The sequence below is a fragment of the Patagioenas fasciata genome, chromosome 6, assembly GCF_037038585.1.
Source record: "Patagioenas fasciata isolate bPatFas1 chromosome 6, bPatFas1.hap1, whole genome shotgun sequence".
Taxonomy (NCBI): Eukaryota; Metazoa; Chordata; class Aves; order Columbiformes; family Columbidae; genus Patagioenas; species Patagioenas fasciata.
The window spans coordinates 21,225,031-21,335,217 of NC_092525.1; the positions used below are offsets into that span (position 1 = coordinate 21,225,031).

The following is a 110,187-nucleotide window of genomic DNA, read 5'->3' on the forward strand; positions in this document are numbered from 1 at the left end:
CTGAAGTCAAAGCACTTTGCCCTCAAATCTCCAAGGGCAGAAACTGGGAGCCATGGAGTCAGTCATTGTGTACACATACACAGGCACGTCGCAAGAAGAGCCAGAGGCCATAAATGCATTGCAAAGAGGAAGTTTTATTTTAGTTACCTCTCTACTGGGGGATCTCCAGAGTAGCACCTAAGCTCCCAGGCAGAGGTGACACCAGAGGGGACACAGGCGCTGGTAAGTTCAGCCCTGCTGGAAGATCACTGGGCCTGCTGAGCTCACCTGTATTTCAAGGCTTTGGGCAGGCGCAGCCTCCCGCTCTTTCTCACAACAAAGCAGGAATCTCAGACATAGTGATAAGGTGCCTAGAGCTTCTCACAGGCCTATGTTATCTAACATACAGGTTATACTCATCAAGCACACACGGTCAGTAAAACAATGTGTGATGTATGTGCTTTTCCTACAGACAGGTACAAGTTACTCGAGCGTATTTACATTTAACTAACCTCCTCGTCAAATCTTCCGCTATATCCCCATACAATCATTGTGCCAGCTGGTGGAATGAGCATCTTCCAACTGTAAAAAAATAGCTGTGAACACTGAGATAAAGCTGGAGCCACTGGAAATGTCCTTGCAACCATAAACAGATTTATGACCCAAAATCCAAACAGGAATTATCATTGCAACCACTGCTGATGCTAGGAGACATTCACTGCCTGTTTATCCATCCTATTTGGCTCACAGATTTTAGTGGTCGTCCTCAGAACAGCCACACAATCTATGTGAAAGCACTTGGCTCCTGTGGATGCCATGAATTTTCTGCGTTCCCTACTCTCCTCTCACACTCGCCAAGTAAGTCTTGATTTAGCTAAAGTAATCTCTGCTGCCTGTTCCCATAAAGAGAAATATTTATTTTATAGGCTCTGATCTCAAATGGAAGGTAATATATGGCCTGCCCCTGCATCAGAACTAGGTCACTGACCCAATCTGCTGCCCTGCAAACGTGTCTAAATTCACCCAGCCCCAAAACTTCAGTAAAAGCCAAGCCTGGCCCAAGTACCCTGCGCTGCCAAGCTGGTAACCCTGTGTTGGTGTTATCACAGGCAGAGAGAGCCTGGCCTGGAAATGTGACCTGAGAGATAATGGGACATCAGGGAATTGCACCCCTCGGAAGAACAGCAGCCCCTAATTGCTTTCACCATTGCAGATCCAATATAAGCTACAGAACCCAAGGGGAAAGACTTCACAGCTTGGGCAGTTGGAGCTTCCTGAGCCATCAAGGAGCAACAGCACTTTGTCCTAAGAGGGAAGCAGTCCTGAGCTGGAGCAGCTCAGGCCACCAGTCCTTCTTGGGGAACATACACTGACCAGCTGACACACTGTAGATCAGCTTGAGAACTGGGAATGTTCTGGCAGACCCTGATTTCTAGTCACAATGCTTCCAAGTCATGGAGGACTCAGATAAATGTCTGAGTTGGGCTTGAAGTGTTTTAACACAAATTGCTGCTCTAATACCACCGCATGCACATGTACTGCCAGGTTTAACAGTAGAGCTCACGACACCGCCGGAGCCAATAGCTTCACAAAGCCTCACATCAAGTTAGCCAAGAAGTCAGCATGTGGCCACTGTGCCTTCTTCACCCTCAAATCCCTGACCACACCATCCCGAGCCTGCTGGGACTCTGGTGTGGGCCCACAGTCTCATTTCTGTCTCCTTAGCCAGGACACAGGCAATGGCATTTTCATCAGTTTTATGAGCCTGCACCAGGAAGGCAGATGACACCTGGCCCAGCAGAAGGCCTGCCACTACCCAGGAAATCCACCAGAATGGTTTGAACCAGCAGAGAGAGCTTGTACTGTACCAGCATGCTCTCTTGTGTGGCTGCAGAGTTTTGGATCCAGTACTAACAGCCCTAAAGACAGTTTTATGGTATCATTGGGGCGAGGACTTTGCTTGAACTCCTTTGGTTTAAGCCTTGATTTAAGCTAATGCATAATTCATAATGGGGATGATAACAGATGGCAACTTGTTAAGCCACAGGAACTCAATCAGTTCTGATCACGTGACAACACCCTAAATAATCTAAATCATATCTTGCTGCAAGAGCTGTTCTGCTTGGGCCCTGTGTTACAGAGACACCAATGCCACACCATGGGAGTCATCTTGTTACCAAGTCCCCCAGTTTGCAAAGGGAGAAACTGCGACACAAGATGGAGTGGTTTTCATGTGCTCACTCCTCCTGCTCCTCTGCACCAGATCCCAGCCATGAGGCCCTGGTCTTTCCTTCTGTATATATTGTGCATGTTTACAAGGATATTTGCAAGAAGTAAATTCAGACAAAAAGCAACACTTAAAAGAAAAGGTGGGGGTGCCTGTCCTCCACAGCATGGTTGTTAACTTCAAGCAGACCCTCCAGAGAAGTTTGTCACCAGAGGCAGGAGAGTGTATTCAGATCACTTCTGACTACCATTTTTCGTGGTCTGCTCAGCAATGTAGGCAATCAAAGAGCCAGTGAGAAAAAAGAGACTCCATAGGAAACTATTCAAAACTGAAGCAGTTCAAGCCATTGTACCCTGAAATATGAAACCAAACTCTAGGATTCCTAATATTGGGTATGACATGGCAGTGAAATGTCAACTCCCATTCTTATGCCAGAATATCTCTTTCTTCTTCAGCTACAGGAGGAAACTACCTTTCCAACACGTAGCCTAGACCTCAGTGACACAAAGACCCTTCAGTGTGTCTATGAGAACCAGGAGGCCCTGCTGAACTCCTCAGTCATTTCAGCAAGCACTGTGGGATAGAGGGGAGCAGGGAGTTTTCTCTTACGAGTTTCAGCACCTTCCTTTTCTTTCCACCAATTCCCAGGCTGCTGTTTGCACATGAAATCTGGGCTCTGAAGGAAAGATTAATTCCCAGTAAGTTGAAGCAGTCTTCTGAATGAGAATACTCTTTAAGAAAGAAATGTTCCAGGAATATTCCAACACACTCTGGATTACAGAAATGCTTCTACCAGCACAATGAACAAAGCACTATAAAGAATACAAAACTTTAGTGAATTATTATTATCATCTCAGCATACTTATCTATCCCTTTGAGAAGACACAGAGTTTGAGTCTTCTCTGGAATTCCAATCAATCATAATCAGCCCATTTAGTCCTGGCTGAAGCACAGGCATTGGCTGCTAACTGTAGGCATAATTAACACAGACTCCTATCTCCTGCCTCCCAACATATTACAAGGGAACACTGCCTGCACTGCATTCATCCTTAAACATCACTTGACTGCCAGAACATTTTTACTCTTCACTTCTAAAATCACCATCCCCACCCCCTTTTTTAAACACTTCAAGTATAAAAGTGCTCATGAGCTGACCAGCCAAATTTTCCTACAGTAACTGTTGCGGGTACTTCATCTCCTGAACAGAAAGGAAACTGCCACCCAAAAGTCTTTCCCCATCCCAGAGGTGTTTGAAGCCCTGTTTGTTGGTCTAAGCACAACACATGGAGTTCTTTGGCACACTAGTTCTCACCAAAGCACAAGCGTGAACTTCTTCCCTGGTGCACTATTAACACTCAGCAAAGATGTTTGCAGAAATATTATTACATAAAACGAAGCCCTGTGTGCATAAGATGGACCAGATTCTCAGCTGGACTAAACTCTTTTAATTCAAGGCAGCTATGCCAAATGACATGAGCAGAGATACAGATTCATGGTTTCTCTAAATCTGTGTTAGCAGTGAAAGACATAACAGTAGATGGTAACAACCCTGTCCTGATCTTCAGGCAATGCTGTAAATCAGAAGATATCTCATGCCATGGAGGATCCTAAAACAGAGGAGCTTCCTCTCCAAAATTATAATAATCCCAAAACTTCTCACAGACAAAGCAGTTTTACATTCAGAACAAGGCCCTGCAAAATGCCTCTGTGCTACCTGGGGTAGTGTCCAATTCTCCATCACTTTGCAAAGTGACTCCAAAACTCTCAAGAAGTTGCAGCCAGGGGCAGTACTGAAGCAGGCCCCAGGGAAAGTGCAAATGATGGGTTTAACCACAGAGAAACAGTCAATTCCACTTTTGCCACCATGAGTGAAGAGTCCCCAGACAAGGCTCAGTCTCCATTCCCCTGTCCCCAAGGCTGCCTATGTGACAGCCAGCACGGCCAAGCTGCGCTCCCTGGGGTTGGGTGCCAAGAACCTCTCAGCAAGAGCGATGGACACTGCCTTTCTGCCTCAAGCCCAGACTCAGCGATCAGCCCTGCGAGAAGGCTCTTTTTACACACAAGTAACTCAGCTTGACTTTCTCAGAAGGAAACCTGCAGGAACCCATATCACTCACATGCCCACCTGTTCAGGCTCCTTAAGGAACAAACGCCTCTTTCCATCTGAAAGAGCAACCTGACAAGTTTTATTACAAGCAAGTAATGACATGTCTGTCTTATTGCAGAAACCATCAAGGCACTAACTTCAAAAGCAATGAATCTTACACTCCACTCTTATTACAGGAATAGAATTATAGGACATTTTTTAACATAGGGAACTGGAGTGGTCTGAACCCAGACTGAACTTAATCTTTCAAACAGGCTGAAACCCAAGTCTCCACTCCAAGTGCTTCCAAACTTCAGGGCAGGCTGCATCTGGCTTATGTCTCTTAGCCCCAAACATGCCAAGTCCTGCATCTCCATGCAGGTCCTTGACAAAGTTCCCAGCAAACCGGTGCGTTGGCTACTGGTCTCTGAGGAGGCGAGAGAGAATGAAATGCAAGGTACTGCAACCGGGTAACCTTGGGTGATACAATTGCCAAAGGAAAACAGATAGCCGGGGTTGCAGGGAACAGCTCTAAAGAAACCAATGCCAGAGCAAGGAGCGCCAAGGCCAAGAGCTTTGCAGACGGTGGTGGAGGGAGGGAGGCTGGGGCTGCGGAGTGCGGGATGACCAAGCTGAGCCAAACCAGAGGGGGAAGGTGGCCGAGGGTCCATAGCCTGTCCAACAGTGTCCTCTGGTGGCAGCACCTGCATTGCCACTCACAGCCGGTGCAAAACACAGGTCTCTTTTATCTTCTCATCACACGAGTGACTAATGTAAGTGGATAAATAACAGTTGCTGTCAGTTTGATCTGGCCTGTAGCTATAAGGCCAGGGTATGGTTTTGGTCAAGTTGAAGCGTGAGAAGTGCAAAACAAATTGTCGACATGAATGCACACGCTCCCGCCTTGGAATTCCCGTGGCGACCTGCGGACTCGCCCAGGCTGGTCACTGACAGCTGGACATGCACAAGGTAATAACTCAGCAAGGAGGCTGTCACCTGCACAAGGTCTTCCATGCAGCTGGCCTGCAGGAATCCAAGCCTGTCTTCAAAACCTGGCTTGTTGCATCGGAAAGAAAAAAAAAATCCTTTGGCTCTTTTTCCAGCTTTCCCTTTTCATTGTGGTTTTAAAGCAAATTCTGGTTCAAAGGCCTGATCTCAGAAAGGTGTAAATCACTATGAAAATATGAAGTGGTGATTTGGAGTGAACACTTGTTAGGCTTGGAGACTGCCTTTCCCTTGAGTGAGCCCAGCCAGGCAGCACCAGCACAGAGCCGCTGACTGCTGGCACTGAGCTTGCAAGGCCACGGGCATAAGTGAGGCTGGGCACGAAGTCAGGAACTTTCCACTTTCAGATGGCTGGTTTCTCACCTGCACAGGAGTAAGGAAATCACAGCATAGCCACTAATACACCTGACCATTCACTACATGGCAGACTCCCAAAACCAGATGTCACTTACCTCAAAAACCACAGAGGTGACATGTACGCCCCCCTGAAAGAAGGGATGGAGGAGCAGAGGCAGGGGAGATGCAGCGAAAGAGAAACCATTTCTTCCTGTGATGTAAAATCTGTGCTGAATTTTTTTCATGCAACAGTTCCCCTTCCTGGCACCCCAACTCCTTCTACTATAATCTGACTTCTGGTCAGACTGCCCATGGCTCGAGAAAACCCACGGGCTGCCAGAGAAAAAGGCAAGCCCAAGGAATGGGCACAGGGCTTCTCTCCTGCTCACCAAACCCACATGCCACATGTGTTGTCAACCTGAGCAGTGCAGAGAAACCCCAGTGCTTTGGGGTTGTGGCTGACCCATGCTCCTCAGCACTATGGGGACAGATACCAGCCAAGCCCTGCTAGCCAGCATATGCTTTCCCACCTAATGCTGTGTTTTAGCTGTCACAGGACAAGACCTGGTCAGCTAACCAGCTCCCTGTTAACCCAACATACGTCTGCACCTACAGCCCCCTGTCAGGATTCAGAAACCCACCTAATAAGCATTAGGCATAAAAAATATATTTCCTGGAGTGGGAACTGGCAAAGGCAAGCAAGCAGAGACATTATTTGGATGCCCCTTCCTCTGAACACTATTTGCTAACAGGCTTCTTTACGTCTGGAGCTAGCAATGCTCTTCAAAGACTAGGCACTGCCTGGTGTGGGGTACTGCGGATCAGAAGTGATTTTTTTCCATTAAATAGCAGACGGAGTACCAGCCTGGCAGAGCACTGAGCAGGTGTTCTGTGCCCCAGGACAGTGGGTTCCTAAAACAGAGATGTCTCATCATGATCTTAGCAAAAGCAAACCGAGAGCAAAGCACAGAGCCTGCTCCTCCAGTCTGAGTGCACGAGGCTTTCTCATGTGGGTAACTCTGCCCCCCTCTACCTCTCCACTTCCCCAAACCCTCTCTCAGCCTGCCCTGGCCTTGCCTGGCATCTCGTGGTTCCACACAGTCTCAGGGAGGTGTGTACAAACTCCCCTGCAATGCATAAAACCCAGCTCTCCCACTCTCTGTGTAGGTGTTTTGACTTTGGGTTTGACTCACAATGTGGGCACAGCCCCCAGGGACTTCCTGGCTGTGGGAAGCCAGGCAGCGACAGAGCAGAGCAGGCAGCACTGGGATGATGTAGAAACAGAGCTACAGGCACACCAGGATACCTGCAATCCCCACGAGAGGTGCACAGTGAGGGGAAGTGACCCCTCCAGTGAAACAGGTAAGAGAGGTGAGACATTTGGCATCACAGCATATTTTTCTTTTCTTTTTTCTAGAATTAGCTCTGTGGCTCCATGTGCATTTACATGAAAGGGGAGATGTCCATTAACTTGTGCAGCCCCAAGACACTCACCATTCTGAGGCTCTCTGACACAAGCACAGCCTATTTCCATATATCACTCCTTTAAGAGTACGCGCAGCGAGTCTGTACACTTCCAAGCCACACTGGGTTTTCTTGCTAACAACAATTATTTTGATAAAAGACAAAACAAAAGAACACAGCTGCCCCCATGTTGCTGTAACATGACATTTCAGTAATCCGAAAAGGAGATAGAGCAGATGAGTGAGCTTCTCCAGGACATAAAAAAGGTCAAACACAATGTCAGACACTGCTAGTACAAACCAACCTACACAAGGGCAGGAATAAAAACAAGATGCAGCAGAAATGTGCAGATGTGAAACCACTACATCCCATTTGTTAAAATACCTGTATTGAGCAGTCCAGTGCTCAGCTTCATGCTAAATCACTCAGTGAGAAGCCAGGGACAGGCTCTATGCTAGTATAACCCCAAAGAGCATCACTGAGATCAAGTCAGAGATGTCTCTCTCAAACAAATTTCTGTTCCCAGATTGGTCCCACAACTCCATTACATCTGGAAGTGTAAATTCTCCAAAATGTTTATGTTGCAATTATGATTTTCCAACATTTACATAAAACTCTCATTTACAAGAAAAAACAGATGAAAGTCTTCCACCATGAGTTCAAGAATCCAGCTAGCAGATTTCTGCAGTTTCTTACATCGCTTTCTTGTATACAATGATAAAATCACTCATTAGATACTTTTCCCATAATTGATTTCATGCAGTGCTGAAGCTCCATATAAGCCCTCTCATGAGGTCCTGGAGGGGATGTTGGAATCACCTACAAAGTCTGTAACTCTGACTGAGTTTACAAATCACAGCACATATCACATTCTCCCACAAGGCTCCAGCAATCGTCCCTTGGACATCTGGACATCCATGAACAGCAGGTTCCTCAGCCCAGATCCAGAGCCCACCTAGGACCAGCATGTCCTGCAGATACAGCCAGCATGCCAGGATCTCTCAGAGGAAGAACAAGAGTCTCATTTCCACACTGCAACCACATCACGTCAGCCTTGTTTCTTATGGCAATCAGGCTCACGCTATCCATATGGGGTGCATCTGTGTCTGTTTAATCCTACTCAAGTCCTTTGGTCAGTCCTAACCAAGCTGGACACTGAAGTGCAGGCCTCAAAGGTAGATCATTTCCCTCAGCTTCATAAAAACTAAGAGGCAGAAAAATTGTGTTCCCACTGAGAGAAGGCTGAGAAGCTTACCTCTTCTTAGTCATCAGCAAATCCATATGTGGAAAGGTAAAACACAATCAGATACACTAGAAATACAGCTATATCAATCTTGCTGTTCAAGAAACTTCATGCTTTACAGAGTGAGGTAATTTGCACTTCATAGGCGAGGAACAATGAAAGCAAGTTGCTGTATCTACTTTCAGAAGACTAACTCAGAAGAATATTTAATAAGTACAGAGACTAACTGCCATGTGTTTGGGACTGGACTGCTCAAGAAAAAGGGCCATTTCCCCCAACACACCAGGCTGAATCCACTCCAGACATGAAGAGTAAAAGTAAGCAAAGATTGAGGCTGAATGCAGCCCAGGACAGAGCTATGTGCATCTGCTGTGTAGAGGAAGACAGGAGAGGGGGCTGTGCAGCAGGGAAAGTGCCTCCCTTCACCCTGAAAATAGGAGATCATGCTCTAACAGGTAGAGCCAATGCGGAGTGTGCTTCTTCTCCACTCCAGCTCCTGTCCCCATAAGTCCACCCCACTGTAAAGAGAACGCTGAAGCTCAGCAGTGGTGAATTATTTTCAACTCTGCCACTAACCTCCTTTGCAGTTCTGGATCAATTCTGCCCTCCTTGTGGGGATTACCCTTAAATCGGAGTACAAGATAGAGTTGTGGGATCTCTCTGCACGCTTATAAATAGCTCACGTACACATTTCACAGGAGGGCAAATGCCAGTAAGCAGCTTTAACAGCAGCCCCAGCAACAACAGCAGCACTGAGAACACTATCACCTTTCTCCACTGAGTCCTTGTTTCCAGAATCCATCATACTAATATGGACAATTAAAACCTGGAAGAAGTCCCAGGACACTGATAATTAGTGACTGTAGGCCAGGCCTGAAACATAGTGAAGGATCAGCAGTTATGAGTCTGTGAAACACGCTGGGCAAGTCACACGAACTGAGCATACAACTGGCACCTCTAGTCCTCATCTCATTCTCCCCACAAGCCTGGACCACATCTCACATGTTTTCCATACCAGGCCCTTCTGCCCACACACCAGGAAGAGCTTTTAATTTGCCAAACAGTTTTGCACAAATCACAGTGTAGGAGAGAGGAGATGTTTTAAGGCATAAATAAAACAAGCCCAACCTGGCCAGTGGAAGGAAAGTGATTAATCCTATTAAATCACGTTAGATCAACATACTGTGGTCAGGACTCCCAGTGTTAGGGATGCGTTGCAGATATGGGCTATGCCACTTGGCTGGACCCCATTAAGAGATAAACACCCAGGTAGCCACAGCTTTGCATGACCTAGTGCAGCAAACACGTCCTCCACCCATTGCCCAGCCAAGGCCCGCTCTTGAGGATACCGACAACACGAGTCAGATTGCTGATCCACAGAACCACCGCAGGAATCAACCGCTCTGGAGGATGTGAGATGGCATGGGTTTCTTACACCAGAGTTTTTGGCCCAAATCCTACAAGTCAGGAAAGCTTTGCCAGCTCATCTGATAAGCACCACCTCCAGCAGAACTGAGATGCTGCTACTGGTCTTGCTTCCAGCACTACTAGGAATTTAGCTGATTTTAAACAAGTAAGTTTTAAATTACTGTGTGGCTATAAAATACCTGTAAAACACAGAAAGCGTTTTCAGTCCTGCTGCACACAGAGCACCTTTCTTTCCACTGAGGTCTCTAGATTTGACATAATCAACCTTGAATTAAACACAACCAGCCTGGCCAGCTGAGGGAACTACCTGCTGTCGGACAGGATTCTTCACTGCTCAGTAACATCAGGATTTACAGACCAGTCAGAGCCCACCGCACCAGGTGCTATATGGATGGACTAAACAGCCCCCACTCTATACTTTTTTAAAAGCAGGAGTCAGACAAATGCCACAGGGAGAAGGGAAGAATCAACCATATCATTATATCTCCATGTAGCATGTGATGGAAACTGCTATCTTGTAGTAAAAATTTTGCCTATGATTATTTGAAGATTGAAGGGAACAAGAGTTATTTCACCTTTTAAAGTACAGGCATACTTGTGAAAGCAGCGCACAGGCAGCAGCGACTGCAGCGTTTGTGGACTGATGAGAGCAGTGGACAATGTAGCGCAGCATTAAAAAACAAGGGAAGTTGTCACTGCAGTATAGTTAACAGATCAAAGGCTAGGAGCACCCTCGGAGTGAAAGGAGTAGCTGATAACAGGGTACAGTACCAGAACTGATACATGGGTGCGACTCAGCCCTGAAGCACCTTGCTGGTGAAGACAGAAAGCCTTCAAATGAGTCACTGACAGATCAAACACATTGTGAAAGCGACAACATGGCTGTGCATGCCAGCAGGGAGATGAGGCAGGAGGAATCCAAGGCTTTAGGCTCTCACACCCTTGAAGAACCTCTTGGTATTCCTTAGAACTTAGGCCTTGTGTTTGAACCAAAAATAATTGCATGCTTTCCACCTGCAGATCCCTACGCAGAGCACTGAGGCCTTTTTCTGGCACAGAACAGCTGCTGCCTTCCACCTCAGCGCTGAGCTTCAGTTTCAGTTGCCCTTTGGTCTGCACTTAATATTCTGCATGAAATTACAGAATCCGCCAAAATGAGAAACTGAGAAAAAGTGCACAAATACAACTGAACCAATAGTAATGTTAAAGACATTTAAAACGGGAGATCTTTCCATCACAGCCCCCCTACCTAAATAGCCACAGATTTTTAGTCAGGATAGTGGTTTTCACCTCTCCCACCTCCAAACTCCTGCATGGGGCTGTGGGTGCCAAGCAGCTGCAGTGCTCTGGTACAAAATTCTGGCAGCAGGAACACAATTGCAGGTTTCCACATTACTGAGGGTGGTGATATATCCAGGAGGCAGAGGTGCCTCTTAAGAGCAGGAGAGGAGTTGAGAACCATTCTTCAGTATAAAGCTTTTTTTGGTTCTGATTTAAGCCCAGCACCACACAGGCCTCTGTTGCTGTGGAACCAAGTAAAATAAAAAATAAAAGGCACCAGATCTGTAAAATGGATTCTCTCCCTCAGCAGACTCCTTCCTACCCATTCTGCATTTCACTAATTAGAGCTTAAAAAAATCCTCCAGCTTCACAGACTTATTTCTTAAGCTTCAGTGCAGAATTTAGACAATGAGAAACTGAAGAAGCAGGTCTTACTTTAAAGGTCAAAACCTAATTCAAGAGGAATCTGCACAGGGCAAAAAGTCAGCAAGGAGCTCCCTGTAGCTCTATCACATTGCACCACATTTCAGCCTACAACAGGGAAACACCAGCTGCTTTTGTTCCTGGATATCAGATACACGCTACAGAAAACAGCCTTCACCCTCAGAGTGCTGCATGTTCCCACATGCACTGTCACCACTGCACTGCCTTTAGCAAGGCTGACACAGTCCGTAAATTGAGCACATCCCATCAGCGTTGGGCTCACTGTACTGTTTCCTAATTTCCTGAACAGAGTCTGTATGCTGTTCCCCTCCACAGTCTCCTGCTTGTTTGCATTAAATTCAAACTCCTGTTCACAGCTTTACTGATTACAGTAAGACTGCAAGGCCTGTAAACATTAGATTGGTATCACAACCGCCATGACACTCACAGTGTCATACCACAGCCCCCTTCCTACAGCAGCGTGTTAACTTCAGTGGCTCTATATCACAGGATTGGAAGGATCTCTGAGAAAGGATCAGCACACAAGGATAGGACAATTTGAGGAAAAAATAAACGCACCCAAAGGCTACCACGTAAAACTGCATGGTGCCTCACAGACTTGTTCAGTGTAACAAGAACACCAGAAGTTTCCATTTCAGATTGGTTTGCTTCTAAAATGTCATTGCGTGAGTTTGTCCCTGCACAAACTGTGCTGTACCATCTACTATTACATAAAGTTTCCTCAGCTAACTGGGTGGCAGGATGGAGTGAGCATTTGAGTGCCTGTGTCTGGGTGGGACTCTCAGGGTGCTGCTGCAGCTTGACACCGAATATCCTGTTTGTACTGTTTCTCCCCTTCGCCTGTAGCTCAGCCAGGGCCGCTCCAGCATCAGAAATAATTCTGTCATTGCAGTTTATGCGATACTAAACTCACATGTCAACATGTCATTTATCTAAAATGACAGTAAAGAACTGTAACCAACACAGGGAGAGAAATGATCTTTAAAAGAATTGATCTTACCTACAAACACACAGATCAAAAATGGATTAGTCATAACTGCAGGTTTTTTCAGGGTTCTGTTCCAAATCTAATTCTATTGAATGGCTTCACTCTGTATTTCTGCATCTTAGTGCTTTAAGCTTGTTTTAAAGTTCAGCCTTAGCTTTCATTTTTCACAGCTTATGAAGCTTGTTTCAGGAAGATAGAACAACCCCTTGCAATTGTTTCATTTTTCAGCCCAGAGCTGTGGAGATGTGTTGTGAGACCCAGGAGATGGTCTGAGTTGAAGAGCTGAAAACAAATTCATATAATGAAGTAGAGGGAGCAGATCTGCTCAGCCCCTGGAGTCTGCTGTTCTCTCATTGCAGTTGTGTTTCCTTAACATACTGTTTCACTCTTTTCACACTCACATCATGCTGCTTCCATTCAAGGGAAACAGTATGAAAATTCCATTTTTTCTATTCAGGAGACGAGTGGGAACTCAGCTTCTGCTCCAGAAAGAACGGTCATGGTTCAGCTCCTGTTCCCTTTGGGCACTAGAATAATAACGGGGAGAGACTTGCTGGAGTAGGCACATCAACACCACGAAATCTGTTCACCTTTCTTCTTTCCCTTTCAGCCTCTCTATGGTTTGTAGCAGTTGTAAAAATTAATATATGTTGAAGAGCTAACGATAGCTCCCCATCCCCCCATAAGGCTTTCTAGATACCCATCTTAAAAGCATAGTATTATAGCTAAATATTGCAATTATGATTACTACTGTGCATGAGTCCCAGCTTGAAACCAAGGTAAACTGCATCTTTGCAAATCAGTGCTGACAGCAGGCTTTGCCTTGGCAGCTACCCCAGTACAAATCTCCTTTCTAACTAGACAAAAGCTGTTAAGGCAGCAAAAACTCCTAGCACAGACAAAGTCTAGAAGAAAAATTGCATGAATCTGTCAGCTAGTACTCACGAACAGATTCACACACTTCTTGTCTCTGCTATAATCTTTGTTTTGTGTGAAGCTGCAGAGCTACCTGAGGAGTCAAACGCATTTCATTATCTGTCTATTGCAACTGTACTTTTCAGGGTGTTTACATAGTTCTTCACTACACTTTTAACCCCTCTACTAGAGTCAACCAAATACAATTCATCAATGCCTACATGTAAGAAATGTGATTTTCCATAATTAGGGGGGATTTGCACTATCTGGTCCCTGAGACACTTTCTTAAAACACACCTACTACATTTAGTTATAAACAAAGCAAAAGCAGGAAACTGGGTGACTGGGTGGGACAAGGAGTAAAGGGAAGGAAGGACAGATACAGTAATTCCAGAAAACCTAAATCAGTTATTTGCAATGCTATACAAAAGCCAGGTTCTGTGATATCTCAGATACCCTTTATCTAGGCAGTTAAAAGTTCCTTTGCCTCAACAGCCAGCTACACTAAAAAGCAAGAAGTGCTTTTTATCCACACCACAAACTTAGGGAAACCTTTGTAAACATGTTTCTCTTGCCAGTGCTTGGTATGTTCAACGGTACAGGGACAAGATGTTTCTCACCAGCAAGTTACCTTCTTGTCTCCATTGGGTGATGAGTTTTCTTGCAAGACAATATAATTTGCTTTTGTGTCCCTTCTGTTAATCTAATTCAAGTCTATAAAAAATAATTTACCCTGCAGCCTGTGGAGAGTGTTTCTGTTCATCTGGCAGATAGGACAGAAGCCTCTTCTTATCATCATCAGATTCGACTACATTAGGTGTTTAAAATCAGTGAGAAAAAGTTTTTTTCCCTTTCAAATGAAGGAGCTGGATTTCATACAGATTCACACCCCTCCTCACTCATGCAACAACTGCAAAGGAATTTCTTCCAGCTGCTGCAACTCTAGTTTTCATATAACTCCTCCTGCGCTTATGTACCATATAGTGGTAGAGTCCTGTAATTAAATTTTGTCCTGATTTCCCATATTTAGTCATGATTTATAAAAGATTTATGAACAGTAAGTTTTAGCTCATATTAAGTTTCCCTTGCTAATATATTCCAAAATACAAAATACGAGAAAGATGCTCTTTTATCCTGAGTAAAACATGTACGTTAAATTAAAGATTTGGTGGCAACATAAAGTTTACATTCCCTTCTGTCAAACTCTGTATGTATACATGTAGCAGTTGTGGCTGTGAAGGTAGAGCAAAGAGGCAAACAAAATGAGGGTAGCAAAGGATGTTTTCCAATTACATATGAGATTTTGGTTGGAATTCCTCAACAGCTGTAACCAAGGAAAACCTTCAAGTTCAACAAGGCAGAGAGTCACCCCTTAGTTTGGCTGCATGTGTACGTTCCACGAGAACAAAATGGCTGTTTCTCTTTGAGGGAAAATGCTGCATTTGCTTGTTCAAACAGTAAATGAGCTGCAAACACACGATTTGCTTTAAAACAGGCTTATGAAGAAAAGCATAAAAGTATTTTCAGTTAAATACTGAAAAATGCATAAAAGCATTTTCAGTTAAAAAACACAAATTAACCAGACACTTCTACTGTAATACCTCTGCAGAAGTGATTGCAATTCTCCATCAAACTCTATTTTTAAGTCACCTGACAACTCCATGGTCAACCCAAAAAGCCATGTTCTATATCACAGCATGACCACTTACCAAACAGTTGTTTCTGTTCCAAAATGTCTCTTTCTGTAACATAGGGGTTCCTCATGTCCAGACATGCTTCAGGACACACATATGATGCATTCTGTAGAAAGTAACTGCCTTCCATAAAGTAACGTGATCAAATAACTAATAAACTTGTGTCATATCAAACTGGCAACTATACAGGCACAAACTCCAAATTATTCAAAGGCAGATCTTGAGGATATTTGCTCCCCACTTAAATTTCTTTGCCTTGTCTCCTTGCACCTCCTGGTGCCCTATCAGATTCATTCGCTGCTTTTCTTGCTCTCAGTTAGACAAGTCTGCTGTGCTTCTCTCTGCAACTTTTCTTGAAGTGACAATGCATGAGAAACATTTGCAACTTGGGACTTCCAGGCTGCATAACTTCTAGAAAAAGATGCAGCCGTTCTTTCACTAAGCTGGAAGGTACAATCTGGTCCTTCAAGTCGTCTCAACAGAGATGCTGTCAGGGAAGTCTGTAAAAATTAATTTTAGCACTAGCACACCTCACTGTCATTTATGTCTAGCTGCTGTGTTCAAGTGTTACCCTTACACTGGTAAATTCAAATTTGCTTCAAACTTCCTTCAGGACAGCTGGACTACAGAGCAAAGGTAATTTAACTGTAAAGCATTCTCTTCTTTCTTGGCCACCTGGGATTACAATCAGTTCCTCCATTACTTTTGGTATGTTTTCATTAGTTAGCTCAGCACAAATTTACAGGAGCACTTCCTTGAAATAAATCTGAAAGCAATAATGACATCTAATAAAAGATATTACTTTTTCCTACAAACTTTTCTTCCATTAGGAGGGAAAAATGATGCCAACTGACTTCATCAGGCTGTGAGGATTCAACCATTATTTATAATATGATTCAAAAATGAGAAAGTGTAATTTAAGTATTGGTCACATGAGTAAGCAGTGAGTCAATATTCAGCGTATTAATTGAATGTATTTGAAGTGCTGGAATGTTTCTGAAGCCTGTCAAGCTTGAGCCATAATGGTTCCTTTTATAACAGTTCCTTTTATAACTGGAGATCAGCACGAATGAAAGACCCTCCTTAGATTCAGAAGCTGAAGTTCAGAGTCACATGCACATTACCTCCACTCTACTGAATGTCAGACTACAGAAAAAAAAAAATCAGAGATGAATAAGCAAGATAAAGGAGTCATGATTACCTTTTGGGTTAGTATACAAGGAATATGAGGCTACCGGTGGCATACTGCAACCTAAAAATCAATCCAAAAACCTTGTCAGTCTAACAGACCGATCCATCAGTTCGCCTCTAGACAAACTCAGCAGCAGAGGCAAGACACTGAGCTCTGAAAATTCATTTAGTTTAGACACCTGAATATTGTTAGTGTCCCATACAACCGAACATTTCCTTTACACTGAATATGATTTACATCTAAAACTGCAGACAGCTGCTTCTAGATTCCTAACCCCAGTGCTTTCAGTGATATCAGCCACTGTGAACACAAAATACTTTGCCAGAAGACATGAGCCTCCAAAGACAAATGTATATACACAGATACCAGCACTGATTTTGACAAATCTTTCATCTGTTTCCTCCTTCCTCCTCTTCTCCGGACATAGAAAATACATCTTTAAAACAAAGCGATAAATTTTGCCTGGGAGATTGCCAGGAGATCCAGATCTACTGACTTTCGTCCAGTACCAGAGCTCACTAAGTGTGTTTAAGAAATATATACAACTTACTTTCTGCTTCGGGCAGCATTTTGTTGTTGTTGTTATTTGATTGCACTCTACTTCATTCTGTATGGATTTGCATTTCTGTTTGCTGTATTACATACTTGAAGAACTCATTTCTCCAGAGCAATCCCCTGGCAGCTGGCAGTGAGGGCAGCACTCGGCCTGTGGTCACAGGGAGCTCTGGGTGCACTGGAACCGCATCCTACCCTGGGCAAGCCCCAAAAGCCGCCACTCTCCTCCTGCACCCCAGGACTCGCTGTCCAGCTGCCGCCCACAAATGGCAGGGGCCAGGGCTTCGTTTCTCCTCATCACCTCAGAGAACACTGCCCGCCGCCGCCCCGAGCAGCTCCCTCGCTCCCGCCCACAGGCCCTCACCACGTGCGCGAGCGCCTTCCCGCCTCGCCCGGCCTCCCCTCTGCCCCGGCGCCTGCTCGTGTTACGCAGTGAAAGCCCAGCCACCGCCCCGCCGGCCGTGCCCCTGAGGGACTTATTCACTAGTAAGAGCCGTAATTAAAGGAGGAACTACCAGCAGCGGGGAGTAGGCCGGGCACGCAGCCCGGGGCCCGCCCAGCCGCTGAAGCACCACCAAGCCCACCCCTCCGGCTGGGGTCCCGTTGCCCTGAAAACGCCTCTCCCCTTCACGTGACTCCCGCCGGCCACGCCCGCCCGCTCCCGTTACTATGGCGACGGCCGCTCCCTCCCTTTCCTCTCCCCCCTTCGTCCCTGTCAGTCCATTCACGCCCGGGCTGCACCACCCCTGTCACGTGATGCGGGTCCCGGCGTGCGCTTCCCCAGCCGGGCTTCGGCTGCCGCTTCCGGGCTGAGGGCGGGGCGGAGGGCTCGCGTGTGTGCGAGGGCGCGCGCGGGGGGGCGGGGGCGGCCGCGGCGGCGGGGAGAGGCGCTCCCGTCAACATGGCGGCGCGCGGGGCGGGCAGCGCCTGAGCCCGGCGCCTCTCGGTGCGCGGCCGCCTCCCCTCCCCGGGCCCGGCCCGGCCCGGCCCGGCCTGGTCTGGCGCGGCCATGGAGAGCGAGGAGGAGCAGCACATGACCACGCTGCTCTGCATGGGCTTTTCGGACGCGGCCGCCATCCGCAAGGCCCTGCGCCTGGCCAAGAACGACATCAACGAGGCCGTGGCGCTGCTCACCAACGAGCGGCCCGGCCTCCACTACGGCGGCTACGAGCCCATGGAGAGCGGGCAGGGCCCGCCGGGCGGGCACGGCTCCCCCGCCGGCGGGCAGGGCCCCCGCGGCGGCGACGGGGACGGCGGCGGAGGCGGCTTCGACCCGCCGCCCGCCTACCACGAAGTGGTGGAGACCGAGGTGAGCTGCGGGCTGCCCCGGGACCCGGCCTCCTGTCAGCGCCGGCCGAGGGGAAGCTCCCCGGGAGCCTCCCTGCTGCGGGTATGCCGGCGGGCAGGCGGGAGGGTGGCCCAGGGGAGCCCTGGCTCCCCGCGGGGTCGGCCTCGTCACCCCCGGGCCGGGCGCTTCTCCTCCCGCCTGCCCCGCTCGGTCCCGTTCGCTGCCGGGTTGTGCGCGCCGTGGCTGCTGCTTGCGATCACTGCAAGGTGAAGAGCACCCAGGCTTTCCTTGGCATTCCAGGAATGTGTGGCTACCGTAGGATTATTTCGTGTTCACCTCCTCTTGTACATTCTTGCATAAGCCGGGTGACTAAAAGCTATTTTTTTTAACTGTTCGCACAATGTGAAGGAAATGGTGTTATTTTGCATACGATTTTATTTGGATAAGCTAAGTATAAATTCAGAAATAGAAATGCAGTGAGTTCAAATATTTTCAAAACAAAGATTTTAACTCGTTACTTACATTACAGCTGTATTCTAAAATGGACCTGAAGTAGAGACTGCCAACCTTTCCCAGTTTCTCTCCATCCTCCTTGTATACCTTATTATCTCTTCCAGAACTCCAAACTCCTCAGCCAACAGATACACTCATGGCACTTTCCCTGCTGCCTGGACCAGTCTAGTAGCACTTACCTGTAAAGATTTCTCCTCCTCCAGGTCTTTTTTCCAAAACTTTTCAGAGTGCTCATATGAAAAGAGCTAATTGAGTTCCAGACTCTGGAACTCAAGGGGTGAGAACAGAACGGCTCTGCTCTGTGGTACTGAAGGGCCACCTTGCGTGGTCTGTCTCAAGAAGTGGCCAATAGCAGATTCCTAAGCACATGAATAAAACCAGGGAAACTCACACACCCTCCCAGGCTTCAGTGAACAGTGTCCTGAGGACTTCCTGCACCAGAAGTGGTATCTTTCTGTGTATGTATCTATAAGTATTTATATATATTAAGAACACATGCACATAGTTCCTGTACATGCCTACACTTGCACAGATCATCCCTATCCATAGCCTCGGTATGTTGAAGTTCAGTCTTGGAGGATAAAGATACGTGATTCTGTTCACTGAATAAATTGGGTTAGGTCCTCAGCTCATATAAGATGATGATATATGCTTGTGGAGTAAGGTGATCTGTGGGATGGCATGTGTGCTGTGCAGAAGAGGAGTCACTGTTTAACTTCACTGATAGAAACCAGTTCCCTATTGCTTCAGACCTTTGCTTTGAAGGCTTGGGAGTGAATTCAGATCTCTCTAGCCAGCAAGAGGGTGGATTTTGCTATCAGATACAGTTATGGTTGCGACAATCTGGGTTGTCAGTGTGACATTTTGAGAGAAACTGTCAGTGTAAACTTCAGAGAAGCACTTCTTTTTCCCTCTCCTGTTCCTATTTCAAATGACACTTTGACAACCCTGACTAAGAGGGTGTTTTTCCCTTGTTATTTCAGCTTGTATGTCTGATCAAACTTACTTACACATTAGTTTCTTTTGTCACTCTTGTTTGCTTTGACTTATGTTCCTGTTAACCCACAGAAGGGAAACCAAAACATTTCAATATAGGTAAATGACTGCAAATCCACAAAATAGGCATTTCAGAAGTATCTTGCTACATGAAACTTTGTACAAATTTAGGCCTCAGTTTAGTAATTGGATTCATTTGCACGCGAGCATCAGTCAACATGTGTATGCAAAACAATATTTTTGTAATATAAGAGTTACATAGCTGTAAAAATCTTAAGACTTGGGATTGTTGCCTGGGCTTATTTGTCTAATATTGCAGTACAACCTAGCAGCTTTTGACATATATTTTGTAAAAAGGAGGAAAATTAAATATGATCAGTTGTTGTTTTCTCTATTCTTCGATGTAATCTAGAACCACATTTAGTAAACTACAGCTATTAGGTGGTTAATCAGTAAGTAGTTTTCCATTCAGCACAAGCTTCTGGCACATGAAGCAGTACAGAAAGCCATCGCACAGATAGCTATAGTATTCATTGTAGTCATATACATTATGTTGGAACATATTGTACCCCATACTGTCTTGTGGTAATTCAGATGTTATTTCTGTTTATCTGCTTCACAGTATCATCTTTCTTTCTGCCAGCCCTTAGAGCGTATGTTCCTCCTTCTCATCATCATAGTAGTTTTAACTTTTATTTAGTGGGGAGGTAGTGGTGTACTAGATTTTTGGTGTGATTTTTGGATATTATTTATCAGCAATGTCTGTGAACATATAAATCAAATGAGCACAATTGGTAGAACTGTTCTCTTAAATAAAAAATTCCAATCTAGGAGTCTTCTCCATGAGCAAAAGTTAGGATTAGATTCATTTTTGATTTTAAAAAATAAGAAAGCTGTAGTGATTCTCCAAGACCTGTGTGTAACAGGTCTGTACCTTCTATTTACATTCTTTTTTTTTGACTGAGTAGAGTTTACCATGCATATAAGAATAGATTTATGAATGGTTAAACACTACATTTTCCCTAATCAGTAATGAATCCCTTATGTTTGCATATGCTTATTTGGTTTCTATTACATAATGGTAGGATCTGTTGTGTTCAGTAAGCACGTTGATCAAAGAAAGGCCTGTCTGTTGGTTTTCTTTGAGAACAGCACAGCAACCAGATACGTATTATACTAGTAAAAACACTTTTCTTTCAATAAGTGTAAAACCAGTGTGAATCCTTTCTGCATGATCCAGCCTGCTGGTCTTCAGGGGTGTCTGGAAGCGTTACAGAAACCTGACTTTGGAAAAACTGCTCCAGAAGCAAGACAGCTGCTGTGAGCTGGCCTGACACATGATGTATGCTTTATATGTGAGACTTGAGATGAAGACCTATATAAATTCATCTTAATGAAGGCTGATGCTTCAGTTTCATCAGGTTAATGTCTTCCAAAGACTGTACAGTTGGTTCATTTTTACATTATTAGCTGTGGTGTGCCTCTGGAGTTGACACTGTTAGAGTGACCATGCTTAAATTATTAGAAGAAAAAGGGCCAGGCAAATTTGGAAATACAAAGGTGGCTTCACATTGGTTTGTGCAGTCTTCTGAAATATCAGGAAGTTCAGTTTTGGGCTCACAGTTGGTTTGAAGTTTTGCCTTGTATAGTACCAAACCACTTTGATAGGCTGAGATCACCATTTTTACATGAGGTAACTTGGACATATCTTCTGTTTTTATCTGTGTTGGATGAAGTGAATCTCCTAAGTAGACTTTGGCAAGAATTTGAGATTTCTGCATTTATTCCTTAGGCAGCATACAGATTTTTACAGTGTGATTCTTTGCTGACGGGGAAGGGTGAAAGGATGGTGTGCTCCTCCTTTCATCTGACTGACAGATAAATTATATGGATTTACCAGCACTTCATAAAACAGTTTAAGACTATAAATGGGTATGATGACAACGTCTGTTGCTGTATTCATGAATTGCTGTGAGTGCCACAAGTGGTGACTTTCCTGAGTTGTGGGGAACAGAATAGAGAAGAGCAGGTCAAAATGAATGTGGGGATTATGTGCAGAGAACTTCAGATTGCAGTTGGGGGTAGGAACCCGCTTACACTAAAAATGTTGAAAATATAACAATAGTTTGTATAACCTTTTCTAAAATAGTCTTGGTTGGTTTTTAAGCAGCTTCTGAGAATCATTACTATGACCTTTGGAGTAAATTGTTATTAACAGATTATATTACCTTCTAGCTATTCTCTCTCATTTAGCATGTGCTCTTTGAATGTGTGTGTTTTGGTTTGTTGTGGGGTTTTTTTTGGTGGTGGTGTTTTTTTTTTTTTTCCTGGATCAAAACCTCGTATGCACCAGATTTTACTAGATCAGATTTATAATAAAACTTGTCCAAGATTGCTCTTAGAGGTGCTATTTGATTTAGAGAGAAGAGGGTTTTGTGCAAGAAACAGGCCAGCGACTGTAGTGAGTAACAGTGCCAGGAACATTCTCGCTAGTCATGCTGCAGAGCTGTGGTGTTCACAGCCCTCTCCATTATCAGAGCTCAATACCCTCAGCAGTTCTGCCACAGAAGTGCTGTGTCACAGTGCGGGTGTAATTTCACTTCAGGTTTAGCTTTGTGTGTGTAAAATGGGGATAATGGTGTGTGCTTTATTAGGAGTACCACAGATGTAAGGTTAGTGAGGTTCTTTGATCCTTGAATGGAAGGAACTGTATTTATTTAAAGAACAAAAAAGTATTTAGCCTTTGAGCAAATTAGAAGAATTTCACACTACAATTTTATAAATTTAAAGTCAGTCTCCTGTTTTGTAAGTAGTGTGGAGCTTTGCAAAAGTGAATCTTTCTGGCATTCTCACATGGAAGTTTTACAGTGTGGCTTGTCTAGGAATTGGCCTTGTAAAACAATTAAACAATCAAATAAAGCTCTGTGGTGGATTCTGGCATCGAGTGCCTGGCTGGATGCCATCAGAATGTCAAGTGGAATTAGTATTTTAGTGCCTCTCGTTTTTGGCATTGCTGTTTTCAAAAATCAGTGGCCCTGGTGTAGAACCCTTATTTAGGTTCTGGTTATGTTAGTGCTTTCTTGGACTTTGAACAAAAATACCCTGATTTTCATTCTTGATATAGTGCAGACTATTAGAGATGCTACATGAAGTTGGGGAAAACAGGGTTGATACTGACAGGTGCAGTGGGTTAATTTTAAATGTAAGCTTTGTTTTGAATAATTTATAAACTCATTATCATGTAATGTGATTGTCAGAGTAATCCTTGGATCGTGACTAGTGCTTTAGAATTAGGAGTTCATCAGCGAAGGTGATGCCCGCAGGGTCGGTGGAGGCAGGAGATGGTTCTGCATAAGCAGCTTCTCAGCTGGGCAGGAAGCGGCTTCGATAGAATGTTCTCTGGAGGCATTTTCTGGTCATCTTCCCAGTTTACAGTGCTATTCTGTGGCAGCTGCTTAATGAGGAAGTGAAATACTGAGGAAGAATGAGAATAAAAACAAATTAGCCAGTGTTAGTAGTTAATTCCAGCAAATCATTTGGATTGCTTTTGGATTAAGGAACAGTAGCTCTTTGTATGAGGAGGGCAAAGATGGAAAGGAGGTCCCTGTTTCATTTTTAAGCTCTTATTTTGAAGAAACTGTGTATTTGTGCTGCCATAGGAATAGTCCTTGGTATGTATGTTTCAGTGATGCCTCATGAGCCAAATTAAAATGAACTTTAAAAAGCCAGTGTGCTCAATGTTCTTGCTGCTTAAGCTTCCTGCTCACTACTTACCAGGAGTTCTGGCTTCCCTTGTTCTGATACCTCTCAAGAGGTATTTAAAGTTCGAATTGTTTTTTTTTTTCATATTAGTTAATCACAATTTTGTAGTGATACATGGTATAACTTGAACTTTGTTAGCTGCTTTGTCACTTCTAGTTTCTGTGTCATTCCACACCAGCATGCAGCCGTAGAACAGAAGTGCAGATGAGTGAATTTATCCTACCTTCCAGAGCCTGACCTTTGACCCCTAAAATGTTATAATAAATACTTTCTCTAGTGTTTCTGCAGCACTTCTCTATTAATGCCTGGTGTTTTGGCAAAGGAAGGTAGAAGCATTGACTTGATTTTAAGTACTGAAACGCTGAGCATTTGTGATTCATTGTTTTATCACATTAAAGCACAAGGTTTGTCTGATTCCACACAAAGTTATTTTGAGTTACTTGGATATAAGCATGGGGTGGTGGCGAGTGCTTATGAAAACGCAAGGGCTGGGAGGAATAATGGTAACAACTCAGTCTGGCTGTTTGTAGTTACGTTAGTGGAGTAAGTTTTGTAAATATATCCACCAGCAATACTGAAAACACATGCAAGATAAGTGTGTTTTCCTTGGTTCCTTATGAATGGCATTCCTCGAGGTGCTTTTCATGACCTCTCCCTTGCCTACAGCTAGTTATCGAACTTCAAAATACATTGCCAAAAGTGGTTGTAACTAATCTGTCTGCCTTGTGTTCCACTGAATACTATGGTAAGAGTAGTATGAAAGGGCAAAGATATTCCTTTTTTAAAAAGTTAAATAGATCTTCTAATTCAAATGATTTTTGCAGGGCCTCAATTATTTTGTTTTGCTGTAATGCTTAGTACTTTTAAATCTCAACAACTAGGCAAGTACATTGGGGAATATTGCTTAGTAATATCGCACTGTCACCCTGGAAATCAGGGAGACCTGACAAGCAATGTTTCTAGAAAATTCTAGTTAAATTTTAGCTTTGCTGAATTTATTTTTATTTCTGTTTTTTAAATTTATATTGTGTCCTTATTCCCAGTCTTGTACAGTTCTCACTTGTGAGAGATGGGGGAAGAGGGGAAGCCATGGGCTTTGTTGATTTATTTGTTATAATCCCTTACAACTACTAAGAAGGGTTGAATTTAACCATACGTTCTTGCTAATGCACTTGTACGACTCTCAGTTAAGGTCAGTGTCCCAAATGTTCTTTGAGGACATTCATTAAATAAATCAGAATTTTCTTAGGACATCTTTATGGCGAGGTGAGAGTCTAAATCAGCTTCACTTAGGTAGAGTCGGTAACTCAGGATTTATTTTCCTTTAGTGATAGACTGGTTTCATTCCTTTATATTTACATGATGAAATACTAACTTTTTTCTTATGAAAAGACTGCATAGTAAAAGTTTGGACTAAAGAGTTTAATTTTTATGCAAAAAGAATAAAACATGCATATATCTCCCCAACAGGCTTACTTTATCTTAACAGAACATAAATACCACGAAGCATTCACATCTGTTGCTGTACTCAGAAGTTTTGCCCACAGATATTTTCCTGTGGATGAAAATGCAAGAGCAAGATGCTGTATCTTTTTAGGACTTAAAACAGTTAAAAAAAATTTACTATACTTTGCAAATAAATGGTTACTCACTAGTAAAGCATTTAGAAAAAATCACAGTGGGTTTTCTTATTGCCAAATAAGAAACATAACGTGGAGATTCCATATATGACACCATTTTTCTGAGGGTTATTGATATTGTCATATTCTTAAAAGGATACTCAGCTTGCTCTTAGCAGTGTGAGTTGAATGAGCTTGATCTGCTAGCAAGAACAGGCAACTGGGAAATACTCTTCAATTTTGTTCCCACATCTGCCACTTCATGTGAGTTCGAAGAAGCTTTTAAGCTTCTGGAATACCAGTTTATAAAAAGTAAGTAGAATGCAAATATGGAAATGTAACTCTTTTTAAACATTCAATACCTCATGCTTAGTGTATTCAAGTGTAAGTGCAAAGTGGTAGCTTTGATTTATTTGAAAGCCTTTCAATTCTTACCCCTGTGATTTGGTTCTAGGTAACAGAATATCCTCCTTTTAGGAGTTAATTAAAAGAAAAAAGAATTGACATCCCGGCTTGAAAGTAAAAGCTACTTTAATCAATAGTGTGCCAGGTAGAGGGACTGTCAAGTCATGACTTCGGGATTCATAGCTTCTCCCACAGACTGATGGACATAATAGATCAGAGAGCAGCAAAATGCTGTTTTTCTGGGTATTCAATGTGTTTCTCTTACCTCCACCTGAGCACCTTGCAGTCCTTGCAGACACTTGGGCTGGTGCAGCAGCGCTGCGGCACAGGGCAGTGTCATTGCTGGCACTTCACAGCCGGCGAAGCTGAAGCACTGAAAAATTTATTTCCCCCTTATTGCTTAGTATGTCCATGACAAAAACTGAATGGTGCATCTAGAATTTTTGGCTTCCCATTCTGGCTTTAGTTATGTTTTTCATTACTGCTTTTCAGAGCAATTAAGTTTGATCCTGTTTGTAAGTATGTAGCAACAAAGCGTGTTTTGTTTGTTTGCGTTTTTTTAACAAAACAGTGAAGCATCAAAAATATGTTTTCTTACCTACAAAATGATGGTAGTTTTAAGAAAATCACTTACTGTAGAGGCATGAGGGTGAAGAGAACTGCTCGATCTGTTAGTGTCTTGGAAAGTCTGATTCTGTTGCTTGTTGAAAGAAACGTGACCTTGGGGTTCTGCTTCATAAGTTACACTAGATTCAAGAGCACATAATGTGACTTAGCTCTGCTGATAATAAATTCTGCTGGTAACCTTCTATCAAAATCAGATTAACTAATTTAAATTATAATATGACTGTAATTTCATTACTAAGACTGCCAATTAGCATCAAAACACTCTCTTAAACTTATTGTTTTATGGAAAGTGACTGGTATGGTAAATGTCAGCTTTACTTAAACAGTGTTGTGTGAGTTAATTAGCTGAGTATTGCAGGAATACATTTTGCAGCTTTGAACTGTGACCTTTCAGCAATTAATTTATATTTCACTTCTTGTATGAAGGCTGATCTTTGTTCTGTGTTACTCCCCATGGAGGGTTTTATCCTGCAGACTTACACAATGCTTTGTTGATCAGATATGTAACAATTTTTGTTTATTCAGCCTTGCAAACAACTCTGGGAGGTGCCAGGTCCCCAGAGTGAGAATCTCGAATCAGTACTTGAGACCATTCACATGAGGATATTTCTCTTGGGGGCCCGTGTGTGTATGTTTTGAGATAACTGCATTTGCACACCTTGAAAATAACCCAAAAGAGTCAAGCAGTGCTGTTAGAATGGAGGGATCCTCAGGGCTTTTGTGTAGTAAGAGGTGGATCGGGAAGGCATCAAAATTTTTGCCAGCAAATGTTTTTTGGTCTCAAGATTCCGGCTGCAGAAGGAAGAACAGTCACAGGATGTGCGATGTGCACTGTGATTTCCTATCTCAGAAAACAGATAATTTCTTTGCAAGCTTTTAAACAGCTTGTCTTTGGATGACTTCTTGACTGCCAGGAGTAGTTTCTTTGCTTTTTATTACTCTGCTGTTGGAGAATATCCCTACAAATCCTTAACGTCAGGTGCCAGTCCAGTATAAGTCAGTTCAACCACAATTGTTTAGTCCTGATTTAGGTCATCATCAGCTGGTAGATGCCATTCTTAAGTCATCTGTTTGAGGGGAGGGACTTTCTTTGTATTTTTTTAAAAATGTAATTCCCCCAAAAAACACTTTATGGGAGGCTGACATGGCCTTCTGTACTGTTTATTATCATGTATTGCACACTCTTTGTTTAAAAGCTTTTATTTCAGCTGTGGACCCACATTAGTGCCTGCAGCGACAATTCCTGTCTCCTTAGTTATAATATAAAGTGTTAATTGTGGCTGCCTGTTCCAAGCTGCGATGTGTAAGATCTTCAGCCTGTGTTAATTAGCAAGCAGCATAACATAGTGCAAAGTTGCACTGTGTGACCGCAGCTGCTGTTGATGAACCCCTCACTTTAAAGAGCAGTACACAAATTGATTTAAAAGTTGGATGGTGAACAGTTTGGGGGTTTTCTTGTAGAGGAGGACACTGATTTTGAAAGAGCAGCAATGAGTCTTTAAAGAGACTGTTACTCATACTAGGTACATTGCAAGAAACAACTCGGTCTGCGCTGATATAAACTGAACATAGTAGTAATCTCCAAAAATACAGGGTGTTAAATTTATGAATTATTTGAAGAGGAATTAGAGTTTTGAACTGCCTGGGAATTTATTTCAGCCTGTTGCAGATTTCACAGTAGCTGTGAAGCTACTTGTATATGGTATGTTCTAAAATTAATAGCTTGATACTTTCCAGACAGGGTTTTAGTAGCAGAAAAGGGAGAAGGAAGGAAGAAGACAACAACAAGGAAAAAGACTTGTCTCTAATTAGTGGAATATGCCCAAGATGTGCTCCTTCAGTGCAAAGAGTTCCCTTTGTTATTAGGGCAATATTCCCAGTATCATACCTGTTGTTATATCCTGTGTTTAAAATAAAAAATAAAAAAACCTTTTCGCTACATTGTTGCTAGACTGAATGCCGCAGTAAGCCAGACATATCCTTAGCACAATTTATGATAACGGCCTTATTTGTGGCAGCTGATTGTACAGTGAACACATGTTTTTTCACTCTTTCCTTACGAATTTCCGTAATATTACAGACCTGTGGAAAGAAATAAATAAAGAGCAATGTGGCTTAGATGCAGATGGGGAAGCAGAACAACAGGTGGAGTTTGTCAGCAAGAGATGAAGATCTGCAGTGCTATTAGACTGCACCTCTGGAACTAGTGTTAGCAATGGGTATTTTTATTTAACATGAACACTTTCCTCCAGGGAATGCAGCAACCGTAGCTCAGTTAGTGTAATCTTTTGTTGAAGTGTTGCTTTCCTTTGCTACAAGTCTAGGCTGAGCTGAACTGTGGGACCTAGCAATTAAGTGTTTATATTGTACTCAGTCTACCTTTATTAGACTAATCATTGTATCCCACACTGTTACTTTAAGGGCTTTCTTTATAGCTGCAGGTTTATTTTCTACAGGAAATGGATTTGTGTTCTGGATGGGTGTCCTTTACAAAAGCTGTAAACTTAACTGTTGCTAATACAACAGCATATTTCCTAGAAAACTTTTGCTTTTAAATGCTTTTGGTGTCTTTTCATTTAGACCTTCAAACATTTTCTCCAAAATGTGAATTCTTTAAACGGGGCATGATTTGCTAGATGTGAATTACATTGAACTTCATGCACAGTACTAGGTCAGCTGACTGCACTTTCAGAAGCTGATATTCAGGTCTGTTAAAGTACAATTTTCCATCATGGCAAACTTAGGACTAAATGTTCAGTAGTGGGTTGGGGGAAGGTGGCACCTTACTTCTCAAACGCTGACATGATGTTTGGAGTGGTTTTTTGAGTGCTATTCTGTGTTCCATTCCTATAAACTTCACTGCTGCTCCCTAGAACCTGTCAGTAAGTCCAGCGCTGTTTGCTACCATCACCTGCACCAGTGAACTTTAAAGGGTCAGCTCTGTACCATTGCTGTTTCCCTGGCTTCATATTCTTGAATCATTGTGAAAGTGAATGTGACACATTTGCTTCTTAATAATAGCAAGGGCAGGCAGAAAGCTGGAAGCACACTCACCCACATCCATAGATTTTATTCTTTGTATCCATGTCCTCCCCAGTTCAGTTCTTTTTCTGGTTTATTCCTCTCTATTTGTTCTGTTCAGCTCCCTGGCACTGTTTTTTAAGCTCTCAGTCATGTTTTCTGTTTGTCCTTTCTCTACACGTCCCTGGCTTCTCTCTCAGGGGATCTTGTTACCATCACCGCACTCATGTTTTCTTCCATCTCTGACAGTTGCTCCTGGTTGCTGCCGGGCCTGATCCAGACATTCTGGCCTTTCTCCTGCTTGGCTTGTCTGCCCTTGTCAAGGCAGGGAAAATTAGTCCCTGTGAGCTCTTTGACACATCAGGTAGTGTGTGAGGTTAAAAAATAAACAAAAGAAAATAAATGGATAACTTGTCCACTTGTTTGTTTGGCGCTCCTGAGACAGTTACCTTGTATGGCACTTAGCAGAGAACATGGGGCTAATTCTGAGTTCTGCCTGTATGCAGAAATAGCTGCTGTTTAGTGGCACTAGCAAGAAAACCTGTGAAGCTTTGCCGCAGGCATCTGCTTGCTTTTACTGTGTTTGCCTTCCAGAACGTTTTCCAGTAAGTCACTTTAACTTCAGGAAAAGGACAATTGTAGTTTCCTGGTTGGACAACTATATTTGAGACGTAAATTTGTCTTTAGATAATTAGCTATTAAAAAAGAATCCTGATGTACTGCATAAGTGTCTTATGTTTCTTAATGTGATGGGGTGAGAGGGTGATGAAATTGGCTTCCCTTAGGATAAACTGTTCCGTATTCTACAGCAGTTGCTGAACAGAGGATTAATATGCAGATGTATGAGGATCAAGGTTTGTACTCTACAGTCTCACAGGGACTGGAAATACTTATCACTTGGCTGTAGAATCTGATATGCTAAGGAACAAGATTTGCCACTTAAATAGGCAATTAGTTAACAATTAGTTATGTAAACATAGTAGTTATCACCTACATGAAATACATAAAAGTATGTAATCCCTTCAACTTGAAATATTAAGTTCTGCTTTGAACACACTAGCAGCCTCGGGGTTGCTGAGAATTTAACACGCTTGTCATGAGCACAGCCACTTTTTCTGAAGCCTTCAAAGTGTCTAGGAGAGAAAAATAGTTTCACTTGAACTTCCTTTTTATTCACAGAAAAATGATGAAAATGGGAATTGCTCCGGTGAAGGTATTGAGTTTCCAACAACTAACTTGTACGAACTGGAGAGCAGAGTTCTAACAGATCACTGGTCCATACCCTATAAGCGGGAAGAGTCTCTAGGCAAGTGCCTAATTGCATCCACCTACTTGGCAAGACTGGGTAAGTTCTTTTTCTGCACATGCAAAGTTTATCTGTTCAAAGGGTTTCATGGGTAATATGGGCAGTCATGTCTTTCTTATGAATCTTGCAGTTGTTTACTTGGCACCCTGCAGAATGATCACATCCCTGTGAACTGTTCTATCCAATTCTCTAAAAAGAACGTTGGAATATTTTTGTTTTCTCTAAAGCAATTTGTTTACTTAAGCTTTTTTTTAAAAGTGGAGCACATGTTTCTTTATTTTCTAAAGATCATAGGAATTACTGGTTTTCAGAGCTGAATTACTGATGCCTTTTTTTTCATTGTGCTGGTTATTTTCAGTTTGTAAAAACAAGTTGTTGTCTAAATCTGTGCTGTACCACGCTTATATAACTGTTTGTTTTTCCCTGCTGAAGTGCTTATACTGCATTAGACCCTGAATTTGTATTGATACACATAGTATTTGTATTGATACACATAGTATAAACTGTGGAGTTGTCCTGTGCAGGGACAGGAGTTGGACTCAATGATGCTTGTGGGTCCCTTCCAACTCAGGACATTCTATGATCTGTTGGAAGAATGGAAGTTGTTAGGTGGTTCTGGTTACTACTTTATTTCTAACCTGTATTCAAAGGGTGTGCTTAATTTGGTTTTGGGTGGAGGCTGTGAAGCATCAGAAATGATCTGAAGTTAGTATCTAAGTTAGAAACTTTGAAGGGAGAAATACTTATGGTACTAACAATGCTTGAAGAAGTTGTAAAAGAACATGGGGAAACTTCTTATTTCTGAAAGGCAAGTTCTCTTGACTCACATTTTTTTGTGGCTGAAAAAGCATGTTGGTTATGAATGAACAGTAGCGTATTTATTACTACTGCTGGTTTTGGTCAGTGTTCCCAAAAACCTGCAGCAAGCTCCATGCAGCAGTCTTAAAGAGTTGGGGTTTCTAAAATACTTTTAAAAAGCACTCTCCTTTCTGCAAAGGTCTTTCTGATTCTGATGAGAATTGCAAGAGGTTTATGGACAGATGTATGCCTGAAGCATTTAAGAAGGTAAGTAGGTACAGTGGACCAATTCAATGTTTCTTTGCCTTGTTCGTGGTGGAAGCAGTGTCTTATTCAGACTTCAGAAACTATGATAACTAGTGAGTATGTTCTTAGATTAAAATCACACTCAGGTTATTTTCCTAGATAAAAATCATATATAGACTTACATTAAAAATCATACAAAGTCCCAGTTATGCAGCTCTGGCCAATTCTGGTACATAGCACTTTTTGCTTGCTTGTTTGCTATCTTGCTTGCTCTCTTTTTTTCCCCCCCTTTTTTTCCTTCTTAAATGGAGAGCCCTATATTAATTAGTGGAGCCTAAAGACAGGCTTAAAGACCCTTAGATACAGCCATTAATGGCAAGTTCAAATCAGATTTCCTTTAACTCTGTTTTTTCTGTTCCTTCTTTAGAGGGTTGCTAAATTCTTCTTGAAATACTGAGAATATAAGTATGTTTAAGGAAGACAGCCAAATTATTTTTTCCCTTCAATTTCTATTAGAGTAATAGCTTTACATATAATACTTTTAAGTCACTTGGTATCTTTTGCATATTAAATAAACAGTATAGATTGCGCCTCCAGAAGGATAATCTGTAAAAATCTCAGTTCAGAATATGCTGAAATATTTGCAAGAAACTCTCTTCTTTCTTCAAATGGCAGAAAAAGTAATTTTATTTGAAGTATTAAGTTTAACTGCTCACGTTCAGACACAGCTAGCAGAAATTTGCAGATGAAAGTTCAGTGTCCTTTATAAACAACCACATTAGACCAGATTTAAAGAACATATTTCAGTAGGTGGGAAAGCAGCATTAAATACCTCTCTCTTCATGGTATGTGTTCTTTGTTTTCCAATAGAAACTGTTCCAAAAGCGTGAATTGGTAAATGGTTATTATAGCTGAATCAGTGCAGCTTTGTGGCACGTCTCCCTGAAGATTTAATAGTTGTGTCATCAATCTCCAAAAAGTTATTTGCATGTTAGTTTTTCTTTGCAAGAATTACAGTCTTTACTAGTGTGTGGAAATGGAAAGCAGTTTGCTTTGCTACATTGTATTTTCTGTCATAAACTGTGATTTAAGGTGTCCTTCAATTAAATTACAAATTTAATTAACGCTTAAGCCATTAGTGCAGGAAGAGTATCTGAAAAACACACCAGACAGCGTTTAGTACAATCTAAGGAAGCATTTGCTCTGAAAACAGTCTCAAGGGTTGATAGATTTCTCCTTTTTGGCACTTGTGCTCAAATGTTAAAAAAATTACCTTTTGTTTGTTTGTTTTAGCTATTGACATCCAGTGCTGTTCACAAATGGGGAACTGAAATCCATGAAGGAATATACAACATGCTTATGCTGCTAGTGGACCTGGTTGCAGAAAGAGTAAAACAAGATCCTATTCCGGTGGGCCTACTCGGTGTACTTACAATGGTATGTGACTCTTTGATGGGGTTTCTAATCTTTGGGTATTTGGTATTTTATATTTATGCTGCTGCTGCTGCTTCTTCTAACTGTATTTAAGTTGTAGTATATTGGTTTGCAATCTGCAGCCATTGCTTACTGCAGATTTTTAACATCCAGTATGCAACTCTTAGAGGGCTGAGTGCTGTTCAAAACTGCTGAAAACTAATGCTCTCAAGAAAAAAAAAAAAAAATCAAATCACATCTGCTGTCACTTCACTGTTTATTTTTTAAAACTAGTACTTTGAGTTCATCTCCCCTTTATACAGATAACTGGCTCAGAGGGGTACTGGCTATTGTGTATACAACGTGGAAGCTTGAGAATGCTTTATACAGTGAGAAAAGAGAGGCAGCAGCAGGGGTCTTCTGTTAAACTTTACTTTTTGCTAGATATTTAACTGTCAACCAGGAGAATGCTGAACTGAAAAAGTCGGTTTTGAGACTGGCATAAGCCATGATGCTCATTGCCATGGGCTTTTCTTTCAAGGCGTTTAACCCCGACAATGAGTATCATTTCAAGAACCGAATGAAGGTATGCCAGAGAAACTGGGCAGAAGTCTTCGGGGAGGGGAACATGCATGCTGTCTCACCCATATCCACTTTTCAGAAGGTAAGCATGCCCTAACACCTGTTTTTAGGGTAGATGTCTTTGTTTCACAAAAAGTTGTTTGATTAGTAGGAATTTGTAACACAAGAAATCTTAAATGTGTCACCAAGAATTACAGCAAATAGATCTTTACTGTATGTTGGTCTGTATAAATGAATTTGTCCTCTCAAATTATCCCAGTTCTCTGTTAGCAGCTGGATTTAGAAATCAATGTACTTTCAATGTCCAAAGTATCACAACAGTCAGAGGGGTGGATCTGTTGCATCCAAGGACTGACATCTGCTTGGCTGTTGAATATGAATTGATGAGAACAATTCAAAGAGTACAGTTCAGCAGAGCGTTTGTGCTTTTCTGACAGCCAAGGACAGGATATCTTCAAGTCAGACATGCTGACAAGAAGACAGTTTTTGAGATTTGCGCTGTCTTGTCACAGTAGCTCTAGATGGGTGAGTTTAAAAAAGGAACCTCGGTGGCGTTCGTCTCTCCTTCAGGAAACAAGTTTGTGGCTGTAGAAAGAAAATACTACGTGTGCAGCTTTGGGGAAGGTTTGTTAGTGATGTTCCGCGCTGCTAACATGCTATAAATATAGTTGACTGTGAGTCAGCAGCCATGGTGCGTAGTGTTTTCACAGCACATGGTCAGTGATGTCAAGGGGAGTCCAAAAAAGGCTGATGCTAATGAGAATGTCCTAGAGCTCTATCTACGTGCGTAGGAAAAGAGCTGTTACAAACACATTGCTGTTTTCTTTGAAATAGTAGCTCATGCGTTTCGGGTGTGAGTTAGTGGGTTGAATGTGTCTGTCCATATCTCTGTTTCAGAAGGCAGATGTTTAGCATTGATTGTTGCAACTACTAATTTGTTAATATTTTAATTGTTCAAGGAACCTCATGGGTGGCTGGTGGATCTGGTAAACCGGGTAGGTAAATGTAAACCAAGCAGAATTGTTATTTGTCACTTGAATTCATTCGACTTCAGAGATTAATTCTTCTTCCCCCCACCCCCCTGACTTGTTTTTCCACTGTTCACTTTTGTGACAACCACAAAAAAAATAGTTTAAGATTTTCATCTCACTCACATGTAGGGAAGGGACCTTGCTAAATAAATGTTGTTGAGTTGCTGCCTTCTCACTTGAGCACCTTCACCCTAGCTGACAGCTATGACTGGGGAAAGTCGAGAGCTCAGCTTAGGCTGAAGTACTGTTTCCCAGTCAAACGTGCTAGGCCAGTCAGCTGTTGCTATATGTGGCCTGGCTTTCTTCCCTATATCCATTTTTACCTAGACCAGAGTTTCTAGCTTCAGGTTCAAACTGGTACCAGGTATAATTCCACTCCCCAGTGTTGCCCCTGAATTCCCGTGAAAACACAAAGCTTATGTTGAATGTGATGTTCTGTGGTAAAGGATACTTGTGGGCATCCCAGGAATTTCTGTAATAACTTATTTAAAAGATACTGTAGTTCACTAACATACTGATTATTTAATTATTTAATTTCAGTTTGCAGAGCTGGGTGGATTTTCAGCAATTCAGTCCAAACTCAATTCAGAAGATATTGAACTTGGGGTAAGTTCATCTTCTGTCCCAGGCCTTTTCCCTTTCCGTTACACACTTCATGTAGAGCCAGACATGTCCCTTTTGACAGCACTCTTAGCTCTACTCCAGTGCCAGAGCAACATTCCACAGAGCCCTGGAGATGTGCTGTCAGACTGGAAGGCAAATGAGGTTGTGCGTGAGAATCCTGACTGAAGAGCTTTAGAGACATCCCAGAAAAGCTTAAGGGTTTGTGGACCTTTCTGGTTAACATTCAGCCTTCCAGTTAGACACCAATCAGTCTAATCACACTGTCAATTCACAAGTATGTCCCTGGTTTTGTGTTTACTTCAGCTGTAGCTGCATTTAGCTGCAAGTGAATTGACTTCTCTCATGTATTACAGAAATCATGGTTTAAGAAAAAAAAATCCTTAGAAAGGCACAAACTGTCTAATCCTAATTAACTTTTCAAGACCTGTGTCTAAAAATTGACTGGGTCAACAGTTGTAGACTGGTTTTGGTGACAAAGCCTTCCTTGTTTAGTTTTAGCTTCCTGACCTATATTCAGAAGGCTTTGTAATCTTTCAAACTTAGACGAACAAGGAGGCCAAGGGAAAACAATATAATTTAAAATCTTGTCCTTCAGTATAAAATCAATCTGCTTTCAGTGAAATGCCATTTGGAAAGAATTCAACTTCTTTTCTTGGAGTATTGATATTTGCTACTTTATAAAGATATCTATATATATATATATAGATATATAGATAGATAGATAGATATATGAGCATGGCAAAAGAATAAGGAAACCCGATTTAAATCCTGATGTTGCAATAGAAGCTTTGACTTTATTTAAAACTGCTTGCTTAGCAAGGAAGTCTGGTTCAACATCACTTAATTTAGGCCTTTGTTTGCAGTGGTGCACATTCAATTCCACAATTCTTGATCCAGAGTGAGAAGAAACCAATTTTGGTATTATTTGTTGGTAGACAAATGCCTTTACACATTCAATTTATTGATGACAGATACCACTTGAAAATCACAGAATCATAGAATAGTTTAGGTGGCATAAGTATATACTTTGAGTATAAAGTAAATAAGAATAAAATCAATCATACATCAAAGGGATCTTGGCACATATATGACACATGTACAAAATCTTGCTTGCCATTGGCTTTAGCCTTAAGTCTTGCATTCACACTTCTAATTTCTGTGGGCAGAAACCAAAATGTCATGTGTCCCTTTCTGCTTATTTCTGTGACTGAAAAAGGATTAGACAGAGAAGACTAAACAGAATTATGAGGGGACCAAGATTAGTGAATAATGGGAGGACATTTTTTATTTGGGCAAAAATATAAAACACATACTGTATGCTGTAGAGTAAATCTCTTCCCTGAACTATGTATTGTTATAAAGGAATTACACACCAAAATTGATTTGTAGCAAGTGACTGGAAATTGACATATGAGATAAATGACACTTACCTTAATTTGACTTTTAAAGTATAGATCAGTAGCTCTGAAAAGATCTCTTATGTGTGCAACTAAATACTTGCTGTATTTCTTTCAGGCAATCTCTGCGTTAGTTCAACCATTTGGAGTTTGTGCAGAATATCTTAACTCTTCTGTAGTGCAGGTAAAATGTCTTTGTTATGATTTCTTATCAGCACATAGTAAAGCCTTGAAATGTGACAGCAGTAATTTTCTCAAATTTAGATGGAGCTCCCAATATTAAAGTAGATCATGGGCAGTGTGGTATCAGAAAGACATTTGTGTGAGAGCCTGTTCTTTTTATTGTAGGAATTTGAAAAAAGAGGACTGAAAATCAGTTTACAACTGTGTTGATGTGAAACTGGTGACTAATTTGAAAAGCCTTCAAAACTCACTTTGCATAAAGTACAAGAATCTCTTTGAGCATCCTGAGGGTGGTGGATAGAGAGCTCAGATGATGTTCATATTCATTTTCTAAGCACACTGATATGTAGCCACTTACCTACATCTCCAGCAGTGAGAAGCTTTGCCACTGCCATTAGAGAGCTTCAGCAGTGTAAAGCATGGGGGAGAAGAGTCTAGCTTGATGGATGAATTTTGGTTTAAATTTAACTTTCTGACTAAGATCAAGTACATGGATATGAGAGTTTACACTGGAAAAAATTGTGGTAGAGAAAAAAAATTCTCACCTAGGCTCACTGACAAAAACTATTGATTTAATAAGAGGCTGAAAGTCTTTATTTGAAGAGGAGTTAGTTTAGAAGCCACTGGGAGTCAGCGGCATATGCCTCTAATATCAGATGCATTTTGAAAGAGCTGTTTATTTTTTAACCTGTATTATAGTGGTCTGAAATGGCTTCTTACTCTTAATTGCTTCTTTTTCTGGACATACCTACCAGTTTTTTGTATGTTGTAGGTGTTGCTTTATGTCTAACATAATTGTGAGCTTTCAGCTATGTATTTTCACTTCGCTGCAGCCAGATCTTCTGAGTAACGTAATTGATTTCAGGAAACCTAAAATGACTGTCCTTTTCTCACATTCTTTAGCCCATGCTGGATCCAATCATTCATAAAATGATCAAATACGTACAGAATGTAGAAGAGAAGGACTTGAAAGACAAGGTAATGTTTTATGTATTAAATATTTAGGAAGAACTTCCTGTGTGTCTTGGAAATGCTGGCAATGTAGACTAGAACAATATCTTTATTTTCACTGGCAAAAATACAGCCTGTTCTCCATTCTGACTAGACAAAATACATTTAGCCAGTTCCACTCAATACCTTTTTCAGTAGATATCTGTTAAAACCCTCTTAAAAATATTTTGCTGCATTTCCTATCGATTGTGTTCTTGTTGGTCCCCTTCTGAAGTGCACAGAGTGTTCACTTTTCTAACTGACTTGAAGATATGTCCTGTCTTGCAGTCTGTTAAATTCTTTAACTGTTTGCTTCCAAGAATTTGGTAATTGCTGATAAAATGTCTATGTAACTTGTGACTACTTCCTGCATTACCCTGAATTTGGTATTCAGTTCTATTAAATTTTTGCCTGTTGACTTTTTGCTTACACTTAAATTGTTAATTGTAATCTGGAAAGTATGCATAGGTTGTGTAATTACAGAGGAGCAATTTAGTGTAGCAAATCTGTAGAAGGAGAGTCCACTTTAACCAAAAGTTTTGTTGTCTTAGAATTTCTAGTGTACAAGTAATACTTTTTGATGTACGTGGTACTGCATTTCATAGATTAAATGGTCTGTACTGGATCACTAAGCCTGCTGTTTGTGAATCGCTGAAGTCTGAAACAGAATAGCAGAAATAGCAAACCTTCTGTTTTTCCCTTTTTGTTGTTTTGTTTTAATCAGAGACTGGTCAGTATCCCTGAACTCTTGTCTGGTATCAAACTGCTGTGTATGCGCTTCCAACCCGACTTGGTCACTGTGGTAGATGATTTACGGCTGGACATTCTATTGCGCATGTTAAAATCTCCTCACTTCAGTGCAAAAATGAATTCCCTCAAAGAAGTAGGTTTGCTCTTTGTGTGTGTACATGTGCATGTGTGTAGGTGGGATGGGTGGCTAGTCACTCATTGAAACCGCAACCTTAAAAAAGAGATGGTGCAATATTTCCTGACAAATTACATTGCCATAGCAAAAGCTTAGTTTGTGATAAATACCAAAACAAGTTAATATGACAAGTGTCGTTTGTAATATTAGTAGTCACTGCAAGGACTGTGGCCTCTCACTTAAAAAACAACTAACCATAGTTTGAACCTTTTCTAAGAACTGCAGTTTCAGATTGATTTATGAGTGATGGTCTCTGCTATTCATTAGATATTCACTTTGAGATAGCTCTGATAATTCAGAGCATCCTACGGGATATCCCTTTTGTCTTTTCCTCTCAACAGAGGAAAGCATGGGGTGGGGGGGAAGTGACTTAATCCTAGATTGGTATCTTAGTTCAGTTAGATCAGATCATTACATGACTGTATTTTTTTGTTGTGATTGTACATGGACACTATAGTAGCACCTACAAGCTGGAGTTTATGGACCAAGGCTGTTTGTGCTAGAATCTTATAATTAAGTAGAAGAAGAAAGCAGTTTATTTTTCGTGGGAGTTGTGCTTTTTTCATTCATCTCTTTCTCCCAGAACTCATACAATTCAAGTGTCCCCAAAAAGGCATTTTTTAGTATGCAGACATTGTAAGGGGGTTTAGAGTCTGTCTTTTGAGGATTTTGCTGCTTTATTTATGGGAAAATTGAGCTTTTAAACCCCGTTGCTGTTTGGTTCTTAATCATAAGTGCCATGTATCCTTGGTGAAGTGATAAAAATACAGCTTTTGGAGGCGTTAACAGAAATGTACTCTTTTCTCCCTAGAGTGAGGAGCCTGTATCAGTTCTGTATTGGATAAAAAATAGGACACTGATTTCAGTGTAACAAGCAGAAGCCTGAGATAACCTACTTCTGGTATATGTGTAGAAATATTCCTGGCACAGAGGCCAACTTTTCTGTGTCACATCAGAAATAAGAATCCACTGCATCAGAGACTGGTGGCGAGGAGGTGTTTCTGGTTAGAAATTTGCTTTCAGACAGTTTATTAAAAACAAACACCCAACCACCCCAAAACAAACAAACCAGCCCCAAACAAAAACAACCACCACCAAACACCAACCAAATAAAAAAACCCAAGCACTGGTGTTCAAAATATTTCAGGATTTGCACTGAAACTTCCCAGTAAGCCTTTTGAATAGATTTCATTGTGTACATGTGTAATGCATGTGGGAATCATTTTTAGAATCTCACATTTTGCAATTTCTAGGTAACAAAATTAATAGAAGACAGCACTGTATCCAAATCAGTGAAGAATGCAATAGATACAGACAGATTACTGAACTGGCTAGTAGAAAATTCTGTTCTGTCAATTGCTCTAGAAGGTAAGCACTTTCACAAAGACTTTGCCATGTTCTTTGAATGTCTTAAAAATTTGGTCTGTCCCTTTCATTACATTTTAATGGAACACTATCAGTAAAGGAGTTCAAGGTTTTTATCATCTTCAAAATTGCTTAAGGAAAACCGAGCAAATTCTGCTGTTATTGTCTATTCCTGTATTTCACATCTCTGCAGATGTCTTCTGCTGTACCTGGGGTTTTACTCTGTTTATCTTTGTATATTGTTAGCCCCTAGAAAAGAGGTTTTGGGTTTTTTTCCAAGTAGTAAGGCCCTGTAAGTGTGAAGTGCTATCAGATGTATAAAATAAAATTGGAAGGACCCTTTTCTTTCTCTTTGAACTGATAGATTTGTTTGTAACAGTAAAGAATTTTCAAATGAAGATGACTTTGTTCTTCTCCCTTTTAAAAGAACTTGTTTATTCTTATGTTTTTAATGTATCTACTGGTGTTTTAAATATATTAATTTAGTTGCCTTTCTTTATTTCATAGGTAATATAGACCAAGCACAATACTGTGATCGTATAAAGGGAATTATTGAACTGCTGGGCAGTAAATTATCTTTAGATGAGCTCACTAAAATTTGGAGGATTCAGGTAAGCAACCAGGTGCTTTTAGACTGTCTTACAAAAGCAGACATTCTAGTGGTAGAATTTTTTGGTTTCTCTTATAAGTGTCTCTTTATAGTGAAGTGGAGGTGTTGAGACTTTAACAGCATAATTAATGCAAAGGCTTTATTCTGCTTTTTCCTTTACCATTTAAAATCAAGTGTTCTGACAATTTCTTGTAACATAGCTGTTAAATTTTATTATGAAGTTCAGTTATTTGCAACAAGTGTTAAGGGGGAGCAAAAATATTTGACTTGGAGTAAGAAGTTGTCAGCCTGAAATACATGGTAGAGTGTTTGTCTAGACGAGAGACCATGCCTAAGGATATTAATTTTCATGGCTGGAGGTATAAATTGGGATGCAGCTCACCTTATGACTTGAAAGAGAGTGGGCTCAGATGGTATGAATTCCCATTTAAATTCCTGTACATACATCCAATTGACTGACAAGTCATCTTTACGTTCACTTTGTGTATATTCAACTTATGACTGTGTAGGAAAGGTGGTTTGACTGCTTAATGCAAATGACATGTGGAAAATTTGACCAGAAACATAATCTACTGCTGCAGGAAATGGTTTTCTTCTCTGTCCAAATGTTGGCGTTTTAGACTAAACTCATGGGACGCTGTCTGATCCACAGGATGTGCGGGCACGGTAGCAAGTCTTACATGCGTAGTAGAGCTGAAGTATGATTCTAGCTCGCTCACTTGTATTTTTTAATAAAAAGCAATACTTCCTCCCCCTTCTGGCTGTTGTTACCATGGTGCTGCCATCAGTGTGGGAGGAGATGTTTTCATTGCTCACTTTTGAGTAAAGCCCTAAAGAGCATTGGGAATGGAGCACCCCACATGTGAACTTAACCAGGCAATGAGAAGAGTGATGTCTGTGTTGCTGGCACCGCACCTCGCAGCGGTATGTGCCATCACAGCATCGTGAAGCTGCTGTAATAACGGCAGACTAACGTGTTCTTTCCTGCTTTGGAATTGCTTCCTGAGACCTCTCTGCCAGCGAAACAAGGAGCAGAGACAATTATTCTACCTTGTGTTTCTAACACGTCAAAAGCTGTTATTCTTTCTCAATATGAATAGTAGGATAAGGCTTACAGGAAGATTTTTCTTTGTCACATTTGGGATAAAGACCTACCTTCATATGTTTGCCTTCCTCTTTTCAGTCAGGACAATCGTCCACTGTGATTGAAAACATACATACCATTATTGCTGCAGCCGCCGTGAAGTTTAACTCTGATCAGCTCAATCATTTATTTGTCCTAATCCAAAAGGTAAGTTTTCACATGAATTTACATTCCTTAGGAATTAAATTGATAAGATATACTCATGCATCCAACATACCAAAAGGACGATTCCTCCAGTACATTTATATTTTCTACATAAAAATATAGAATTGGCTATAAAATAACACTTCTTATGCTGATTTTTTTTTTTTTAAACCCAGAAGCCTGTTCTGCTCCTTGACTTAGATTTTAAGTGCATTGTATAGGCAGTGCTAAGGTACTTAAAAAGTGAGATTTTTATTATAATGTTTAATCTCTTCCAGTTTATATTTGAAAAAGAGTTGCACAAATTAGTAACTATAACTCCCAGTAACAAGAATAAGGAAATATTCATGGTGGAAACATACTTGTCTGTATTTTGATTTTCCTGCAGTAAAACAGTTGTAAATTGTATTTTTGTGTACATTTGAGACCAAACAGACTGTCAGTGTTTGCTGCTGTAGTAGCAAATGTTATTTCTTTGCCACCCAGAGCTGGGAGACAGAGAGCGATAGAGTGCGGCAGAAGCTGTTGAGCCTCATAGGGCGCATTGGTCGAGAAGCGCGGGTGGAGACGACCACTGGAAAGGCAAGTGAATGTGAAATAAAATCTTTTTTTTAATTAAACCTAGGGCTGCTAGTCTCTATATTCACTAGGTCCTGTCTAATCTTGCACTTCTTCTTCTAGGTTCTGGAGGTGCTTTGGGAGCTGGCTCATCTTCCAACGTTACCTTGTAGTCTTATTCAGCAGGCCTTGGAGGAACATCTGACAATCCTCAGTGATGCCTATGCGGTGAAAGAGGCAATCAAAAGAAGCTACATCATCAAATGCATAGAGGATATTAAGAGGGTTGGTTTAATATTTTATCTTTTCCAAAATGAAATGTTAGCTAGCCTTGATGTTGCCCTTTCTTTCAAGATGCACAAATTGTGTGTCCCATCTGTAAGTTCTTACCTTGGGGAGTCCACGAGAGGGGTAGGCTTTGTGTGAGCCACTTTGTTGACCATGAGACTCATAGTAAGTCTCTTGCCTTTGTTTTAAGCAAATTTTCAGCACAAGGAGTGATCAGTTTATGGGAAACTACCAGGATGGGCCCAAGGTTAGAATTTGCAAATGGAACCACTATAAAGGTATGTCAGTATTTTAACTGTCCCTTTCATGTGAAAGCCTAGAGTAGTTTTCTTTGAGTTGAGCATGTGTTCTGGCATGGCCATTAAATCTGAAAATGCAAATTGATATTTAAATCATAGTAGTTTTGTATTTTAATAAAGTACTTCAACTCTTTTCATCTAACATAAAGAGGCCACTCCTGCCGCTGCCTATGCTCCGCTGTTTCCTGGCAGCAGCAGAGATGTGCATGGCTTATGAGACTGCACACACTCTATCCTGCACTGTCCACATAGCAGGTAGTTTTTCTTGAGGTCAGCTGGAATGCTCCTGTCTTCTTTTTTTTCAGTCTGAAGTGTACCTGTACATAAAGAAAAAGACTTGTACTTTTTTCGTTAATTTATCTCATGGTAAATTAAGTTTTATCTGTGTTGCAGCATTTGTAGAGGATTTTAATTGTTTAGGAGCCATAGTATGTTGCTTCTTGATATTGATCACACTCTTTTTTGTGTGTGTGTTGATGAATACGTGTTTCAAACTTGGAGTTCTCAATCTTGTAAAACTTGCAGTCTTTTCTTTTGGATCTTCTCTTGACCTTTCCTGTCCTTGTGTTCATTTTAATTACATTCTGGCAAGGGCCTTAACAGAGGTGCTGCAGTGGGGAACGCTAAAGGAAAGTTGTAATAGGTTGGAAGGGATTGGGGTAACCATGCAGCAGATGTTTAAAAATACATCATTTTCTTATTTCCCTTCATTAGGGGAAATGAAGACATAAACTGGGAGGGAATGTAATATTAAGGAAGCATTTTCAAAGTATGTGAGTCTTCAGTAGGGAACTCTCTGTTATGGGCAGGTGACTTTAACCTCTCCAAGAGTAGGTGGCACTGGTTGTGATCAGTGTTTAAACCAGACATCATTTCTCTGAACAAGCACCCTCAGTACTGGTTTGTGTGGTCGAACTTTACAGAAAATGAAGCCTCCCAGAAAAGTGATGAGCAGTTCTAACAATGAGGTAGGAGGGTCGTTCTTTGCAGGATCTCTTCCAAAATGCAGCTGAAGTATCCTTTGCTTCCTATCAGGGGGCTCTTTGCAGCACCAATCAGAAATTTCATCTCGTCTCTTAACACTCAGTAATATTTCAGGTTCTTTCTTCTAGTATTCCTGCTTTAGCAATAATTAATATCATTTGACTGGATTTGCCCCTTTATGCCCTAACAGGCCTGCTTCATCCCCCATAATTGAGGAAGGTGGTGGTTATCTCTCCCTGGTTCAGCTGAGTTCTCTGTCTGCTTAATCTGCATGTTCTCTAGGCAGGATGTGGTACTTTGAGCTTAATAATGAGGAGAGCAAAATGGTGTTTGTGTCTGTCAAAGGACTTGTTGCAGAAAGTGAAGAAGGGCACCTAGAGTGTGTTTGGAAGGGGACCAGGACCAAGTAACTAAAGCCTTTGGAGACAGTAGCTGTTGTTTTGAAACAGTGGCACTAATAGGAATCATTAGGCTTCTAGGAGTCTAAGAGGAAAGTTATTCTGTTGTCAAGCATAAACACGTGTGTAATTGTTTTTACCTTTCCTACTACTAGTCATCCCAGCACAATAATCCTCAATTTGTGTGGGTGGTGCCGGCGTTACGTCAGCTTCATGAAATCACACGGTCATTTATTAAGCAAACTTACCAAAAACAAGACAAGGTAAGAAAATATGCTGAGATTATTTTTGAAGCCCTTGTTATGTCTGTGTGATTCTGCTTCTATAGAACATGGAAATTTGAATTTAGAAGCGAGGGGGAAAGAAGAAAATACTGAAAAACACTATGACGAGTACAGTATAGTGGTGTGGCATAAACAAACTGTTCAAGTAGAGATGCTGTGGTGTGTGCCATCCGTGTGCGTGCACGTAAATTTGTGTATAAATCTGTTTGCTGTGTCAGGACTAATTTATTTTATTCTCAGCTTTCTGTAGAATAATTAACAGGCAGAATTGAACAATGGGTGGTGTTTAGACCAGCTGCTTTGTAATTGAATTGACATTGACTCTTGGAAAACAGACTAAAGTGCCAGCAAGTCACATGTGTTGCGCAGTGGCTGGGTAGAGGTGTGGGACGTTGTTTGCAATCTGCAACACGTGTGTTTCAGCACATGCTGAAAACACTAACATCAGTGGGCTTTGGATGCTTGGAAGGGCTACAGCTGCCTGGGGAGGGGGCGACATTACTGCTTCCCGTAGGAGACATGTCTGTAGGAGAGCAGACTGCTGCGTGCACGTGCCTGTTTGTGTATTTTCTTAAAAACCTCTTTTCTCTCTCTTTTTTTTTTTTTTACCAAGAGCATTATTCAAGATTTAAAGAAAAACTTTGAAATAGTGAAGTTGGTGACAGGAAGCTTAATATCATGTCACCGTTTGGCTGCATCTGTGGCAGGTCCAGGAGGGCTTATTGGAGCAACATTAGTGGATGGCCGATACACTTACCGAGAGGTACCGAACCCTGAATTTATTACTGCCTTAGGTTTTTGAAAACATGATGTAGTGTATCAGTGAACAACTTGCCTAAGATTAGATGAAGTTTCGTTCTTGGAATTCACTGGTGTGTATGTTCTCTTTGGTGAATAATTACACTAGTTTTTATTTATAGTTCTGACGCTTCTCTATTAGGACTTGTTTTAGCCTTGTTATTACATTATATTCTAGAGCAAGGGTGGGCAAACATCACAATCTACAAGTTTCTTAGCAAAGTCTTTAGTTAGTCAAGAGCTAGATCTTCCCACCCCAGGATCTCCTGTCTCCAGTTTGTGCAACTTCCAGCTTCTCCACCCTTGTAGAGACTGTACCTTTGAATTTGGTGTGACGTTCTTGAAACCTGAACTGTATTTGCTAGTTAGAGCATGGAAGCTATGCACACAGGTAGCTTGTAATGGTTTGTTCCTAAGTTTTTTATAGTTATTTTTTCCACACTAGTTGTGACTTAGTAACTAGTGTAAAGTAATTTCCATATCAGAGGAGTAATAGCAAATCCAAGGAGACTTCAATGTTCCTTTTTAGAAAGGTAATCAAAAAGAAATAATGTTTAAATTGTGCAAAATAGAACTAAATCTCACTGCAGAAACTACTTCTGTTTCCCAGACTGTACTGTTATTTGACAACTAAGTTTGCAAAGAATAAAAACAATGCTTAGAGTTCTTGTTTCAGAAAGAAAAGTCTAAAGCTTGAGTCTTTGTTTCCTCTTTCTTAGTATTTGGAGGCACATCTAAAATTTTTGGCATTTTTTCTGCAAGAAGCCACCCTTTATTTGGGCTGGAATCGTGCCAGGGAGATCTGGGAGTGCCTTGTAACTGGCCAGGATGTTTGTGAGTTAGATCGGGAGGTAAGAAAAACTTGAAAAGTTGGTGTCTGTGATTGCAGAGTGATTCCTAATGGATCATTAAGAGTATGTGTATTTGTTGAAATGTGTGAAACGTAAGTAGCAAACAGAAACTAATAACGCGTTTATAGGTTTTGTGTAAGCTAATGGAGCAACTCTCACATGTTCACATTTGAGTAGGATGCTCTTTTAACATTAAATTTGATGGAAGGATGGACTTTGGCCAGGAGATAAGTTGCAGGCTTATGGATGCTGGTTTGAAAAGGGGTATGTGTGAGTTTGCAGAAACATAAAAGAGACATTCAGCATTATTTGGGTGAAAGATGACTGTGAAGATGACATACCTTAATGCTGTAATACAACCTGTATCATACCTGAGGTTACTAGGAGATTAGATTTTGAACCTCTTGCTGTAGATAAGACTTCAGTAAGATGAATTACTGTAGTATCTGACATAGTTCACTAGTGTTGTCTAAAATGAAAATACTTGCATTAACAAAGGGGTAAAAATACATGTACCTTTCGTTCACAGATGTGCTTTGAGTGGTTTACAAAAGGACAGCATGATCTAGAGAGCGATGTACAGCAACAGCTTTTCAAAGAGAAAATTCTTAAACTGGAGTCATATGAAATTACTATGAATGGTAAGAAGATGACTTGGGTCAACAAATTTGAGTTTGAAATATATACCAGAAGTTTGCTTCTCAGGCCTTCAAATTAAATATCCAAACATTTTTGTAAATCAGTATAACAAAGGGGTCTTTTTCTGTCATTTTCAGTTTTAATAGTTGTAGAAGGGAAAAGGTCATCTCCTGTATTTGATATCTTCATTTTTTCCAAAAAGCATAGAAACTTAGCCTGACCTGAATAAAAAACTTGCACCTTTTTTCACTTTCAGGTTTTATTTTATTTAAGACTTTCTTTGAAAATGTGAACCTGTGTGACCATCGACTGAAGAGGCAAGGAACTCAGTTGGTGAGTGTTCCAGCAAGTTTGTTCTTATATAATACCTGTGGCATCTTGGGGATGGGAGGAGATGATACAAGGATTCTTTAGCAGCTGTTTGATGTGATCCTGTTTGTATTAATATGCAGATCGTCCTTCTAGCATTAACATTGTTAAATTCTGAAGCTAAAATTCCAGAATTATGACAGTAAAAATTCAGCAATCGGTAGCTGGAAGCTGGTATGTAGCTTCTAAAATTTTGCAGGGGGAATGAGTGAATTCATTTTTTTTTATTAATAATCATGGATTCTAGTGTGCATTTTTTGCTTTTCCCTAGCAGAGAAATAGTCCTTTAAAAAAAAAAAAAAAAGAACTTTCCTTTAAAAAAAAAAAAAAAAGAACTTTTCTTTAAAAGAGGTTTAGGCTAATCATACTCAAATTCTGACCTACAATAATTTTTAACTCTACGATCCTGCAATGTTTCTGTTAAATTATTGATTATATGTTAATTAGTGTTCTGTAGGCATTTTAGATCTTTATCACAAGAGAGTCAACTAACTTCAAATGCTTAATTATTTGCCAAGTATCATAGTAGGTTTTGTGATGGTTTATTATGTGGTTAGTTACCATACTGACCTTTGTGAAACAAATTCCATTCCCAATTAAATTTTTTTGTGCTTTTTAAGTTTTTAGTTTTTCAAGTTGGCTTGACTGAGAGTGTTCTTTGGAACTTGTTTATCCACCTATAAACAAATTATCTTTTTCTAGTATAAATATACAAATCCACAGCTATCGATTTCACTTTGCATGGTGCCAAAACTTGGCAGTGTGTTGGAAAAAAATATGTTTAAGATTCAGTCAAAAGATGTTTTTCCAGCAGATGGAAGATTGGTTTGTTCCTGTGGTTCAACTCACTGTTGTGTAAGAAATCCAATCATGTTTTACTGTTGTTCATTCTTGTGTAGAGTGTAGAAAAACTGGAATTAATAGGAATGGATTTCATTTGGAAGATTGCAATGGAGTCACCTGATGAAGAAATTGCTAATGAAGCTATTCAATTGATAATAAATTACAGCTATATTAATCTAACTCCTAGATTGAAAAAGGTAGGCACATATTTGTACATCAAACTGCTTTGACATTCATAGAGCCTTGATACTATGCATGTTAAAATGTGTAATTTGTTGGTTTCTGTCAATTTATGAGTAATTCCCTTGATTTTGGTTTAAGTTCTAATTTGTTTGTACATTTTTACCTTTAGGATTCAGTATCTCTGCACAAGAAATTCATTGCTGATTGCTACACACGATTAGAGGTATAGGACAAATTTTAATCGTTCTTTTTACAGCTTTGTATCTTAGAATTAGAATAATTGACTATGACAATTCTATTTAAAGAAAAAAATATTATTTCCACAAATATTTCTTGTCTTAGTGGCTCTCCAGGACATACTTAAATGTCCATGTCAAGCAACACTCATACTCTGCTTTGTATTCTAGGCAGCCAGCTCTGCACTCGGTGGTCCGACATTAACACACGCTGTTACAAGAGCTACAAAAATGCTCACAGCAACTGCTATGCCTACGGTAGCAACATCAGTTCAGTCTCCTTACAGGTAGGCCTGCCTTTAAAGGATTAAATATGACAGCAGAAATTTCCTCCCAGCTGCTTACCACATGACTTTGAGTGCTCATTAAAATTCTCAGTATTGGTAGTTTGTATATTCTGGTGGTTTCTCAATATTCCAACCACAATGCAAATTGAGTTCCAAAGAGATTTTGAAAAACCTGTGCCTAAAAAAAAAAAATCCACAAGAAATATTCCCCCTCTTCTGGCCTCCTGAAAACCAAAACCAACCAACCAAAAAAAAAAAAACAAACCAAAACAAACAAACACAACCATAGTCTATTACCTGCCTGTTAGTCTGTATTTTTGGGGTAGCAGGGTTTGATTTTGGTTCTTTTTTAATTGGAGAGGACGACTTTTCATCTTTTAGCTTAACATACACACCTAAATGTGTGTAGCTTAAATATACAAGCTCAGGGTGGGACCTTTAGAAACATGAAGCTGCTTCTGAAGTTGGCTGACTCTCAAGCAGTGTAACACAAGCCTGTTTTCCTAGTTAATTTCAACTGAATTAACTCAAATTTTAAGGAATTATATTTGAAAACAGATAATTTGTGGTAGTCACCCATGGACGTTGAAAATTAATCTCTAAGACAATCTGTTCTTGTTTTCAATGTTTACCTCTAGGTCAACTAAACTTGTAATAATTGAGAGACTGCTGCTGTTGGCAGAGCGTTATGTGATAACAATAGAGGTAAGAGATGTAATTTCTTACTAGGCAAGGGTAAGAACACAACTTCTGATACTATTAAAAACAGTAAAAGTTATTTAAACCAATGCAACTCTAGTGACTTTGTTACATACCATCATAGAATTATCTTGTTTTCAGGGGTAGTATTTATTATCTTTTTCTTCCTGTAGGACCTTTACTCTGTTCCCCGAACTATTCTACCTCATGGTGCCTCTTTCCATGGACATCTTTTAACACTTAATGTTACGTACGAGTCTACCAAAGATACCTTCACCATAGAGGTACGTGTGCACAGGTCGTGTATGTTTTTTGAAGCCTGAGCAGAACAGAGTAAGCTGGTTTGAAGGACTCAGGTCAATTTGAAAACTCTGCAGAGGAGCAGGAAGACTTTAGTGGAAGACTTTCCTTTTTTTCTCTTGGAATTTACTGCTTGAGCAGGCTTACTGAGCAAGGGTTGTTTGATTTTACAGGCTCATAGCAATGAAACTGTGGGGAGCGTCAGGTGGAAGATAGCAAAGATGTTAAGTTCGCCTGTGGATAATATACAGATATTTGCCAATGACAGCCTGGTATGTTAACTATGACGAATTCTCATTCTTTATGAAATTGAGTCTCTTTTCCAGGACTACATGGTAAAAATGTTTTCTTGCAGCTAACTGTAAACAAAGATCAGAAACTACTCCACCAACTGGGCTTCTCTGATGAACAAGTCCTTACAGTAAAGACATCAGGAAGTGGGACTCCATCAGGGAGCTCTGCAGATTCCTCAAGCAGTTCCACCAACAGTGGCAGTGTATTCAGTTCATCCTATGCAATGGAACAGGTACAGCGTAATAACCTACACAGATTTTTCTTGCGGGGTGGATAGTTGAAGGAGACAGAGCTGAGGTGGAAGAGGTTCGGTACAGTGAGACAGGAGCTATTCATGTCAGCTTGAGCATCCAGTCTTTAGTCTGGTTTTGCTTTCAAACTGCAATCGAAACAAAACATTTAAATACGCAACTGCCTTATGCATGCAGATTGGATTTTGTAATCTGTATTCTGTCACCTATTGTAGCCTGCTTGGTTTTTATTAATCTCTACAGGGTCTTTTAAACAAACAAGACACATATGTTTTAATTTTTAGGTTGTATATTTGTTGGGGGAGAGTTTTCCAGATTTCCACTATTGATGAAGCTGCAGTATGAAAATAAACTAGGAAGCATAAACTAGTGTATTCAGACCACTCCTGGCCTGCTTTGAATGTCAACCCTAACTTAACAGTTGACTTCAAAATTTCATTGTTATAAGGGAAATGGGCTAATGTAAAAATCCGAATATTGTTGCAGTCTAGAAAGTAACTGGGATTTCTACAGGCCAGGTTGGCATCTGGATCAGTTGCTTCAGTAAAGAACTCTTTTTAAATTACTTGCAACAGAGAGGAGAGAAAAAGGCCTTTGTATTTCTGCTTAATTCTCAGGAGAAATCCCTCCCTGGAGTAGTCATGGCTCTCGTCTGTAATGTGTTTGATATGCTTTACCAGCTTGCCAACCTAGAGGAGCCAAGGTAAGCAAACTAAATGGTTATTAAATGTTGAAAATATGCTCATGCTGCAAAGTTTTAATAGCTACTTATTTCGCAGTGTGCAGGCATCCACCAGGCCACAATGTGGCTGAGCTCTGTTTGCGCAAGTAACTTCTGATAACTTTTCAGGATAACGCTGCGAGTGAGGAAACTTCTGCTCTTGATTCCCACTGACCCAGCTATTCAGGAGGCTCTTGATCAGCTTGATTCGCTGGGAAGGAAGGTGAGGATTAAACAATAATCTTGGTGAGTTTAACAAAAAGGGTTTTGCTACCAGGTTTCTTGAATTTCCTGTCAGATTATAACCTGTGAAGGGTTTGAAACTCCAATGCAAAACAGTGCTTGTGTTAAGGGTTATTGACTTACTTCCAAGCAGCTAGAGTCAGGAAGGTTATTACAGGGATTACAGAAAAACTATTGTCAATTACAACAAAATGCAGTAGTCTCAAAATATTTCTTCTGTGGCTTATTCCTCCTAGAAAACACTGCTATCAGAATCAAGCTCTCAGTCTTCAAAATCACCATCCTTGTCTTCAAAACACCAGCATCAACCCAGTGCTAGCTCAATATTAGAAAGTCTTTTCAGATCTTTTGCTCCAGGCATGTCCACCTTCAGAGTGCTTTACAATTTAGAGGTAAGAAAACAATTTACCTTCTTTCTACTTGTTTCTGAGCACTAAGGTTTAAGTAGTTCTAAGTTTCTTGAGCAGGAGTCCATCATGACAGGGTCATCATACAGAATGCAAATGTCATGTCATAGTCTGCTTTTATGTTTGTGAAAAATTTTTCACAAAGTAAAAGGGGTAAAAAGTTCCCCTTTAGAGGCTTTACTGTGAAGCCAGGTCCTCCTTTTTGTGGTTTTCAAGGTGAAAGGAGTAAGTGGAGAGGAGCGAAGAAATATCGAAGTCCTTAACCGTTTAGGTAAAATTCCTGCTTGAATCTCTAGAAACTCCAAGTATGTGATTTTTAGTGTCTATATAAAAAAAAGGTTGTCTCTTTTAAAAATTAATGGGAACTGTTTTTCAGTTTGATTTTGCTCAGTTCAATTTGAAGAAAAAACAATGCTAACTTCTATGTAAGTACTATATTTTGTCTGTAGAGGCTAAGGATAAATATTTTTGAGAAGCTTTCAACTGTGAAGAATTTTCACTATCCAGATGTGCAGGGCTTTTACCCAGGAGCTTCTGGCCTGTTTTAGCTGTGCATGTGAAGTGAGTGGAACACATGCAATTTGTTTTTTTACCCCTAAATGTTCTCCTTAGTAAGTTCTTTAGCCAAAACACTGGATTGGACCCTGTAAAGAGGTTATTTCCAAGTGTTCAGTGCATGGATTCTAAAGAGTGTGAGAGTTCAACTGGTGTCATTTTTAGGACACAGTAACCTGCACACTGTAGGAACCTGGGCAGTTTCTGGTTCTACTCACAGACACCACTGTTTGTAAGGACGCATTACAAATATGGTTTGAACAACTTGGAGTTGGGAGGACTGGTTGCCAGCAGCTTCAAAAACAGTGCTCAATGTTATTCTCTTTTGTTCCCGGTGTGTGCCAAGATTACTGTAGGAGTTTTCTTGTAGTTTTTTTCCTTTGAGTTTCTGCAGTCTAATGTTCACTCTTCGTCTTCCTGCGCTGTCATCACTGCAGCATTCGGATTCCCTATTTTCTGTACAGCTGGAATGAAAGATATTTGATGATGCCTTTGAAATATGTTGACAAGTTCTACAACTAAGAGCAAATGGCTCAGCATATCACAGCAAGGGGATCTTGTCGCACTGGCAGGTTCTATTACAGTATAACGAGGCAGTTATCTGCTGCTTCTGTGCCAGAAAAAATAATAAAAGCAAGTAATAAATTGTTTGCTTTTCTGGCAAGGAATGAGAAGCAGTAAATTGGATTAGATGTATAGATTACATGAGCAGACTTGTTCCTCAAGTCCAGTCAAGCCGATTGGAAGATGATTTCTGTCAGGAAAAGGATGATGTGCTTTTTTTAATCCCCTCAACTGGTAATCTGTTGAAAAAAATAGGAAACAGTCTGCAGAGTGTATGAAAGAGATGAAAATTAAATGTTGCAGATGTTCAGGGTTGTATCATGCAGTGTCGTGAGAAGATTTCATGCCTGGAACTGTGTAAACCAGTCTTCTTACCTGTGAACCTGAAAAAGATGTATTTTGTTTTCCCACATGCGGCATTGTTGACTGCACATGCCAAAGACACTTTTCAAGAAAACAGATAACTTCTGGTGGTTTTCTGGGCTTTTGGGAGGGGCTGGGTTCTTTTTTGTTTGGGTGTTTTTTCTTTGTGTAAGATGAAATAAAATTGGTTATAAATGTACATGACATCTGACCCACAGAGACCACAGACTTCCTTATGGCCATGTTTCTGAGCATGATTGCATTCTGTGAAGTTTTGTGTTGACTTAAAACAGGAGGAGTGACACACTGGTGATGTTCATAAGGCATGTAAAATTACCTAGACCATCTTATAACAAAAAATAATAACAACATGGTTATGTTTCAGAAGGCATGAATCAATACATAAGCCGTCTGTAGGGTGTTTTAGGGGATACTGTCAACTGAAAATCTAGAAAGGAGAAGAATTTGGGCTCTTAAGGAGCACCAGCTGAACCTGAAGGCATCATTTCATGAGTGAATTGTTAATTACTTCATTTGTAGTGGATTTTTTTTCTGATATACTTTAACCTTCAGCAGATAAAAAATACTGGTGCTTATTTATTCATTTGTTTTAGGTACTGAGCTCCAAGCTGATGCCAACTGCAGATGATGAAATGGCAAGAAACTGTGCCAAGTCTTTCTGTGAAAACTTCCTCAGAGCAGGAGGTTTGAGGTTAGATTTCAAAATCTTGACTCAATTTATAACAATTAGTTAACAGTTCTGTGTGGTTTCTGATTTCCACACTGTAGCACTCTCGTACACCTGTCGGCATCTTTTTCAGAGAAAAAAAAAAATCCACCCAAAGCTGTTTTTTCATTATCCAATGTCTGAAAAGCTACTACAGCTACCATAGAAATGCAACAGAGTACATGTTGTTAAACCTCAAAATAAATTTAGGTGCAGATAAGCTTGTGAAGTGTAGCTTTTATTAAGGTATTTGGTGTTTGGATAGTTAGCGTTTAAGTGTTTCAGTTCAAATTTGTGAGTGTGTATACCATGCTGTGTCCTGCAGAGATACCAGTGGACATTTAAAGCAGTCAAAACCTAATGTAGTGGGAACCAAATTAAATTTTATAGTCTTCAAAATTCAGACACTTCAGATAAAGTTGAGACACTGTGTGAGTGGTTTGGAAGACCTGATAATACTGCTTGTGATTTTCAGATTTATAGAGTATACGTTGCTCTTAGTAATTCTGTCCACCACCCTCCCTGCCCCATAGGTCCTGAAGCATTTTCCAAGAGGAAGCCTCTATCTGTAGATGTAGGAGGGGAAAATGGGGATTTAAGTCTTCAAAGACTCAAGTTTGGCAGTTTTAACTGGCAATCAACTGACTGAATAGGAAGGGGGAAGGATAGAGATAAATTAATTTCAGCACTCTCCTATTGCAAAACATTTTCAAACAGAGTCTTTCGTATTGATTTGTTTTTAAGTTTGGTGGTGAATGTGATGCAGAGAGATTCCATCCCATCAGAGGTAGACTATGAAACAAGACAGGGAGTCTATTCCATCTGCCTGCAACTTGCAAGGTATGTAATTGCCTTTCATTAGCGAAAGTGCTCCGTTTTTGGCTTTTAGAGTGTGGCTTGTCATATTTAAAATTAATCAGTAGTTTGAGATCTGTTTCATTCACTTGCTGTAAACATTCAAAAATAATCCTGATGGTTTTGCTCTCTGAATGTAGGTTCTTACTTGTTGGCCAGACAATGCCTACCTTACTGGATGAAGATTTTGTTAAAGATGGGGTAGAAGCGTTGTCCTCGCGCCCCTTCCGTAACATCAGCCGACAAGCAAGTAGACAGATGTCTATTTGTGGAACACCTGAGAAGTCATCCTACCGCCAGCTCTCCGTGTCTGATAGATCCTCCATTCGGGTAGAAGAAATCATCCCAGCAGCAAGAGTTGCCATACAAGTAAGGAAATCTTTGATTTATGGTAATGTAGCAGTGTTGTCTCCAGTGACAGCTGTGTAACTCCTGGATTTTTAATCAAAAGTCTGCCTTTTATACAGGTTCTTGCCCAGGTTCTGTTTTAAAAGCCTCTGAAAATCCTGACCATCAGCCTCTCTTCCTGATCCTTATCTGAATTTTAGCATAGTCTCAGAAATTATTTTGGCAGTACAGAGGGAAGCAGTACCACAAAAATGCTTACCAGAAATAGATGTACCCAGAAATCTTGTGGTTTATTTTCCATCACACTTAACTCTAAGGTCTTATTCTTGTTAATTTTCTGTGAATAGAAGGGAGGAGGTTCCAACTTGAACTTGTGGCTTATAGTCCATGTTTCTTTGAATTACAAATTTGGGGGAAGTTTTTGTTTCAAATGGCTCAATGAAAATTAAATTTTCTTGATGGTACTCTGGGGAAAAAGGAAATTTTTCTCTTCCATACTTTGAGAAAATGCTGATTTCCCCTTTATAGGCATGTCAGTGTAATTAACCTGAGACTGGCTATTTACTAAATGATCAGATCTGACAAGAATTCAACCCATTTGGAAGTTTGAGTCCAGTTGAAAAAAAAACTTGATAGTTAATATTACAAGTGTGGTGTGTTAAGTATTTGGGCAGTGCTCCCAAAATGGATTGATATGATTGAAATCCACATGCCTAACTCCAGATAGGTGAAAAGGCTACCCTAGTGAAGAGTTAAAAAGCGAAACTACTTCCTAGTAAGGGAGCAATATTAATCTCTTATTGGGAAAAAAGAGACTCTTGTATCCTTGAGCCTGCTTAGAAAAGAGAGAGGAAAACAAATCCAAATGTCAGTTTGATGTGATCCAGAGGATACGTTGCTATTATCCCTGTGGCTAACAGATGCTGTTGAATGTTGCAGAAGTAACTGGTGTTTCTTGTCCCTGCAGACAATGGAGGTGAACGATTTCACTTCCACGGTGGCCTGTTTCATGCGCCTCTCTTGGGCTGCTGCTGCAGGACGCCTGGACCTCGTGGGAAGCAGCCAGCCCATAAAAGAGAGCAACACGTTATTTCCTGCAGGGATTCGAAACAGACTTAGCAGCTCAGGTAGGTTAACTCTGTCTCTAAACCAATCTAAAGAAAATGTTTTGTTTATTCTTAATTGAACACTGTTGAAGCTTGAAGCTGGATTCACTGGAGTTCCACTCGATGATCTGCTTGGGTCCTTTCCCCACTCAGGGTATTCTATGATTGAATTACACAAATCTTAGCAAAATACTGTACATTCATGTGGCATTTGGAGGAGTTTGGGTTTTTTTAATTGTGGAGAACTGAGCAGAAGCTGAAAACATCTGAAAAATTTAATGGATTACAGTACTTGTTCCTTTCTTAATGCAGGAAGTAACTGCAGTTCAGGAAGCGAAGGAGAGCCAACCGCGCTGCATGCTGGCATCTGTGTGCGACAACAGTCTGTGTCCACCAAGGATGCTCTGATTGCTGGAGAAGCCTTGTCCCTCCTGGTAACCTGCCTTCAGCTACGCAGTCAGCAACTAGGTAAGAAATAGAATTGGATTACTCACCATCTGAAATACAAGTAAAGGGGGGGATGGCTTTTGGAGACAGACAAGTACAAAAAATACTGAGAAATTTCTAGCTTTGTAAGCTGAGACAGCCCAAGTTAAAGCCATAAAATTTCATTTAAAAATACAGGTGGTTTGGTTTGGGTTTGGTTTGTTTTTTTCCGAGGACTGAAAAACAGGTGGCATGAAACAAGGCGGGTAGTTCCATGCCTTAGTGAAATGTTTTGGGAAAGCTGACGTGCTGCCTATATATAAATATTTGCACAGGCTTTGAAGTGTGTAGTTCTGTAAGTGCTGCTGTTTGCATAGCAAGTGTTTAGTACTTGAACCTTTGTGTACGTGAAGCGTAAATATTAGTGGTGGTGGAAGATGGAAGGAAAACACGATTATAAGGTAGTGCCGGTCTCTGGTGGTGGGGGAATGTGCAAATAGTCCTCACTGCTTTTCGGTGTTGACAGGGGAATGTCCTCTGTCCTATGGTATTTTAATGCAAGACTGTAAGTGACATACTTTGAATTATTATTTTTTAAAAAGGCAGCCTGGTGCTCTTCTGTTCTAGGGTCTTTTTACAATTTGCCTTGTGTTGCCGATTTCATCATTGACATACTGCTTGGATCACCAAGTGCTGAGGTGAGGGTCTTTCTCTGAAGATTTTTTTATTGTATTTCTGAAATACGTACTTTGACCACTTCGATATCGTCTGAAGATAAAATTGTTCATTACAACTATTCCCACAGTTCTTTGTATTTGAATGAATAATGTCTGTATAGTTGTTAGTAATTCCAGGATCTAGTGATGGGTTGATAGAAAATGCTGAAGTATTACATTCTTTAGGCTTGTTTAATCCATGAGGTGCACAGGACTGTGCTGTAGCTAGTCTAAAGAAAATACTCTCATTTTGGTGAGACAAATTGTGTAAAACATCTACTTTAGGGAAACTTCTAAGTAACTTTCATCTCAAAAGATTTGGGTCAGATTTATTGGACTCTTCTGAACTTCTGAAAAATTCTTCCAAATGTCAGAATCCTCCTAAAATTAATTCTTTCTGATTTGATTATTCTGAATATTGTAAAATCTAGATATTTTCAAGTCACACTTTCTTCATGTAATTGCATCTCCTATATTATCTGAATTTATAATCTGTATTTAATAAAGCATCAGATCTTTTAGCTCAGGGATGAACGTGGATTGGTAAATCCACATAAATAGAGAAACCCTGGCTGTGGGGTGAAGAGCTTATTGTCTTTTCAATGTCTGTTTTTTTCCGTTAGATTTCTAGCAATACGGAAGTATATTTTTTGCAACACTGTTAGTGTTTGACAATGACACTTGTTTCAGATTCGTCGTGTTGCCTGTGACCAGTTGTACACCCTTAGCCAAACAGACACGTCAGCTCACCCAGATGTACAAAAGCCAAACCAATTTCTCCTGAGTGTTGTTCTTGGTGCCCAACTGCCTCTTTGGTCACCAACCAGCATCATGAGAGGAATCAACCAGAGGTAAGTCAGATGTGTGTTGACTGAGACAGCAAATCTGTCACATTTTTAAATGAGCAGGGCCATGGAAGCTCTGAGGCACAAGGCATTAGGACTTTACTAGTCTGGCAAAAGTAGATGTCTCTGTCATGCCCCAGATAGTATTGGAAGTGTGTAAACTGAAGGAAAATAAGGCTGAATTCTCAAGGTACACTTCTTCCTCTGTGAACTCTTACAGTTCAGCTTATTTGACTTCTCATTTGGAAGGTGGTAGTTGCTAAACAGGCCCTGCTCTTTCTAGGATGTGGTTGTGGGAGTCACAACCTGGCTGGAATACTGTGTGAGGCAGAGGTGATGGGATATGTGACAGTCACATCGAGTTTATTTGATAGTGTTGCATAGATCCAGTTCAGAAACCAATCCTAAAGGTTCCAGCCTTTTCAGTGGTGTCTGAACCCATGACTTCACCTGATTTCTTGTTGCTTATGTTGCCCATTGCACCTGTAAAGACTGGAGTTGTCAATCCTGTTAACTTGTCCCTGACTGGCCAAAGGTTGCTGAATATAACAGTAACTTTAAACAGCAATTTCAAGAGGAATATGAATAGAGGAGAAACTTGAGAAGTTAAAACATCTTGGTTTATTGTCTGATAATTAACTAAAATTTTTATGAGGTGAAGGAAGAAAGCAGGATTAAATGTTATTCATAACATTCAGAAGTAACTGTTGGGAAGGAATTTGTTTTAAAGCTGCAGCATGTGCATGCAGAAGCATAGCTAGATAGCTATGCTGGTTTGGATTAGATGGACAGAGCACACAGGCCTTGAAAGCAACTGCTTAGAAAAAAGTTTCTGATTTTAAATTAAAACCTTCTTCTATTTGTACCTGTTTCAGACTTTTGTCCCAGTGTACAGAATATTTTGACCTGAGATGTCAGCTATTGGATGACCTCACATGTAAGTATGTACAGGCACACATGTCAGCCTGATCATGGCTTCCAACCATGTCCTCCTTCTGGAGACAAGATGTAGAATTGCCTTCACAGAGGGGTTGCACCACCGTAAACTCAATGTGACCTGCCAGTGTGTTAATGCCTGGCAAAACCAGACCATTATCAAAATGTTTGAAATTCTTTGTATTTATATTCTGCACTTATAGAGCTCTTGATTTTTTTTTTCTGGGTTTTCTTTTTCTCTTGCAGCATCAGAAATGGAGCAGCTAAAGATAAGCCCAGCTGCCATGTTAGAAGATGAAATCACCTGGCTGGACAATTTTGAACCCAACCGCACAGCTGAGTGCGAGACCAGTGAAGCTGATAACATCCTGTTAGCAGGACACCTGAGGCTCATCAAGACTCTCCTCTCACTTTGTGGGGCAGAGAAGGAAATGGTTGGTAAGTATTGCTTTTTACTCTGAAGTGGCTGGACTGGTGTGAATTCTGCATAACGCTAACAGATGACTTGAGGAATAGGCAGTACATGTGAAGACTTTTTAATACATCAGTAGAAGTGATACAGAGCTATGAGGAATAATTTTGGCAGTACCTTTGGTAAAATATTTGGATTTTTTTTTTTTTTGTTGATATGGTGCTGTCAAGTGATTTTGCTGTTATGAAACACATTCTGACATGTGCAGTGATAAGTCTTTAACAGTACATGTGGATTACTCTGTTACAGGCTCATCTTTGATTAAGCCACTGTTGGATGATTTCCTCTTCCGAGCATCCAGGATTATTCTGAATAGCCATTCGCCAGCAGGCACTGCTGCAATCAGTCAGCAAGACTTTCATCCAAAGTAAAAATAGGGGTTTTTTTGTTTATGTTGGGTTTTGTCTGAAATCTCATGAATGCAAATGTCACACTGGGGCTACAGATACTAGCATTTAATACCAATATTGGAGCATTTCTCCAGTTCTCTACATTTCCTACAAAAGTGTCCAAATAACATTTTTGTATGTTTTTGCGTGGCCTAAAATCTGTACTTCCAAAGTCTGTGCTTTGTTAGATCAATGTTGAACTGTAAGCCCAACCAAGTGCTGGTTTTGTGAATCCAAACCCATCATCACTTGGGAAGTTGGCTAAGTTGGAGCATAAGCAGGAAATTAACTTTCCAAGCCCCTTGTAAATAAGAATCTGAAAGATTCTGCTCTTTTTCCCTTCAAAAGAAGTGTGTTTTGTAAAAAGCTAACACTGAGCCAGTCTCCTTGCACTTGAGATAACTGATAATAGCACAGAATAAATCAAATGGGGGAAAAAGAGTGGGCTTCCTCTTTCCTGTCACACCTGCCTTCTCTTATTGCTGTGCAATACCTGAAGGATGGGTAAATTAGCTCATGTGGAGCTTGGTGCTGTTGCAGCTGCATTTCTTACATTGTACTGATCAGATGGACCAGACACATCCTCACTGCCTTTCCACAAACCCTAAAGAAGGTTCCAGCAGAGCATTTAGCAACCCCTGAACTCAGTGGGACTTGCTACACCTCAGTGTGTTGCTCCATTGCAGTTATCTCAAGCATGCTTTTTTGTTGGCTTAAAGTAAATAAAGCCTTTTCTTTGTCCCTAAGAAGAAAGGGCCAGTGTGTTTGGTGATCCACTGAAAAAACCTTAGGTCTAAGGTCATCTCTTGTAGCAAGTTATCTGGCCTAGCTCTTTCAAATCTTGTCTCTGTAAATATGTCATTATGTCTCCAACATTGATACAGTGATAGAGTATCTGTTTGTCCTCAGATGTGCAGCTGATTCTGTGCCGTCTTTTTAGGGCACCTACTTTTTCTTGCTACTGAATGTTAGCAACGGGTGTCTCCATGTCAGTAAGGGAGGGTTATTTAAAGGAGCATTTTCTGGTGCTGCTCTTTTGATTTGATTCTTCCCTGTTCTCCATCCCCAAGAAAGAAAAAAAAATAGTACTTTACAGTCTCTCAGGAGTGTTTTATCAGCTAAAGTGTTCCTTTTGAACATTAATTAACAGCTTGTTGTCAGTACTATGGCTTTCTTGAATCAGAAATAATTGAGTCATCTACAAAATCTCAAATGTGGTTTTCTTTTTAGGTGCAGTACAGCAGACAGCCGATTAGCTGCTTACGAAGTGTTAGTAATGCTGGCTGATAGCTCGCCCTCCAATCTCCAGCTTATTACAAAAGAGCTGCTTTCTATGCATCACCAGTGTGACCCTGCACTTACCAAGGAGTTTGATGTAAGCAAGAAGCTGTTTTTGGTTTGTATTAGTGTGGTTTGGAATGCTGTGTATGATCTTATTTCACTGCTTCGTTCATGAAATTTCCATGATCTTCAATTTAAAATGACAAAAATGAGATGAGAGTAAATGCAAAAACATTTGATCTTCCAGGGAAGCAAATATTCCAGTGAGTCTTTGTCAGTTATTATCTGGATAAGAAAGAAGTATTTCCTAAGTATCGCCAATTCTATTTACATACATTTTAGGCCATTTTAACAGATTTGTGCAAAGTGTTAAATGTCTAGATGACCAAATATAGTGCTCTTGCAATCTTGCAGAATTTATATTCCTGGATTTCCATTAAATTGCTCTTTACAGCTCATATAAAAGTGGTTATAAGAGCTATAGTACATTGTTGGAGTCTCATGCTTTTCATAAGTTACCGGGACAAAAAGATGTTTGTCATTCATTCCAGTATCTTCCGCCAGTGGATAGTCGCTCCATTTCAGGATTTGTGGGACTGAAGAATGGTGGGGCTACTTGTTACATGAATGCTGTCTTCCAGCAGCTCTATATGCAGCCTGGCCTCCCAGAGGTAATTGGTTCAACATCCGGTCAAATCCTGTTTTTGGAATTACTGTCACCTGAACTGCAACGTCATCTTAGCACCATTTGTAAATGAATTGTTTAAATAAAAATAAACCTGTGCATGTACATTTATGTGCATAAATATATACACACAATAAACATGTAAATTATAAGTTGTGTCATGACAATTCACAATAATAACTTTGCCAAGAACCAATTTAATAAGGTTATTTCCTTCCTTCCAGGCCTTGCTTTCCATTGATGATGATACAGACAATCCAGATGACAATGTCTTCTATCAAGTTCAATCTCTTTTTGGTCATTTGATGGAAAGCAAACTACAATATTATGTACCTGAGAACTTTTGGAAGGTATTCTATATTTTGCTTTAGAATATATAGCTTTCCTACAATCATTTATTCAGCATTTGTTCATTGCAGAATTTCTAGAGATCATGTAATTCCTACTTTAAAAGTCAAAAAATGTAAAAATAGCAAATTTATTTTTAAAATCACTTTCTTTAGTGACGAGTATATGGGCCACCTTTCTTTATATACTTATTTTTATAGATTTTCAAGATGTGGAATAAGGAACTTTATGTTAGAGAACAGCAGGATGCTTATGAGTTCTTCACCAGTCTTATAGATCAAATGGATGAGTACCTCAAGGTAAAAGCTTCAGGCATTTCTTTCTTTGTTTATATGCAACTCCTTGGTACATTTTTTGTCTTTCTCCTTTGTTCTTCAGAAAATAAGGCAGAGAGCCATTCGGCTTGTTTTATAATCTACATAATATCCAGAAGTTTAAAATTCCTCTTGCTTTCATGGTCTTCCACTCTGCAATATATCCAACTGATGTCTAACTTTACATCTCCAACAGAAAATAGGAAGAGACCAAATATTTAAGAATACTTTTCAAGGAATCTTCTCTGATCAGAAGATCTGCAAGGACTGTCCTCACAGGTAATGGTAAATTTACTGCTTTAGTTACCAAGTTATTTGCTCTCATAACTATTAAAATATGTAGGTCAAAATAGCACAAGAAGGGAGAGACATATGCCTTCGTCAGCATCACAGCTGTTGATGGCCGTGGGGCAAATGCAATATTCTTTCCTCAACATGTCTATGTGTCTTGTTAATGTACGTTGGCTACGTTCTACTCTGTCAACACCTTGACTGTTTTTCTCCTTGTATTTAGGTATGAGCGTGAGGAAGCCTTCATGGCTCTCAACCTAGGTGTGACTTCATGTCAAAGTCTGGAAATATCATTGGATCAGTTTGTTAGAGGAGAAGTTCTGGAAGGAAGCAATGCATACTACTGTGAAAAGTGCAAAGAAAAGGTATTGGTTCTTAATGCATGTGAAAGAAGATTCAGCTGTAGCTTTGATATTTTCTTGAGCATTACATGGTCATACAAGCCACACTTAGATACTGCTTACTCTTTCTACGTTGAAGATGTAATCAAAAGGTTAAATCCATGCCGATAGCATTCCTTGTTCCCTGTAACTTGTATTGTAGACTGAATACTTAGGCCTATAGCAGGATGGTAAAATGTTCTGTAACATACCAGCCCACTGCACAAACTCTCTAATATCTATAATAGTACATTATCTGTACATGTTGTAGTTATCCCATCGCTATACTGTGCAACAGTTGGAGATGGCTGGGGAATTGTGCATCTGTAGAACACTACAGAAGCTTGAGGTGTATAGATAGAGGTGATACTCTGTGTTTTCTTTTTAAGAGAACTACAGTGAAGCGCACATGCATTAAGGTCTTACCTAGCCTGTTGGTGATTCACCTGATGAGATTTGGCTTTGATTGGGAGAGCGGACGTTCTATTAAATATGATGAACAAATAAGGGTAAGACAACTTTTCTCTTTGGCAGCACCCCCCCATGCTGCTTCACGGAGTGCTTCGCATTCGCTCCTCCTTTTCCCCACATTTTGGTACAGGGATTTTGGGTACATGGTACCCTTACAACATGATCATGCTACAGAAAATAAACCTTATTCCTTAGAGCTTTCCTTGTCTGCAGCATTCTTGGGATTCTTTCAGAAAGCAAGAGGAAAGTCCTCTGTAAAGACATTTAACTTCTGTGTCATAAGAATAAAAAGCTAAAGTACCACGTTTTCCTTTGATGTTCCCGATGTGGGAAGTATCAATACGGTTCTCATAAGATTACACAAAGCTTGTACACAATATAATCTCTTGGTTAATCCCGAATATCTCTTCAAACAGTTTCCTTGGATGCTGAACATGGAACCTTACACCGTGTCAGGGATGGCTCGCCAGGACTCATCCTCAGAAGTGGGTGACAATGGTAGAAACACGGATCAAGGAGGCGGAGGCTCCCCGAGGAAGAAAGTTGCCCCTACAGAAAATTATGAGCTCGTTGGTGTGATTGTTCACAGCGGCCAGGCACATGCAGGGCACTACTACTCCTTTATAAAGGACAGGAGGTAATGGCCAGGAAGATTTGGGGGGGGGGGGGGCACGCTTCGAGAGTGGTCTAGAGATATTAGTTGTTTTGGGAAGGTCCAGTGAGCCATTCAGTGCTCTATCGGAAACACTCTTCCCTTTCTTAACACCCAACATTGTGAATGTGAAGACAATAATGTGGGACACCATATTATAAAAGCTTCAGCAGTTCTTGCATACCTGGTATTGCAGTTTGAGGGCTTCCTATGACACTTCTCATATTTCTAGTCAACCTCATTTTTTAAATATAACTTTGACATTGAACTAAGCTTTCTATTTACTGTCAAAACAAAGGTGATTTCAGGTTGTCATTTCAAGGGTATTCAGGGTGGCTTTGTTTTTTACTAGACAACCAAGTAACTTTGTTTATGTCGTGTTTCTATTCTGTTTTGATCACAGAGGATGTGGAAAAGGAAAGTGGTATAAATTTAATGACACCGTTGTTGAAGAATTTGATTTAACTGATGAAACCTTGGAATATGAATGCTTTGGTGGAGAGTATAGACCTAAAGTCTATGATCAATGTAAGCAGAAGCAAATATTGATTTACAGTAGCTTTATATTTCATACTGGTTCTCGGGAGAGATAGAGCTCAGTCCATTGTATCTTCTTTATTTGGTCTAATAACCCTTTTGAAGCAGTTTTTTTCCTGAAGCCTTCTGTTTACTGAAGAACGTAACAACTTGTATATGGCCTATTTATTGAACCATATTCACTGTTGTTCAGCACTTCGTAGACTTAGTAGCAGAGGAGATTCAAAAGTAAAATAGCACCTTGTTTAAAATAGTTTAAAAAAAAAAAACAAACACAAAAACACAAAACAGGCCTTGTTTCAGACTTGTGAAAATGACTGTGCATAGGACATGGTGTGGCATGATATAGTTAAACTTTTCAACACTTTAAGGAATTAATTCCAAAAACATTTCCACCGATATTCAATTGTTTCATAGTTATGACAATTATTTTTTAAAATACATATGCTTTTTTGCAAAAATATTTTAGAATTTGGGTTTTTGCTATTCGCTAACATAGACTGATGTTTCGCTCTGACAAATGACTTTATACCGCCACAACGTGTATTACTTGCACACCCGGTTTCACTTCCCTATAGGGATGAAAAAGATACTAAGCCTTCAGAAGCCTTAATCAAATGCCTTTCTCCCACCAGCAAACCCTTACCCTGATGTGCGCCGGCGCTACTGGAATGCCTACATGCTGTTTTACCAGAGAGTATCTGATCAGAACTCTCCGGTCTTACCAAAGAAAAGTCGAGTGAGTGTGGTGCGGCAGGAAGCCGAGGACCTCTCGTTGTAAGTTCCTCTGGTGTCTGTAAAGGTTTCTCTTTTGTTGATATCTTGACCTTATCTCCAGAGCTATGAAATTAATAATTCCTGTCTGAAAAAGGACTATACTCACCCTTCTGTTTTGTTTTTTAAGCTGCTTAGTGAATAGTCTTTTATTGCTTTTACAACCTCCCCTTCCATGCTGCTGTCACTATTACAGTAAGAAGTTCGAGCTGGCTGACAGCCTCAAAAAGTATTTAGATTGGCATCTAAATTTGCCTTGATTATACTGGCCTACTGGTATTTTAAACTTGAACTGTAGATTTGTCACAGGATTTCATTATTCACCTGGAGCTTGTATATATTTCAGATCTGCTCCATCTTCACCAGAAATTTCACCCCAGTCATCACCTCGACCCCACAGGCCCAACAGTGATCGCCTCTCCATCTTGACTAAGCTGGTTCGAAAAGGAGAAAAAAAGGGACTTTTTGTAGAGAAGATGCCTGTGCGGATATATCAGGTAAAGCACTCTGAAAGTGGCAACTAAATCACACTCGTATGAAATTTAAGCACCTGGTAAGAGGAATACAATAGCTTCAAAGGTGGCCTTGAAGTAATTCCTTTCTTGAAAGCAAAGCTAGAAAATAGTTCTGGATTCTGACGTAAAGTTCTTAACAAGTCGCTTAGTGATACATTACTGTAAGTTTTGCTGTCCCTTCTCACAAAATTGGCCCATCATTTTTTGCTTTGAAGAAAGTGCATGCAAATTAGTCAAACATGAGCAGCAGTCGGCATGCAAGCAGGGAGAGATGCTTCATTTGAAGTACACTTGAGGAGTAATGGAGATGATGGTAAATTACAGTCATCCTCACGTTCTTGACTTCACAAGAGTGTAGAAAGGGGAGGAGAAGGATGAGAAACCAAAGCAGCTTCAATCCCTTCATGTGTTAGCTTCTGTAATACTGAATATGATCTCAAAGGGGAAAACACAGATGTTGAAGGTGAGTTCGCAAGTCAGGACAGAAAATTGGAGGTGTGACGGCATTGGAAGAGCAGTGGCAGGGTGGTAGAACATGGATATTCGCTGTCATAGAGGAGCATCTTGGCCTGCAGGCTTGCAGCTCTGGTCTGTACAGGAGAGGTTGTAATCTTGCATATATTTGGCTTTCTGAACACATCATCTTGCTGGTCTGACACTGGCTTTAAACACCACACATACATAAAACATGCAATTTTAGTTAGAGGAATGTACTTTGATAACATTTTAATATTTTTTGCCTTCTTGTACAGATGGTAAGAGATGAAAACTTGAAATTTATGAAGAACAGAGATGTCTACAGTAGTGACTACTTCAGTTTTGTTCTGTCATTAGCTTCACTGAATGCTGTAAGTACCTATATTTTCATTCTAGACTCTTCAGAATATGTTGGGTAGAAAGTGCCACAGAAGCTATTTGGGTCACAACCAGGAAAACTGGAAGAGTTAACATTTTTCTTTTCTGGCTGAGCAACTCATTGTCTCCAGTAATTTTTCATGCTGATAACATCTGTCTCAAAGCAGACTCCAGCCTCCTGTTCTAGTAGTGGGAGAAACATCGTTGTACCAAAATAAAATTTGTGAAATAGCACACGTGTTTTTGTAACAATGCAAACTAAGTTCTAGAGCAGGGGCATCAAACTCATTTTCACTGGGGGCCACATCAGCCTCGTCGTTGCCTTCAAAGGGGCGAACATACTTTTAGGACTCTATGTAGGAGCAGTTACATTGATCCAGTCCAAAAATTACATTTGGCCCTTTGAAGGCAACCACGAGGCTGATGTGGCCCCCGGTGAAAATGAGTTTGACACCCCGCTCTGGAGGGACAGAAATTCCTCTCTATATGGAAGATCCAAAAATTGGTGTTAGTCACCTCGAAGTTGGTACTTTCGTTGGAAATACAGTTTACTAATCAAGTTTTTCTAAATGGAATAATAAGCAAGCCAGCATTTATTAAATGTATTAAATCCACAGATCTAATGGGCCTTACAGCAAGTTTATTCCTGTTTTAGCTGTTTGTTGACTAATGTCGTCAGTACTGGAGACTATTTTTAGCACAGAAAAATGCTTTGTTTTATTTTTTCTAAATGAAGTAAGCTACTTGAACGGAACATGTTGATATGTTTAAAAGAAGGCATGTGTGCTGCAGGCACACTTCTGCTCTGAAGTAAATTTGCCATCTCTTTCAGACTAAGGTAAAGCATCCTTATTACCCATGCATGGCAAAGGTGAGCTTACAGCTGGCAGTCCAGTTCCTCTTCCAAACCTATCTCCGAACCAAGAAGAAACTCAGGTAAGGCCTTGTTCTGGGTACTGTAACAACATATTTTCCTGCTTGTTGTGCCTGTAGCACCTTGAAATACTGCAGGTAGTATGGACATTCACTGGAGTAGCAGCACATTTCTGCTTTGCACTGAAATCGCATCACAGAGAAATCTGAAAGGAGCATGAGGGTCATGTATAACCTGACAGTTTGCTGCCTCTCCCAGCTGTCCATTATTTCAGTGGTAGTGGATTGGGCCTGGAAAGACTTTAATGGATTTAAAGGCAACAAGTTGTTCCAAAATACTTCTTAAGACATCTGATGTATGTTCAATTAAAGTCAAAATTCTTTATATTGGGCAAACAAGAAACACAGCTTAGGTTTTGGAGGTGTTTTTTCTCTTTCCTTACTGACAGTTGTCCCTGTTTTGTTAAAGGGCTGACACAGAAGAATGGATTGCCACCATCGATGCACTGCTGTCCAAAAGCATCGATGCTTGTCAGTGGTTAGTTGAATATTTCGTCGGGCCGGAGGGCCGGGAGCTTGTCAAGTAAGTACTGGTAATTCTGTCTTAGGTGTTTTGTGTCTTATGTGGATAAAGCTTCCTAATAACATGACTTGACCTATACTGATATATTCCCAAAGAGCTGGTTGTGCACGTTCTTTAAACAGACACTCTAGATAATCACTTAGGTGTTTATTTCTAGTATTTTCTATGATTGTGCAGCTGAGTAATTCTGAAAATCTAATAAAATAGTGCAGAGTATGTGGAGGAGGATGCAGATGTTTAATTCAGTGGAGTACCTTGGAATGTGTTTGTGTCTGGTCACTCCTACAAGTGGTGGAAAAGGAGAATGTGGTCAAAGTGTTTGGGGTAAGGTAAGTTAAATACTTAACCTGACAAAGGTCACAGATAAACCGGAATTTTTCTTGCCAAGTTCAAGATCAGCTGATAGATGTTTTGAAAACACCCAAGACACGTTCTTGGAGAACCAACACACTTAGAGAGGTGTGTCAATGTAAAGAAAATTTTATCTTTGAAGTTGCGTCGAAAGACAGGATCCTATGCTAGCTCTTAGTTTTAGCTTTGTTGTTACTTGGATGAATAAATATAAAGTAATACTGTAGGCCTTAGTAGCTACAAGCAGGAGTGCAGGAAAATAAGTTAAAGCTTATCCACAGAAGTACAAGAAGTATCTGGATTGTTCTCCTTTCTAAAATAACGCTACAATAAACACCACACTTAATCAGAGTATCCATGTGTACCCGTTGATTCCAGTTCTCTTTGCAACTTCGCCTTTTATCTTCCAGGACTTTCCTCCTGGAGTGCAGTGTACGAGAGGTGCGAGTTGCTGTAGCCACTATTCTTGAAAAAACCCTCGACAGTGCCTTGCTTTATCAGGAGAAGGTTGGTGTCACCTCCTCACCCCCATCCTGTTGATTGTCCCTACCAAAAGGCTCTTGCTGTATTTGCAGACAACGCTGTGTGGTTTGTAAATGACAGGGTGGAATGCCCTTGTCTTGGTAATGCTTGTAGTTCTTCATTACTTTAATAGGTTAATGCTCATCTGTTCCTACCCTGGGAGGGAACATGCTGCTGTAATTCTCAGAATTTTAAGTTTGAAGTATTACTTACAAACAATTCTGCCTGATTTCAAATCGTCTTATAATTGGTATCGCATATTCTTTTAATAGTTTGGAAACAGTGTTTTCTTAATATTTGTTATGTTTTTCTGATTTCAGACATCAGCTTATTTTTTAGCTGATTCTCCTTTCTCACTCAGAAGCCTATAGCAGTAGTAAGTGATTTATCTTGTTCCAGAGAGAGACCATAAGTATGGTTATTGTTAAAGGTTTAATTTTCTATTAGAAAATCTTGGCAAGTAAGCTTGGAAGTGCAGCTTTGTTACATTTTGTTGATCTTAATATCCTAGGAAAATCCAACAGGAAATGAGTGAAAAGGAGTCATTTGTAGAATGTTTGAGATTTACCTGTTTCCTTTGGGATACCAAATCATTTGTGTTAAGACAACTGGGACAGAAGTATGATCTGTGTTCTGGTGTGTTCCTACTGTCAGTTCTCAGTGAGAGCTTGGACACTTTTAAATGTCTAAGTCTTGTTTAATCTGATTTTTTTTTAACATCAAATGTTAATATTTGATGCAATAGAATATTTTTCTGTCTAGTTTCTGGGATCTATCTATTCTTTTTCATCCAGTGTCATGGATGGAAGGCACTACGGTTCCATAGGCTTCTGTTGGGAAGGTTTGTCATGTTTAGAGATCTAAGGAAAGGCTGTTCTGAGGTCCTACAAGCTGAAAGCAGTAGTAGGGAGATGAACATTTACAAATATAGTTTTTGGTTCATTTATATTGGCTGTTAGTTGCTATCTTTTAACTGAGATGTAATAAATTATATACCACTGTGTATACCTGTAGTGTGCTTTGATGCACACTAAACTGTAACGTCATTTTTTGCAGAGTCTAGTGTGATAGTACGCTAGGGTGAGACCTTGAGTGACATCTCATTTGTTTTGCTTTACTGTAACAACTGGAACATTTGAACATCAGCCTGAGGAGTAATTTGATTTGCTTTAAAAATATTGCAAGGTTATGTAACTGAGTTCCACTTCTTTGAGTAAGTCAACTACACGCTAACGCTTTCGTGACTTTTATCTTTAATATATGCAGCATTCATTCAGAAGAATTAAAAGCTGAAAGGCTGCAATCCTGTGTTAGGTGTTGATACTCGTCACAGCAAATCTATCTGACCGCACAAATGATTTTGTTAACTATACCTTAACTCTGATATGTGAAATGCTTATGGTTTTTAGGCAGTAGACAACTCTTTACATTCGAATTAATAATTTTTTCACAGTTAAAAAGTCTGCATCAACTGTTGGAGGTGCTACTTGCTCTTCTGGATAAAGATGTACCTGAAAACTGTAAAAACTGTGCTCAGTACTTTTTGCTATTCAATAACTTTGTACAGAAGGTAAGAAGCCATTCTTTTTTCACACTATTTTAAAGGACAGTAGTAAAGCAGCCAGTCATCCATACTCATAGGAGGTCTAAGCAACACAATGAAACTCTTCCAGAACTTTTTTTTGGAAAAGGAAATGGCTTTGAACACTGACTTAGGATAAAATAACACAAAAATACAACAGTAAAGTACGCCAATTGAAGACATCATATCCAGAGTTTGAATTTTGGGTTTCTGTTTTGTCGGGGTGTTCTTGACTGTTCTTAAAAATATGTGTATGTGTGATGTGTTATATGTATGTGTGACTGGACTGGACTGTTCACCCCAGTATGGTTTCTCTGTTCTTTTTTTATAGGACAGTTATTTTGCATATGCTAATTCTGATGTGGTTTGTATGAAACAGCTTTTTAGAGGTGTACCTTGTTGAACTGTGTGATTAATTCTTTAAGAATAGCAAATGCAGTGCTTAGCCCTTGCATTTTACTTTTTATTTCCTAGAGCACTAACTCTTTACTAGCACAGAAATGTAACTTTTCGTTGTTGTCTGAACAGCAGGGTATAAGGGCTTGCAGTCTTCTTCTCAGACACTCTGCTCTGAGGCACATGATCAACTTCCTCCTTGGCCCCAACCGACAAAATAATCAGGTAAAGTTTATGTAGCATGTGTTGTGCTGTACTTTTTCTATCCTTGTAATTTTATGATGTTTAAATTCTTAAATACTTTTCATGTGGTAGGATAGATGAATCCTTGGATTATTCTGCAAACTTCATGCAAGTCTTAATCTACCGATGTGTAGTTAGAGTGGAAATGAGCTCTTTTGGCAGAAGTGAGCATCCTGGTTTTGATAATAACAAAATTTTCACCAACTTCAAGTAATTAGAACCTGGTGATGGACCATTAAGGACATTGTTTTATTTTGACCTAACAGAAATTAACTAAATTAACCAATCAGAAGTTAATTAAATCTCTTATTTGGCTCAAGCAGAATCGCAGGTGGAGTTCAGCACAAGCACGTGAGTTTGGATATCTTCACAATATTGTAGCACTGCTGGTTTTGCATTCTGATGTCTCTTCACAAAGAAATGTTGGTAAGAATTGCGTATTTGCCTTTTGGCGACTTTACATTTCAGTTACTTTGCCTGGGCATAACTTAGTATTAGTGAGGAAAATACAATAACTTTTAATTTAAGGCAGTAATGGTTCGTATATGTTTGATTACTCTTTATCTGGCTGTAAATGTACCAAGAAGCTGTGGCAAACATAAGGTATTACAGGCACTTGGGGAGTGGAGAAATCTTTATGTTAATATTATTGTGCGTTCCCCTCCTCCCCCATGTGCTTAAAAGGTCTTTGCTCATGTGAGTGAATCGGGCTGTGTCATTGTTGACTGGAACAAACTCACAACCAAACAGGCTGTATTAATATTTTGCTTAGACTTGTTATGCCTTTTGCTGATCTCAAGGGGAATATTTAGACTGAGCTACTGAATAACAAGCAATGAAATACTCTCCTAGATATTTCTTACAAGAGGCAGAAATATCCAAATAGAGATAATAAAGGAACAAGTTGAGATGTTCGGTTTACTGGGAGAGGAATTTAAAGTTGTCTTTTTAAAATAATGACTTGATTTCTGTTTAGAGTGAGAGGTGGTAAAAAATCGTAAAGTAAAAGAAAGGTAAACATTCTGAATATGATGAATGTGCAACAGTGATTGGGAATGAAACTAAAGCTCAAAGTGCTGATAGTAAATATGAACATTTTGTTTTGACCTTCTTGTAGTTAATTTGCTTATGTTGTCACTAAAGTAAATGGCACTTCAGTGTGCAAGAGATCATTACTCAGAGTGGCACCATATAAGAAGCTATAAGCTAGTTGAGATGAACGTCGTTAGAGGTGACAAGGTGCCAAATAAGCAGCAGTGTCTTCAAGGTGTGTAGAACAAACTAATTTATTAGTGGATTGTTTTTGTATTTGCTGTTATAGCTCCTGGTCTTTTTAAGCAGCGTCCGCCTCTAAGCATCACCACTTCAGGTCCACTTTTGATGCTCCATGAAGAAGTGGAAACCTTGTTATTCCTGTCTGAGGGAAAACCCTACTTAATGGAGGTATCTGTTCTAAATTCTGCCCTGCTTAAACCTAAAAGCTGCTCTGATGTGATTTCTTTGAATTATCCTTACATGAAAAACACCTCATATTAAAAAGCAGTCAGCTGGGGGGTGTGAGGTTACTATTTTGAGCCTAAACAAGAAGGCACCTTTGGTTTCTTCTTGACCCCTTCTTATTCTAGTTTATCCCTACACCTAGGGATCTGTTTTGAGAGTTTACAAAGTTAGCACAGGCAGCTGAACACGTTTTGCAAGTCCCCATGCAGTCAGATACCATGTCAGCTGGAGGTGCTGCCTTGAATCATTCTGACCTAATTGATCGTGCTTGACCAGGCCCTTGGTGGTAGGTCAGGAGGGCAGAGGTTCAGCTCACTGGACTGGGAAGATGCTGGGAGACAAAGCTGCCTCCTTCCTGGAAAAGGCTAACATTCTGTTACAAACTTAAATAATTTTATTACAGTATCTGAAATTGTTTACACTTTTCCATTAGGTGATGTATGCGTTACGAGAGCTGACTGGATCTCTGTCAGTTCTCATTGAGATGGTGGTATACTGCTGCTTTTGTAATGAGCACTTCTCCTTTACTGTGCTGCACTTCATCAAGGTAGGGAAATAATCAAATTTTTGCACAAGTGTTTCTTCTAGACTTTGGTCTTACTGAGACACGTGGGTTACGACAACACTGGGATGTGCAGAACAAGCAGTAAAGATTGTTGGACTGGGGAGTCGTTGGGGGGTTTGGAGATTATTTTAGGCTTTTACGGCTTAAAACAACACATTTTCAAACATCTGTAAAGTTGTCTTGTAATTTTTTGCATCATCAGCATATTTTACTAACTAACGTACTTCATATTTCCTACATGCAGACTCAACTGGAAACTGCTCCACCTCATGAACTGAAAAACATATTCCAGTTACTCCATGAGATACTGGTAGGTGAAGGGTAAAGACTTGTACAGGATAGATTTTGTGTCAATACAGAATTAAAAAAAAAAAAAAAACACACACACAAACAACTGCATGGTTTATTTTAGCGTCCACATATCTTTTAATCCTCAGTTGGGAGTTTTTATTACTTTTTGACCTACTGTCTTGATAATCTGGTGATATATGAAACTTCACAAGTGTTACTTGTTTTTCATGTTGAGGTGGATAAAACCATTCCATTCCACACAACTTAATTACATTGACCTTTTTATTTTGTAACAGGTCATTGAAGACCCATTACAAGTAGACCGCATCAAATTTGCCTTTGAAACTGAAAACGGATTAATAGGCAAGTAAGCCAGTGGGTGAACACTCCTGTATCCTACTGACCCTTAAGTTGATGATGGTTCATATCATCTCCTGGTTTCTAATCCTTCTAAACTGTTTTTATTTCTCAGGGAAAACAACTTGACACATTTGATTTAGCCACCACCACCCAAAAAAATGCTCCAAGAAAATCCAAAGTAAACATTAGAATATTATTGTAACAGCAAACTGGAAGGGAATCTAACTTTGAAAAATTATCTCCAACAACAGCAGTCAGTGAATCCATTTGTTACAGAAGCTTTACTGAAGTTACTAAAGCATTCAAAAGCAACAGAAAAGTCCCAGAAGCAATGAGAACTTCCTGGATATGAAACAGAAAAGAGGCTTTGTGTGCAAGAGAAATGTGAGGAAACCACATGGTGCTCAAACAGCACCTCTGAGTTAGTGCAGCTTGAACATCCCTGTCGTAGCTGTTCGGGTGATGAGCTGCTTCAGACTCTGACTTTCACCTTAAGTAATTTTGAATTCTGTTTAGTGAGAAGGAATATTTAGCTTTGTTCTTTATTTCTCTCTTACACTTCAGTGCTCTGCTGTTTAGTAGTTTCCGTGTATGACTGCTAGAAAATAATGTGCAGCAGTGTAAGCGAATAGCTAAGTGGATATTTTATTTCTGGATAAATTGGTTCCATTTGGACCAGTGCTGTTTTGTAACTTGGGCAATATGTGACCTTTTTATCCTCTACAGAGGAGAGCTGCAATTATTCAGTTGGATTTTTATGTTAAAGGCTTCAAGAATTGCTGAGTTCTGGGAGTGAAAGTTGTAGTTTTACTTTGGAACTGTCTTGCACAAAACAGCACCCAGCCTCGCTGCACGTGGACCGTGACCTGTCCCTCACGCTGTCTAAATTTTTCTCCAAGAAAGGAAATCGGCAAATAGTAGTTTTCTGTGGTCCTCAGTAGGGTGTTTGTGCATAATTTGCAGTACGCCAGTGCTGTAATTTTAATCATCTGCTGTGCTTCAGTGGTGGAAAAACTGGCAATTTGCAGTTCCCTGGTGATTATTTGCCAACTTTAGGGGTTTCACTGCAGTGATCTTCAATAACTGCTAAGGACAGAGCAACTTTTGAGTAGCAAATCTGATTGTGGAAGCTCTGTGAAAATCTTTGTGCTTCTCCTCAAATAATTTTGTTAAAAGATGTCGGAATTTATGCCATAGAAAACATCCTGGTCGGAATGGCCTGGGTTTGTGCCCAAATATCGCATAGTAGAGTTTGATGACTGTTGAATTCCACTGTGTTTGGGTGTGTGAAACAGCTTTAAACATTCTCCTAGCTTTGCAAATTTTGATCCAGGCAGAAGCTGGTGATCTGGTCCATTTGTATGGGTTTCAAACAATCCTTTTTTCCTTCAGATAGATGTAACTATAGCAATTATCTAACACAGAATGGATTATAGGGGGAAAAAAACTGCATTATCAGAAGACTGTTTAAAATTCAGGTACCACATTTGAAAGAATTAATGCATTTTCACTTTGATCTATAGAGTTGTGGAATTACTCAAAACATCTAGCAGTATAGCAGTGTGGTTAACACACATACTCGTGCTAACATCTGTAGAAATAACTTTTACCACCTAAGTTAAAATTTTAGCTGCATAGTTGCTGTGTTTTCAGGCTGGCTGGTACACAGAAATCTGAATTGTGTTTTTTAATTAATGCGTTTCTCCCCACAGCCTTGATGCACCACAGCAACCACGTGGACAGCAGCCGCTGTTACCAGTGTGTCAAGTTCCTGGTTACTTTGGCTCAGAAGTGAGTAATACAGGTTTTGGAGTTTAATATCATCCCTACCATAGGCCCCTCTGTGACTGTGCTATTATTCTTTATACTTTTGGTCAACTTTACCTTTTGTTAATGTGATGTAAGTGGTGCTCAAAGGTCTTGATAGTACCTGTGTCAGTATGAAGTTAAATTGTTACTGATTAGTACCTCGGTTGGATTTGTCATACAGCAACTGATAATTGCTGTTCATAAAGGCAAAGGTCAGCTGCATTCTGTAGGGCAGGAGCCTGGCACTGAGACCAACGTAAACATAAGGAAGCTGTCCCAGATTTTTGCAATATATTGATTGGATTTAAGTTTGCCAGAATGCTGTGTTTGTAACTAATGAAAATAATTTCAATTTCCAAGGTGTCCTACTGCAAAAGATTATTTCAAGGAGAATTCTCACCACTGGAGTTGGGCTGTGCAGTGGCTACAGAAAAAGGTAATTTGGCTGTTACTTTACTGTGCTTACAGTGAGAATTATGAAATCTCTTTGCTCTGTATGGCTCTCTGAAATGACACTAAAGACAAAATACAAGCTACTTTCTTTTTTACAAGAACAGTTTGGGTGCAGCTAAATCTGATACATGCAAGAACTTCCATAGGCCCCCACGTGTTTCAGACATAAATGCTTGTATAGTGAGTACAACCAAGAGTGAATGGTCGTAGTGATTATTCCTTGCCACGTGGGAAGCTTTCAGTGCCACAATATTCCTGTTAGAAGGTTTCACATTTTTTAAAAAACAGTTTTCCTTTGCCTGTGTGTTGATGTGAGAGAATGCATAAATGAGTGGATTCCTTACCGAATCATTGCAGCTTTGCACAAAACATAGCTGTTGACAGATACAGCTTCTCCCTCCCACACGTGTAGTTTTTGTTCTTCTCTCTAAACTTAATGGAGGTTGGCTAGCACATCTTTATTAAATACCCAAGGATGCTTTGGAAACTTAAAGCTCAGAAGAATTGGCTCAGGTTTCCCTCCAGCCAAGCATGGTTATACTTGGTCTCCCAGCCCTGCGCGTACAATACAACAGTGTCCCAGCTCTGGGCTCCTTTCTGGCCCGACAGCTGCTGCCAGGCAGATGTCAGACACAGGAACCCGTACTGGAAACAGAGTTAGAAAGATGCTGGCAGCACAGCTGGCACGACTTGTTGCCACACTGAACTGACAGGTCTGGGTAGGTATGCTCTATCCATTTTTACTTGGTACCGGCTCATGTAAACCCTGAATCCACCACTACACGGAGCTGGTTACTGGTTTTCAGCTGAGGGACAATAACCTCTCTGTTCTGCCCACATTAGAAGTGCATCCTTGTCTGTGCCTCAGATCTCCAGCTGGTTGCCAAAGGGTTCAGGAAGCTTGTTCCAGACTTGTTAGTTCACTTACCATTACAAGTGAATGAGGCTTTACACATCTGAAACTCCTATGACAATTTTATGGATTTCTTGACTTTTTTTATGCAGATGTCTGAACATTATTGGGCTCCACAGAGTAACGTGTCCAATGAAACATCAACTGCAAAAACCTTCCAGCGCACTATTTCAGCACAGGTATGTGTCAGTCTTGGGAGATGATGTTAAACTTGTTTTGTTTCCTTTTTTTTGCTTTTCAGTTAGCATCTTTGGTTCTGGCAACTTAGCGTATTGCAGTGCACTTAAGACCATTCTTAGAAGCCTAGACCCTGAGGTTGTTCCTAAAAAAACTAAGCCGTGAATGATATTAGTCAATACCTCACAATTAGCTGTGGTGACTCAGCTATCTCATTACAGCAGCAGTATTGTTTCAGAATCAACTCAAAAAAAAAAAAAAAAAAAACACGATATTATGGAATAAAGGTTATTTCCATGGCCCCTGACACTCTCTTGGACTGTTTCCAACTCAGGACACGCTGGCCTATGCCACAGCCTTGCTGAATGAGAAAGATCAGTCTGGAAGCAGTAATGGGTCAGAAAGTAGTCCTGCCAACGAGAATGGAGAGAGGCATCTGCAGCAGGTAACAACAACAAAGGCATGTTTGTCTTGTGTTGCGTTGCTCCGTTATCTTGTTCCTGGGGCTTGGGTCAGAACCATTGCTGAATTTCGAACAACTGTGCACCTTACAAAAGTAACTTGCCACGTTTTTCTCTCTTCATCCCTTGTGTTTATTGAAGGGCTCAGAGTCTCCTATGATGATCGGTGAACCTAAAAGTGACCTTGATGATGTAGACCCGTAGAGGATCCTATGGACACAGGAACAGATCAACTCAAACACTTAATGCCTGGTACCTACTGTAACTGGAGTCCCGTTCTTATGCCGTTACAAGAGTCTGGAAGAGAAGCGGCTTTAGAAGGCCAGAGGCAATGCTGGAGGAGGTTGTTTCCCTGAAAGCCAAAAGCATTTTTTTAGCCACAAAGGCTTCAGATCAATAAATACTCTAGAAAACTGCATCTTCACCTGCAGTAGCTTATGAAAGTCCAGACACCGAAAACAGTTTGTCAAGAAGATGTTATCAAATACACAAGTGCTAGTGGTTGAATTTTTATGTGAACATTAAATGAGTGAATGTAAAACTGTTGCTTTTCTGTGATGCTGCAAAAAAAAAAAATCTTTTGGTTTTTATACAGAAAAAAAAGGATTGTCCTTATGTATGGAGGGCAAATTTTTAATCTTTCTGATAATATTGAATAGGAATATTCAAATTTCTGTAAAGATGTGTGATGACTTACATTTCATTGTAAAATATTAGTTAAAGAATGGGTTTACATAAGGACTTCTGTATTTAATATGTCTCCCTGCTAATTTGTAAAGCTCTTTATGAGAAGGATCAGCAAGATTGCTCTGTAAGGAGAGATTCCTTACAGAATGCTTTGATCAAGGAGCTCTGGAATGGGTCGTCTTTTCTGGTACTCTTTGGAAAACACAGACAATTGGGAAGGGCAATAAAAGCTTTGCTCTCTAGGCATGCAAGTGTTTATCATTGAAGGATTTTGGTGGATTTGAAAAAAAAAGTTAATGAGTAGTTTAAAAGAAAGAAAAAGCACTTTAAGATGGAATTCTGTTACAGTTTTACTCATTAATTTTTTTTTAACCTTTGGAGACATATTGAATAAAATGTAGTCTCAATCATGTGATCTGCAATCACTTGCTTGTGCTTTGAAATCACTGAGAAAGTTGGTATTGGTTGTATATGATGAATAATTCCTTGAGTGAGTTGGGAACACTACTGTGCGGATTTTATAGCAATTTTCACATGGGGAAAGGATGATTTGGCTTTGTTTGTATTTTCACTTGACCAGGCAATGTTTAAAATATCACAACTCTTTTGATTTGCTCATAAACCACTGGAAACCAGTTAGGATAGTTTGAGCACAGTTTTGTTCTCCATGTCAAGTGCAGTTCAGTGATTTCTGACTCTGGATACAAGCTTCTTTTGTGCCAGCTAACTCTTCATCTTTTGTATGTTTTGCGTTTGTCACATTTTCTGCACTGCTTTTTGCCTTTATTTATGGATTCTGCCTTACTTTAAAAAAAAAATTTTAGAAACAAACATGCACAGAAATGGGGGACATCTTAAGGAGTGCCTGGATACCTCCAGAATAGACAAATTTGCCAAGATAAAGGCACAACCAGCCAAAAAGTGCCTTTTTTTTTTTTTCCTTTTTTACATACTGTTGCCGAAACAAGAAGCAGCAGACAGCTTTTCGCTGTTGTGCACTAGTATAAAAATTAACCAGTCATTTCACTGTTGAGAGTAAACATCCAATCTGATTTCAGCTGTACAGCTTTATAACTTATTGCGGGTTAATAGAACTGTTGTCACGAGTTGCACGTGTGAAGAAGTAAGGGTGGCATCATAGCAAATCTCTCACTTCCTTTTCCAAACGATGTCTTCATTGACACACGGCAGAGTTAGCATTTTGTAGATGTTTCTGATAATGTGCTGGGGCGTTTTAAAATGTGATGTTTTAAATTAATGTTGAATAAATCATTTCTTATGGGATACCCTTTTCTCCCTTTCCCCTATCCCTAACACTTCGGGCCATAAATCATCAGGAGAAGTCAGTACACAGCAGTGATGGCGATGGAAGAAGCTGGTAACGTTCCTATGGGTTGGCACCACTTCTCACTTCAGGTTCCTGTTATTTCCTATGGAAACAACGTCCTCAATTACCGCAGGCCCAGAGAAGCATCGATAACAAGAGTTGCATCCCGATGGCTCATCACCACTGTATACTTGAAACCAATACAAACTTTTTCATGGTTCTGCTCACGCTTGTACAAAGTCAATGGTTATAATTTGCAATAAGATGATACTTGGTCAATTATTTTTGTTTCCAGCTGCTGTCATTTGAACCTGCTGAAGATTATTTTTTGGAAAATAGAGTTCAACAAAACTAGTTTTTGTGTAAATTGTGATGCATTTCTATGTTGTAATTTTTACTGCCAATCTTTTTGGATGAAAATGTTTTTATACAGCTTACAAAATGTTCAGTGAGGAGCAGCCCCAGCCTGCCTGTGAGCATTCGGGGAGATATTGTCTGATGAATACGTAGACATTTGGCACTGGAAAAATAGGCAGTCTTGATGAACAGTCTTGGGATTCCTGGTCAATGGAATAAAGCTATTCCTTTCACAGAAAACCAGTGTAATCTTTAGATTGCGCATATGCTGCTCTGCTTTTGTCCTGTTGATCCCGTTATCTCGAAACCGTTGGTGCAGAAAGCTGGACAGGCGGCCTCCCCACCTACGAGATACTAAGCCAGGGCTAATATTTTAATATTGTTTCCTTCCACCAGGCCAATGCAGGCTTGAACTAAGCCATGAAAGCTGGATCTGGCTCATCGTGCGTGGAATGTGCTCACACCTTCTGCTGGGAGCCGGCAGGTGAGCGGGCAGCAGGATCTTCTGCTCTCGCAGGGCAGTCGGTGGAGGTGAAATATTGGGGAGTTACAACCTTGTACGTCCACGGAAAAAAAAGTGCCTGCTGTGTCCAGGCTGTTTGGGAGCTCTTAGGCCAACATCCCTTTTGTGCAAAATAGCCAAAGTTTGACAGGTTAGCCTGGTGCTTGTGGCATCAAGCTTTATTTTTTTAATCTGTCCTCAGGTAGCACAACAAAAAATTATATATTGTAGTGCCAGGAGACTGCTAATCACCAGAAAAATAAAGTGAGACCCAGCTTTGGTGGCTTCGGGTACTTCTTTCTCTGCTGCTATGAGTGCATCTATGAGTGTCTACACCTTATTTTCTCTCTGATGCTTCAGTGTTTATGGAGTGAAGCCCAGTGTTACTGGCAACAGCAGCAAAAAACACAAGGGCATGTTCCCTGAGCTGGATTATGGTTTGTTTCCATAACTGGAAGCTCTTGACTTACACCACTGTTTTAAAAACAAATAACTTCTGTTATGTGTGTGTGGGACAACAGGATTCAGCCCCTGGTCCCTGCACCTGTCCCAGAGCTCAGGTGCCCTCAGGATGCTGGTGGTGGTCCAGGGACACCTTGAAGCAGAATGAGCGACTGTGCTGACCCGCTAACGAAGGAGAGCTCGTTTAGGGGAGCAGCAGCCCTGCCAGGCGGGTGCCAGCTCCCCCTTCCGCACTGGTTCCCCCAGGGATGTACGTGAAGCCAGACAAAGGATCATATCTGCTGAGCACTGGTTATGATTTTTTTATTTTAAAAAGACATTTATAAAATGTTTATTTATAAAATTTCAAATAAATATTTAAGGTATAAATGTAAAAACCAAGATACTATGAAAGCTTTTTCTTCTTTTTTTTTTTCTGTTGTCTTGGGAAGCCCTGTTAAAGAAATGTATACCACCAGCAGATCATTAGCTTTCATTTCACGACAACAAAAAAATACTAACAAAGCAGTAGCTGACTCTGTAGCAATGCAGATTAAAATCTAATTAAACAAGCAGACTGTTTAAACTAGAGCCCTTACACTTGACTAAAAAATAATCTCCTAAGTACATGAGTAAGCAGGTATAAAACTGGCCCAAAATGGCAGGTGCTAAGCAGCATTAGCTGACATGTAACAAGCAACTACCAGAAAAGAAAGGAGCAACCCTCACCGCAATTGGCTTTGTTGCATTTTTTTTCAAGGTAGTGGTTTTGTCGTGTGCTGAGTGACAAGAAAAACAGAGAGCCTTGAGATGGTTCATACAGTCAGGGTGTCTATAGAAAGGCCCGGTGTGTGGTGGGGAAAGGATGCTGGGACGGCTCCAGTAGAGAAAGGATGCTGGGATGGTTCCAAAGATGGGGCAGGACTTTGGGAAGGTCTTGCAGAGCCACCTTGGGGCTTAGCCCCATGGCATGCAAGAGGGTGAGGAGCTTGTACCAACCAAGGCAGCAGCCCAAGTGTGGAGCGTTTCGGAGTGTGGGCCATGCTAGGAGCGCCAGCTCAGCCCCGGGAAGGCACCGAGCTGGTGACACAGCCATCCAGCCAGGCTCCCCTCCCTACCACGCTGGGCCAGGGCGGCTGTGGCTCCAGCTCAGCCCGTCCCTAGGGCCGGCTCCGGCAGCAAATGGCAATGGCCATGGCCACGCTGCTGCCCGGGACACCGGCTGCCATGCAGGTGTTGTCCATGGCGTAGGCTCCCATGGTGCCGGGGCTCTGGGAGTGGGTGTTACAGCCCGTCAGTGTCCAGCCGTCATTACAGGCCACTGTCACCTAATGGGGGAGAAGAGGTCACACTCCATGGGTCAGCAAAGGCTCTGCCTGTCCCCAATGGTCGCCAGGGCTCAGGGTGATGTGGCTGGTGTTGCACTGAGCTGCTGGACCCCAGCTGTGGGGAATGTCCCAATACAGGTAGGTGACTGGGGACATCACCAAAGACTGGGGTTGGAGCTACAGTCACAACAAGATGCCAAAGCCAACCTGACCCCAAATGAAGGTGGCAGAGGGATGAGCAGCGGCGAGGAGAGCACCATGGCAGAGGATTGTGCACCGTCCCTACCTTCTCCGCAGCGCCCGGGGACGTGTGCTCCTTCACCTGGCACTCAAGATTGGCAGCAGGGCAGCATAAGGCGTGTGCCGTCACCTCTGTCCTGACAGCACAGTGGCTGGGCCCACTCCCTGGCCCTGGGACGGGTCTGCCACTGTCACCCAGCACTGTGGTGGGGGAGTGGAAACTGCACCCTGCAAGGAGAGATGGGCTGTCGGCGTGGGGCAGCCATGGCAGCATCCCAGGGCAGACACAGGCACAACGGGATGTCCGCACTGAGCCCCGAGCCCTCCCTGCCTCTGCACATGCATCAGACGTCCCACTTCAGTACTTAAAAGGGCCCTATGAGATGGGGACAGACTTTTTAGCAGAGCCTGTCATGATAGGACAAGGGGTGATGGTTTTAAACTAAAGGAAGGCAGATTCAGGCTGGACATGAGGAAGAAATTTTTTACACTGAGGGTGGTGAGAGCCTGGCCCAGGTTGCCCAGAGAGGTGGTGGATGCCCCATCCCTGGAGACATCCCAGGCCAGGCTGGACAGGGCTCTGAGCAACCTGAGCTGGTGAAGATGTCCCTGCTCATGGCAGGGGTGGCACTGGATGAGCTGTGAAGGTCCCTTCCAAACCAGACTGTTCTATGGTTCTATGATTCCCTGCTAGCTCAGCACTCAAACCCACCCTTTTACCCCCACCTCCCAGAGCTTTTCTGGTAGAAACACCCTTGGCCATCGAGATGCTGGCTCAAGGCTCTGTAACCCGCCACGTCAGGCGTTACCAGTCAGCACATGGTCCCGCGAGGAGCAGCCGACCCCCTCAACTGCCACAGAGTTGGTGCTGATCCGGCACTGAGCCCTGGGCCACGTGCAGCACCTGGCGATGGCATAGACACCCTGGCCCCGGAAAGCATTGTGGGCCACGCACTGCTTCTGCCCATCCTTGTCCTGCAGCCGGGGCAGCACAGCGTCACTGGGGGTGCTCAGGGCATGGGAACACCCCTGCAAGGCCAGCGGCCACCCCAGGGGCAGCTCTTCTGGATCTGCACACCCTGCTCACCTCCATGTGCTCCCCCAGCGACCGCCCACTGTGGGAGAAGCTGGAGCAACTGAGCATCTCCTCGGCGCTGGCACAGCGAGCCACGGCCGTGGCGTGCCGGGTGAGCCCTGAGCGCGCCGACCACACTGAACGGCAGTACAGCTGCTCATCTGCAATGGGACAGATGACGTCAGCAGTACGGTGGGCACTGTGCTTTCACCCAGGCACTTCTCTCACCGACACGGGCAGAGCTCTGCTGAGCACGCAGCAGACAGCCGAGGTCTTTACCTGCACCCAGCTGGGCGGGCAGCCTGGCCACACTGTTGGGTGTCTGGAGCTGCTGCTCCTCAGGGAACCATGCCATGTCCATAACATTCTTGGCGGCGAAGTGCAGGAGACGCTGCCGGAGCTTGGCGAGGCTCAGCTGGGGCTCGGCGCTGAGCAGCATGGCGGCGATGCCTGCCGAGAACCCAGAGGGGCTGCGGTGAGACCTGGGGGCTGCACAGCCACCTACACATAACCCCCCCAAGTAACACAACTCCAGAGAGACGTGAGAGGAATCGTTGCATCCCATCATACACACACACGGGATGCAGAAGCTCTGCGCGGTCCGCAGCACCCAAACGTGCCAAAACCATGGCACCATGGCACTCAAAAATGTCCCCAGCACAGGCAGCACTGATATCCTGTGCCTGCAGGGACAGATGCCCAGCACCAGCAGGCAGAGGGACAGCCCTGCCTGCCACCCCGCAGCCCAGCTCACCTGCCACATGCGCGGCCGCCTGTGACGTCCCACTCTGTGCCGTGAAGCACGTGCTGCAGTCGCTGGAGGCACCGATGATGTCGTCCCCCGGGGCGAAGAGGTCCACACAGCGGCCAAAGTTGGTGCCCAGAGTACCGATGGAAGCAGGCTGGTCCTCACTGTTGGTGGCACCGACTGTGATGACCTGCCAGGGCAGTGACCACAGGCGGGATGAGATGCACAGCCCCAAGCCCACTTGGCACCAGAACAGATGAGCCTGGAGAGGTAGGAGCATGTCCCCATATGTCCCCAAGCTTTGGGGACCCCCCAGCCTGTACCTCCGATTCAGACGCTGGCGAGTAGAGGCAGGCATCATCCTTGTAGTTACCAGCAGCCGCAACCATCACCACCCCCATTCGCGCCATCCGCCGACAGCCGGCGTTCAGCACACGGCTGTAGGCACCGGCGAAGGGCAGCAGCACCACCAGTGGTCTGTAAGGCTGAGCCTCCAGCGTCGCCTTGATAAACTCCAGGCCTGGGGGGGATGAGACAAGGGACAGGACACTCTCACAGGAGGGGGACGAGGCAGGGGTCTCCAGGAGGGAGTGCGCTGCTCCCCAGGGCACGGGGTGACTCACCGATGAGGGTCCCACTGATGGTGCCTTTGCCCTGGCAGTTCAGCACGCGGAGGCTGTGGATGTTGGCACCCGTGGCCACACCAGCATCGCGCCCACTCAGCACCCCGGCCACGTGGGTCCCATGGCTGTCACACTCGCTGGCCTGGCACAGGTACTGTGGTTTTATACCTGGGCTCACTGCATCCAAGTAGGCTTGCAGCATCCTCCCTATCCCACCCTACCCCTTGTGCTTGGCACCAGCTAAATCCTGGTGCAGAATAAATCCTTAAAAGTGTTTCAGGGTGGGGAGAAAAGAAAAAAAAATAATCCTGTGCAGAAGGAGAAAAGTTGGCAGAAAGGATGGGGGATGCAGCCGGCCTTCCTTGGGGCTGTGCTCGCACCAGGCTCCCCTGTGCACGCAGCAATGCAGGCAGCACTAGCACACACTGCAAGGTGCAGGAAGCTTTCCCAGCCCCAGGTGTGCAGTGGACCTCAATTCCTTCTTGCAACAACACCTCGAGATGCACCCATGCCCCCCCACAGCCTACTTTCCTGGGAAAGGAGCCCTGCTCAGCTCAGCCACAACCCCAAATAGACCACATTGAGGGTCCCAGCATCCTCTAGCTCCCACTGCTCCGTGTCCTGCCCAGCATTTTCCATGAGCCAAGTGACTCTCTTGTCCTGAGAAGCCCCACAAGCCTGACCAGAGTTTTGCAGGTGCAGGGAGATGCTCTCACCAGGCTACAGCATGCGGCACCCCAAGGCTCACCTGCCTGTGGAAGCGGGTGCTGTCCTCCTCGGGGACATTCTCAAAATAGGTCACAAGCACCTTGCCCTCGATCTCCCGATGGGTGCTCTGCACGCTGGTGTCCAGCAGGTAAATCTCCACCAACTCACCTTCATCTACCACAGACGCAGCAAGGTGGGGAAAAGCGACCACAGCCACAGTTAGCCCAGGCACCTGGGATGCTCCCAAAATGTAGCTCCAGAGCCACAGCACCACGGGGCAGGGGGATATCCCCCATCTCCTTGAGATGAGGAGAGGGGACAGGGTCATTGACCCTTCCTCAAGCCCCTGTGGTTCTTCCCCCACACCCTGGTGCTTACTGGGCGGGCTGTAGGCACCCAAGGGCTGCAGCGGCATGATCCTGCCCAGGTTCCAAGGGATGCTCTGGGCAAAGATGTAGGCATCCTCCTCGATGTACTCCACCTGCGGCAGCTTCAGCGCCTACAGGGAGGAGACACAGCATGGTGGCAAAGCTCCTGTTCCCCCCAAGCTTGGGGAGAAACCAGTGCACATCCCTCCTGCTACCATTTGCTGTGATCCACCACCCCGGGACCCGTCCCCTGCCCCACGAACCATGTCCAGGATGTCCCTGCTCATCTTCACCAGGAAGGCAGGCAGCAGGTGGAAGACATGCAGCAGCTCGCTCAGGTACCCCTGCCGAGCCGCCCGGGCCTGCAGCCGCCGTGCCGTCCCTCGCACCTCGGTCTCACCGCTGCCCGCGCGCAGCACCACCACATAGCGCCCAGGCAGTCGCCATGAGACCTGTGGGGACACGAGCACCAGGTCTGGGGGACACATACACGCGTGGCTGTCCTGGTCGCCCCCCCACCCCTCCAACCCGCCCCACACTCCTCACCTTGGTGGCGCGGTGGAAGGCGGCGGGTCCCGACGGGGTGGCCCCGACGGCGGCTGCCTCCTCCTCGGCCGCCCGCAGCGCCAGCACCAGCTCCTCCGCCAGCTCCGTCGCCGCCCCCGCCACCACCAACGCCAGCACCAGCGCCAGCACCCGCGGGGCCATGGCGGCCCCGAGCCCCGACGGGCAACGCGGAGCTGCCAGCAGCCGTCGACTCCCCTCAGCACAGCGCAGCCCCGGCCGCGGAGGACCCGCCGCGCACCCGCGGAGAAGCCGAAGAGCCGGAGCGGACCTGCGGTTGAGGCTCTGCCCGGCGCGGCGGGGCGGGGATGGCGCCACCGCCGACGGCCCCATCGGCCCAGCCGGGCGGCTTAACCATTAACGGGGAGGGGAGCGGGGGGCGCGGGGGAGCGCACGGCGTGGGGGCGCGGAGCGAGCGGGGACGCCGGGAGCGCTGCCCGCAGCAGCCGCTGCTCACCAGCCAGCTGGGAATTCCCCCCAGAGTGCCCGTGCATCCGTGGGAGCTCCGGCAAGCAAAACGCAGACGCTCAAGGACTATTTTCAGAAAGGGATGAAAGCTTTTATGTGCCTCTTACTGGCTTACTTCAGAGATAAATTTCCATGAAAGCCTCTAATCCTGTTTAGGCATTTTTTACAGAGTCGTCACACATCGCAAGTATTATTTTTTCTGGGATACAGTTGGTGCTTTCGCTGCTGCTTTCCATCGCTGCCCCTCCACAGCACCGGGCTCCCTGCTGCCCCAATATCCCCAGTGACCTTCCCTGCCCCCTGCTACTGGAGGAAATAGCAATTTTTTAATTGTTATTTTTATTTTTTTTACTGGCTATTTATAGGCTCCTCATAGCTTCTATGTTTTATATGGATGTACATGTTTTATATGGATGTGTAAGTTTTATGGAGATGTATATGTTCTGTTTTTAATAAGACCTTGACTGGGTGCCTGCACCCTGGTTTGGGTAAGTGGGGGGACACCAGACCCCACTTCCCGCCTGCTCTCTGCCACGGTGAGATGACATTGCCAGGGTCTGATGTCCAGCAGGCTCCTGAGGGGGATAAGTCTCTCTCCTGTTTTTTGGCTCAGTTTAATCAGGTGCCGCTAACTCCTGCAACACACAGCTGATGCTTCAGGACACCTTCAAGACAGGTGAATCACTGGGGGACCCCATTTTGAGGGGGAAGGTCTCCCTCTCCCTACAGACTCAATTGCTTCCATTTTCCTGGGGGACAAGCTGTGTCCGAGGGAACAACCAGGGGAGCCCACAGAGAAGGGGGTGGCAAAGGTGAAGCCCCACGTGCACCCACATGTGCTGAGCAACACAGGGAGGTCTTGGCCTGAATACCCAACCCCAACACCTGCACAAGGAATGTGAGAGACACCCAGATCCAGAGCTCTCTGGAAGGAGTGCATATCTGCAGAAAGATTATTTTTTGCATTAAAAAAATATCCAGAAATAGCCAAAAACTTGCATCTTGTAGAGAAGAGACCTGATTCCCATCCAGTCACACAGGGGAGCTTCCAGCAGCAATTCCTGCTGCTGCTGAGGGCAGTGGCACCCCCCGACTGTGTCTGTGTACAGGGAGGGGGTCCTATTTAGTGGAGGCGTAAGAAGAGATCAGAAAAGGCAACAGAGAAGACCCCAACAAGGGGGAGAGGGCACGTAAATCCCCTGCTGGCCTCCAACCCCGGGGGAGTCGTGGAGCCCTGGGGCTGTGCTGGCAGAAGACAGGGTGACGCTGGGCCGGGGACCCTCCCGCACACCCCCTATGGCAGAGGCAAAATGGAAGAAGACGTCTTTTTTGCCCCCTATTTTTGGAGCAGCTGAGTGCAAACCGACCGCTTATTGCAGAAGGGCTTATTTGTGCACCAGCCGGGAATCGAACCCGGGTCGCAAGAATGGGAATCTTGCATGATACCACTACACCACTGGTGCGCTGCTATACCCACCCGCCGCGACCCATTCTCGTGCGGGCAGCGCGGGCAGCGTGCACCTGCTCTTCCCCTCCTGTGGAGGGGACAGTCCCGTTCGCGGGTGACCGCGACCGGCGTGTCCCGCGGACACGAGGCTCCCGCGGGAGCCGAGCGGGCGGCCGGGGCCCGGGGCTCTGCGGGGTTTAATGCGATGCAGGAATGTCCCGTTTCTCGCAATGTTTAACCGCGTTTCGGCGCGGGGGGAGCTGAACCCTCTGGTTGCAGCAGCCTCTGCGCAAGGACACATCGCTGAGGGGTGTGGGGATTCGAATCCAGCTGCACAATGGCATCCTGGAGGGAGAGAAGGCTTCAGCTCCCCCATCTCACCCCTCTGCCCTGCCCAAAGAAAATACTTTGGAAAATTAGTTTCTTTTGCCAAAAGTGGTAGTGAGTCCCAGGACGTGAGATGGGCAAAAGCTTCCAGGTCTCTACAGGGTTCTTTGTTCCCCACCTGCCTGAGGGCATCATTGGCCATAAACACCCCAAGTGCACAGCGTGCTGTCCTTGTCCCCGTGCTGCGGTTACACGAAGGTGAGCAAGGGCTGCAGTAACACCAGGACGGGTGTCACTGAGGCACAGAGCCCCCAGGTAGAGCCATTTCTTGCACCACCCTGGACTGCACAGGCAAAGCGCTCACTAGGTGCGAGGAACATCATTTCCAAGGCTCCCATGCTCCATCCCCCTCAGGTGCTGGAGGACAGACAGCTTTCCCTCCACTTTTGGGCTTGTCAGACTGCATAAATTTTCTGAAGAGCCTCTCTGCCAGTAGATATGTGCTCCCAAGCCTCCTTGGGCCATGCCAGGCACATGCAGCACTCAGTCTAGCTTTCCGAAAACAAGGTGAGGGACTCTCAGCATCCCCATACTGTTGGATCTGCTGATGCTTTGAGTCCAATTCAGCTTCCCCAGGGAGGCTCAGCCATGCAGAGCCTACAGCCTTGAGCAGCCGAAGGGCAGGCAGAGGTCACAGCTCCTGCCAGCGCTACCATCTCTGCGTGTTGCAAACAGGCTGCTCGAAAGCCAGTGTGTTGCCCCTGTTGTGACAAACCAGCCTTAGCTCCATCCCTGTGACTTGAAACAAACACTTCTTATCCAGAGGGAGTTTGGTGACAGCAGTTGCTGGCATGCAAAGCCACCTACAGTGCCACAGCTGATGACACCAACCCAGCTGAGAGAAGGTTGCCCAAAGCCACAACCTTGAGTGGCCTGAAAGCTGCAACATGCTCATTGTCCTCAGTGCCAGCTGGGCTTTCTCACCCCATGCCAAGCCTGGCAAGCCCTCAGGAAGCCACAGCCATTCCCCTGTACCCATCAGTGCTGGAAGCTGCCCCTCGTGCAGGAGATGGGGTCTGCACAATCTCTCCCTGCTATCACCCCCCTCCCGACCTGGAGAGCCTTTCCAGGGCAAAAACATCAAGGCTGGCTCCTGCAAGAGTTTCAGGATCTAATTTTAATTCCAGAGGAGCTTTGATAAGTGAGAAAAAGGCCTTGGAGACATACTTTCCTCATAAAGCCTACCTGGGGTGAATACATCTTTACCTACCTAAACACTGATCCTGTTTCAAGCAGCAAAGCTAATCTCTCCCCTTCCTAAGCACATTATTTAGCCCAGATCCTGCCCAGCCTGGCATTCACGCTCATCTGCACCCACACAAAGGGGTCAGTGAGAGGGTCCTTGTCCCCTCTGCTGCAGAAATTTGGGAGATGATGATGCTCCTCTTGGGTTTTGCAGGACAGCAGCCTCTGGTGCAGGTGGGGGAGGGAGTGCAAGGGGCACAGGATGGGACGGGGGAAGGGCAGGAACCTGGGTGCTCCTTCACACTGCAGGGACTTTTGGGGAGCAGCCCCAGCCTCTCCCTTCCAGGCTGTGATGTTTGTGTCCCCTCCACGAGATGGGTCCTTGTCAAGTGGTTCTTCTCTCCAGGAAATCAGTTTTCAGGCTCAAAAAGGCAGTCACTGTCCTCAGGGAGAGTGTCCGGCCCCTCTCGGAGACCATAATACAGGTCATCCTCCTCCCTGGTGCCTTTGCAGGGGGAGCTGGGGTTCTCTCCCCTGGCTGGAGAGCTGGTTGTGGTGCAGCCGGAGCGGGTGGTGTATGGTGGGGGACGACCTTGTGGCACGGGGCTGCTGGGCACGGAGCCCTCCAGCGATGGCGTGTCCATGTCCTCCAGGAGTGATGCCAGTGGTGCGGCCCCCGTGGCCGGCCTGGGGGCGCTGCGGGAACAGGGAGGGCTGAGAGGCAGCAGGCAGAGCTCAGCGTCACTCAGCCAGTGTCCCAGAGTCACCAGTCCCCTTGTTGGATGGCTTGGCCACCCCAGGAGGGCCCTGCCTCAACCCTCACTGCCTGCCTCTGTGGTTACAACCTGCCTGCTGGTCCCTCTCCTGCTCATGGGACAAAGTAGCTGCTGCCCTCGTACGCTGTGCCCACGTCCCGGGGAGAAAGCAAAGCGCCTCGTCCCAACTGGAGCTGTATTTTGGCAGGGGAGGTGTGTGGGTGCTTGTACCTCGAGGCTGCACCAGAGGCTCCCATCACCTGCAAAGTGCTTTTGGGATTTCCTGGACCAATGTGTGGTCATCACATGTGGCATTTGGCTTGAGGGACATGTACTGAGCATCTCATTTCTATCCAAGTCTGACCAGGAACTTGGGATTGATTCTGGTGAGGGACATTGTTTGTATTTGTAAAATGAAATAGAAGCAAAATCCAAATCGCAACCAAAGGTGATTCAGATTTCCTCCTGATTTCACCCTGCTAAATATTTTGGTCCTGAGAGACCCTGTGGGCTGAGACACTTGTCCAGGCTCCAGGTCTGGGGGTCAGTGCTGTGGGAGCAGCAAAGACCCCTCTGCCTCCTCTCCCTCCCCCTTGCTTGGGGTCTGATGCCCCCAATTTCACCCGACATTCCCCAGTGCCACCCCAACCCTGCAAATCTCACGTACCAGCTGCCTGCCACCGTTTCCAGCAGAGGAGCCGTCTCTGGAGGGGGATCCCCAGCTCCCCCCTGCTCCCAATGAACCTCTGCTCTGGCCTGCACCATGGGCTGGGAGCAGCTGCGGGGTCTGGGCTGGGCTGTGGGGGCCGAGCCCACCGCCTGCTTCTGGATCTGCTCATAGGATGGCAGGCTCTTCTCATAGGTGCTGGCGGCCTCTTGGCTGGGGCAGGCTACAATCAAGCTGTGGGTGAAGGAGGAACAGGATGCTGAGCAGGACCCGGACCTGTGCAGAGCCAGGACATGCTTGGGGACACACAGATTCCATCAGGTGCTTTAGAGGCCACTGAGGCCACACCACTACCCTCGCCAGCAACAGGGCCAGTGGATTCTTGAATCATAGAATCATTTTGGTTGGAAGAGACCCTCGAGATCACAGAGTCCAACCATAACGTAACATTGTCACTAAACCATGTCACTAAGAGGCATATCTACACATCTTTTAAACTCCTCCAGGGATGGTGATTCCACCACTGCCCTGGGCAGCCTGTTCCAATGCCTGACAACCCTTTCTGGAAAGAATTTTTTCCTAATATCCAATCTAAACCTCCCCTGGTGCAACTTGAGGCCATTTCCTCTCATCCTGTCACTTGTTACTTGGAAGCAGAACCTAACACCCTCCATGCTACAACCTCCTTTCAGGTAGTTGCAGACAGCAATAAGGTCTCCCCTCAGCCTCCTTTTCTCCAGGCTGAACCCCCCAGTTCCCTCAGCTGCTCCTCATCAGACTTGTGCTCCAGACCCCTCACCTTCATTGCCCTTCTGTCCTTGCAGGGGGATTCCTGCAGGGATGCAGTTGGATGCTCTGCACCCTCCAGCTTCGCTCCAGCCCTGGGGGGCTCAGCCAGCCCTTGTCCAACCCCCGTCCCCGCCTCTCCCCTTGGGCCCTGCTTGTCATTTTTTGCTGCAATATGTGTAGTTGTCCCTGGTGCCAGTGTGCTCAGACACTGCCCTTGTCCCCGGGGACAGGCAGATAACCATGTGTACAGATAAAACACCTGCCAAAAGGCAACTGGCAGCTCACGGCACCGGGATCGGGAGCTGGGACCTACTGGGTGTCCTTCTCTGGCAGCATGAAGGGTTTGTGGTCCAGGAACCGCTCAGCTTCGAGGTCCACGGGGACAAACGTTATCTGTGGGGAAAAGAAACGCAGAGCCCAGGGGGATTCACTGGGCATCATGGGAACCCTCACCTGTTAGCAGTAAAAAGTCCAGGGTGTCCCTGCAGTTGAGTGTTTGGACTTTTCCTAGCAGATTTGAATGTCTTGCTTGGAAAGGGGTTTTATGGGGAAAATCAATAAGAGTTTGAATGAACCCAGCACTGCTTCACTCTCAGCACCTGAGAGTGAGGGTTCATGTGTGTCCATGAGCCATGGGGAGGTCCCAGGGCTCATGGTGCAAGTCAGTGGCCAGTGACAACCCCAAGGGTGCCCTGTCCTTGAGCCCTGAGCACAGTGACAAAGCCACACCTCCCTCTCACTAGGCTGAGCTCAGCTTTGTGGGGAGCTGGGATCAACTTCACCCCAGTCCCAGGGGTCCCAGCTAGTCCCGGGGTCCCATGCACCACCCCACATTTTGGGGTGCAGCCAAGCTGTCAATGGACCGCCCTGCAGCACCAAGATCAGCCTCACAGCCGACCTCTCCTTGGAAAAAAGCTCTTTCTGCCAGCTCCGTGTCCCAGGGCAGGGACGCGTGGCCACCCTGCCGTGCCGGCAGTGCCTTCTGCCAAGGAGACCGGCAGGTCAGGGCTGTGCTCAGGGGCACCGGGCCTCTCCAAAATCTCCAAGGTCACAACAGCCCCTTCTTCTGAAGTCCTGGGAGCCCGCTGAGCGCCCGACCCCCACAGGTCCTAGGAAGGGGCTAGTTTGGGAGGGGATTTGCATGGGAGAGAAGAACACAAGCTGATTTTCTTGAGCTTATTCCCCTCTGCTTGCTTGAGAACAAAGCCCCAGTCTCAGGGAGGGGTGCAGCGGGGCGAGGGAGTGGGGTCGCATCCTGCAGACATCACTGGGGAGGTGTAGCAGAGCACGAGCCTCACAAACCAACACATCCCCCTCTGGATCGCCCCAGCCGGCTTTCCCATGGGATCTCCTGCTACCCCACCCCACAGATGAGGAAACTGAAGCACAGCCCATGGCTACATGTTCACAGTAGCTGAAGCCCCCCAAAATCAGCCCCCCGAGGTGGTGGGACAGACCCTACCTTGGGGTAACACTGGCACATGCTCCAGGTGATGCCAACGGCCACGAGCAGGACACCCAGGGTGCAGAAGGTGATGTAGATCTGGGGCTTTTCCACACTCATGATGAACATCCCCGTCATCACCAGGAAGAAACCCAGCATGATGAACCCATAGCGAAAGGTCTTCTCCTCGGGCATGGGTGCCAAGTTGTAGAGGCAAGGGAGGAGAAAAGATGCTGGGGAAGCCCGTGAAGCCTGTTTCCGTGCGGCTGCTGCCTGCTGAGCACACCCTAGGGTACAGCAAGGAGTGGTTTCTGTCTCGGGAGGCTGCCAGGGGCTGAGGATCAGCTGCAAGTTGAGCCTGGTCCTGCCCAGGGCTGAGCTAGCCAGTTTTTAACGGGTTTGTAATGAATGCAAACACCCACCCGCTGTTCACACTCCAGTGAAGCCGCCTGGCACGTGTCCGCATAACCTTCCCTGCAGGCACCGGCGGTCGGACCCCATGTCTGGGATGAGGAGGAAGAGGAGGACACAGTGGCAGAGACAGGAACACAGGGAGACAGGGGCACGGGGAGTGGCTGGTCCCGACAGGGCTGTCCGAGTCCTGGCTGGGGGCTGGAGCTGGACTCAACCATAAATCAGAGCTGCAGAGCCCCAAATGAGGGGGATGTCAGGGTGCAGCATGTTTGCAAGGGCTGCACGGCTGCAGCAGGGGAGGAGTGAGCACTCCAGAGTCTTTTTGGAGGCTGGTGGGTTGGGAATAGCTACCACCTCGCTCCACCTGGGTGCTGGGGACTCATCAGTGGGGCTGCAACTGGGCTGCGAAGGAGGGCTGAAGCTGGGGAAGGATGGAGCAAGGTTGGTCCACCCGGGGGGAGCAAGGACAGAGCCTCCATGTGCCCTGTGTTTGGTAAGATGGAGCCGGGTTGTCAAAAGGTGTCCCCTTCCCACCACGCGTCTGATAGCCAGACAGCAGCGGCTTTAATTAGCCTTCATTCTGTTCCCTTGCTTGCCTTCCCACACGGGAGCACAGATACCTGACTTACGAAAAATTATTTATTATATTACAAACAATATGTTACATTTGGCTGTGGCTCTGCAGCCATTCTTCAGCCCCACAGGTCTGCAGCCCCTTATTTCAATGGGATGGAGCAACCAGCAGCAGCCCCTGATGCTGTCAGCCTTTCCCCTGGGCAAGGCTGCAAACCTTGGTAGTGGTCAGGGAGGGGGCTGTGCCACTCAGGGTGTCTTTTTATAGGATGCTGCCTGAAAAGCCAAGTGCACTTGGGTGCCCTGAGCACACGCGTGAGCCGCTGGGCATCTCTAAACCAAACAAAGTGAGGCGTGGGATGTCGGTATGCGGGGAAAGCAAGGTGGAAGGGATGGAGATGTGACTGGAAGGGGCATTGAAGAGGAAGAGGAGCAAACAGGCTGGCACAGGGCTATTTTTTCTCTGGCCCAGTTCCTCGTTCTTTTCTGCTATTTTTGTTATTGAGCTCTTGCTTTGAGTGGGCAGCCCTCTGGCCTGATCTGAGCTTCCCAGGGTGGGTCAGAGCAGGGAATGCAAAGCATCTGTAAGAAGCAGCAGTTTTATTAAAAATATGAAGGCTTTCAAACATGCCAGTTACCCCCGACGCTCCGAACACATCGACCACAGGACCCACAATCCCGACAGCCCCGGAGTGATCGCTGGGAAAGAGAGACGGACCCCCTCCTCCTTTCCCCTCTCACCCCCAGCAAAGGAGGGGGCTCAGTTTAAAGCTGAGGGACCAGACAGCCACCCGCAGAGTCCCAGCCCCATGCCAGCACCAGCTCAGACACCCCGGATGCTGATGTTTTCATAGCTGGGGGGAGGCGTTGCCTGCGGCTCCCCAGGGTGCTGGGTCTCCAGCCAGGACGGGCTGGGGCGAAACAAGGCGCTGTCGGAGGAGCTGCGCCGGTGGCTGCCCTGCCAGCTCTCATCCTCCTCCAGGTAGTGGTACAGGGGCGGCGTGAGCTCCTCCTTCCTCCCTGGGGGCTGGACATATGTTGGGACACCTTGGGCAGGTCTGCAGGTCAGGGCTTCTTCATAGGTGGGGATGGCACTGGAGTCCCAGGTGCTGCAAGGGAAGAAGAAGAAACCCAGCAGCACACCCTGTCAGCTGGAGCATCCCAGCACCTAACAACTGGAGCATCCCCGTGCCCTGTCAACCAGAGCATCCCATCACGCATCAACCCCATCAGCTGGAGCATCCCAGAGCACGGTGGACACATGAGTGCTGGCAACGGCACATGGGCAGGTTTTGCATGCCCAGAGTCAGGGGAAGACCATGTCATCTGCTTCCCAGTACCAGGAGGGTGGGAAGCCATGTAGGAGGATGGGCACCATCCATCAGACCTTGCGACAGGCAACATTGTCCAGTTCCCACTGACTTCATTATCCCCTCACCCAAGAAGAGGATGGGCAGCCTGGCAAGAACCTCTGGTGTTTAGAGCTATAACACAACTGCAGGTGTGGCTGATGGCAAAGCAGCAGAGGTGCTGGCTCTTGAGACCTCTGCCCCTTCATTCTGCACCATGCTGCTGCCCACAGGCAGGAGAGCATCTTCACCCTCATCACCTGCCAAGTCCCAGAGTCACCCCTGAAGCCCTGCAGCTGCTGGCCAGCTGTGTGAGAGGTTTTGCACAAACAGGCGAGAGCCAGGTGTCCTGGTTCAATGCGGTCACACCCCACCCTCATGCCTGATGGAGCCCTTCGCACACCAGCCAAGCCTCGTGCCACCTCCAGCAGTGCTTTGTTGAGCAAACATCATTTGTGTACAGGGAAAACCTCTGCTCAACCTTTGCACAGCGCATGGCCCTGCTGGGCACCCTACAAAATGGTGCAGCACCAAATACAGAGAGGCTTTGAAAGCAATACCCCCTCCACTTGCTTTTGTAGCTGAAAACCCAGCACAGCATGCTCAGGGAGGCTGTGGGTGTTGGAGGGGCACAGCTGGTCCCAAGGGAACACTGTGATGCTCTGCAGGGATGTCTCCTTCACAAACCCAGCAGCATTCAGTCCCTGACCTATCGCCAAGACCATCTGCGCCCTCGTTTTTGCTGAACAGCTTTGGCTTGCAAAGGGATGCTGCCCTGGAATTACGGAGAGGGGGATTTCTCCCAGCACAGGATGCTTTGCTGTGTGAACACCAGCACATTTGGGGCTGGAGGAGCTGCTGCAGCACCAGCAATGCCAGGGTGATGCCTTCCCATCCAGGAGGATGCTCGAGGAGGGGACATTTCCTGCAGGGGACACAGCAAAGCTCTCCGCAGGAGGAGGAAATCCCCCAGACTACCCAGACCAGCCCACAATCTCATCCCCAGATATTCAAATGGGCACTGAAACCCCTGGAGAACCAGGAACGTGCCTCCCGCACTAACTGAATTTTTATGGTTTTATGTTCTTAAGAGTTTCTTTTAGTGCTGCTTTTCCCCAGAGCCTGATTTATGCTGGAGCTAAGGTCTTTGCTGTGACCCCATAAAACAGCACTGGGAAGGGCCGGCTGGCTTGGCTTCCACAGCAGTCTCTTGAAAAAAAAGCCCTTTTGATAAAAAAATTTTTAAATCAAGAAGTGGAAATAGTCTCAGGCCACACAGGAAGAATATGAAGACCCAACAAGTAGCAGTAGTGTCTGGGGACTCAAGAGGTTTTCCCACACCTCAAAACAGGCTTTGTAAAGAGACCCTTCCACGTGCACTCCCCTCTCAATGCCAATCTGAGGATTATTTTCCTTCTTTTTTTCTTTTAAGTCCCTTTTAACATAGATGTTGCTTCCATTAAAGATGCCACAAACCCCATCGTCCTTACAGAGCGCTGCAGGCCTGTGGCACCTGGAAGGCTTTCAACAGCTGGAGGTCTGGATGACCTCCCCTGCCCCCAAACCCAGGCACTCTGCCAGAAAACCAGTGCGGTCTTTTGCTTGGTGGCTCTGCTAAGGACATGTCTGCCTTGACCAGTGATGGCCCCGCAAGGCAAAGAGAGCTGGCTGCGGCTGAGAAAGCCATGGGAGCAGACAGTGAGCACCCTTGACTTATAGAATCATAGAACAGTTTGGGTTGAAAGGGACCTTCAAAGCTCACCTGGTCCAAACCCCCTGCCATGAGCAGGGACATCTCCACCCAGATCAGGTTGCTCAGAGCCCCGTTCAGCCTGGACTGGGATGTCTCCAGGGATGGGGCATCCACCACCTCTCTGGGCAGCCTGGGACAGGGTTTCAGCACTCTCTGTGTAAAAAATTTCTTCCTCATGTCCAGCCTGAATCTGCCCTCCTTTAATTTAAAACCATCACCTCTTGTCCTGTCACAACAGGCCCTGCTAGAAGACTTCTTCCCACCCAAGCGTCGTGAAGCAACAAGGCACCCACCTGCAGTTCCACTTCTCTGGAGGCTCTGCGGTGAAGTACTGCAGGTCCCCAGGGAAATGGTACTGGTAGCGGCGGGACACCACCCTTGCATTGGCTTTCACAGACCAGAGGAGCCCAAAGAGGAGGAGGATGCCGCCGATGCCACAGCAGAAGAAGCTGGCTGAGCGGAGCAAGGTGCTGGAGGAGGAGCTGGGAACCACCTCGGCTTCCCGGGGCGGCAGGAGGGGAGTCCCACCACCGGCAGGGCTGCCCACCTCTCCGTCACTCCACCAGGCAAAGCACAGTGTCCCTGTCACCAGCAGCACGGCCCCGGTGATGGTCACACCATAGCGGAAAGAGGCAGCTGCCATCATTTGGGACGAGGTTCTACGAGGGAAGAAGAGTGAGGCAAGGCATGAGAGAGCCCACGTCCTGCAAGAGAAGAAAGGGACTGGGTTTGAATGGGGCTAGGTCATGGAAGACCTGCCAGAGGAGAAAACTACTGAAATGTGACCTCTCTGGGGGTTGCACTCTCTTTAGCTACTTATTATTGACAATCAGAGAGGGCATTTCCACCTCTGCCTTCATCACTTTGCCTGTTCATCAGTAAATTAAGATAATCTGATGGGTTTCGTCTCCATTCCTCAAGCAGGGCTTGCTTCCTACAGCAGGGAATAAAACTGCACCCTGAGATTGAGGAACACTGAGCTGGAGCTTAACAGGGAGCAGTAGTCCAGCACAGACTCAGTGTGACCAAGGGCAGGTGGAATTACATTATTTCAAGACATTATTTATCAGATGGGCCCACTAAATGGAAAGCCAAATTACTTTGTAGTGAAAGAAACACCATCTGATCTAATCTATGTTTAATGAAGGAATCCGATGAGAAGTGGGATTTAGGAAACCGGCAGGATGGCTGCAGGACTGGGAGCCCCAATAACACAGTCCGGCATCAGTGTCCTCCAACTTGTCACCGAACTTGAGCAGGATACCGCAGACAAGCTGGGTTTACATTGCCTTGCAGCAATAGATGCTCAGGAGATTGCACGGACCCTACTGACCCATGAATCCAACTCCTTTTGACAGCATCACATTTTGCTGGAAATTTTTTCAGCCAGTATCATTTGGGGAAAAAGAAAAAAACAAACAAACAAACAAAAACCCTACAGTGAAATTTTCATTCCACCTGCATGGAATTACAGGTCGTTCCATGCTGAAAGCCTTAGTTGAAACAGCACCAAGTGTTGAAATGTTGAAATGTTCATCTCCTGCAGTCAATGCTCTTCTCGTTTTGGGGCCAGCCTGGTGAGGTTTGGGAGACGTCACGATTCCTCTGGTGAAGTTTGGGAGATGCTGCAATTCCCTTGTCTGAGCACAGGGAGTTTTGCAGCCCCCAGCTCTGTGCACACCTGGGAGTGGTGGCAGTGAGGGGGAGGCAGATGTGGAGGGAAGGCAGAGCCTCTGGGAGGTGACAGATTGACAGCTTGAGAGAATAAAATCTTCTCTCTTGATAAAACGCTAAAAGCTCCTCCAGCCTACCCGGCACGTGCTCCCACTGCGCGTGTGTGTGGGTGGCTCCTCTGCACTGGGTGACATTACCATTGCACCATCCCCTTATCAAACCCCATCTCGGGCTGGCCCGGCTCTCCTGGGCCTCCTTGAAAGACCCATGATGTTTTTCTCAGTGGATCAGCCACTGAAAGAAGAGGATGAAGGAGCAGGGGTGAGGCTGGGGCAGGACCCGAGTCGTTGCTCCCTGAGCCTGCCCCTGGCTCCACTCCTGGGCACTCAGCATCCTGTACATCAGCTCGCCTGCTGAACTTCCTCCGAAGACACCCCTTGCCAACTCCCAAACTCCCATCTCCACCCACCAAGCCACCCTCACATTTTGTTTTGCCCTGTCTCCTCCTTTGTCCTGCTCCAAAATAATCTTTCTAGGGAAAAAGGTTTGCATGTTGCATGGACAAACAGATATGGATGTTAATAGTTTACATAGTTCCAGTAAGATGCTGAGAATAGCATCCCCCATATAAAGTTATGCAGATGGTGATTCATAGGGTCTACTAAGCATTACTCAGAAAAACACTCTTTTCCAGCAACACAAGAAACGAAAAGAGTTTTGAATCTCTCCCACTGCCATCAAGCAGAATTCCACCTCCACACCACGTCCCTCCACGACGCTTACAGCTTGTCCTTCCACATCGCACGGGCTGGAGACCTCTAACCACATGCAAACACACCAAGAGGAACACTGGGAACAGACGCATCAAAGCGTGAGCATGTCATTAGGAAGATTCTTTCCTGCCTTTATCTGAATTTGCTAGTATTATTAGTATTATTAGTTAGCGGGTTGGTACCCATCCAAACCATACTGATGATGATGCTTTGGAAAGAGCATCCCAGAAGCTGTGCTGTCCCCAACCTCCCAAAGGCGGGTTCAGAGGGAGCAGAGCCCTCGGAGAGTGCAGCACATGTACACCCCAGCCCAAATACCCCCACAGAGGCCAGCAGCTGCTTCGGCCACCCTGAGAGCAGCGATGCCCGAACCCGACGTCCTCTCTAAAGAAGCAACTGTCACCCGGTGCCACCCCTGTGGGACCCGTCCACGCCTTAGCCGGTGCCCCCGCGGCCTCTCGCCTCCGGCAAAGTGACCAGCCGGGGACAGAGGGGTCCGCGGTCCCTTCACCCTCCCGTCCCGGACGCGCCGCCTTACTCACGTACTCACCAGCCGCCGCCACCCCGCTCCGGCCGAGCGGCGGCTCCCGCGGAGCCCGGCCCGCGGGGCGGGCGGGGCCGGGGCCGGGCGGGGCCGGGGGCGGGAGGCAGCGGCGGGGCGGGCGCCCATCGCTCCCCTCCTGGCCCGTCGGGGCGGCGGCCAGGGGCGCTTCTCGGAGCGCTGCTCCGGGCCCGGCCCGCCCCGTCCCGTCCCGTCGGGGCGCAGGACTACCGTTCAACTCTGACCAGGACCCCCGGTCTTGGCGGAGGGGAAACATTAACATATATAAAAAAAAAAAAAAAAAAAAAGAGAGAGGAAAAGGAAGAGAGAGGAAAAGGAAAAGGAAAAGGAAAAGGGGAAAGAAAAAAAGAAAAAAGAAAAGAGGCCAAAAAAAAGGCACCAGAAAGTACCCCCACATGCACTCGGTTGCTGGTTTCTGCTCGTTTGAGAAGACAACTTGCTTGGGGGAATCTCCCAGTCCACAGGTGTTGGGGAGAGCAGGTCAAGAAGGCTGGAGGCACCCTGGGTGTGTTGGTTCTCACAGTGGAGGGAGAAATTGGCTGGGGTGGCACTGCCCGTGCTCCCACAGGACTGGGAGCACAGAGTGCCCCCGGGGCTCAGGGTTTGAGGAACGGACATATCAGGGACCTGGACACAGCTTCAGGCTGCAAAGCCCATGAGAGGCACCCTGTTGCTGGCACACCTCCACTCTGTGGACATCACTGCCCCAAGGGTGGGACACCAGTACCCCATGGATGGGACACCACTGTCCTTTGGGTGGGACATGCACACTGCAGCACGGGGGGATCTTTGCCACAAGCCTTGGTTCTCCTCACCTCTCTGTCAAATGCCAATAGTGCCCCTCTCCCTCATTCCAGCTGGACCTTTTCACCCAGCGGCACTCACGAGGGCACCTGTACACTGAATAAGCTGTGAGTGCTCTGAGCTGAGGCTCAGGCTGATCCACATGACTGGTGCCTATATTCCCGCACACTTCCTATCACCAAGGTGGGGGTATATGTTATGAACAGCTGTCATGCTGTGCTGTGCTGTTGCTGTGCACTCTCACAGATCTGTTGTGTTCCTCTTGAGCTACAGCTGAGCATCCCTGACAGACAAAGCCATTTCTATGGATACATCTGTGCTGTAGCTGAACCCTGGGCTGCTGCTCCTGCGCTGCTCGCAGCTCCTCACCTTGTTGCTCCAAAACCAGCTCGGGGTTTATCTGCAGAGGCTGCAGGGACTGATGCAAAGCCCTGTCGTGTAATTCGTATCTGCTTCACATATGCTTAGCAGCCGCTCAGCCCAGCTGAAAATGTGTAGGTGTGCAGCCCCTTTTACCTGCAGACACTGAGGAATTTTACAAATGGTAAACTGAGGTACAAAGAGGGCTGGTTCACAGGGGACTTGGTCCTGTGGCAGGTTGGGTCTCCAGCACAGAGGAACATGGGACAGGGGTCCCCAAAGCCAGCACCCCAGCATGGTCTCACCCCACGTGCTGGGATGCAGCGAGGTACTTGAACCCCAGTCTGCGATCCCTGACAACAAATCCCACATGTCCTCCACACACTCTGGTCCTCACTTCTTGGCAGGACAGTTTTGTTCGGGGAGTCCCAGGGGAGAACATACGAATTCCTCTATTGCAAATAAGCCGGTGCTGAGAACTCATGTTACCATCCGTGAGTGACACCGGCACCGTGAATCACCTGTTCCCCGTTAAAGGACAATGAGACACCTTCTTCTGCTCATTACCTGCTCAGATATTATATTTAAATGAAATTTCATTGTCAGCGGCTTCTGAAGCACTTCAAGACAGCATTTGCAGGCAGCTCTGTGTGCTGTTCCTAGCACAGGGCTGCATAGAGGAACGTGGCTCAGCACCAACGAGTTATTGTTCTGGTCCTTTAGTCCTCCAGCCCCAGGAACCTGCTGAGATCTTCTGTCCTCCCCAGAGAGTTGGCCCACAGGTAGACGCAAACACACAACAAATATCTTCCAACAATGTAGAGGCTGTAAGTGTTGAGTTTGCCCATCACAGCAGAGTGCCAGCACCTCTGGCTGCTTAGCAGCACCTTGGCCAAACCTCATTTTCCTTCTTTGAGAACTTTCCTGCTGGTGGACAAGGTGCTGCAAGCCATCAAAGGGCCCAGGCAAAGGGTTTCTCCAGAATAAAGACAAAATCTTTGCACAAAATATGTAAAACATCCTGTGCACAGTGAAACCGCAGTGGAGAAAACAAGAAGATATCAAAGATAGTTACAGCCCCTGCAAGAAGAGGAACAAAGGAGGAACAGAGAGGGAGAGATTGTTCCAGTAATTGCCTCCCCCAGGTAAGGATGCTATGCCTGATCAAGGCTGCTGGCACAGAAAAGTGCTGCCTTTTGATTAATTGTACACCACATTCTGCTGCCGCAGCATATCACATGTAAAATAGTGTATTTCACTGTAAAATCAGGCTAAATAAATTAGCTTTTTCTATACCTCCCTGTGCATGCATACACATGCATGCACTTTCTGCCCCTTTATGATACCAGAGCAACAAGTCAAGTAAATTTGGGTGCACCAGGGCAACAAGCCCAGAGAAGAGAAGCCCAGGCTCCGTGTCAGGATCAGGGGTGTCAACACCCTGGGCCAGGTCACAGGTCTCCATCGGCAATTTGGCCCCTGAGCCGCTCTCCCCGGCAAGCACCACTGGGCAGGGTGCTGCCACCCGTGACATGGTCACTGAAGAGCCACTGGTGAGGGCTCAGGGGACACGTCTCTGCAAGCATAAGGTGCCCACATGGTTCAGATCCATTCACAAGGGCTGGCAGAGCTCGTGTTCCCCTTAGCATGGGCTGCTGGGCACAGCAGAGTTGGGTGCATCCTGCAGCACCCAGCCATGAGGATGTGCAGATGGGAAGGAGTCCCTACACTCGGCACACATAAAGCAAGGGATAAACCTCCTGCTGTTTATCTGTGCCTTAATTTGCATATTCTTAAAACACCTAATTAGTTGCATTAGTTGATGTCCTGGTTCAGGCACTCCTACCTAATCCAGTCAGTGAATCTAGGCATTGAAAATGTTTGTCCTACATCTTCAAATGGTGCAGTTTTCACCAGTGTCCTCAGGCTTATTTTGGGCTCAACCTGCAGCTGGCCATTTCATGGTTCTGCTGTGCGGGCAGCTGGAGGTTTTGGGACTACTCATTCTTACTCTCCAGTAGGAAAAGCCCAGCATTTGGATGTGAGAGGTGATCATCCCCATGACCACAAAGTGATGTTTGTTTTTCTTGTCCAGGTTCACCAAGAAGTACTGTTTTTGTGGACAGCTATTTTTTTGCCCTGAGACTTTACTGACTGCACAGGCCCACTTTGTACATAAGATATTTTGTTATTTAGTTCCAATGCCTTTTACTGGATTTGAATTATAATAGAAGAGCCAGAGGTGTATAAACTACATTCAGCTCAGTCACTTCTTTCATACCACTTTTTGAAGTGGTTTCTGCACTAGCTATGTCCATCATCTAGCAGGCCTCCAGACCCAAAAACCTCTGAGTGTTTTAAAGTTTAAAGTGTGCTAACCTGATCATAACAGTGTCCTAATCAGCAGTTTGTAAAGCTGCACTATGCTGAGGATCATGGCTGTGATGGGAAGTCCTGGAAAGGGTGAAGTTCTAATGCCCTCATCCACAGAGAGTCTGATAGACCAGCAATGATCTCAAATTCCTTCTGCTCTTCATTCGGGACTTGTGTCAGCAGGAGCACCAGGCTGATGTGTCACCTCCTGCTGAGGCTGTTGTGTAGATGAATGGTGTGAAAATGCTGTGTGTTTCCTGCCAGGGAAATTTCTGTGTTGCAAATGGGGACAGTAAGAGCTTCCTAGGAGCTTTCCACCAAAATCTGCAAAGGATTTGAAGTTTGCTTTAAAAGGGTTGGGGGAAGGAAAGAGTTAAATCCAGATTCCTCTGCTCAGTCTTTAGTCAGGCAAAACTCCTCCTGAGCTCTGGAGATCTTTGCCTTAGGGAGGCCCCATGTGCTCTGCAGGTTTCAGGTCTGAGCTCTGTTTCTCCAGGAAGAGGCAGAACCGCTGTGCTAACAGGCACGGAATCCACCACCCGGCGTGTTTTACATGCTGCAGATGTTGTGGCTCTGCTAGAGCATGAGCTGCCATTTGGCTGGTGGCAAAGAAACATCGATTTTCAGCCTTGTAGGTTCCTCAGTCAAGCAGCGCAGCTCTCGCATCTGAGCTGGGAGCGAGCAGTGACCTGTGCTGGGCACTGAGGCATGGCAGCAGCTGGCTTGACTGCACACATCGAGGGTTCATGATGGAGCTCCTGTGTATCCTTGATTCCAAAGCCTAATGGTCAAAGAAGTAGCAAGCATGTATAATCAAAGACAAAACTGGCTAACTTTGTTTTCTAGCAAACACAGCCTTATACATGAGATGAACGCCAGCTACCCCAACACCCCCAAGACCCTGTGCAGTCTTCATGCCTCTGCTGTGCTGAGCTATTACAGTGCTCTCCAGGGAGGAGGTAATGGGTTTGTTTGTTTTGTTTTGTTTTGTTTTGTTTTGGTTTTTTTTATATCAGCACAGAAATGCAGAAGAGAAGCTTAAAAGCAGCATTAATTATGATTTTTAGAAACAGGATGGAGCAGCCATCTAGTTCTTCTGGTTGCCACCATGTGTGGAGCCACAAGGAAGCCACTGGTGTCCAACACATGACCGTCCCAGATGCTCCACAACTGGTTTTTACTCCTAGTGCCCCCTCCATCATCCCACTGCCTGGCTTGGCACCGGGCTGCCCACGAGCATTTGCCTACGTTGGTGTGCTGTGCTGGGAGAGGGCTGGGTGATATTGTGCTGCTTGCAAAACTTTTGTAGGGAATATGACAGCCTGAGGAGGTACACAAGGTACGGCTGAAAGGGGAGAGAGCAACTTTTATTAGTCAGAGGGATTTGTAGCTGAGAAGAAAAAAAAAAAAAAAAAAAATCAGGCATAAAAGCCCTTCTGCAGGTCAGAGTATTTTAGGGAAGCAACTGGTGTCTGAGGGCTGTAGGTGGAGCAGCATTTCCCACACCTGTGGTGTTTCTTGCCCCAGCTGATGAGGTAGGTGGTGTTCAGCTTGCTGCTCTTTTCTTCACGCTGTGTGGTCTCCGTTTCAAACCGCAAATGTCACTCTCTCTATTCCAGCGGCAGTGATGCTGCTCTGGCTGTACTGCTGTGCTCAAAAGCTCATCTGCTTTCTTCAAAGCTTGTCTGCAGTGTCATCTGCTGACCTAGTAAAAGCTGTTGTTCCTGCCTGTACACCCTGCCTTACTTTTAACCTGGAACATTTACATCTTCTTACCTGAGTTTCTAGGTAACTGAAGACAACTTGGAAGTCCTGCAAAAATGAGAGGAGGTGAGTTTGGGAAATAGAGGGCTGCAACTTCTGGGTAATGGCATTAAAAGTGTCAGAGCCAGGCTGGCTGCAGATCCTAATGGCAGTGCTGGGGTTCATCAGTGGCGAATTTGGCTCACTCTCATTAGCTCTGCGGTTTGAGGCTTTGTGAGACCCCATTGCCAACGTGTTCTCCTGATTTACTCCTGAAAGAAAGAGCAGTAGCAGCAGCTTTCTCCTATGGAGATGTAGGAGCAGGTTGCTCTTATCTCTTCCCTTGATGTGTTGGCAAAAAAGACCCTACACTGGCCTGGGAGACAGAGAAGGACATGAAGGTGAGTAACAGATGTTTATAAAGATGCATGTTAAGAAACAGATGGAAGACATTGCCCAAATTACTTACCTTCAGGCTGAAAAACAAAAGTATCTGTCTCCCATATCGAGACAACTTACCATCAGCATCTCTGTGGCAGGACCTCAGGAAGAGCACCCATAGCACCCCTGAGACAGAGACCTGCCATCCCCGATGGAGAACATATGCTTTCCTGCTCAACCTCCCTGTCCAGTCACCTGGGACCCAGAGAGTTAATCTTTCTCCCCAAAATATATCCTGTCCTTTCCTCAGCTAGGAGCTAGTCTGGCTAAGCATCTTCTTTCAAAAAAGTGTAGTTTCACTTCTCCAGAGGTGTAAATATTCCTCCGCAGGAAACTGTCAGCTCCTGTTGGTGGGTGACTCCTTGCCTTGCAGCCGGATAAAACTCTTCTCCCTCAGTGATTCACAGTGTCACTTGCAGCAAGAGGGAGAGCCCTGTAATCTGCATTAGCCTGGATGAGAACAGACACCTCTCTGCAGTGGAAGTTCGGAGCTTATTACAGGCTCTTGGCTGATATTAGCGACAATGGTAATTAACTGCCCTGAGATGACAGCAGTTTGTTGCTGGCTGATCTCCCAACGCTTTTCTTGAGCATTTTGTGAAAAAACAGGCCTCATCAAAGATGGAGAGGGCAGAAGAAGACAGAAGGCAGCTGTGTGAGTCTCCAGCTCGCTATATGAGGCTTGAGAAGAGCTGGAGACAGGTTCTGTATGTTTACCCATTCTCAGATCAATTTTGGGAGTCACAGGATTCCTGCGTGGGGGGATGGAAAGGCCACTGTTCCCCGTCGGCACAGTTTTGCAGCCATCACGTTTCTGCGCTTGCTAGAGGTATGAAAAAATTGGGGTTTTATTGTGTCAGGAGGTACTACTGGAATTGCTGTCTTGGTTTATGAGATATTGCTCTAATCAAGTCTGCCAAATTGAATTTTACAGGAATCTCTTGTATTAAAAGAATCTGAACAACGGCACCCTCATCGTCTTCCTGTGCACAGACCTTTGCCAGTCACTTACTCACAGGGGCAAGGACCACTCCATTCAGTCCTCAGTCTGAAGTTGTCCTGTATCTCCAAGGATGCTCCACACATGGGAGCATGTCCTGTCACTCCCAACAAAATGCGGCAGGGACCTCTTCTCAAAGCCTCCAGCTTCCTTCTGTTCAGCTCCACACTTGTGGGAGTCGCTTCCTAACATGAGTTCTCACAAAGGCACTTCTGCCATCAAAAGGATGGAAGTAAAATGACTTAACAGATACCAGCAATCAGCTTTTGACCTGATTTTTTTATCCACTTTTCCAGTGAAAAACGGGCATTTCAGCCTATCAGCATAGCACTGAACCATATTAAATACGCCTCCAGTTATCTTTGATAAGACTAATACCATTCCTTATTATTGGGACAATGGTATATTTTTGTCACCCTTAATTATTAACTTATCTGGCTGTGATTTCTTCACTTACGAAAAGGCTATGCTAAAATAGCTATACAATTCTTCCATAATCAACATTTTTAACTGCCTTTTTTTAGCTATTCTTTTCCTTTTTTGCTTGGCTTTCAGCTTTTCCCTTTTTCTTTGGCACAGGTAAGTAAATGCACAGGGTCAGATCCCACAGTTACACTGATGTTTTTGGATCATGGCCTGGGGTTTTATCAGTTCACATCATCTGAGCATGGGCCCATGAAGTTCTTAGAACACTGAAATAAATGAAAGCAGACAGGTGACAGAGCGACAGGACCAGACGGAAAGAACAGCAATGGCCAAGGCAGCACAAGTCTGAGCTTTATTTGGAGGAGAAGGGAGCAGAAAACTGGAGAAAAATGTGGCCTACGCAGAAAAATAACTTTGATGCTGGCAAGCCTTCACCATCACATTAGCCCCAGATGTTTTTTCTGTGTTCCCACAGCATTTGCCATTCCAGGCATGAGGAGCCCAGAGGCAAGTGCTGGGAGGAGGTATTCAGGAGTCACTCATCACCAGCCGGGGTTCACAGCTGCCTTCATGACGAAGTTCATCCTGGGCATCTTAGAGGCCACCGGCACGTATGTCCATTATGTGGAGATACATATCAGGAGTCTGAAATAACACAGTGCACCGGGTGTGCCTTTCAGTGACTGCAGCTCCTTTCTAACGCCCAGCACAGTCGGTGTCTCCAGGATCCCACCAATGGAAGGAGATGGGACCACCACCACTTTTCCAACAGCCTCATGTCCAGAGGGACCATGAAGCCAACTGATGGATGTCCATGAGCTCATTCTCCTCCACTACTGACCCAGGAGGACAGCGGCCTCCCTCAGTTTGTATTTTCAGCGCTGGAACCCCAAGTCCTTCAGCAACCAGCTCATGGTGCCAACTACCTTGCCACAGCCGCTTCCTTTTTGCTGTTGAGGACACTGGCCCCAGTCACAATGGAGGGACGGCTGAACTCCTTTCCCAGCCTGGCTCTCTGTTTTGACAAGCAATTCTTTTTACAAATCCCAGACAGCATGTCTTTTCACAGGCGGTTATAAAGCTGGATTTAATACACGTCAGAGAGAACACATGAAAGCTCTTGCATGTTCTGCAGCCATGTTTTTTTTCAGCAACTCTGCAAACGTGCTGACCGACGGCTGACCTTGCCTCCTGGCACAGCCACCAAAGGATGGGCCCTGTTCTGCCATCATTAGTATTCCAGATTTCACTTCACACCCTACATCTGCTTCCTCCCAAGATGATGACTGGGGTCCCCCCACCCACCTGCAATAACTTGCTGCTGAAAGAGTGGAGCCACGTGACATGGCCAGTATGCAAACACATAGGGTGCTGCCTGGCCATCCTTGGTTCCTTGTCCTGCCTTGCAGGACCAGAGTGATTCCTTCTCTTTGTGAAGCCCTTCCCAGAGCAAGCAGGGTGAGGGCATCCTTGCGAGGACAAGGGGAAGGCAAGGACAAAAGAGCAAAGTCATTCTGAGGACTAGATGTGCTGAGCAGGCTGGGGCTGCAGCCACTTAGAGACCCCTCCCCAGTCCTTCCATGGCTATCA

At 44.0% G+C, this 110,187-nt stretch overlaps 4 protein-coding genes and 1 non-coding gene across 8 annotated transcripts; 1 reads left to right on the forward strand and 4 right to left on the reverse strand.

Moving 5' to 3' along the window:
- Positions 1-17,688: 17,688 nt before the first annotated feature.
- Positions 17,689-80,853, forward strand: USP24 (ubiquitin specific peptidase 24). Of its 2 annotated transcripts, none has more exons than XM_065842579.2 (67): positions 17,689-18,146; positions 30,248-30,413; positions 31,372-31,439; positions 32,712-32,855; positions 33,373-33,495; positions 34,373-34,408; positions 34,985-35,050; positions 36,584-36,649; positions 37,552-37,626; positions 38,363-38,521; positions 39,817-39,931; positions 40,436-40,539; positions 41,722-41,829; positions 42,313-42,408; positions 42,508-42,669; positions 44,509-44,616; positions 45,251-45,400; positions 46,155-46,286; positions 46,816-46,927; positions 47,182-47,258; positions 48,194-48,334; positions 48,490-48,543; positions 48,728-48,843; positions 49,482-49,548; positions 49,716-49,826; positions 50,016-50,114; positions 50,198-50,368; positions 51,005-51,090; positions 51,238-51,331; positions 51,588-51,743; positions 53,855-53,952; positions 54,712-54,807; positions 54,963-55,191; positions 56,138-56,297; positions 56,589-56,744; positions 57,330-57,400; positions 58,109-58,269; positions 59,139-59,200; positions 59,446-59,637; positions 59,921-60,038; positions 61,291-61,435; positions 61,893-62,012; positions 62,251-62,376; positions 62,575-62,673; positions 62,885-62,967; positions 63,203-63,344; positions 63,749-63,868; positions 64,247-64,467; positions 64,886-65,010; positions 65,655-65,796; positions 66,140-66,290; positions 67,061-67,156; positions 67,996-68,099; positions 68,506-68,619; positions 69,381-69,477; positions 70,946-71,062; positions 71,606-71,695; positions 72,037-72,139; positions 73,035-73,156; positions 73,647-73,760; positions 74,023-74,088; positions 74,366-74,432; positions 76,142-76,220; positions 76,599-76,674; positions 77,697-77,783; positions 78,116-78,226; positions 78,384-80,853. In XM_065842579.2, exons 1-67 carry the CDS (start codon positions 17,847-17,849, stop codon positions 78,444-78,446), a joined length of 7,785 nt encoding a protein of 2,594 aa, XP_065698651.2. In that variant the 5' UTR covers positions 17,689-17,846; the 3' UTR covers positions 78,447-80,853. The 2 variants fall into 2 exon arrangements, with proteins under 2 accessions (XP_065698651.2, XP_065698650.2); XM_065842578.2 differs by having other exon boundaries at positions 17,691-18,146; positions 71,603-71,695.
- A 1,003-nt stretch (positions 80,854-81,856) lies between these two features.
- On the reverse strand, positions 81,857-87,558 carry PCSK9 (proprotein convertase subtilisin/kexin type 9). Its single transcript, XM_065842580.2, has 12 exons — positions 87,193-87,558; positions 86,910-87,098; positions 86,657-86,777; positions 86,319-86,452; positions 85,571-85,712; positions 85,271-85,467; positions 84,954-85,137; positions 84,479-84,649; positions 84,212-84,360; positions 83,934-84,099; positions 83,171-83,352; positions 81,857-82,884 (listed from the first exon to the last, which is right to left on the reverse strand). The coding sequence occupies exons 1-12, from the start codon at positions 87,541-87,543 to the stop codon at positions 82,717-82,719; spliced, it is 2,154 nt and encodes a 717-aa protein (XP_065698652.1). The 5' UTR covers positions 87,544-87,558; the 3' UTR covers positions 81,857-82,716.
- Positions 87,559-89,070: 1,512 nt separating this feature from the next.
- On the reverse strand, positions 89,071-89,141 carry TRNAG-CCC (transfer RNA glycine (anticodon CCC)). Its single transcript has one exon. It is a non-coding gene; the product is annotated as a tRNA-Gly (tRNA).
- Positions 89,142-90,611: 1,470 nt separating this feature from the next.
- On the reverse strand, positions 90,612-94,715 carry BSND (barttin CLCNK type accessory subunit beta). The gene is made up of 4 exons (XM_065841661.2): positions 94,371-94,715; positions 93,222-93,301; positions 92,120-92,353; positions 90,612-91,393 (listed from the first exon to the last, which is right to left on the reverse strand). The coding sequence occupies exons 1-4, from the start codon at positions 94,545-94,547 to the stop codon at positions 91,108-91,110; spliced, it is 777 nt and encodes a 258-aa protein (XP_065697733.2). The 5' UTR covers positions 94,548-94,715; the 3' UTR covers positions 90,612-91,107.
- Positions 94,716-95,922: 1,207 nt separating this feature from the next.
- TMEM61 (transmembrane protein 61) lies at positions 95,923-101,496 on the reverse strand. 3 transcript variants are annotated; one of them, XM_065842432.2, is made up of 3 exons: positions 101,439-101,496; positions 98,735-99,145; positions 95,923-96,433 (listed from the first exon to the last, which is right to left on the reverse strand). In XM_065842432.2, the coding sequence occupies exons 2-3, from the start codon at positions 99,085-99,087 to the stop codon at positions 96,163-96,165; spliced, it is 624 nt and encodes a 207-aa protein (XP_065698504.1). In that variant the 5' UTR covers positions 99,088-99,145; positions 101,439-101,496; the 3' UTR covers positions 95,923-96,162. The 3 variants fall into 3 exon arrangements, with proteins under 3 accessions (XP_065698504.1, XP_065698503.1, XP_071666311.1); XM_065842431.2 differs by having other exon boundaries at positions 95,923-96,448; XM_071810210.1 differs by having other exon boundaries at positions 95,923-96,448; positions 98,735-99,100; positions 101,439-101,490.
- Between the last annotated feature and the right edge of the window lie 8,691 nt (positions 101,497-110,187).

Coding starts and splice junctions, on each gene's coding strand:
- PCSK9 (XM_065842580.2), bottom strand. CDS start 87,543: ATGGGGCCGTCGGCGGTGGCGCCATCCCCGCCCCGCCGCGCCGGGCAG. Junction 85,713..86,318: donor GCACCCGCTTCCACAGGCAG/GTGAGCCTTGGG, acceptor TACCTGTGCCAG/GCCAGCGAGTGTGACAGCCA. Junction 85,138..85,270: donor CGCCAGCGTCTGAATCGGAG/GTACAGGCTGGG, acceptor CTGCCCTGGCAG/GTCATCACAGTCGGTGCCAC.
- BSND (XM_065841661.2), bottom strand. CDS start 94,547: ATGCCCGAGGAGAAGACCTTTCGCTATGGGTTCATCATGCTGGGTTTC. Junction 93,302..94,370: donor TGTGCCAGTGTTACCCCAAG/GTAGGGTCTGTC, acceptor TTTTCCCCACAG/ATAACGTTTGTCCCCGTGGA. Junction 91,394..92,119: donor GAAACGGTGGCAGGCAGCTG/GTACGTGAGATT, acceptor CTGTTCCCGCAG/CGCCCCCAGGCCGGCCACGG.
- TMEM61 (XM_065842431.2), bottom strand. CDS start 99,087: ATGATGGCAGCTGCCTCTTTCCGCTATGGTGTGACCATCACCGGGGCC. Junction 96,449..98,734: donor CCAGAGAAGTGGAACTGCAG/GTGGGTGCCTTG, acceptor CTTCCCTTGCAG/CACCTGGGACTCCAGTGCCA.
- USP24 (XM_065842578.2), top strand. CDS start 17,847: ATGGAGAGCGAGGAGGAGCAGCACATGACCACGCTGCTCTGCATGGGC. Junction 34,409..34,984: donor TGGTGGATCTGGTAAACCGG/GTAGGTAAATGT, acceptor ATTTAATTTCAG/TTTGCAGAGCTGGGTGGATT. Junction 53,953..54,711: donor CTCAGAGCAGGAGGTTTGAG/GTTAGATTTCAA, acceptor TTTGTTTTTAAG/TTTGGTGGTGAATGTGATGC.